Source organism: Martes martes (assembly GCF_963455335.1).
Source record: "Martes martes genome assembly, chromosome: 5".
NCBI lineage: Eukaryota > Metazoa > Chordata > Mammalia > Carnivora > Mustelidae > Martes > Martes martes.
Window position 1 is genome coordinate 43,603,899 of NC_137892.1, and position 144,179 is coordinate 43,748,077.

A 144,179-nucleotide genomic window follows, 5' to 3' on the forward strand; every position below is an offset into this window, starting at 1 on the left:
TGAACAAAAATTAGAGGGAGAGATGAAACAGCTATTTAATCCCACTGAATTGTTACCACTAGAGTAGGTGAGTCTGGTATTACCAACTCTTACAACATTTTTGAAAATAAATTTAAATATTGCCAATTCATTGTGTGTGTATGTGTTTGTGTGTATTTAATTTACTTTATGAGAAAACAAAAGTCTTCTATGGGCTTTACTGTTAATAATGTTTACCAGTTAAAGTTAATAGTGAGTTCAAAAGTATTTTTCTTTAGAATCTTGAAATAATAAACTAATGAATCATTTAAAGTGTCTGCATCACAATATTTGATTTACATAGGACTGTTCCTTGTCATAATTATGTACATTGAAACAATATTTTCCAGAGATACTCCTTGTATACTATTATAACTGTAAAAGCAATTACAGAGATGTGTATATGTATATATATATATACATATATTCACACACACACACACACACACACACACATCTATATATCTAGAAAAAGATAGACCCATAAAAATAATTTTTTAACAATTTGAACATTCTCTTTTTCTTTCATTATGATGAATTGAAAGTAATATAAAAGGAAGGTGGGTTACATTAAAGAGGAAATTAAGTGGGTGATTGCATTGGGCAAGAGAAGAAAAGAAAGATAGTAAGAGAGGAGGAAGAAATTGCATCTAATTCAGATATAAGGGAGACATTTAGAAAGTTCACAAAGATTAAAGAAATTACAAGCCCAAATAATAAACTCTCTAGATAGCAACATAGAAAACTATCAAGTGATCAGTATTCAGTAGGAAAGCTGGGTAGTTTTTAGCCCAAGTTACTCTCTTCCTTCCATTCTGTTCCTCCCATCACCAATGAGCACAGTAAACACAGCAAAAAGAGAACACAGAAAAAATATTTCTAGATAATAATGTAGATCAATGAAGATTTCCCAAAACATGTATAGGATAGTGTATCTGTTTATTTTAACATTTCGGGGATCTGTGCAATACAAAATAAAATAGCAAGAGCTAGGATTATAGAACTAAAGAGTTAAGAGTCTATAAACAACTAAAATGTGGACTATGAGCACATGAAGCGCCCATTCCCAATTGTGATATATTTGACTAGCAGTAGTTAAAAGATGTCTCACAGAACATTTCAAATGAATATTACAAATTAAAGAATATTTGATTAACAGTAGTTAAGAATTGTCTCTTCTATGGATATTCATGATTAAATAGAGATCAAGTATTAAATGCAAAGGATAATATAAGTACCATGGGTTACATAAAGGGAAAGAACTGAGAATGGTAATGATGGGATTTATCCTGTTCCAGAAATTACACTAGATTCATCATTTTATCTTGCACTTCAAGTCAAGGTCATCCTTCTGTTGTAAACTTACTATATTTGGTTATTAAGGATGAAAACAAAACATAAGTAACAGAAAGACAATGAATATATACATACAGAAAAACATTTGTGAAACTTTTATGGCTATTTACATAGGTAAAATAAATTAATTTAGAATAATTTTTAAACTAGATATTTTGTCCAGAAAAAAATAAAAGAGATTGAGCTGTCTAGTGGTGAAAAGCTGAATTTTCTCATTAATGTGCTTCTTGCTTTTCTTGATCATTGATTCATAGGTAAAAGGCTTTGCATGGATAATTCTCACTATATTTTAAGGTCACTAACAAGAACTTCAACCAGCCCCTCTGTGATGCTTTTATATAGCAACTCGATTAGGCCATGGCACCCACATATTTGGTCAAAGACCATTTTAGAACTTGACGTTACCATGAGGGTATTTTTGTTGTTGTTGTTTTAGCAACATTTAAATTAGTATGAGTAAAGCAGATTATCCTCCATAGTATGGGTGGTCCCCATTCAATAAACTGCAGGCCTTAAGAAAAAAACAGACTGAGTTTCCCCAAGCAGGAGGGATGTCTGCCTCCAGATGTTCTCAGACTTAAGCTACAGCATCAATTCTTCCCTCTTCTCAGGTCTCAAGCCTACCAGCCTCCTCCACAGTTCTGGGAATTATCAACGTCTACAATCCCATGATCAATTCCTTAAAATAATCTCTTTCTTTCTGGGGAGACAGACTTGGTTCTGTTTCTCTAGAGATTATTGACTAATGAGCCAACATTCCCATTATTAAAATGTCTTGGGCACTACTAGCAAGGAACAATTGGAATTTGAAATGGAAAAAAAAACCCCACATTTATATTCACATTCAGAAAAATGAAATAGGTATAAATATAACTAGATATGTGCAGAAATATGCTAAATTCTGAATCAAAGAATGAAAAAAAGAAATGAACCAAGGAAGAACTAAATAAGAGTTAATCCATGTTCATATATAGAAGACTTAATACTGTCAAGATGCCAATTCTTCCGAAATTGCTCTCCAGATTTAATGCAATTCCAATCAAAATCTGAGCAAGTTATTTTGAGGATATTGCCAAAGTGATTCTAAAATTTATACTGGGAAACAAAAGACTCACAATAGTCAACACAATTGCAGAACACCAACAGAGGATTGACATTATGAGCCTTCAAGACTTACTATAAAGGTACAATAATCAAGAAAATGTGATATTGGTGAAAGAACAGACAAATAGATCAATGGAACAGATAAAGTGCTCAGAAATAGTCACAAGTATATTCAACTGATCTTTGACAAAGGAGCAAAGGAAACAACAATGCAGAAAAGATAGTCTTTCAGCAAATCGTGCTGAAATAGATAGACATTCACATGTCTATATAATATATAATATAGTCAAAAAAAAGAAAGAAAAGAAATTGGGCCTATACCCTACATTCCTCACAAAAATTAACTCAAAAGATAATAGATATAACTAAAAATGGGAAACTATAAAAGTCCCAGAAGATAACACATGAAAAAAATCTAGATGACCTTGAATTTGACAATGACTTTATAGATACATTAAAAGAATGATCATTGTAGGAACTAACTGATAAACCAATCAAACTTAAATAAACTTAATCAAAATTTAAAATTTCTGCTCTATGAAAGACACTGTCAAGGTAATGAGAAGACAAGCCATGAAGTAGAAGAAAATATTTGCAAAAAGAAATATGTTATAAATTATCTAAAATATACAAAGAACTCTTATATTCAGCAGTAAGAACAATCCAATTTTTAAAAAGGACAAAAGATCTGAACAAACATCTCGCCAAAGAAGATATACAGATGGCAAATAAGCATATGAAAAGATGTTCCACATCACATGTCATCAGGAAAACACAAATTAAAACTACAATGAGATACCACTACACACCTATTAGAATACCCCAAATCCAAAACACTTAAAACACCAAATGCTGATGAAGACGTGGAGCAACACAAATTCTCATTCATTGCTGGTAGGTTGGAAAACAGTAGAGCCACTTAGAAGACAATTCAGCTGTAAAAACAAGGTCCTTAAAAAGCTAACAACTGTCTTACCATCTAGCTTATCAGCAACTATGCTCCTTGGTATATACCCAAACTGCACATGGATGTTTATAGCAGCTTTATTCATAATTGCCCAAACTTGGAAGCAACCAAGATGTCCTTCAACAGGTACTCAAATAAAGTGTGATATATCCAGACAATGGAATTTTACTTGATGTTAAAAAAAAGAGAGACAGAGCTTTTAAGCTGTGAAAAAATATGGAGGAAACTTTAAAGCATATTGCTAAGTAAAAGAAGCCAATATGAAAGAGCTACATCCTGTGTAATTCCAACTATATGACTTTTGGAAAAGACAAAGCTATGGAGACAATAAAAATCAGTGATTGCCTGGGGCTAGGGGGTTTTTGCCTGGGGGAGGCAGGCATGAATAGCCAGGACACAAGAGGATTTTTAGGGCAGGGAAACTGTATGACACCATAATGGTGGACATAGTTCATTATACATCTGTCAAAGCTCATAGAATGTACAATACCAAGCTTGAAGCCTAATGTAAACTATGAACTGTGAATGAACATGATATGTCAATGTAGTTTCATTGATTTTAACAAATAAACAACTCCAGTGTGGGACGCTGATAGTGGGGAAGTCTGTGCATGTTTGGAGGAGAGGGTATAAGGAAAGTCTTTATACTTCTTGCTCAATATTGTTGTAAACCTAAACTATTCTAAAAAATGACTCATTAAAAAAAGTCATGGGCCATTATAACTATGACACTGCAAGTGTCTACCCATTTCTTTCCAGCTAAAGTAGACGGCACAGCTGGCAATCAAAACATGATTTACATGAAGTTAAAGGATACAGTAACATTTTAAAACCAGCTGCCATTACTTGCATTATTTATTCATCGGGTGCTGTGTAATTGCATAATTGTGCTGAATAAAGAAAAATGCGTTCTCTTTATTGAAGAATTTATAGCCCAAAGATAGAATGGAAATTTAAAAACAACTTTAATTTCTTAGGATCAACAAAAGGGGGCGTTTTAATGGAAGGAGTTGAGTCCAAAAGACTCTTAAATTGATAAGACTTCTTACTCAATATTTAGGTTTATGGTTCTTTTTTTTTTTTAAGATTTTTATTTATTTATTTGACAGAGAGACACTGAGGGAGAGGGAACACAAGCAGGGGGAGTGGGAGAGGGAGAAGCAGACTTTTCACGGAGCAGGGAGCTCTATGTGGGACTGGATATCAGGACCCTGGGATCATGACCTGAGCTGAAGGCAGACGTTTAACAACTGAGCCACCCAGGCGCCCCTAGGTTTATGGTTCTTAAACCTAGTTGCATATTGAGAAGAATCAGACTATCCTTTGTTTGGTCTAAGTATTGGCCTATACTTTTTTTTTTCTTTTTTAACCTGGCAAATTGTTATGGATGCGTATTTCATGAATCTAATCATATTAAACAAATGACACTATATTACTCTCTAAACTCAAAATTGTTCAACTATGGGAAAGGGGAATCTCTTGAGTCTCACTAAACTATTATCAGTCATTCAGAAGTGTTCACCTCGATATAGAAGGTGTTATGCTTAATGAATACAGAAATAGCAGCATTCTACAGCTGGAGAGTTCATTTTTCTTCTCTTTTATCAGTGTTTAAATTTCTTATGTATACACGTAACTAGTTCTTGGCATGCTTTTGTTTTGCTGTTGGTGGGTTTGTTTTGGTCTGCTTGGGCCAGATGAACAGTTCCCCCCAATTTAACTTGAAGTTAATACATGAATTAAAGTAAATACATGAATTAAACACATGAAGTAAAAACATGAATTAAACCCACTTTCCTCTTGAAGATTTTCTTGTTGCAACTTCCCTATTAGAGAAGACAATCTGACATTGCAAAGCTACAGAATATTATGAACCCACTAAAAACTTATGTCCTACTCTTCTCTTTTCCCACTTTGTGTTCTAACAGTACTGAACTACTTCAAAGTTTCCCAAAGCATCAGCATTCTCTTCCTCTCTGGAGTGCACATAATCTTTCCTCTGATTCCTTTGCCTGGTTTACTCCTTAGGTTTGCATACCCCAGCTGATGTGTGCCCTCTCCCAGGAAGATCACTTTCCTTGCTTCCAACAACCTAAACATTCCATCTGCTTCTACCCTGTAGTGTACCCAGACAGGAGACACATTCTTAAAATGCTGGTGTTAGTTCATGGTGCCACATTGCAAATTAATTCTTTTACAATCTGTCTTCCCCACCACCATCCCACAGTGAGTGAACTTCCTCCCTAGTTAGATGCTGTATTTTATTCATCTCTGTGTTCTTAAGCCCTCACATATTGCCTGGACCATATTAACTGCTCAAAATATTTTATATGAATTTAATTAAGTGATGCATATTACTCCATCCCTACCAGCAAGTGTTTTATTTAGAATCCAAAATACCTTGTTTACTGTTTAAAAGTCAAATGTTAACCTAAAGAATTTCATTAATTAACCTAAAGAATCCTAACCATGCATTGCCCACCCTCTCCCTGCCCCAATTCCCTTTTAACTTAAATAAGAAGCTGTTTTATTCTTGCAGTTTCTGCTAGTTGAGAAGTCAGTGTGATAGAGATGCTAGCGGGATTTGCCTAGACATCAATAAACTCCAAAGGCTCCCGGCGGGCCACTTGTAGTGTCAATAAAGGCTCATAATTACTTGCTCCTTTGAGCATTTTAGACCCAACCCCCCAGTTCACTCGGCTGCGAAGATGAAGCTTGAGAACTGAGAGGTTCTTAACTTCTTAAACCCTAGGCAAGGAAAGGCAAACATTAGCAGGGACCTCAGGATTTTAAGCAAAGGTGCTGGCTGTTCCAGTTATTATCTTAAGCCCACAGGGGGATAGTAAATCAGAACTCCCCTTCTTGCCCAAGGAGTGGTGGTGGGCCTCATTATTTCCCGGTTTGAGGAAGTATAAACCCCCAGGGCCCAAGAGTGGATGGCGGCTGGAGCCTCTGCACAACCTGAAGGAACAAGTAATTCAATTGAGAGAAGCTGCTGGAAATATGGGAAAGGGGTACAGAGGGGAGAAAGGGGAGAACTTGGTCGATGGGGGAAATTCCTGGCTCCAGACAAGATTTCACACTAGGGGTGCCTCCCCACCACCGATTACCACCAGCCAAACCAAGGCATAGGTACAACCAGAGCAGCAATTTCTCTCTCAGGGAGGGCAAGACCACAGAACAGTAAAGAAGTACTCGGGCTGAGGGTTAACCAGGACTTGAAAGTACTCCTGCCACACAATACAACAGGAGTAAGAAAAACAGTAGGAGGTGAGGAGACTGGTGAAAACCCGAAGTTAAATGCACATCACTGAGACTTCTGAGGAAGAACTTGCCCTTCCTTCTTTCCTTTCTTATCTTCCTACCTCTTTTTCCCCCCTTTCTTTCTCCTGTGTCTGGATGTACTTGTATTTAAAAAGGATGTCCTTGGTGGCTGCTTTTTCTCAGAATTCTGTTTCTCCGCAGTGAAGTTTAAGGAGGATTGGAGTTTCCTTGACTCCTGCGTGAGGAGTTTCCAAATGGCAATGAAAAAGAGTCACACAAATATCCACAAAGCGCCTGACACCTCTGTCATCACTTGTTTCCTGCTAGGTCCTGAATCGGGGTGGTCATCCACCACCCACCCCGAGTGGGCGATCGGCTAATTGGTTCATGTGTGCATTTGTACTTTCCAGATTGAGCTGTGCACTGAATACAAAACGTCCTCCTCCTTCTTCCCTCTCCCTACCCCGATTCACTCTGCTTGGGAGGGCGTGTGTATGCGCGTTCACGTGTGCATGTCCGAGTGTGTATGTTCAGCAAAGGCGCCAGGAAGAAGCTACCCCTTCTGCACACACCCCCCACCTCCACTGTATACGAAAACGAAAACGAAGCATCTCTCCAGCAAGCTGCGTCTCTAATCTGTCCCCAGCTGAGGTGTCCTCGCCACGCTGATAAGGACAGACCATCTCCGCGCTCGTCCGGAGAGCTGATGCTTTGGTTTCCCCGGAAGGCGACCTGAATTCCTTCTGGCGCGCTGCGTTCTCCCCTGGGTGTGCGAGTGCTGGTGCGTGCGTGCGCGGGAGTGTGTGTGTGCGTGTGTGTGTGTGTGTACACGACTGTGAGCTTGTAAGCTTCCTCTCCCGGCACTGTGCAGTCAGCGCCGGCGACGTTACTCTCCAGGCAGCCGACAGCAACGCGAGGCAACCGCAGCCTCCGCCCCCTCAGTCTGGTGATTGGCTGATTTTGCTCATCATTTCCCTGCTAGGAAAAGGGAAGGGCCAGTGACGCCCCCGAACCCAGCTGCAGAAGCGGCCGCCACCTCCAATGTACAAGGTGTCTCATCTGAGAAGAAACCTGAGCCCCAGGGAGGCGGCGCGGAGCGACCGGGGCAGGGCTGGCGGGAACCCGGAGGGAGAGCGCGGGGCAGCGCTCAAGGACCAGCGGGAGCTCGGACGCAGAGGACCCTTGCGACCTGTTCCTGAGATCCCGGCTCCACGTTCTCCTCGAATTTTACAGATTTTCCCCCGCGACTGTATCTCCCCAAAACGGAGCCTTTCTATGAAGAGAAGGTGAGGGAGCTGGGGCAACCAGGACTTTCCCGGGCACCCAAGATGCGCTCCATTAGGAAGAGGTGGACGATCTGCACGATAAGTCTGCTCCTGATCTTTTATAAGACAAAAGAAATAGCAAGAACTGAGGAGCACCAGGAGACGCAACTCATCGGGTAAATGCAAAGCTTCATTTCAGGATATAACAAAACAAAACAAAACAAAAAAGTCAAGCCATAAATGAAATGGGAATATAGTCGGTAGAGTAAGGGTTGGGATAGTATGTGTGTTGGGATGAGCTTTTGTGTGTTGAGTCTCATGAATTAAATAACAAAGGCTGTTGTCGAGGTGTGTGTGCTTCTCCAGGGCATGTTCCCAGTGTGAGTTCAACTTGTCCTGTGTGGTGATAGTGACAGTTTTGCTGGCGCTGGGGTTCGCACGCCCAAGGAGAAGTCACTGCAGAAGTGTCAACAAAGAACGTGTGCCCTTGTCCTTTTAAGCCCTGGGCAGAACTCAGGAGAGATGTCTTCATTGCCCATGTGGTTGTCCTTCCTTCTGTCTCTGCCCTATCACTCTAAGGAGATAGTAGAGAGAGCCGGCTTCCTGAAAGGCTGAAGTTAAAGCCCAGAAAGCAGAAATGTGTCTCCTCTGTTTCTTTCCTCTTCTTTGGCGTTGGGTAGATCTGTGTATCATTTGAATTAGAAACTCCAATACAAGCAAGGATTCTTCCCTATTTGCTCTTCTGTGGGTAAAACGCATGGGCGTCATGGTTACAGTTTTAGAAACCGGGTACTGTAGCTTCACACAGACTATATTTCTGCTATTTCTACAGTTTGTCTAAATGAGTTCAGAAGCTTCCCCCACCCAGTAAGTTCTCTAAATATCGCACTTCCTTCCTCCCTTCCCCTGGCCTCTGTTGCTTTGAAGTTTACCCAGGAGGTGGCTGCAACTTTGTGTTGCTTACATAGCTTGGAAGCGTTTTCTGAGGTTGTGAACCTGGTTGTCAACTCTGTTCAAAGTCCTGTTTCGGAAATCCTCCCTTATCCGGAGGCGTCCGCTATCGGAAACTCCACGCTGGCAGATGCCAGCCTGGTTTTTATGTTCCCTGACATTTATCAAAACGAAGATAGAGCCCTTGCCAGTGTGTGTGTGTGTGTGTGTGTGCGCGCGCGCGCGCGTGTGCATGTGCATGTAAGGACTGCTAAAACGTGCACGCGTGCACACACACACACAAACTTCATGCACTCCATTTAATATTCCTGCTGCTCCCTAAGTAATGAGTATTTTAAGTGAGAAAGACGGAGGCTTATACTTAAAGGATTTGCTGTTTTGTAGAAAACTAAGATAGCAGAAGTACAGTCGAAAGGGACTGGAAGGGAATGAAAAAGCTAATAAAGAATGAGCTGGATGGTCGTTATGCATCGACAAATCTACAAACGGTCTATTTTGGAAAAGAAAAAAAAAAGCCTAACTGTATGAGGTCTTTTACACAGGGAGTGGGTGGCTTGAAAACGCAGCCGAGCTCAATTGTCAGCAAAGCAGGACTTTGGGCGGGGGCGTGGGCGTGGGCATCCACGGCAGACCTGTGCTTCCCAGGCAGACAAAGGGGTCTCGGGGAAGGTGATAAAGCGGCGCGTGGGGGAGAGGCGGAGGTTGGGCGTGGGGGGTCGAGGCTCTTTGTTCCCTTCCGGGCTGGTGGGCTCCGAACGGAACGCGAGCGTGAGCCCAGACAAAGCCGCCAAGCCTGGCCAGAACTCCGAGGGTTCGGGCCCTCTACTAGCTGAGGAGCAGGAGTGGGCGGACCAGTGAGCGACAGGAGGCGCCCCACGCAGCCCAGGAGCCCTCTCCGGGCCTCCCTAAACCGCCGCCAGGAAGGGGGAGCGCACCCCGGGTCCCTCCCAGGGGAACAACCGACCTGGGACGCTCCACGTTTCCCGGGCAACATTCGTCCTGCGGCCCTTCCCTGGATGCCGCGGGCCGGCGGGCGCCGACGAGGAGCAGGCGGCGCAGGCACGAGCGCCGCGGTCGGGCTAGCCCGGCTGGGTTCCGCTCGCCCCCTCTCGGGGCTGCGCTGCGGTTGCTCCCCTGCTCCTCGGAGAAAGAAGGAGGCGGGCGCGTGAGTTAATCAAACAGGAAGCGAGGTACGCACGCACCGGCTATCTCCGCTCCTCCGCGAGAGCTGGCCGCGAGGGTGGGAGATCGAGTTGCGGGGACAGGTTAGAGTCTATTTTGGAAGTCAGGTCCCCGCTTAAAAAAAAAAAAAAAAATCACTTCTACGTCTCAGTCGGCAGCGGGGCTCCTCCTCCTTAATTAAAGCCCGCAATTACGGCGGTGCGGGGGAAGGGCCGAGAGCCGCCCGCGGGCGCCGCGCTCCTGGCGCCCTGCAGCTCCCGGGCCGGCGGCCCCGCGCCCGCCTCTGCCCTCCCTCGGCGGACTTGGCGCTGCTCGGAGACTGCGGACCCAGCTAGTCCCCCTGAGCGCTCTTTCCGTTTTCCCTCCAGAGGAAACGTTCGCTTCGTGATTTCGTTTCAACTTCCAAATAGTGCTTCTGGTGGAGTTGACTCATCCAACGACCGAGTGATCTCTTTGAGTCTATGTCTACCCCAGGCCGTTTAGAGGGGCTCGTTCTGAGATGAGTAAGTGGAGATTGGGCCCCAGAGCCCTGGTCTAATACTCAGAAGTGAGGTAACAGGCAGCCTCTGACCTTTGGGAGGCACTGCATGACTTGAGAGTGGGTAATAGGTTCAGTCCTTGAACCTTAGAACCCTCTCCCCCACCCCGCCAAAAACAAAACAAAACAAAACCCTCATATTTAGTTTTCCTGCTTCCATTTCTAATAGGCAGTTTTTTTATTCCCCACCCCACCCCCCCTTAACTGGAGGTCCCATCTAGAGTCAGTGCAGCGTGTTCTTATATACAATATTGAACAGTCATTGCACGCAGAGGAAAAGAGAACACCGGCACAACTTTTCCTGTGTTCCATTCACATTCTCATACCTGCAGAGAAATACTAAAAGCATTTTTAAAATATTTTATTTATTTATTTATTTATTTAACAGAGAGAGAGAGAGAGAGAGAGAGAGAACAGGGGGAGCCGCAGAGGCAGAGGTAGAAGCAGACTCCCCGCTGAGCGGGGCGCCTGATGTGGGACTCGATTCCAAAATTCTGCGATCATGACGTGACCCAAAGGCAGACACTTAAGTGACTGAGCCACCCAGGCGCCCTAAAAGCACGGTTTTTCTAAGGAATTGAGGATGGGTCAATTAATTATTGGAAATGTATCCTTTCATGCAACCCTATTAATTGCCTGGTATGATTACTAGTTAATAAAGTTTTAACTCAAAAGACATGGGGCTATAAAGTGGTTTATTCTTGACATATATATATATATATATATTTTTTTTTTCCCCCCATAATGGGAAAAATGACACTTGCCTCACCATTGGCCCATGAGTTCACTGACTTTGTGCACTCTTTGGGTATAATGGTGTTATCTTAAGAGTCCTACAAATAAAAACATGTGGGTGTGCTCATTTAATAAGATAATGTATTTGAGAGTGTGGCATAAACTTTAATATCACACTATTTGTTTTAATTACAAGTCTTTAAAACGACACATACTGTGCTCCTCTTTGATCACAAATGAGACTAATTTTCTTATCATCTAGAGATTTCCTTTTTAATTTAACTGTGTTCTTTTTCTCACTGAGTAATTGTCCATACTAATTCTGAAACTTATAATACTGACAGTAGATATAAGCATTCATAGTTAGAATACTGCCATTGTCAGCAAAGTTAGTTCCAGTTGACGCTAGGGTAGAGCACACTCTTACAAATCAGGAAAGCCAGGATCTTCACTTTGTATGCTTCATTTGGAATTCTACTGAAAACTGTAGGCAGTAGGTTAAGGTAGTACATTTCATTTTTATTTTTAGTTGTTTGACACTTAGGGAATGAAAACACCAAATTGCCTGCCGTTGGTACTGAGGCTTAGTTTTCTTTTGAATGACTTCCATAATTTTATAATAAGGAGGAAATTTAACCTAGTCCATGGGGAACACATTCATTCCAAAACCAAGTTATGAAGAGTTTTTAGTGGGGTTGAATGCAGGGCTTTTGGGACCTAATCTCAAGAAACAAAAGTAATTATATTTGTTACGTACTCCAGAATCAATAGAATAAGTTGTAGTAATGCCTGACAATTCATATTTCAAAGAGAAAAATATTTGTAAAAACTAGTAACATAACTAATGATTAATTTCTGTCACTACTATCTTTGTAAGTAGGTTTTCTTAGCTCAACATAAGCAGGAATACTTTATAAGATATATTGCTTTATGCTGCCTTATTTCCCTGATGTACTTTGTGATTTTCTGCTTAGAAGTGTATGTTGGATCTTCCTGTGTATAGCCCTGTGCAAGAAATGTTTTCAGTGCAGCTGTTTAGTAATTGTGTTTGATCTGGAATGAAAAACTAGTAGGGGGTGGCAACATCCTTCATGCCTTGCATTGAAGGAAAACCCTTTCTAAGTCAGAATACTACCAAGGTCACAAATGGAAACATCCCTTGAGACCCATTTAACTTTATACAAAGAAATTTGCTCCAGAGACTCTGATCGCACTAAGCCTAGCCTTCTTACATAGGAATTCCATCTACTTCAAAAGTGGCACTAGTTGTAGCTATTTTTGTTCAAAGTTCTTTCCAGGAATGAAACTGAATTTTGGTTTGTCATCAGTTCAACGAAAATGGTTCAAAAAGCAGAGTAATATGGTAGTATTTCATTAATATAAAACTGATTTAAACTTTTAAAGCACTCTTTTTTTTAAGTCTTGGAGGTTCTGAAAAGCCTCCATATAACTGAGTATATCACAGCAATTATTTTGCCATGCAAAATGTACTGTTAGCTGTATGTCAGTGAAACAATCTTCCACAGATATTTAAAAATGCCAGCCCATGTATATTTTTACTTCTATGAGAAGTTTATTGGAGTAAAAAATAATTGTTATAATTATGACACTCTGTGGTTAGAAAAAGATGGTATTAACAATCCAGCTAACAAGATGAAGATAGGAAAAAAATCTCTACCCTTAGAAATGGTGAAAGTTTGTACCCGTATTCTTGAAGGCATCTCCAAAAGTGCGAAGGTTAGCTTCTGTATATATTCATGTTCTCATTCATATCTAGTTATTATCATTAAACACGTAATATAAAAATTGACTTCTGGACCACTGAGTAGTAAATTGCACCCTATGCTTCCTAGCATCTTAAATGACCTCTATAAGATGATTATTATTGACCATGCGTAGGCATGCAAATGTATCCTTTTCATCAGTAGGATAGTTTAAAATACTGATTTTTATAGAGTTCTAAATTTCACAAAGAGTAGTTGCATATGATGCTTTGAGTGCTTCACATTGGAACTACATGTTTAAAAAAGAATGCAAACCAAAATACCAAACTATAAGCCTCTAATTACAGAATTCATCTAACAGCTGTTACACAGGCAATGTTTTCATTGATAGTAGGAGAGGATTGCCTACATAATAAACACAGTTTTAGATTTTGTGACTGAGCAAATAGTCATATTACTTTTTAACTCTATTTTTGAGATTTTAAATAAGAGGTAACATGTAAAGAAATAAATGCAGATACTAGAAGGGCTGTACCATAAACAGGTAGCATTTTGTTTCTGTGAGTCTGGGTTTATGGCTATAATTACTAAGAAAATAGTCTATTAAACAATAAACTGATTTCGCTATAACCGTCCTGATGATACAAATGCTATCATAGGTTATCTGTCACTGTCATCAACATGACCAGCACCACCATGCCACCTATATGCTTGCCTGACAGCATTGATTGAAAAGGATGGCACAGTTGATTTTGTGTATGTGATGTAACAGAAAATACCATTAAAAATGACTACTGAATGAGTTTTCTTTCTCCTCATTACAGTCTCTGTTTCCCCACCACCAACTATCAGGAAAGTGTCTCATTGTTGAGATGATTTGAGACTCAGTGTAATTTTGAGAATTAGCACTTCTATAGTGCTTTATAAATTACTTTCCCATACAGACTCCCCCTGAATTCTCACCAAGTCATTGCATGGTAGGTAATGTTATTGCAATTTTCAAGATAAGGCAAGGCCACCGTGGCCTAGAAAGTGTGCCTAGAAAGAGAATATTATCCAAGGACATATAGGTTAGCAAGTGAAAGAATCACCAGCATGCCCAGATCACCTGATACTCCAAAGTCTTCTTACTCCAAAACAAAATCTATTTTCATTGTAAAAATAAAATTGCAACCTTGGGAGTCACAATTATACAGATGCAAGAGAAGTGGCCAAACTTCCTGTCTCTATTGTCTAAGTACAACAGGGAGGGAGGATAGAGTTTGAAGACATTTTTTTTTTTCTTTAAACACCACAAAGGCTTTTCTTTATGTGAAAAGTGTTTTTATTTCAAAGAGAATAAGTGTAAAGATGTCCTGATAAAGTCATAGTCTCTTACTTCTCATAATACCTTTCTTCAATCTCATACCTCTTCTAACCATGTAGAAAAAGTTGTCACCAGTAATCCAAATCAAATTATGTATTATGCTACTTAGATAAAATGCTTCTTACTTTCACAGAGCTGGCATTTTTGTTTTGTTTCAGAGATGGTGAACTGTGTTTGAGTCGATCCCTTGTCAATAGTTCTGATAAAATCATTCGAAAGGCTGGCTCTTCAATCTTCCAGCACTCTGTAGAAGGTTGGAAAATCAATTCCTCTTTGGTCCTGGAAATAAGGTGAGTTTCTTTAATAAGCCATAATAAATTTCACATCATGTTCTCAAATACATTGGGCTTGGCAAACTTATATTGAATGCTTGATTTATAGTTTAGGTATGAATACTTTAATAAAAGAGTGAACCAGCTCTACTTAATGTTGATCAATGAAGGATATAAAACCATAAAACTGAAATCATTATGCAGTCAGAAATTTAAGGAAGAATATGTGAGTTTTGAATGTACTGTCTTTATTCTAATAGAATAAAATATTCAACAGAATACTAACATTTCATAGACTTTTTTTATTCTATTCCTCAGGATGGACATATACTCTGAGAATTATCTTTAACGTCTTTATTAAGTCTTCATACCTATCTGTGTCTTTTCTCACTGGATGAAAGTAGAACCTGTTCAACTCCTATTTTGCTGACTATTCTAAATAAATTTTATTTACTCTATAAATGTGCATTTCCATGTGAGTTCCTGTAATAAAAGTCTCAATAATTATATCCTAAATTGGCAAAAGTCAGAAAATAAATTTTCTTGAGTACTGCTTTCGTCTTTGTAAGATTTTGGCATTTTGCCTGAAACAAGCTCTTGAAATCAAACTCCATGCCTGCATGTATCGATTATATCTTATTTTCTTCTAGTACAATTCTACAACGAATAAGTTTAGGGTCCGACCTTCCTGAGCATGGAGGATGCAAACACATCATGTTTTGCTATACCTACATTGCTATATCGGTTGATATGTTTAAATCAGAGCATTTCAGTAAATTAAACTCAAAGAACTATCCTTTATATAATAAAATCATTGCAATTTCATATTGGCAAAAGGCTACTTATTCAATGAACAAACATTACTGCCCAGATTTTGTAAGTGGTGATGAAGATAAGCTGTTGATCTGTTTGTCTGTGTTTCTGTCTACTCATTTCTTGGATCATACCTACATGTAATGTAGATCATGAGCAACTTGAAGGAAGAGTCTGCTAATACTCATCTTCAGAGAATGCGTTGCAGTTCCTAAAATGCTTTGTGGCAAAGACTCTCATTCCGTGTGGAAATACACTTGAAAGACTGGAAATTTTTTAAAAAGATGGGTGCCAGGGAAATGCAGGAATTCGTTTGTTTTGAAGCTTTGGAAGTGGCTGGAATGGGAAACAGGAGTCAGACCATGGCAATATCAAATACTGTGTACTTGGTTGCTTTTAGTTGTGGGAAATTTTGTGTATTTGTAGGCAGAGTACAAGAATGAGGAGATGAGTAGGGTCTAAAGACAGAGTTTATAAATTGGTGTCTTTTGGGTAGAATATGGTCAGTAAACAAGACTTACTTCAACTGGATAAATAAAAACCCTTAAAACTAGGATTAAAATTAAAATTAGGAGATTCCTTATAAATCTTTCTCTAAACTCTTAAGAAAATGAAAAATTTGACAACTCTGGACCTGTATGCCTTCTGAGAACTAGTTGGCTGAGGTCAGCTCTACCCATGATCCCTCCAGCTTAACATTTTTCCACCTGGGGTTCCCTTCTTTCTTGACACATATTATCTTCCTCACTGTCTCACTTCCCTAAATACACATTTGAATTTAGAAACCCTAAGAGAGATAATTATGAGAGAAAAGCTACAGAATATGGGAGTACATGAGGTCATAAATACAGGCTTGGTTTAGTTTAGAACAGAATAAGGATTCACATTTCTTGGAGGTAGATATTGGAAAGAGAGAAATATGGGTGATTTAAAAGGGAAATTTTTTTTTAAAGATTTTATTTTTATTTATTTGTCAGAGTGAGAGAGAGAGAGAGAGAGAGTGAGCACTGGCAGACGGAGGCAGAGGGAGAAGCAGGCTCCCTGCCGAGCAAGGAGCCCGATGTGGGACTCGATCCCAGGACGCTGAGATCATGACCCGAGCCGAAGGCAGCTGCCTAACCAACTGAGCCACCCAGGCGTCCCTAAAAGGGAAATTTTTGATCTATAAGGCTGTCTCAAAAGGAACTTTCAAACTGAAAGATTTGGCAAGAAGTGAGCCAATTAGGTAAGGCACTATAGATCAGTTAAAGGAAAGTAATGGAAGAAAGTAAAGTAAATTAAGAAATGTTAATAGTTTAATTAATATATCTAAATATTAGATAAGGTAAAGTCTAATAAGTAAACTCAAAAAGTAATTAGCAATAATTTAATTAATATATATGGCCATGCTTTGCTAGTATCTATAAAAAATGAGGCTACAGAGGTACATTCTGCTATTTTTAATATATTCAAGCTAAGGGTATTAAACACAAATTGAGCCAAGCAAATCATTATTGCAGTTTTACAAATTAATGAAGATTGCATTCATATCTGTGAAGGTGATCTGTTTTCAATTATAACAGATGATAATATGTATGAAATGTTAGTACTCTTTTCACATGATTCTTCTTAAGAGAGAAAGAAGTAAACAATAAAACATTGAGCAAACATTGAATAATACATACAAAATTGTCACTTCCTTACAAGGAAATAATAAATTTGTAAAACTGTTATTCTACAACATGAAAACAGTTCATAAAAATTAAAATTGCCTATAGCATTAGTGACTTGTATTTATCAGCTTGACACCTGTTATAAAAAATTTAGTATATGAAAATGGCCAATTGTTAGCTTAGCTCTTATTTTTCATGCCAGAAACTTACCATAAACTAATTTGGATTATTATCTTTCTTTATTTCTTCCCCACATCTATAACATTTATGAAGAACCACATTACTTGGTCTCTGTGAGTGGATGTCAGCATATTTTACAAGTTTTTTTTTTTAAATCCTACTTTGAAGTTTTGATTAAGATACTACAACTAATCATTTTTGATCTTACATGATTAAACCATGCTTACAAATCTTGCTCATTTAAAAAATCTCATTAAACTTATAATGCTCTTGTGACATTCTTAATAAATTATTTATCTATTTGCATTAACATGTGAAACAGTCACTGATGATAAGTTGTTTTTCCCTACATTTGTAGAAATGATTTTTTTCTTATTACTAATTTTTTCAGCCCTATATATACTCTGGTACTTTCGTAAACACATCAGGAATTAATTCATGTATGTTCATCAAGCAGCCGTACCTCTGGGGAGTTTTTTGAGAGAGGTGGTTCCACCTTCGTTGTGCTTTGGAAATTAATCAACGATTTAGAAGAGTTTATCCATTCCACAGCCAACTTCACAATTAAAATAATTACCTTGGTTAGGGACTTGATTTTACTGCTAGTAGTTTGTTTTTTGTTACTGTAAGCTAAGAAATGACATACCTGTGGCTTCTGGGTGGCTCAATCAGTTGAATATTTGCCTTTGATTCAGGTCATGATCCCAGGGTCCTGAGATCTAGCCCCAGATCGGGCTCCCCACTCAGCGGGAAGCCTTCTTCTCCCTCTTCTGCTCCCCCTGCTTGTGCTCTCTCTCTCTTTTTCTCTCTGTCAGATAAATAAATAAAATTTACAAGAAAAGGAAATAACATATTTAAGATGCATCAGATGTTTGTGAGTAAATCTATAAACATTGTACAAAGAGAGTATTTGGTCTTGTCCAGCACTTGTGACTTCATCCTTTCTTCCCCATCTTTAGGTTGTTTCTTTTTTTCCCCCTCATTCTTCATATGTTGAATGGAAACCTAAGGAATTAAAATACCAAATATGTTCCAAAATTCATTGTTTATTTGGAACACTGAAAAAAGTTAAATTAAAAAATAAAAAAAATACCAAATGTGGACGCATAGAGATGTATGAGCTCAGCTACTCATCAACACACATCATAATTAGAGTATTTTCGAGTCAGTGTCATCACCTGTCAAAGTTTTTAACCAGATCAAACTTGCAGGTTAACGAAACATAAGTGCAAATTTATACACGCTTACCTACCAAAAAGAACTTGGTGTTGCAGGCATGGATTTACTTTAAAGAAAGGTCCACATGCAATTCTTCTACTTACTTTGTTCAGTAAGTAGGCCAGAGGAGAACATCTTGGGTCACATAACTTGTTAGTAGCAGAGTCAAGCTTCAAAGCTAGGCCCAACTAGAACCAAAGCTCCTATCATGAAACAAATTTCTTGGAGGACTCTATGTTAATCCTAAAAATGCAGCCTTATGAAGTACACAGAGTGGAGAGTTTTCTGCTCCAAAATAATGAAATATATTATTCATCCAGTACTACTAAATTCTGGGTCAAGTAATCAAATGGCCTTCTGCGGAGTGAATTAAACTAAAAGAAATGCTTTTCTTCAAGCATTTTGAGACCATTTTGCCTTTTCGTTTGGCTGCGTAGGATTTTTCTTTGCTACTAGAATATTTTTCTGTAACAGCTGGGACCCTAAGCTCAGAAGCCCTAACAAGCTACAGGTTGTGTCCTTCCAGTGCCTTGAAGGCTGTTGCCGTGCGAAAATAATCTTTGAGACAAAAAAAATTGTGTGTTCTCTCTGCTTTTTTGTAGGCGTGATGAAATACTCCGTGCTTCTTAAACCTTTTTAAATTTCTTTTTAGTAAACCACGTTAGTAAAAATTGAATTGATTCGGCGATTTTGGTCTAAAGTCCAAAGTTTGCAAAACCTGATTCCTAATATACGTATCATAACCCAGTTTGCTTCTCAAGTTGTGATGCCTTCCAGCTGTAAGATTTGTCTTAACAATGCTTGCTGATGGAGTCAACAGTGTCATTTGGATTAAATTTTAGTTGCCGCAGCACGTACGCTTGTTGTTGACGAGAAACCTAGAGAGAAGAAAGAGTGGCACCTGGTGATAGGTTAGCTATATTTAACATTTCACAAGTGAAAACAATGTTTAGTAAATTAATTCTCTGGAACTCTGCAGCTGCTATTTCAAGTGATGTGTGATGTTGAAAGGGAAGTTCTAGTTGAAAATTCAGTTGAAAAGTTTCTGTATAGAATCTGTTCCTGTCAGTTGAACAGTCTCAACCAGCCTTTCAGTTTAAACCAGCGTTGCCTAACAAAAAATAATCTTTATGACTAAGATTTTTAGTCTCACTGAAAGTGAAACATATTTTCAGATTCTTTCAGTTATCGTTAACCTTAAAACAGTTGCTGAATTTAGATTTTTGCTTATTAATAGGGTTTCAAAAGTTACCTTATGCCCACAGAATGACAGTTAAAGACTGATAACGAATCCTTGTTGTTGTTGCTCTTTTCAGTCACACACAGAAAACACAACCCCTTGCTTTAAATATCTGGTAATGACTTGATCACTTATCAGGAAAACTAGTATCGAGACAGCCTGAATATTAAACTTTAGCTTTGGCTGATTCATGTTTCTTTAGAACCCAGAAATTAAACTGAACTTCCTTTCTATCTCTCATTTTGAAATAGTTTTGTTTACTCTCTTCACTTACATCAGTTATCTGAGCAAAAGCATATATGTTCTTCTCGGTGGTACTGAAAATATTATTCAGTTTACTGAAAGTTTTTCATGCTTCCAATGACATTTAGTTAATTATATTTAAACACTAGTTTTCTGGTTTTCATATACCTACAGTGTGAATAACAACTAGACTTAGCAAATCGACAGAACTTTTTATAGTCCCTTACATCTATAATCTAAAAAATGCCTAGCAGTCCCTCAGTGGCTCAGTTCGTTAGGTGTCTGCCTTGGGCTCAGGTCATGATCCCAGGGTTCCTAGGATCTAGCCTGAGTTGGGCTCTGTGCTCAGCAAGAATACTGCTTGTCCCTCTCCCTCTCCCCTTCCCCACGCTTGTGCATGTTTTCTATCTCTCAATTTAATAACTAAAATTCTTTTTTTTAAAGATTTTTTATTTATTTATTTGACAGACAGAGATCACAAGTAGGCAGGGGGGTGGGGGGGGGGGAAGCGGGCTCCCTGCTTAGCAGGGCGGGGCTTGATCCCAGGACCCTGGGATCATGACCTGAGCCGAAGGCAGAGGCTTTAACCCACTGAGCCACCCAGGCGCCCCAATAACTAAAATTCTTTAAAAAATAAAATAAAAAATTACTACAGCTTGCTAGGGAGGGAAAAAAAAAAGACCCTAACTTTCCTTACTGTTTCCAAAAAAAATGTTAAGCATTGAAGCCACAGTATTGCTCACTCATTGTAATTATTTTCAGTTTTTCTTGAATCCTACACCAGGAATCTTAGCTCAAATAATATTCCATGCGTAAATGTAAGCCCTAACATGGAAACTAAAAGCTTAGTTCAGTATAAGAAAAAAAACATACTGGAGACATTCAAGGTTTCCTTTCACCCTTCTTTCAGTTTAAAAATGCAAATACTGTCTAACAGAATAAATAATTATTGAGCCTATAAAACAATATTGGAAGAACACATAGTATTATCTGCATTTAATAATTATGTCATTTATCTCAAGAGTTAGGCAATGTGGTATCTTTAGAAATTTTGCTGAACTTTTTTTTTTCTTTTTAAAGATTTATTTATTTATTTGAGAGAGAGAAAGAGAGACCATGAGCCCAGGGAGGAGCAGAGGGAGAGGGAGAAGCAGGCTCCCCACTGAGAAGGGAACCCTACACAGGGCTCGATCCCTAGACCCTAGTACCTTGACTTGAGCCCAAGGCAGACACTTAGTGAACTGAGCCCCCCAGGTGCCCCTGAAATTTCACTGAACTCTTATTGTCCACTTTTTTTTATATCAATTTTCCCTAAGAGTGACCACATTAAAGATATCCTGTTATACTCAGGAATGTAGAAGACCTGTGTTTAAAATATTTTGCTGCTAAATTTCTGTAAGACAGCAAAGATGCTATTATTGGAAAGTCCCTTGTACCATCAGTTGACAAGCATAGAAGTGTTAACTTGTTTTGTGAATAAAGGGATTTTCCCTTTTGGATTTCTAAGTTAAAGAGTCTTCTTTCAAATCTGAATCTCTGGTCTATTCGCTTCACACTTGTAAACATTTCACCACTTGCAAGTTACATCTTCAAGTATCTACAATGCACCCTTTAAACTATGTTCAAAGGAAAATGATAATACCAGCTAGTTTGGTGATTTGACCACATCCGTGCAATTTTTATTTTAGAGCCAGCCTTGTCATTTCCACAGGAAATGAGATTATTTTTTGAAATACAGGTGTCAGGCATTACTAAAATTTTTCCCCCAAACAAATGGTAGTTAATAAGTAGATAACAGAAGTTTCTATGGATTGCTGTTCCTGGTGCTGCTTAACTTTTGTGAAGAACTAAATTTGCTTAACATAAGGCAAGACTTGTCAGTTTTCTGCTGTTCATACACCTGAAAGTTGTTGATTTCCCTGGCAATTGTCTTCATATGTAATGTATACTTTGTTAAGATGAACCGTTATGGTGCCTGATAGCATTACTACTAATTTTTAAATTTCATTTGTAGGCACTTATACAAACTTTCCTATATAAATTCTACTTAACGAACCTGATATTCTGATTGAAGAAAAAAATTCAAAAAAATATTTTCTTTTCCAGAGAGTTAATGGATGTATCCCTTATGTATCAAACCTGGCCAAAGTTTTCAGCCAACTGGTTTTCTAATAAGACTACAAATTAAACTGGGACCTATTTAAAGCAAACCAAAATAAACAAAAAAGAAATATTTGAGTTATTTTCCATCTCTTCTTGCTAGCCATGTTCCTGGCTTGTACCTGGGACTGGGAGAATTGCCCTTTTGGCGGAATAATGCGAGTAGGTCATATTGTGCTCAGTACTAAAATTTATGAATGTGATAGAGCTTAAACAGTAACAGCACTAAAGGAAACGATGTCTGTCGTATCTTAAATGTTGTAATAATGGTATTGTTTTTAGCACTCTGGAAATACAAGCTTGCAATAAGAGCACTTCAGTAAATAATATCCAATCTCCAGTCTGGAGAGGGTTTTCCCAGACTGGTTCTAGCTGGTATGTGTTTGGCAGCTGGAGAATGAAGTGATCTCAGACTTCCGTAGGCAGGCTTATAGTTTCTTTGGCTATATAATTCCCTCAAAAACTTAGTAGGCTCCTGGGCCATTTCCTTGTACTTCATTCCTGGTATAAATAACTGCACCCAAAGATTTCACCTGAATAGTTCTTCAGTCTCTGACTCTCCTCTATTCTAGCCTAACCCTTTTCTCCCTTCATTTTCCTCCTAACTTATTTGAATCTATAAACTTCGGTGGGAAGGCAATGACTCTTGCTCCTGGAATGGCTCTGATCTATAGTTTTATCTCTTGCTAACTGGGGTATTAAAAACATTTTGGAGGTCTCAGTTTCCACACTTTCACACAGTCTACACACAGTTTACATACACGCCATTCATTGCCAGAGACATTTGTATCCTTCTGAGCCTGCAACTTGGCTGTTTCATTCCTGACTTCGCTTTTTTTAGTGCCTTGCTAGAAGGGGCAACTAATATGAAATAGCATACAAACACTTTTTAACCATGTCTCCAAGAGCAACAGGCTAATTAGATATAGGATTTGACTGCTAAATTACTTTAGACAATCATTTTATCAAGTGCTTTGCTATATAATGCCAAGGTCGCTAGCTTTCTAACCAGCTATACCTTTATCTTCATTTTCCACCATCTAACTTAGCATTTACCTACTTGTTTATACAACATCTCACATCTGTTATCGGTTTCTTTATTATGTGTGGAATAGGCTAAGCTTCCGTAACAAAAGAGAGTGATATTTTAAAATATTATGGTTCAAACAAGTTAGAAGTTTATTTCTCTCTTGTATAGCCATGCACATGATCTACTCATATCCCATGTAAGAAAACTCACATGACCAAACCCAGATACACTTGGGTTTGTAAACTTGGAAATTTTCTAGTTGAAGATTCATGTGCCTCAGTAAAACTTAGAAGATACAAATACTAAAAGGAAGACTGGAAGGAAGAACACTAAGGAACAATTAGCTGTCTCTGCCGGGCATAGTGTGGTGTTCTCTCTATCCATTTTTTTCCTCTAACATACCCATTTTTCTTCCTGGATTCTTGAGCTTCAAAGGAAACTTTCAGATCATATAGTTTTAACTCTTCTTCAAATAATTGTAATACACACATGATTTGGATTAATGTATATAAATTTATTAGGAAATTTAATCCTTTTAATAAAATTAAGTAAGAAATGATTCCAAACCACTTTGAGTTATTTCTATTTACCTTAACTAGACAATATTAAACAAAAAAAATATTATAGAGAATTAATTAAAGCTAGCAGAATATCTAGTTATGCAAAGCCAAAGCATGGTATTTTCATTTTATTTAATAAACTAATTTTTCTTATTTTTTTCTTCAAGTTTTTATTTAAATTCTTGTTAGTTAACATATAGTATAATCCTGGTTTCAGGAGTAGAATTTAGTGATTCATCACTTAGATGTAATACCCAGTGCTCATCACAATCAGTGCCCTTCTGATGGGCACTCATCACAATCAATGCCCTTCACCCATTTAGCCCATCTCCATGCCCACCTTCCTTCCAGCAACCCTCAGTTCGTTCTTCATAATTAAGAGTCTCTCCTTTTTCTTTTTTTCTCTTTTCCTGTGTTCATCTGTTTTGTTTCTTAAATTCCGCATAGGAGTGAAATCGTGTGCTATTTGTCTTTCTCTGACGGACTTTGCTTAGCATAATATACTCTAGCTCCATCCACGTTGTTGCAAATGGCAAGATTTCATTCTTTTTGATGGCTGAGTGTATATATCACATCTCTTTATCCATTCTTTATCCATTCATCAGCTGATGGACATTTGGGCTCTTTCCATAATTTCACTATTTCTAATAGTGCTGCTATAAACTTTGGGGTGTATGCGCCCCTATGAATCAGTATTTTTTGTATCCTTTGGGTAAATACTTGGTCGTGTGATTGTTGGGTTGTAAGATAGTTCTGTTTTTAATTTTTTGAGGAACTTCCATACTGTTTTCCATGGTGGCTGTACCCAAATAAACTATATTTTCTGTATCTTTTTTCACTCTATAAATAGATGTATATGCTATATTTATTTACCAATCGTTGAGAAACTCTATGCAAGTGATTTTTTAAAAACAAATTCAGTATCAGTAGAATCTACTTAATTGGTTGGTTTAAGTACCACCTAACAATTTAAGATTAGTAATGTTCAGATTACATTTTCTCATATCTTATTTTGTACATGATAGTACCAGCTCTTGGATATGTTATCATTAATGGAAAACTTCACTTGTATTTCAATATAGGAAGAACATTCTTCGTTTCCTAGATGCGGAAAGAGATGTCTCAGTGGTCAAGAGCAGTTTTAAGCCTGGTGATGTCATACACTATGTGCTAGACAGGCGCAGGACATTAAATATTTCTCAGGATCTTCACAGCCTCCTACCTGAAGTTTCACCAATGAAAAATCGCAGATTTAAGACCTGTGCAGTTGTTGGAAATTCTGGCATTCTGCTAGATAGTGAATGTGGAAAGGAGATTGACAGTCACAACTTTGTAATAAGGTGAGCATTCTTCTGTTCCTAAAGATTTTTAGTTTCTTCAAAGATGTTTTACTGAGGTGTAGAAAACTGACAGAAATGTATAAGCCTAATATTAATATTAAGGATTATTGAAAGTTCAAACACTTATTTATGATATGTGTTTTTGTGTAGTATCCAAATTTACGTTTACCCTGGGATAGAAAATTAAAATTATTGTATCACTGAAAGGAAAGGAAATTATTGTATCTTATTATAGCAGTAAGATTCACAATAGCTTTTTTTTTTGCCAAATGATAATTATATTAGATTTAATACACAGGAAAATGACTTTTATTAATAGTTTTTCTTTATGTCCATTAATTTAATATTAATTCATTCACTAATATAGTTAATGGTTATTTACTAGTTAATTAATAGTTAATTTTTATATTGGTGAATGGATTAATTCATTTAATCCACTTTATTGATTATATTTGTAATCCTTTTTACATACAATAAATTATATTTGAACATTTCTGTGTAATGATGTAATAGATATAAGTAATTTTACCCTTTTAATGACAGTTATTTATCAGATTCTAAGAATATGACAAGTTTATAAAGTTTTTAAAAAGTATATAAACAAGTTTACATTTGGTATCTTGCACCAGATTGCCTGCATTATTCTTTATATGTGGTATTTGTGTATAATAGTATATTTTGGTTTTTGAGTTTTCTCACATAACTAAACATACCTGTTTTTCATTGATGGTCAGCAGATGTTTGATGAGTCATGTGTTTGGTTAACTTCAGATGAACTGAAAGAAACACAGCAATAGAAATGGAATTGTGATGACAACATAGATACTAGCTTTCCATTTCCAGTTCATGCATTGAGACATATGTTTTGGCTTGTTTTAGTTCTTTGGGAAAATTTGTTGAATGAATGAAGTATGTATGTTGAAATATGAAATGGCTCAATGTGAAGATAGACAGGAAGGTATACCGATTTGCTCTGTTGATGGCCTGGAGTCTTGAGGTTATGCTGGAAGTCAGCCTGTGAAAGTATAGATCTTGAATGAACTGTTTTAAAATATAGTCTGTAAAATAAATATAATTAATTATATAAGTATAAATAGTCAACTTTTCCCCAGAAAACAATAATAGCCATGAAAAATTATAATAGAACCCTACCAGGTGAATAACAATGAATATAAGTATGAACATTTTACTTTATTGTTTTACCTTTTCTCAGTTGGAAGCAGGATCAAAGATTGGTTGTAGATCCAGCTGAGCCTTTAAAAACCTGAACTCTTAAATCGATTGGACTGAGTTGTGGTTGGGGGAGAGGGGTTCTGTCAACATGTAGATGTACAAACAAAATTGTCTCCAAAAAGGAGGGAAATATTTAATTAGGGAATGACACTGGAAATGGAGGTAATGAGCTCCAAACATTGAATTCTGTGTGAAGATAGTTGTGAAGAAAAACTAAGGAAGGCTAGGATGCTTGGGTGGCTCAGTGGGTTAAGTGGCTGCTTTCAACTCAGGTCATGATCCCAGGGTCCTGGGATCAAGTCCCACAGGCTCTCTGCTCAGCGGGGAGCCTGCTTCTCTCTCTGCCTGCTATTTGCCCTGCTTGTGCTCTCTCTCTCTCTCTGACAAATTAAAAAATATATATATTTTTTTAAAAAAAGAAAAACCAAGGCTTCTAGAATTTCTGAAGAGACTAAAAACCAGAGGTCAGGAAAAATGAAGTAAAGATTTTACAGAAATGGAAATTAATTCCAATGTAAAGAAAAGAATTTTCAAGTTTAATACAGGATCTGCGTGTGACTGACTCCTTGTTCTTATATCCCTCTAAGCTTTAACCCTGGGCTCTATATAGCTTAAACCTTGGTATCTATATAACTTACTGGGTTCAGCCCCATTTCTGATTCTGAAATTAAGATTGTAGTCTTAATACTTCTGTCAGTTCACATAATTACCACTTCTTTCTTATAATAAGAACAATTAAGACCTAGTATTTTAGCAACTTTGAAATATGTATTACAGTATTATTCACTATAATCACTATGTTATGCGTTATATCTCCAGAACTTTGTTATCTATCTGTTACAAGTCACTTACTGGTATTTGAGCAAACAGTATTTGAACAAATTGGTATTGAGCAAATGGTGGAGTGTTTTTAGGAATAGAACTTCAAGAAGTTATTTATACTTTTCTAAGCTATAATTAAAACTTATTAACTTATTTAACAAGAACAAAATAATGACCAATCCCTTCAAAAATGAGGAAAATCATCTTAATGAAAACATGAAAATTATCACCATAATTATTTTTATTTTCCTTTCCTCCTGGTTTTTACTAGCTTCCAAAAGTAGAAGTTGGAATATTTTAGATTAAAGTATATATTAGGGAAATGTTTCTGATTTTAGGTTAGGATAAGGTTTCTGATTTTATGAGGAAAACTTAGCAAGAGTCCAGGATTAGGCTTCTGATTTTACAAGGAAAACTTTAGCAAGAGTCCACTCATGATTAGAAACAAAATCTCTGCAGGAAAACAATCTTGGTTGTATCATAGCTATTTAGGGAGTTCATTCATTTGAGTCTCATGGGCACAATAGTCCTCAATGACATAACATTATACCAAACTTCAGTCCTTTCTAAAGCTCTTGTCTTTCTCATGGAGTTTTGTCTCATCATCTATGTGCTAAATACCTTTTCCTTCCCCACGTACGTTTGGCCATTCATTATTATATACATCTCTTTTACCCTAGAACACTGTGAAGGATTTTTCCTGTAAAACTCCATCAGAGCCTCAGTCCTTGCAATAGTCTCCCATCCGTATCAACCTGGTTGAAGTTGTTACAAATTTTAGTAACAATCTTTAGAACCTTTCAAGTTTCTCACCTTCTTAGAAATGTACTGTGTCTGTATCTGCATATCTTTAGATACTTTTGGTTATTTGATTGCATGTATAGCTTGTGTTCCCAGGTTGTTTATTTGTTTTCCACTTCTCCTGTTAGTAAGTTTGTTAAGAGAGGTACGTCATGCCTGGACTGCTTGCGGAAGGCACTAATTAGTCTAGTGACCCCTCAAGGATCAGGTTCATCTAGGTATTACATTCAACCTGACCTCTAACTTAATAAACCAAAGCATTACTTGTAGAGAAAATCTTCATTTCACATTAATTAAACTTTAAGCCATATCTTTAGTTTTTTCAAAAGGACTTTATAGAAATAAAATGCTGTCTTTTTTTTATAATGATGTACAGTGCATTATTATATGCCAATAGTTATCTATTCTTCCAAGCAGTTGTAGTATTGGGGGAAGAGGGCATGGCATATATACGTGGCATATTGTCCTGTGAATATGATTTTGGAGAATGCTATTTTTAATACCCCACATAAGTATTTTAAAATTATTCTGTGAAAAGTGCCTATTTGTGTGTTTACACATATAATGGTAGCTATTCATAAATACACACACACACACACACACACACACACATCATGCATTTTTCTCTCCAAAAAAATAGACTCCTTTAGTGGCAGTTTGTATCATGAATTAATCAATTAAATGTTGGCTTCAGTGGGACATTACACAAAATAAAAGCTCTGGTCAATATGATATTTTAAGTAAGAGAAAGATAGAAAAATAAGTTAAAGCCTAGTTTAAATTCTCTAATAACTGACTAAATACTGAATTTATTTGTAAAATCTATGTGTGTGTATGCATATATATGTGTGTATGCATTATATGTATGTGTGTGTTTATGCATTATATATATGTATGTGTGTGTATACATTATATATATATATATACATTTTTTTAATAACAGGGAAATGTTCTTAAGTAACAGAGTCCACATTAAGCAATATACAGTGTTTTTGTTTCTCTGACTTCACTCAGCAGAGTATCCTCAAGCTCAATCCATGTTGTCACAAATGGCAGGAAGGGAAATATTATTTTAATATTATTCATTAGACCTACTTCTCTGGATATAGGCATTTTGAATTCTCTGAATCTGTCACTTGAAACCAGAGGAGACTATGACTTTCTTTTATGTGCCTCTGCATCCATGGAATTGGCACAGGCCAGGATCTATACAGAAAGAATGTTCTGTGGGATGTATAATTTTATCTCCAATATTCTCTTTTCCTGTCTGGGATAAGCTCTTCTTCTCTTCAAATAAAATCTGTATCTAGGGCATTTTTAAGAAAAGAGAAGTACAATTTTAGGCCTAATGATAGCTTTATTTTATTAATTAGTAAAAAGAAGACGTGCCAAATACTCAGTTGGCTACTATTACACTTCTAACATTATTTTAATGTTGTGTATAGACCAAAGAAGGAAAAATATATGTGATTTTAAAATTGTGAAACATTCCCTTGTACCGGTATTTATAGAACGAGGAAATTTAGAGGCCTTCACAAATGATTCTCTCAAATTCTCCTCCCATCCAAGTGCCACATTAACTACAATTCTACCCATTGAAATACATTTGTTTGGTATTATTCTTATTGTCATTACATTAAATTATTTTCTCAAAAGTACTAGTAACTTACTACATTAGTTTATTCATGCAACAAAACTTTATGAGTGCCAGGGGTGCCTGGGTAGCTCAGTCATTAGGAATCTGCCTTTGGCTCAGGTACTGATCATGGAGTGCTATGATCGAGCCCTGCCATCGGGCTCTCTGCTTGGTGGGAAGCCTGCTTCTCCCTCTCCCACTCCCCCTGCTTATGTTCCCTCTCTTGCTGTGTCACCCTCTGTCAGATAAATAAATGAAATCTTAAAAGAAAAAGAAAAACACAACTTTATGAGTGCCAACCATGGGCCAGTCATGAGTGGAGTACAATTACAGAATGATTATCTTCACATTACATTCCTTCTTGCAGGAGGCCTGTCTCTGTGGGGTCGGGAATAATCACTGAAATGAGAAATTTCTAAAGACACATGGTAAAATCTAAAATATTTGTCTTTGGCCAGCATTAGTACTTCAAATTATGCAGAATGATAGAAAATATTTGAAAGAGAATTATGAGGTATGCTTCCTGTACTGAATGAGACTGTTCAAACTCAGAATTTTACATGAAGTCTTTGAAATATTCCAGAAGAACTCTAGATAGGTAACAAATCTTTGGATGTCACACACAATACATTCTAAGAAGATACCATAGGGCATTACAAGACATTAGTATAGTGCCATGAACTGTCTGACAGCCTGACATACACTGACCAGAACATACCAAACAGCTACATTACATACCTTACAGAATTAGCTAAGCCATCAATAGACTCAGTCACATTACGAGATACAGAACAATATTCCACTCTAAAGAGCCTGTGACTTCTTCTATAGTTGCACCGTAGGATATTCGGGCCCACTTTTACACTTTACACACAATCTGTGGGATAGTCTGAATAGCACTTTCTCTGAGCCAGATTTCATTCCAGTAGCTTTTTTTAATATCCCATGAAGAAGAATATCACTAGACTCTTCATCACTGCATTAAAAATTGGTAAGCATTAGAGAAATTATCCTATTGATATGAATGTCTATATTTTGTATTTGGGAGGCTTGACATATGCTAACTGTTGGAGAGAGAGAATCAGTGCTGCATAGGAAAAGCCTTATCCAGTATAGAGTTCAAGTCCAAGCAGAGTTCACTGTAATGATATTCATTGAAGTTGTACTTCTTTCTGTGCTTTAGTTTACTAATTTAGAAACTGATATTATTGTATAAACTATATCTCTTCATCTAAACTGTTACAATTCCCCTACTCACAGAGCCCACAAGTGATAGAATTGCTCTACAAAATATCTGTCCTGTTTATTCCACATGGACATACCTAAAAGTATGCTGTAGAATTTCAAGAATTTAGAATTTAGAAGACAATATATATCATTTCCATATCATCATAGACGAAGGGAAATAGGTTTAGAAAGCTACTTTTAAACAAAAACAATTTGTTTAAAAGTATCCTTTAAATCTATTTTTTAAACTTTGTGTAGTTGTAAAATTATTATAACAGTGTATATCTTAACACTAAGCAGTGAAGATTGTTTTGGATTTTGGAAAACAATATTTAAAAGTGCTTTTAAATTCTCCTGAAGTTATTTTTCAATTTTTTTCAGATAATTTACTCCCATGTGAATTTATGTCATAGTACATTCTAATATTTGTGCTGTCTATGCTCAAGAATTTTATAAGTTTAACAATAGTGATTGTTCTAATGACAAAAATACTCAGGTATTTCTTAATATTGATACTGAGAGATGATGGAGAACAAAGCCTCATTCCATCTTCCGTAATCTTCTCAACCCCGCTTTGGTATGGGAAAATGATTGTGCATTCTTTCCTTTTTCTGGGTTATCTGGTGATTGTAGGAAATGTCAGGTAACCCATCCTTACTTGTTTTTCGTAGAAGAGAGGCTATGTCCACTCTGATAAAAGTAAACTTGGTCCCGTTCTGTACTACCTTTGACATTATGTGGAATCCTCTGAGGAAGGAATTCATTAACAGTTGCAACTGGTAACTGTTATTTTTTAACCATCATCTGGGGCTCCTCGCTGTGCTTAAACAGAGGTACTAGGAATCACAAGTATGACTTAAGTGATTAAGAAATGGTTAACTGAGAACTATAAAACATGTTTTCTGTTTGGGCTAGTTGGAATTCCAAATTTAATTTTGTTCATTTATTCTTTTCTTTATACCTCCTTTTTCTCTGTGCTATCCTGGCCTCATCTTCCCTCCAGCCTACATCACCATCTTCTGTTTGCTTGGTTGCTCCTTTGTTGGTCATCATCCTTAGTTCCTGCCATGGTTGACCAGCTCCCTCCTAATTTCCTTTTTGGTTCATATATTTTTCTAAAAATACAAAACTAGCAATGAGAAATCAATTAAAATTATCTACCTACCTATGTTTGTATATATGTTTATATAAGTAAATCTGGCTACTCAAATTGTAGTTCTGAACTGCCAGTGTTGGTATCACCTGGAAGCTTGTTAAAAATATAGAATCTTAGAACTCGTACCAGACCTGCTGAGTCAGAATGTGCATTTGATCACAGTGCTCAGGTGCTTGCTTCGGCAGCACATATACTAAAATTGGAATGATCACAATGCTCAGGTGATTTTTACATGTATTAAGTTTGGAGATGTATTAGACATCTCTGTATATGTGGACACTAAGCTCTAGGCAAGCTGGAAGTCCCAGTATGTTTATTTAACCTGTGTCTTCAGGGTCTAGCACCAAAATTGATATGTTGAGGTATATGCTATTTATTTACAGACTGAATAAATTAATGTAGGACTTAAGAAAAATGTGGTTTGTGTGCATGTATTATTATACACTGAATTTCAAAAGTAATATGTAAGAGGAGTCATATATAAGTAAAGGTCATTTAAACCCTTACAACTAAAAAGAAAATACAGAAATATGAAGAGCAGTATAGTGAAATGCCCTAGATACTGAGGGTCAAAGAGCTGGGTTCCTGGTAGTTAATAGAAACATAATATTGGATAAATACCTAAACATCATTTTTCCACTGTCCAGTGATGGTAATAATATAGGCCTATTATTTCAAAATGTTTTTCTAAGTGTTAGTTGGAAAATATAGTAAAGAAATGCATAAACTATAAAGCTTAATATGATACTAACGCACATCTTGTTTAAGTGTCGTAGTTGAAAATTAAATTTGCCACTACATTTACTATACTTGATCTTAGCCAAAAGGCCGAGAAGCGATTGTCACTACATTTCCTAATAGCCATGGCCATTGACTAGAAAAGTAAATTCTCACTGTCTGATATGAACAAGAAATATACTTTCTCCAAATTTATCAAATATGTATAGAGTTGACACTGAATAATGTAAAGAAAATATGGAATGCAAAGAGACAGGAACTCTTCTCAGATAGGAGTGTCTGTAAAATCTGAGTATGTATTCTTAGGAACAACTATAGTAAAGACATACATTTCTTCAGGAAACTAAAGCAATAAGATAAAAATGTTTATTATTTTATGATCATCTAGCTTCCTAAGAGAAGGGAGAATATGTTTCAAAAAAGAAAAAGATGGAGGAATTGACTTCCCTTGACTGATAAAATGCATTTTATGACTCAATCAATTCTTGATTCTCCACCAGTGGGTAATTTAGGGCAAACTTTAAATCATCCTCTTGACCTATGAATGCTAATTCATATAGCAAAATAGACTCTTTCTGGGAAAGAAAAAAATATTTCTGCTTTTCAGTGTGTTCATAAAAATGACCTTGATTGTTTCCTCTTCACTCTCCCAGAGAATATGTTTGTCCTTAACTCAAATGTTAACTATAAACAGTGAAGTTTCTAGTAGTGAGCCAGATCCAAGGCATTAGAAAGATTTTTAAAAGTTTGTTTTGATTAAAATACCCACTTACTATTTTAGGGATAGTTCCATTGCATATGTGATATTCACTCCATTTAATTTCTGCCATGTTTTTACTTAATATTTATTCATATTTTGAATTTATGAAATTTTATAGCTTATATAAAACTAATTACTTTTGTGATTTTCATTGATATTAATCATAAAATTTATTTTCTAAGGAAAAATCAGAATTCCCATTTTATTATAATTATTTATAATTTCTTATGATTTTTAAAATTTAACTTAAAGCCAAATATGGACTTCATTATGGATTGTGATCTGAAGTAAAGCTCTAACTTTTTTCCCCCAACCGTATAATTCCTCGGATGAGAAGATTTTTTTTAAAGATTTTATTTATTTATTTGTCAGAGAGAGAGATCACAAGTAGGAAGAGAGGCAGGCAAAGGGGGAGGGGGAAGCAGGCTCCCCTCTGAGCAGTGAGCCTGATGCGGGCTCAATCCCAGGACCCTGAGATCATGACCTGAGCCGAAGACAGAGGCTTAACCCACTGAGCCACCCAGGCGCCACCAGATGAGAAGATTTTATCTAGAAGAAATATTTTTTTTAATGGAAATAAGTGTTAACTATTTTAAATTTTAGAACATTGTCTTAAAATGCTTATCTCATTCTCTAAAAATTCATTATTTTAAATAATTACAATTTCTCATCTAGCAAATCTAGCAGGGATTTTTAAAACTCTTAATATTAAGTGCAAACTTGTGTTGATATTGGCACTCCTGTGAAATGCTTTCAATTATGTAAATTGATGTAACCATTCCAAAAATCAGGTTGATAGTGTCTACCAACCTTACAAGTAGTGTATTTCTTTATTCACTAACTCCAGTTCTAGGAATCTATCCAAACATGAACAGTTGCTTATGTTTCAAGGCATTTTATAAGCATGACAAATAAAAATAAGTAAATAATTGTACATCTGGATGATTTGTCATTCAACAAGTGGAAAAGAGGGATCTAAGGCAAAGAGACCAGTAAGCATAAAGGCAAATAATTTCCATGGTCTTGGGATAGATAGAGTTTGGGATCAGTCTACTGTTAGGTTCATAATGAGAAACAGTATGGAGGGGAAATGTCAAGGTATGTTGGAATTACATGATGAAGAATCATTACACCCTGTAGAGGATTTACAATGTATCCTATAGTCCAAGAAAGGCCCTTTGAGTTTGTTGGCTTGTTTATTCTTGTTGGGGTTTTATTGTTCTTATAAACAGAAGGGGAATATACTTAGAGGCATAGAAGTATAAGCACATTAACAGATTAAAGGACCATGATAATATATAAATAAAAGGGAAAAAAACAGGAAGAGCACTCAATAAGGAAGATACTAGAGGTGGCAAAATGTGATGAAATCCATCTCATAGGACAGAGTAAGATGATAAACTAAGCTTAGATGCTATAACTCATATTAATGTAAAATGTTGTGGAAATAATCATTTCCTGACATCGGTTGAGCATTACCAAATGGTCAGTTGACCAGTCCTTCCACAAATTTTTTTCTAAATAAAGCTTCAGTTTTGGGTTTAAAGTATTTGCTATTTTTCAACAAAGTCATCTGTACATAGACATACGGCCAAATTATCTACCCCAAAATTAAATACAAAATTTTTAGTACCTATTATTTCAGTGATAAACAGCATAACTTTGATCTTTCTTATAATTTATTCACTAACTCCTTCAGCTTTTTATCCATCTACTTATGAGGAATTGGAGCTGCAAAAATGAAAAGCAAGTCTCTAAGTTTGAAATGATCATGGTCTAGTGAGGGAGATAAAGTAATGACTAATAACATTGCAAATTGCTTTGTTAGAGTTATACAGAGAAGTAAGCACTAGTAATGAGATGGAGAGGAGACATAAGTTGGATTCAAGGATGATTTCCTGAGAGAAGCAGCACTTGAGTTGACTGAGAAAGTAAATATAGAATGGAGAGAAAAGGTGGTGAGACCAAGTCCAAACTGTATCCATTACGCACAAAGGGGCTGGAGCATGGAAGAAAGTGGCTCTTCCAGCCTGCAGGTGGTTTCAGCATTCTGGAATAGAAGGTTGCGTGGGCCGATGGAACCGGATGAGGCTGGAGTACGAGGCTGGGAGACAGGTAGCGCAGGGTGCATGGTGCCTTGCTAAGGAAATTGGGCTCATTTTGCCCGCAGTCTGTAAAGCTACTCTGTAGAGGAATGACATGACCAAACTTAAATTTCAGGAAGATTTCTAGGTGATAGATAAATTAAGAAGGGAATAAAAATGGTACTACTGGAAGCACTCTTTAAAGGTGGAGATAATGAGGGGCAAAGTAAGATAGAGACAGTGTAGGGATAGAGTAGAAGGCAAACTGAGAAAATAAAGGAATAATATGAATTGCGTAATAGATGGAAAAGGCAAATGGTAATAAACACGAATGTGCTCCATTTAAAGATGTGACATCTTTTGGATACCAGAAAATGAATCTTAAAGACACCTTACTGGTTCTCATTGGTCCTTTGAGTTAGTTAAGCTTAGGTTAACAAACTCTATTTTTTCAAAGAACAGAGAGCTGAATGACTTTCCTGAGTATACATAGTAAGTTAGGAAAGGAAGAAACAATAGAGCTTTTTCCTCTCCTTCTCAAAGTTTAATATTTTATTTTTAAATAAAGACTGGAAACACATATTTTTCAATTAGAAATAATACTTTGTGCTATACTAGGTCAAGAGGTTTTTAGTTGTGTATTTACTCTGAAATAAGAAGACCAGTGAGAGATTGTCTTTAGTAGGGTACATTTCAAATTTTGATGACTTGGCATGTAAAACAGAATAGGAATGCCATTATAGGGGTGCTGGGGTGGCTCAGTTGATTAATAAGTGGCTGCCTTCAGCTCAGGTCATGATCCCAGGGTCCTGGGATTGAGCCCCGTATTGGGCTCCCTGCTGGGCAGAGAGTCTGCTTCTCCCTCTCCCTCTACCTGCCTCTCTGCCTATTTGTGCTCTCTCTTTATCTTTCTGTCAAATAAATAAATAAATAAATAATATTAAAAAAAAAAAAAAAGAATAGGAATGCCATTATAATGTCTGATATTCCACAATGGCACCAGCCATTCTTCAAAGTAGGTTAAAAAACAGAACAAACAACATATAAAACCACACACACACACACACACACATAATAGTAACTGTATGAGGTGATGCGTGTGTTAATAATCCTTGTTCTGGCAGGTATTTCACAATATGTACACATACACCAAATCATCATGTTGTATACATTCAACCTACGCAATATTATGTGTCAACTATATCTTAATAAAAGTGGAAAAAAAACAAGAAATAAAAAATAAACACTGACTTTATAGTGTTGAACAGTTTCTCCAGTTGTGACTTACGGACCGTCTTGTGGGAAATTCTTTTCTTTTAATATTTACTTGTTGGGGGACCCAAGTGGCTCAGTCAGTTAAGCGTTCAACTCTTTTTTTTTTTTTAATTTTATTTATTTATTTGACAGACAGAGATCACAAGTAGGCAGAGAGGCAGGCAGAGAGAGAGAGAGGAGGAAGCAGGCTCCCTGCTGATCAGAGAGCCGATGAGGGGCTCGATCCCAGGACCCTGAGATCTGACCTGAGCCAAAGGCTCAGGCTTTATTTAACCCACTGAGCCACCCAGGCACCCCTAAGCATTCAACTCTTGACTTTGGCTCAAGTCATGATCTTGGGTCCTGGAATTGAGCCCTGCATCGCTCAGCACAGTCTGCTTGAGATCTCTCTCCCTCTCCTGCTGCTCCTCCCCCGACTCTCTCCCTCTCTCTCAAATAAATAAAATCTTTAAAAAAATTTCTATTCACTGTGTGCCAAAAGTATGCCAGAATATTCTAAGTCCGGATAAGTGAGGGGGAGACTGAGACCTTTTGTTTCATGGGAATTAACACTTTAATCAAGTGAGATAAATCTTTAAATCAGGTGAATCTGATTTCAAGTTCCAGCTTTTCCATTTAAGATATATATTCAACCTTAACTGATTTATTTACTTCTCCAAGCCATGGTTTCTTCACATTTAATATGAAGAAAATAGTCCTCACCTTCTATTTTTTGTGGGTATAGAAATAAAATGAGATGTGTGAAACTGACTAATATAAACCCAAGTACAAATTATTTATTCAATAAATGTAAATTTTTCTTCCCTCCGATGGTTTAAGATTAATGTATTTGTAGTATATCCGTGGTATGAAATTATATCTGTGACCTAGGTCACAGAAGATGTAAATATTGCAGTTAAACGGTCATTGTTGCTAAACAGTTACATTTTCTCCCATGAAGAATAATTAAAATAATACTCATTTGAGAGTTCAGAAACCTGGATCCTCCTGCAGACATTGGCTCTAAATATAGCTGTGTGACTTTGAACAAGTAATATAAATCACTTTGGGTTTCAGGTTCCCAATATGCCAAATGAGGCAGTTGAACTATATGGTCTCATAAATTTCTTTCTGGCTCTGAAACTCTACGACTCTATTTTCTTATGATTCAGTAGACACCTTTGGAATAGGTCCTGTCAACTTGCAGAGTTGTTTCAATTTTTTTCCGTCTGGTTGCCATATTTTGTGGATAAATTTCCTTCTCATCAGTCATTTTGTAGAAATAACATTTTCTACTTAATACTGCATCCTGTAGTCTGGCTTTTGTTTCCTTTGGTCCAGGAGTGTTGCCTTTCCTCCTGATGAATGCAAGCAAATGTTAAGCCTCAAAATCAGGAGAAGAGTATCACTTCTTAGCAAAGGAAAAACAAAACCAAATTTAATGATTCATATGGTTTTTTGTAAATGTGATGACATCAGGGCCTTGGGAAGTCATGGTACATAGAGAATAAATAAAGAAGAACCAGTAAATACGAGTATTATCAAAAGGGAGAGAAGCTGTTTTACATCGACATCATTTAGTATAGTTTTGGGGAAAGGACCCTGACATTTTTCTAAGAGATAAGACCTTCCAGTTCCCATATCTACTTTACTGGCATCCACCAGAATTCTTGGAACCACAAAATCTTTTTGGTGTATTGACTTATGCCATTACTGGAAATATTTTTTTTTAGAATATTAGCAGTCAGTATAGTACTAAATGTTACCAGTGATTACCTTTTAGAGGGAGACTTAAAAGTGTTTTATGTTTGTATTAGCTTAATTTCTGTTTTTGGTAGTGATTGTGTGTATGTGTGTGTGTGTGTGTGTGTGTGTGTATCCATTTCCCCATGTAATGGACACAAGTACTGTTTTTAAATTGGGAACAAAACCAATTTTACTTTCAAAAAAATTTTAAAAATTAAAAAAAAATGTTAAAAATCTGGAGTACAGGGGGCGCCTGGGTGCCCAGTGGGTTAAAGCCGCTGCCTTCAACTCAGGTCATGATCCCAGGGTCCTGGGATCGAGTCCCCGCATCGGGCTCTCTGCTCAGCAGGGAGCCTGCTTCCTCCCTTCTCTCTCTGCCTGCCTCTCTGCCTACTTGTGATCTGTCTGTCAAATAAATAAATAAAATCTTTAAAAAAAAAATCTGGAGTATAGATGGGAAAGGTAATATACTGGGAATTTGAAGAGTTGAACTCATGTTCCAGCTATAAGACTACCTGAGTGATTTTGAGCATGAAATATATATATGTATGTGTGTGTGTATGTATATATGTGTGTGTGTGTGTGTATTTGTTTTTTTAAACAATACATAAAACCTCAACTTACAGAGTTTTGTAGTCTGTAGTTTTGAGTGTTTTCTCAATGACAAGGGCAGTGTGTGTGTGTATGTGTGTGTAAGAGAGAGAATATGTGTTTTGGATAATCAGAATCATTTGAAACTTTGGTATTGTGCTATAAATTTTGGATTCTTGTTGTTTTGTTTTGTTTTCTTCAGTTTTATTTTGTACCTTCCTATTTATTTATTTATTTAAAGTACAGTTGACACATAACATCACATTAATTGCAAGCGTTCAGCATAGTGATTCAACAAGTTTATACGTTACGCTATGTTTACCACAAGTGTGACTGTCTTTTGAATTTGCAGTATTTTAGATTCAAGGTTGGGTTTAAATCCCAGCTTGAAGATGTGTAAACTGAAGGCTTTTCCTCCTCATTTGTAAAACATGATTACAGATAGCATAATTATATGAATGTTCTGTAAAATTTGAATAACTTAGATATAAATGATATATGACAAAAGGCAATAAGTGATAGCTCTTATATTTAATGAATTAAATAGATGATCAGATTCAACAACATGTCAAAAGCATGGTGATCTAATAAAAACCTAAGAATGTTGTTTTTTTTTTACTGTGTCTCATAACTTGTTCAGGAACGAAGTTCAAACTTAGAGTCCCATAATTATTTTTTGAGTTCTGGTGTCATCTTTAGCATAAATGGATAGCTCTTAAATATGATTATTTTAAAAAATAAAAAAGTTATTTGACGTTTAAAAATAAAAACAATAGTTGTATTAATTTATCACATTCTTTCAACAAATATTATTTTATTCAACAAACAGTTATCAAGCAGCCAGTAGACGTCAAATCCTGAGGGACTGCTGTAGATATTAGGGGAAATAAAGATACATTACATGGTCCATTCTGTTTGGAGTTCACAGTTTGGTGGAGGAGATAGAAGCATAAGAAAGTAGTACAGTTACTGTGACCATAGAGCTAAGAACAAAGCGTTGCTGCCAGTGAGACAGAAGGAATTAATTATAAAAATGAATGGAACTAAGTTTTAAGACGGTTCTATTTGGAACAGGAACAATAATTCCCTTTCCAAGAATGTTGTATATTTATGGATATTCTTATCATTATTCTTTTTGCACATCATCTTATCAAAGTATTGTGTCACTGTGCTTTTTGTGCCTTTTAGTTTCAATGATGAGGAGCATTAATAATAAACCTTAGTTTTTTAACATGTATATATGCATACCTTGGCTTCCCCAGGTGTGACCTTCTATATGTAACTTGGAAGAGAACTATAATATTGGAATGCTTAATTTGGAACCTTTTCTATTTATGATATTTCTGATCTATTCTTTAGTTACCTGATGAAGATATTTCTAAGTCTTGGGCAATTTTAATGCATAATATAGAGCTTTAAGCTTGCCTCAGTATTTTACGTTAAAAAGCAGAACACTATTTGGTTAAGGGAGAACTGGGAGTTTCATTTTTACAAACCACAAACTGAAAGTTGTTATATATTAATAAAGGAAGAGGAATCCTAACAATTGGAAGAACGATAAACACTGTAGTTTCTTGTTTCCACTAATCCCCATGTGCTAACTCTTCTGAGTAAATTCTGACTTAGAGTTGTTTTAAAAAATCAGAATGAAAAAATCTATGTCTTTAGAATTTCTCCAGTCTTCCTAACTTGTTTTGAATGACAATGGCTTTGCTTACAGGAAACATCAGTTACCTGAACAGATCACCTTTCTTGTTTTAGGTTAAATAATTCCAACTTAAAATGGTGATTTTTATTTCAATATTGGTCTGTTTTAATAGTATGATTTCTAACAGTTAACATTTTAACAGTTACAGTTGAAACCCGGTTTTCAGCTTAACACATACTTATTAGTACTGCACCTTTTGTTTTCCTTAGCTCAACTCTAAAACATACACTATATCATATTTCTACTGAAACATCTTTAACATGTGCAACACAACTAACATGTTAAAAATAAAAATTGAAGTAATTATACAGGTATCAGGAGATTTGGTGCAGAGTTCACAAACTGACAGCCTGAGGGCCCAGTCTAGATTCTTTGGTGTGTATCATTACAAGCCCAAAAGAGCCTGTCCACTTTAATGGTGAAATAGTCAAGCAAAACTGCCCATTTTCCAGAGTTGGGTTAACCTCTGACTCAGCACTGTGTGTGTTCAGGTTCTAGTTTAGAGCATCAGCAGTGTTCTTAAAAGACTGAGAGATCAAATACCCATACACAGGTAACCAGTTCACATACACAGAATACACAGAGTAACTCTCATTATTATTATGGTGGTTCTACTAATTTCATTAAAGGTGTCAACCCAATGCAAGCAACTAAATATGATGATAGCTTTTCATGTCTGGTAGAAAAAAGATATGAGTAAATATTTTAGAACAATGCAGTGGAAGCAATTAGTTCTGCCAAAGAAATAATGTAAAACATTGCAGTGGATATTAACCTTTGAGTTTTAAGAACAAGTATAACTTTTGGGTTAGAGGCTAAAGTCTTGGAGAGGGAGGTCATTTCAGGCAGAGACATCATCATAAATAAAGGGACATAGACAGAAAAGACATAGGCTACGTGGAGTGGTCTGAAGCCAGTCAGATCTAAGATAGGCAGTGGGCTTGTGGAAAGAAAATTATGAAAAGTAAGGGTAGGAACAAGTTATGAAAACCCTGGACTGATATCACTAAAGATTTTTTGATTAGGATGGCAGTGTGATCAAATGTGCATTTTATATTGCATGGAGCACTGGGTGTGGTGCATAAACAATGAATTCTGTTACGCTGAAAAGAAATTAAAAAAAAAAAACTAATGCTGTACTACGTGTTAGCTAATTGAATTTACATTAAAAAATTTTAAAAAATTTTTAAAATGTGCATTTTAACAAGATGATAACATCTTTGAAGCAGAATAATAAATTTGGAGTCTGTGTTAAAGAACTGGCTAGAGCAGTGTTTTTCAATTATATTTAATAAAGATGCATAGTAAGAAATAGAACTTACATCGTTACACTCCTACTACTGCTTCCATTGCTATTATACTACTACACCACACACACACACACACACACACACACACACACACACTTCAACAAATTTTCATAAAATTATGTGTCGGAAACACTGTTGTTTTCAATTATAATCCATTCTGTTCCTTCACATTCTTTAAAAATTGCTGATCAGTGACCCTAAATACAATTCATGGTCCACCTGTGAGTCTATCTAATAGTTTGAAAATAATTAACAAATTGTTGCAACAATAGTTGAAAGAGACATAGTCGTACATAAGCTAAGTGGAGAAAATATCAGTAGGAATAGAAAAAAATATATTCAGGAGAGATCTGAAAGGAACTTTTTGAATCAGATACGGAGGATAAAACAATTATGGAGATGAAGGCCTTTCAGCCAAGTCAGAATGTGACTTTCTACTAAAATAGAGTATGAGGGGTGCCTGGGTGGCTCAGTCATTAAGTGTCTGCCTTTGGCTCAGGTCATGATCCCAGGGTCTTGGGATGGAGCCCCGCATCAGGCTCCCTGCTCCAAGGGAAGCCTGCTGCTTCTCACATCCCCCTGCCTGTGTTTCCTCCCTCTCTCTCTGTCTCTCTCTGTCAAGTAAATAAATAGAATCTTTTAAAAAATAGTAAAAGTAAAATTAAAATAAATAAAATAGAGTATGAGAAAGTTCTACTTAGAATAAATATGATTTAATGAATGTGAAGGTGCCTTGTCCTATTCTGTTTTATCAGGAAATAAAATGTTCATTTTTATTCACTCATAATTTGACGATATTTCTGTATACTTGATTGGTACCAGAATGCCTAAATCTTCTGAGCATTATACCAACTGTCTTTCCAGGACCAAGTGTTGAATAAGTCATATATACTAATTAGAAATCATTTTTCAACCTTTGGTTATACTTTCAAAAAAATGAAAGGAAAAAATATATTCATGATTTATAACGACAAATAAAAATATTTTTATTATTTTCTTAAATGAGAAAATTAAATGTCAAAGCTCTGTTGCTGTGACAAGTTTGATAATGTAATCACTAAAAGTTCAAAAACTCAGATGTGTTTCCCAAGCCACTGAAATGACCACAATGTATATTGTTTATTAACACCATGAAGTGCAAAGAGAAAAAGTTATGGTTTTTCTGCCATGGTTTTCTGGCGTGAATGGTTAAAATATCAGCCATAATATTTCATGAATCCTGTTTGTTTCTTTTTAATGCACAACATGATTTTTAAGGACATAATTTCATGCTGAATCAGTTCTTCCCTCTGTAAAACAATAGTGAGTGTTCAGCAACCACTCATCAGTGGAGTGGCCCAGTTCCCCTAATTATGACAAGAGTACTCTTTTTTTTTTTCTTTTTAAAGATTTCATTTATTTATTTGACAGAGATCACAAGTAGGCAGAGAGAGAGGAAGGGAAATAGGCTCCCTTGCTGAGCAGAGAGCCTGATACGGGCCTCGATCCCAGGACTCTGGGATCTTGACCTGAGCCGAAGGCAGAGGCTTTAACCCACTGAGCTACCCAGGCGCTCCATGAGCATATACTCTTAAGAATTCTAACTTGGGGGTGCCTGGGTGGCTCAGTGGGTTAAGCCGCTGCCTTCGGCTCAGGTCATGATCTCAGGGTCCTGGGATCGAGTCCCGCATCGGGCTCTCTGCTCAGCAGGGAGCCTGCTTCTCTCTCTCTCTCTCTCTCTGCCTGCCTCTCTGCCTACTTGTGATCTCTCTCTGTCAAATAAATAAATAAAATCTTTAAAAAAAAAAAAAAAAAGAGTTCTAACTGGTTTGCAACCCCCTAGTCTTAGATATACCAGTCATGGTGTGTTTTGTTCTGTTTTGTTTGTTTTTTGTTGTTTTGATTTTTACTCAAGACAATGAATAGGGAATTTCTCAACAACTGCCATAATTTTCTCTGTACACCCTCTTCAGAAAAATAAAAATGATTATTTTTTTAATTGCAAAGGAAACATTTAGATGGGTTGCTTAGTATTCATTCTATATGCAATTTCAAGAAACAACGTTTACAATAATTGAAGTAAATATTAATCTCGCTACCCCATCTATATTCCATATTTATTTTGTGAAAAAGGAAGCAATTACATGCAAATTCTTAATTATGATAAAGGCTGACATTAGTAAATTATATTTAAATTCCTTTAAAATCTATGTAGTATAATGACAGGTTTTTTAACAATGCTCAGTAAGTTTATGAACTTTTACAAGTATATTATCAAGCCTCAGATGGAGAACAGCAGTCAAAACTCTCTCCTTCCAATTATTGTTTAGTACAGACAACCATGCATTGACAACCAGAGGCTGGGAGAGTTTTTCTTACTAGAGAAAAATATATTTTTTAGTCATTGCCTTTCCAGTGTCTTTCTTTTCTCTTTTCTCCTATTGATCCCTTTATTCCTTGTATTTTTTTTTATTCTTTCTTGAAAAATAGGTAATGACTTATAAGTACTCATACTACTCAAAATGAGGTAGGCTCCAAGAGGAAGAATGACAAACGTCAAATTTGAGAACTGATTAAAAATGGCCGAGTGAAAAGCTGACTCTCCCTTCCTGATCTCCCAGACTCTTGTCTCTTCATATGCTAGAGTTAACTGTGGGAGTCTAGGCAGAGGCGTGTTGAGTCAAAATATTGTCCAGAACTAAAGTCTTGGAATAAGTTTGCATATTTAGGCCTTTTTTAAAGTGCTTTATATAAGAGGAGATATTTGTTTGTTGTTTTTTTTATAAGTTTTTTGTTTGTTTGTTTGTTTGCTTGCTTGCTTATTTGAGACAGAGAGAGCATGAGTAGGGGGAGCCGTGGGAGAGGGAGAAGCAGACTCCACACTGAGCAGGGAACCAAAGAAGAGGCTCATCCCAGGACCCTGAAATCATGACCTGAGGTGAAGGCAGATACTTAACCCAAGGAGCCACCCAGGTGCCCCGAGATATTTGTATTTTATATTACATTTAAATTTGTTAAAGTTACTGATAGCCTTCTAGAACTCTCTATATTACTTTGAGATGATTTCAGTATCCTCTCATTATTTTAAGGAACATTGAAGATATTTGTCCTTTCAGCCATAACACTTGTTCATATGTAGTTTTTCATAATGAGAACACTTTTTATGAAATAAAGCTTCAGTAGAAAAAGAAAATGAACCCCTGAATAGTTCGGTGTATTTATTTCTCACCTAGGACAATTTCCCTATTTTAGAGAAAAAAATGTAGTCCAAGAATTTTACCATAGGGTCTCATTTTGAATTCTTGTCCTGTGCTTTTAAATGATACCATCTCTCTGCTGCCTTCTTTCCTTCCATTTTCCCCTCCTTCCTTCATTTCTTCCTCCCTCCCTCCCTTTCCTTCCTTAGTTTATGTACATCAACTTTGAATTACCTCACCTTCCTTCAGTACTCTTCTGGTAGGAAATCTCAGAACTAACCTCCCCACCCCTTCCCATTCCTTTTCATGTTTACTCGCTGTGGTGGTTTTTCAGAGGAGCACAGCTATTTATATATCCTTACTGCCAAGGAGTAACCTCGGAATGCTGGGTCTGTCATGTTCTCCCATCCAACCCCCACCTTTGGTGAAGAGTGTTTATGGGAGAGTGAGGAAGGAGGTGACTTTCTCACTTCCCTTAGCCAGCCAGACCTTCAGACCAGACACGTCAATCAGTGAAGTCACTGAGATGATAGACACGGCTGTATTACATTTAAATGCAACTGAACTTGAGACCAAGGTATCTGGCTGAATTTGTTTGTCTAGTTCTTCCTTTACATTCATGTGAATTAATAGATGCACAATATGAAGAGCTTAAAACCTTTCTTTACTCCTTACAAGCTTTGTAAATGCATACAGCTTACCACAACTCAGTTTATTCATCAATGGAGAAGCATAATGATAGTGCCTGTCTCGTGGGATTAATTTGAGACCTGCATAAGATATTACATGCCAAGCAAATAGAACAATTTCTGGCACATAATGAGTACTCAGTAAAACTTAGCTATTATTCTTCTTACTGTCATAATAAAAGATCTTCACTACCTTATTTAAGAATTGTGTCAAAGTCCTAATTGCAGAACTTTATTCTAGTTTTTCCTGAATATATGTGTCATATTCTCTTTCTTAAGTACACTTGGCCATGTCTATGAGTTTCTCTATTTTTCATATTGCCTATGAAAATAGACTTGTTATGTCTAATGTTCAAGAGGTTCTTCATCAGTCATTAAATCGGCCATTCAAATCCCAACTAGTTTTGTGTGTGGGGAGGGGGCAGGAGAAGATGGCTGAATTCCAGACAAAATGGTTTGTTAAGTGTGCTATAAATAAACCTTTTTTTTCACACACACCCCCACACTCTTGCTCTGTAAGTTTTTTTCTTTCTGACACACTCTTTAATTTCTCTGCATCCATTCCTTTGGTCTCTCACAGTAGGTTGCAAAAGGAAAGGGCATTTAAAAAAAATGATTACCAGTAGCTAATAATTATTACCAACTCTAACCAAGCAATGCTGAGAGGAAATTCAGATATTGTGTTTATTTAATTTTCTCAGTTGCCTTTCAGTCAGTGTTAATAGCCTGATTTATAGAAAAAGTTGGATTTCAGAGAGTTTAACTTGTCTGAGGTCACACTGATTGGGATGTGAACAGCAGTGCCCACATAGCTACCATTTAAATGATGGCTGAGGGCAGAAACTAAACTAAATACCTTTTATTCTTAAAATTTAAACTATAATTGAATACATAGTAGGTACATATGTAATATTTTATTTGATTTCAGCACAACGTATCCATTCATTAGCATAACTTCCCATCCCTCACCCCAAAAAACTAAGTCATTAAATAATATCTGTGTAGTTATAGCAACTTTGCTCGATAACTCCACTTTGGTTTTGGCAGACATGTGGGAATGACATAGCCTAACACAATTCTCAGTATTCATCTTTGTCTTTTAGAATGAGTTTGAAATTTTTTTTTATTCTGTGATTTCCCTAGAAATAATAGGGCACTGTTCTTCCCACCTTTGCCAGTAATGTAAACAAATCTGGGTTTGTGAAAAAATTTCCTCTTCTGTTTTGTCACTTAGTTAACTATTTTCATGACATAAGTGTCATTTGTATTTATTTCTGTCAAGTTGAGCATTTCATTAATTGTTACTGATCAGAAAGCATAAAATGTGATATGTGTGTGTGTGTTTCTGTATTTCTGTAGCCATTCACCACACTGCAGTGCAGATCTTCAACATATTTTATCTCTTATTTCTTGCTCTTTGTTTACTACATAATGGTATGCCATATATAAATTAACTAATAATCCTATGCTTCATATTTCAAAACATCACATCAATTTGGTATTTGATCCTTTTATCAGCATTTTAAAAATCCTCTCCTTCAAGATATCTGAGATGTATTATTTTTATGGTTTAGATACTTAAAACCCTTTGTTTAGTAACTGCTCAGAGGATTTGGGGAACATCATGGCCAAGTGGACTTGTGTAATATGCTTAAATCCTGGGAATCTGCACTTTTTCTCCTACAAGAAGGTTGGGGTGAAGCATGAACATACTGACATTTCCTCTGGTTCTGAACCAAATCACACGTGTAAGCAGTGTCAATTAAAACTCCTGTCCTAAAGTCATTCTTAAAGAGTTGTGCTTTTCTTTTATATGCACTGTGTCCTTGGACATGTTTCTTAACCACTCTGACCTTGGTTTCTCATCTCCAAAGTGGAGATAATACAACTCCTTACCTCAAAGCATTGTAAAAAATATTGGTTTCAGGTCTATTTAGGGCCTACTACCCTTACTTGAGAAAGTCAGAAAAACTAATAGGTCACATATTTTAGCTTCCCCTAGCCACTGGGAGAGGTTAACCACAAAACCTGGGGCGGGGCGGGGGTGGGGGGGAAGCGGGGAGGGGCAGAGGGCAGGTATCAGAGAGTCTTTGTTCTCTTGGCTCTTCAAGCTCAAAAGCAGGAAGAGACCAGTTAGGAACCTTAAGCTTCCCCTGGGGGGAGAAAAGAGGAGAGGCTATCTCCCATGTCATGGTCTGTTGTTAAATGTGGTTCTCTCGGTAATGATGGCTTAGGCTGAAAGATTTCAGTGTTAATACAGAGAAATACACATACAGCGAGACAGGCCAAAAGAGAAAAAGGGTGTTAATGAGGTGTTTGGAACTTGTTTAAACATTAAGAGGTGAAAAACAATGAGTATGGTCTGTAACTTACTCATTACTGTTTTCTTTTGTTTAATCTGTGTTATATGTGTAAAGAAGTAATTAACAACCTCCTGTATCACAGTGCACACTGTGATATATTAAGGTCTTACCTTAGTATCTCAGATGACTTAGTATGCTATAGCTAGCATAAGTGTGTAACACACATCATGGAATGAATAAACGCATGACTAAATGAATGAACATTATCTTACTGATACGACTAAATAATGGTCAAGATTATTTTTTGGCCAGATTTTATCATTGTAAAATAGCACAAATAGTAAAATAGTTGGAAAAAGAGTTCTGAGCATTTAGTATATAGTATTTGCACAATGAACTCTCAAGACCCATCTGATGAGCTGTTGGAAGGGGGACCTCCTAGTTGCTTGACTGTTGAGCTGATACTTAAGGGAAATGCAGAGAATGTTGACACACCTAAGAGACACATCTTCCTAGGGAATTCCTTAGGTGTTATACACAAAATAAGCAGTTCTTTCCTTAAAAAACTTAAATGAATTAAAATGAAAATTACTTTAAAACATTTTATATAGCCTTGGAAGAAATGAACGTTTCTATCTTCAGTTCTGCGTAAAAGAAATGTTGAGAGGCGATCCCATCTGGTGTGTGATCACAGAAGAAATTTCAGAGGTCTAGAGTACATTCCTGCAGGTTTTTAATGATGGAAAATAAACACAAATAAATTTAAAATTGGACAGCTTAGAGTAAACAGGGGTTTGGCCTCCATTCCTAATTCTGAATATATGCTTTCATGTTTTTGATATGTCAAAAATAGTTGGACAGTACAAAAATTTAATGTGGCCAAAGAAGTAGAGGTTGAGTGTCTTAAATACTCTTATGTACTCCATAGTTTTGACTTACAGAAATCCATCATCTAAAAATTGGCCACTCATCAGTTTTATAGGATTAAGAATAACATGCGAAATAATATGTTAATTCATAAATGCTTACTACACTTTGAGTATTATAATCCCTAAGAAGATTTTTAAAGAGAAAGAGGAAGAATGTTTGATTGCACATCTATTCATAATCTTGCTCAATCAGCAGTTTTACTACTAGTAACACTATGAAGTTCACAGTACGTCTACTGAATTGCTGGAGTGTGACACAGCTGGTTGGTTATTTTGGGTTCTTAATGCTTGCCCTGATTATGTGGCATTCAGCTAATTATATGACTAAATATCTGACTCAACTACAGAGTAGTTAATTCACTGACCACATGTGGACACAATGTTAATCTTTCCTTCCAGTGAAAAATTAGACATAATAATCCCAAGGAAAATGAATATACTGGACTCCTAGAGCTAGCATACATTATATTTTAGGATGTGTCCCTCTGTCATGCTATTTTCAGGACCTCTGTTTCCATCCCTCACAAAGCTTGATTGGGCTATGCTGAGGTCGTAAAAACTCTTCGGTCAAGTTCATGTGAATCAATTACTCTTTGATCTCCTGGTGCTCTTTTAGTTAGCAATACAATCATTTAGCATTCTTTGAATCATATACATTGGTTTGTTTCCCAGATCAATACTATTCTCCGGAAATATTCTTATTCTCCTAGTTTACTTTTGCTTCCTAGTGGAAAGTACCTGTCTTTCAATATCCAATTTCACTGATGAATCTCTTGTTTGTTCTTAAAAGACACATTGCCAGACAGTTATGTTTTAGGAGCATGCTGAGTCAATACTAAAAGTCAATCCTAAAATCCTGAAGTGTTAACCAACGTGGGAGTAAAGGCGTTTTTAAATAAGTGATAAGAAAAAGTAATGAAAAACGTAATCAAGTGACTTTTTTTCCCCCTGAAAAGATAATGCAGCAGAATGTTATTTTTGTTCTGCTTAACTAGGTTGGCTCTGATTATTCTTATAGTTCTAGAGAAAATGAAGTATAGATGTATTTTTCTATCATAGAAATCCTCTGAAAAGAATTGCTGAGGAATTGTTTTAGTGGAAAGATTATATCATGTTAACTCTAACATTAACAAGTGTTGTCTATTTTTACCTGAGGAAGGAGAAGTGTCTGTAATAGTGATGTTCAGAATGCATTTTCCCCACAGTATCCAAATTCATCTCGTAATTAACTTGGTTAGAATTTTAGATTATTTTAAAAGTTGGTATGGAATACAGTTTTGGACTTGAAAAATTAGCATGTCCTCGATCTTCCGTGAATTCCACAGTAAGATGTTCGTTTTGGCTTCTGTTCACATGTAGCTATTTTCCAAGGCAGTCCCATTCATAATATTCTTACTCTGATGGGAATGAATAATACCTAGTCTCGTATAATGTACAGATCATGGCTAGAAAAAAAACTGTATCATATGATATAGGGGGCATAATTAAATATATATAACTTAAAAATTGTTTCTAAATAATATGATGTGTTATTTTTTGTTGTTTTTTTTTCTCTGAGGAGCTTGTCCTAAATAATGTAGACTTTGCTTAATTGTGTGAGGTGTTTGTTGTGGTGGCTAAATGCTGTCAGAGATCTAGAAAGTAATAAGATATATTAATTAAAAGAAATAAGGAAAGATATACAAGCCAGTATTTTTAATAGCAGAGCACACACTTTACTCTTTAATTAAATCTCACTTGTTTGAGAGCTTAATTAAAGTGGCAAAGAGCACAAGGAAGAATATTGTGAGAAACTTTCATAATGCAGTCAAACCTGCAAAAATACGGAAAGAATAAATCAGTTTATTTCTCTTTTTCATTAAAGGCTGATACAAGGAAAGAAAAAGAAATCGTGTGTATGTATGTGTGTGGGTTTTCTTGAAGAGGTAGATTGAATAGATGTAAATGATTTTTTTCCAAATTAGCAAACTCTTGTTTGTTACAAATCTGACTTTTCACTTATTAACTAACTAAAACTTGCCTTGTTTTTAGCAAATTAAAAATATTTTAAGCCATCTTTTACGCTGAGAATCCAAAGATCTGTGTGGTAGAATCAAAGAAGCATCACAAATTGGTTGAAGACAAAATTCAAGGTGCTTTTCAGAGCTCCCTTTCAGTATAAGAATGAAATCAGGTCACAAGAATAAAATCGGGTGCAAGCACTGTGTAAGGCCCTGGAGCGTCAGTGGAAAGAACAGGACATCAGATTCTGTCCCTCCTCCACAAAGCACCAAGCATATGCGGCATGTTAGCAAAGGAAAATAGGCATCGTAAGGATGTGCTCAAAAAGGACAGAAAGATACTTGGTCGTAAAGGCTTTTCTGAATTATTTAACATCTCAAAAAGGCATATTAAATGTGATCATTCCACTTTTCTAACTTTCCTTTCCCATTTAGGGCAGTAGAGGGTAATTGCAAATATGTTTGTGGAAAATACTATAAGGAATTATACTTTCAGTTGTCTTCAGCGTACAGAAAAGCCACCTTCACTTGATTTGTTTATAAAGCTTGACAAGTCGTGCAGATTGGAACATCAAGTTCCAGTTCTTAGGAATGGAATTCGTATCATGTGGTTTTATGAAGATAACAGACAGCGAAGAGTATTCTCAGACAATAGGTTGAATTAATCTGACAATTTGAGCCCTATACTAGGGAAGCACATCATTATTGAAGACAGTATTCCTGTATGTGTGGTAACTTTCTGAAATATAATTTTACCAGGCAGATTATCTTTTTTTTTTTTTTTTTTTCCAACCTGGTGAAAAGGAAATGCTTGTTCCCCATTCTTCTTTTGATGCACACCATTTTAGGAGTGACTGTTTGATATTTATTTTTCATTTGTCCATTAATTTTTTCCTCTTCAGGTGTAATCTAGCCCCTGTGGTGGAGTTCGCTGCAGATGTGGGAACTAAATCAGATTTCATTACCATGAACCCATCAGTTGTACAAAGAGCATTTGGAGGCTTTCGGAATGAGAGTGACAGAGAAAAATTTGTGCATAGACTTTCCATGCTGAATGACAGTGTCCTTTGGATCCCTGCTTTCATGGTCAAAGGAGGAGAGAAGCACGTGGAGTGGGTTAATGCATTAATCCTTAAGAATAAACTGAAAGTGCGAACTGCCTATCCATCATTGAGACTTATTCATGCTGTCAGAGGGTAAGTGTCTGGAAAGGACCAGTCTGTCCTTGGCACAATGGAACACATAACTAAACATTTTCCCTAGACAGGAGGGAGCCTCGGTAAAACTTCCGATGGATATATGCTTCCACTTTTTTAATAATGGCTACTCGATTCACCAACTTGAATTTTGTTTATGTACCATATTATTTTAGCTCACTCTCTTTCTTGAAAAAACAAGTATTTGAACTTGGCACTTACTTATGTGTGGTCATGAACAAACTACTGGTTTTTATGTTCTGCTGTGCTGAAGAGACCAGTAAAGATTCATAGTACAGTTGATGAATTTCAGGTAAGAAAGCTACCAACAGAAGTGCTAAGTGGCTGCTGGGCAGTCCTGTGGAAGAATAAATGTTAGATGTATTTAAGGAGCCATTAAGTGCCATCTGTAGTTAAGAGGCCTATCAGAGAAGGAGAAGGCTGGCTGAGATGACATGCCTTAATGCTCCTCCCACCACAAGTCACAGATGCCATTTTTATGAATTCAGTCAACATTTCCCTTTTATTAATACAATCTCAGATGTAAAACCTAAAAAATAGAACTTATTTGAAAGCGCAAGTGATCAAAAGGCCGAATTCAGTCATGCATATGTATAAATGCGTAAAAATATGTAATACAAAAATAAGCAATAACCTGTCTTACTGAATATCTACTGTTAGATATTGGAGACAGAAAAATGAAGAAGGCTGATCACTGCTTTATTAAAGGAATGCATAGGTTCTACGGTAGAAACAGACCCATATACAACTAGCTAGGACATAGACACATGGTCAGGGGGTATATTGTCAAGAGTGTAGAATTTGTTTTCATGTTAGCAAAGAAGACTTAAAAGTCTAACATTTGAACTAGACTTGAAGAACAGAATAGCTATTCTTCAGGAATAAAAAGAGAAGGAGCCAGAGACAGGAACAGAGAGATGGAGATGGCGACAGAGAAAACCAAACAGAAGGAAATATTATTGCATTACTAGAGTGAATGGAGACAAGGAAATAATTAAGTACACAATAAACTTGTGAAATAATGGAGTCCATTGTGAAGCATTGGAATATAAAGTTGGAAAAATAACTTGTGATCTGGTTAGGAAAAAATCAGTTTTATTTTGCATAAGGCACAGTTATATGGTGAATTTAGGAGTCTAAATCTTGTAACAGCCAACTCTCCATTAGCAAGAAGAGGTGCTAGATGTATGAAGACCAATTAGACTTTTTTTGATTAATTTACTCATAAGATGATAATATTTAGGACAGAATCAGTGGCCATGCGAAGGAAGGGCAAGTTCAAGGGACCAATTAAGTAGAATGGCTGGAAGTTCTAAAAGAAAAAAGGTTTCCAAAAAGAGAGTTAAAAATATTCTGCTTCATATACTATAACTGGGACTGGGTTAAGGTGTTTTCAGTTTGTTTTGCTATTATGATACTTTCCTTCCAGAATTTACCATTTCCTTGGTTAAGAGTCAAGATAGCTTTTTGGATCGTGTTATTCTGCACACGATTAAATTGCATTCTTATAATTAGATCATGGTTATTCAACATGCATTCTTTTGATGTTTGACATGAAGCTTCAACAAAGTAAGATAAAATACATTCATTTGGAGAATAAGTAATTTTTTTTAATTACAAAGTTTCCTGGTAATCTGACTCTGAAGAAAAAAAAATGTGTTTTTAACAGGGTAACTTTATAAAAGCATTGTGCTAGGAACACGTCTTATTTTTTGACATATTAATGTTGAGTATCATTTGAGTGTGAGAAAATTTTAAAGATAACGCTCTTATTGTCTTTTCTCATACACAAACACACTCTGACACACACCATATGCATATACCTGCACACTCCAGTGATGGGTTAGTAAGATTTAAAAACAAATATTTTGAAGTAAGTACTCCTTGATTATTGGAAACGAATAAAATTTAAGATTACTCTGATTTAGTACTATTTTTAATAAAGTATTTTTTAAAGCCGTTTTAGGTTCACAGCAAAATTGAAAGGGAGGAAGGGAGGGAGGGAGACTTCCCATATCCCTGCCCCCACACATGCAGAGCCCCGTCATCAACATCTTGCGCCAGAGCTGCACACTGGTTACAGCTGATGAGCCTACGCTGACACAACATTATCATCCAAAGTCCATAGTTTATACTACAGTTCGCTCTTAGTTTGTACATTCTGTGGGTTTTGACAGATGTATAATAACATATATCCACCATTACAGCATCATACAGAGTAGTTTTGCTTTCCTCAAAGTCCTCTGTGTTCAGCCTAATCATCCATCCCTCCCCACTAGCTCATGGCAAGAACTGTTCGTTTGTATTTGCCTTCGAAGTACAAATTTATTGCTGAGCAATTTACTGAGCTGATATATCATAATAATTGATACGTTTACTCGTCTCGTATATTTAGATTTTATGTAGTTTTCTGTTATAATGTCCACTGTGTTCTTTTTTTTAAATTATGTTCAATCTGTTTGTTTTTTTATGGTCTCTATTGTTTTTGCCTTTTCTCAATTGTCATGTAGTAGGAATCATACAGTATGTAGCCTTTTCTGATTGACTTCTTGCACTTAGCAGTAAGCACTTAAAGTTCCTCCACGTCTTTCCATGGCCTGATACTCATTCTTTTTTGTACTGAATAATATTCCATTGTCTGGATGTACCAGTCTGTTTATTCATTCACTTGTTGCTTCCGAATTTTGGCAAAGCTGTTATACACATCTGTGTGCAGCTTTTGGGGTGGACATGGTTTTTAACTCATCTGGGTAAATACCAAAGAGTATGATTGCTGGATTTATGATAGGAGTGTGTTCAGTTTTGTAAGAAGTTGCCAAACTGCTTTCCAGAGTGGTTATGCCATTTTATATTCTCAGAAGTAAGGAATGAGAGTTCCTGTTCCTCCACACCCTCCCCAGTTGGTGCTTTTAGTGTTCTGGATTTTGGCCTTCCAATAGTTATGTAGTGCTATTTCATTGATGTTTTAGTTTGTAATTCTCTGATGACATATGATGCAGAGTATCTTTTAGTATGTGTATTTGCCATCTTTATGTCTTCTTCCGTGAGATGTGTGTTGAGGTGTTCAGCCCATTTTTTAATCAGGTTCTTGGTTTTCTTGCTGCTGAGCTTTAAGAGGTTTTTTTAAATACATATATTTTGGATAACACTCCTTTATTAGATATGTTTTTTGCAAATATATTCTCCCAGTCTGTGGCTTGTCTTCTCATTCTGTTGACAGTGTCTTTGACAGAGTGTAAGATTTTATTTTTAATCAAGTCCAGCTTATCAATTATTTCTTTCATGGATCGTGCCTTTGGTGATATAGCTAAAAAAATCATCGCCAAACCCAAAGTTATCTGGATGATCTTCTATGTTCTTTTCTTTTCTTTCTTTTTTTTTTTTTTAAGAATTTATTTATTTGAAAGAGATAGAGATAGTGACAGAGTACATGAGCAGGGGGGAGAGGGAGAAGCAAGCTCCCCACTGAGCAAGGAGCCCAATGTGGGACTCAGTCCCAGGACCTTGGGATCATGACCTGAGCTGAAGGCAGACATTTAACAGACTGAGCCACCCAGGCGCCCTATCTACTAAGAGTTGAATAGATCTGCATTTCACATTTAGATCTATCATCTATTTTGAGTTAATCTCTATGACAGATACAAGATCTCTGTCTAGTTTCTTTTCTTTATATGTGGTTGTCTAGTTGTTCTAGCACCATCTGTTGAAAAGATTATCTCTGGGGCACCTGTGAGGCGCACATCAGAGGACAGGAGCAAGATTTCAGCACATGTGCAGGCTGGCTTCTCCTAGCAACCTCCAGCACAAGACGGCACCAAGAGAATCTTTAATCTTTAATCTTTGCTCCATTGGATTCCATTTGCTCCTTTCTCAAACATTGGTTGACCATATGTGTGTGTATCTGTTTATCTATTTCTGGGCTCTTTAGCTGTTCTGTTGATCTGTTTGTCTCTTCTCCACCAACATCATGCTGCCTTGATTATGCTAGCTTTAGAGTAAGTCTTCAAGTCAGGTAGTATTAATACTCTGCCTTTCTTTTTCTCCATCAATATTTTGTTGACTATTCTGGTCTTTTGCCTCTCCATATAAGCGTTGGAATTAGTACTTTTGTTCCCTAAATTGTATTTTCATTGACTATGAATGTCAAAACACAAAATAAGAGGTATGGCTGAAATGGAGGACATTCAATAAATTAGAATCCAGATAGAGTTTTACATGATAAAGAACCGTGAATTCATAATGCTGTTTATAGACTTTCCTAAATATAGAAAGTGCAGAGCCTTTTAATAACTAGTTCATCAATACTCTCCTTTTGTTTTGCTTTATCCACTTTCCTTCCATACCCATTATAAACTACTTCACTAATTCTCAAGCATTTTATCCCAGAGTAACAAGGCCAAACAAACTTCTGACCGCTGATGAAGTTAATGGTATACATTCATTTGAATACTGTGCTTTAGGTGTTTTTAACAAGACTTATTTTGGATCTCCAGGAGGAACTTTACCTTGCTACTTTAATGGTTATATATCTACATTCTCCCCCTCAAGTGACAAGCGATTAAATTCTAAAAACTGTGACCCAGGATATACAAAGTAACTCTAGAGTTGCCTTTCACCTTACAGATACATTGGAAATTTGTACACGTGGTATATGTGAAAAGTAATTTCATTTAAGAATTAATAATGCGTGCAATGTAGCATTTCAACATAATGTTTGTGCTCTACAAGGCTACTGAAACTATTGAAATAAGGAAGTATGAATGCTGATGAGACAAAGATCCACATGATATGAAAGCAAGAGCAAACTCCCCAAAGAGCTGTTCTTTAAGTATCTGTTTTACATCTCTCTGAAACACTGTGGTTAATAAAATTCAGGAAAATAATTTAGAGAATTTCATAGCCTCTGTTGATTATTGGAGTTTGTTGTCTCTAATAGAAGGTTTGAACACCTAGTCCATGCAGTATAGTGTGCATATAATCACTGTGTTAAAATGTGAAGGGCCCTCCAAGTACTGCAGTTACAGGTAGAAAGTTTAAGTGATTTGCAAGGCAAAAGGTTAACACAGTGAGAATCATTCTGATAGTTTTCATATGTCCAAGCTTCATTATTTAAATGTTTTTCCTCTCTGAAAATTCTGATGGCTTAACTAACTTTAAACATCTATTCAATTGTGGGTTTTTTTTTTTTTTTAATGCCCTAAAAATACAACCATCGGTCGAAAAATTAAAAGAGATTCTTAGATTATGTTTTAATGAATGGTCATTCTTCCCAAGCCATATTAAATTTAAAAAAAAAAGGAAAAAATATAGCTAGATTCTAATTTTAAAACAGTCTTACAGGGGCGCCTGGGTGGCTCAGTGAGTTAAAGCCACTGCCTTCGGCTCAGGTCATGATCCCGGCGTCCTGGGTTCGAGACCCCCATCGGGCTCTCTGCTCAGCAGGGAGCCTGCTTCTCCCTTCTCTCTCTGCCTGCCTCTCTGCCTACTTGTGATCTGTCTGTCAAATAAATAAATAAAATCTTTATTAAAAAAAACAGTCTTACAAAATAATGAAAGGGTAATCTAATGGGGACAGACAAAAGATATATTTACAATTTTAAGAGACTACATGAATGTATTGAAGTGGTTGGGGTTGCAAACTTTTCAGTGGTATTTCTTCAAAAGCTACACATGATTACATATTTTAATTATCATTTTGTAATTTTCCTTGTGAAAAATGGAGCAATTTTCATAAGACTTTAAGAATGAAGACAAGAGTTTGAAACTTTAAAATGACTTGTTGACGGGGCGCCTGGGTGGCTCAGAGGGTTAAGCCTCTGCCTTCCGCTCAGGTCATGATTTCAGGGTCTTGGGATCGAGCCCCGCATCGAGCTCTCTGCTCATCAGGGAGCCTGCTTCCTCCTCTCTCTCTGCCTGTCTCTCTGCCTACTTGTGATCTCTCTCTCTCTGTCAAATAAATAAATAAAATCTTTAAAAAAATAAAATAAAATAAAATGACTTGTTGAAACTTTAAAAATATGACTACAAGATATAAAAAAATCAAAGTTCTTTTACATTTATAAGAAAATTATCAACAGACAACCTACAATATCCTGAAACAAACATTTTGCCCAATGGCATCGTTTAAGATACAATTTTAAATGATAAGACCTATCAACAAATGTTTTTTAAGATTTTACTTATTTACTTATTTACTTATTTACTTACTTACTTTAGAGAGAGAGAAGGTGAATGCATGTGGGTGGGGGGAGGGAGCAGAGGCAGAAGGAGAGAGAGAATCTCAGGCAGACTCCCTGTGAGCACAGAGCCAGATTTGGTGCTCTGTGTCACAACCCTGAGGTCATGACCTGAGCCAAGACAAGGTTTTTTTTTGTTTTATTTTGTTTTGTTTTTTTAAAGATTTTTATTTATTTATATGACAGACAGAGATCATAAGTAGGCAGAGAGGCAGGCAGAGAGAGAGGGGGAAGCAGGCTCCCTGCTGAGCAGAGAGCCCGATGCAGGACTCGATCCCAGGACCCTGGGATCATGACCTGAGCCACCTGAGCCGAAGGCAGAGAGCCAAGACAAGTTTGATGCTTAACCATCTGAGCCATCCAGGCACCCATTAAAATATATAGATAGATAGATAGATGTATTTTTTTTAAGATTTTATTATTTGGTAGAGAGATAGCACAAGTAGGCAGAGCAGCCCACAGAGGAATAGGGAAAAGCAGGCTGTCCACTGAGCCACCCAGACACCCCTCAAAATATGTATTTTATAAAATATTTAGTCTCAGCAAAAAAAATCCTATTTTTATAATTACTATAATTTGATTCATAGCCGAGTGGTGTTTTATTGACTGGGATGGTTATACTTTAGTTTCTTATTTTTTAACATGGTGAAAAAAACAATCATCATGCAAAAAGTAGGTCCTTAGTTCCACTACCAAGTGTGATAGATAATTTCTTAAGAATTATCCAAGGAAAGAGATTAGAAAGATAAATAAATATATTTTAAAATGATGTCTTATATGCATAAATATGTTATATGCCTTATATGCATAAACATGTTATATATAAATTGCCAGTTCTTCATTAGAATTATATGTAGTGTTCTGCCTCTTTTTTTTTTTTTTTTTTGATGTTGGTACTTCAGAAAGTTTGCTCTTTTAGTTCTGGTCTCTATTATCTTATATATTAATTATAATTCTTCTACCTTTATTCAGATACTTATTTAAGAGCATAATTAATTTAAACTTTAGATTTGTTTGCAATCATTCTGGAAAATATATTCAAACATTTATAGTTGAATCCTTTACTCCCTGATGATGATCGAAGCATTAAAATATTTAAGCCAAGGGGCGCCTGGGTGGCTCAGATGGTTAAGTGTCTGCCTTCAGCTCTGGTCATGGTGTCCTGGGATCGAGCCCTGCATCAGGCTCCCAGATCAACGGGAAGCCTGCTTCTCCCTCTCCCACTCCCCATGCTTGTGTTCCTTCTCTTGCTGTGTCTCTCTCTGTCAAATAAATAAATAAAATCTTTAAAAAATATTCAAGCCAAAAATTAAATATTCAAGTCTTATTTTATAAATTTACATGATCCATTAGTTTTATTACTTTTAATTCTACTGTAATAAAAATTATTTATCTATCCTGTTTTGTCATCACACCATAGTTATTTGTTTTAATATCAATATTGATACAATAAGAACTGTACTCTCATTAAGTTGATAAACATTTTGTATTAATTGAGATAAACACAGATTAAGGATTTGCTTTTCGTTATTAAGATTAACATAGTACATAATGTTCTATATGTTGGTGATTCTAAGGTTATCCAACAATTCTGTAAACAACGTCTTCACCAGAATGATTTTCGAGAGAAAGATACATTCAGTTCATGTAGATTTTTAAAATTTGTTATGACTTCTACTTAGGAGTTTTGTTCTTTATCTTTTAGTGAGGAACACATATGCTACCCTTATATTTGACAAATCTTCCAAATGTTTCTTATTTAAAGGATAATTTAACAACTACAAAAGAAATGTACAAGTGTGAGATAAAATGACTACATGACTGCCTTAAATTTGCTTGGAATTAAGAATTTTCATTTGAAATGGTTGGTATACCCCATGACCTATAGCAGTGTTTGTCAGATTGGGGTAGTTTGCAAGTTCTGAGAAAATGTTCTTAATCTCTTTAAAACTTGTGTCTACATTGATCCAAACTCAGAACACTGGCTTAGAGAATTTTTAAGAATTATTTAGGAGTTTGATATAAAAGGAAGGTCAAATAAAACTTCAGCTTTGTCCAGGAATAGACTATTTACATCCTTCAGGCTCAAGTCTATATCCTTTAAAAAGTGGGTGTTGACATAAATAGTCATTTAGATTCTTTTCAGTGCTGAGTTTCACTGGTTTTATATTTTAATTGTTTAATTGTTCTTACTCAAGTGAATATTCAAAGATGATACACATCTGTACTTAATTTTTACAGACATTCTCAGAAATGTCTTCTCTTAACCTAAGTAAAAAGCTTCATTTAACTTTTGGTCGTTATGATAATTAAGGTAGCTTACGAAAATATTCCTGCTTCAAAGTCATTTCTCTTGGAATTTAAATATTCTTTATATTTTTTAAAACCATATTGAAACCAATACACCCTCATCTAAAAATTTCCTTTTGCTGGTAAAAGATACACACACGCGCGCGCGCACACACACACGCAGACACAAATACGTACACCCACATAGATAGATAGATAAGATAAAGATATATATTTAACAAATATATATATATATATATATATATATATATATATATTTGTTAGGGAGCCATTTAGCCTATTGGGTTTATTCTTTCCTTAAGTTTCTAAAATTATTAAACTTTTAAAAAAGCATAGCTCTTTCTATAAATGCAAATTATGTAAAATCATTTCTGGAGTGGTATTTTATTTATTTATTTATTTATTTATTAATTAAAGATTTTATTTATTTATTTGACAGAGAGAGATCACAAGTAGGTAAAGAGGCAGGCAGAGAGAGAGGGGGAAGCAGGCTCCCCACTGAGCAGAGAGCCCGATGTGGTGCTCGATCCCAGAACCCCGGGATCATGACCTGAGCCGAAGGCAGAGGCTTTAACCCACTGAGCCACCCAGGTGCCCCTGGAGTGGTATTTACATTTTGTATACGGAAAAAATGAAAGTAATACATATATGCTATATATACACACACAACATATAATAACATTAAATATTGTATCTATATTTTATATATACTTACAAAATATGCAATACACAATATAATATACTATTTTAAATAAAAATATAAGCTATGATTACTAATAGTATTCCATGCAAGTTGCTTTGCTAGACGTTTTGCCTGTTAAGCACAGTACCAGTAATACACTGGCTTTGCTTATAATGACAATTCATGTTTATTCATGTTCGACTTGTCACTTGGGATTTTCAAAAATTGGTTTGGTTTTGCCATGCTTAATATACAGCAAGAGTTTCCCACTTTATATTTATTTGTTGGTACTTGTTGTGCTATCTTGAATTTATTCTTAGTAATTTTATCTTGTGTTGGGAGGATAGGTATTCTTTTCCACTATTTCTGTGACTAAAAAACTTTTGAATTATTTCCTCTTATTCAGAATGTAAGGTGACATTCTAATTAATTTGCATATTTCATGAACAGTATACGTCTTCATTTTGTCATAAATAAAAAACAATGAAAAAAAAGAAAAAAAAACAATGGAATATCTCTTAATATACCCTCTTAAGTTTCCCAGGATTTTGCTGGATCAATGAGGTTTTCTTTTGGCATGCAATCCCTAAACTAGCAGGCTGTGAGTACTGCATTCACAATTTAATGATCAAGGTCATGATTTAAAGCTTGTGGATTTAAATGTTGGAAGGAATAATAAGCCTTGCAGAAATCAAATCAAGTGACATCTCTAGTTCACCTCTTATCTGTCTGGTTGTCATTGTGTTCTAAATTTTTCATTAGGCAACTATAGCTTTCCTTTTATTTATTTATTTATTGATTTATTTTAATTTTTATTTTAGAGAGATGAGAGAGTGCTAGTGTAGGAAGGGCTAAAGGAGGAGGGGTAGAAGGGGACTGAGGGGGACCGGCAGACTCTGTGCTCACAGTGTGGATCCCAACTTGGGGGCTCAATCTCAGGACCCTGGGATCTTGACCTGAGCTGCAATCAAGAGTCAGATGCTAACCAACTGAGGAGGCCATGCACCCCAAAGTATATGTTTCTATTTAAAGAAGCACACATTAGTTGCTTTGTTAAATGTATGATTTGTTTGCCTTAATTTTTATTTGAATATAGTTGATATTCAGTTACATTAGTTTCCATGTACAACATTGTGATCCTACTTCTCTGTACATTATGTGATGCTCACCACAAGTGTAGTTCCCACCTTTCACCGTACGACACTGTTACAGTATCATTGATTATATTCCCTATGCTGTGCCTTTTGTTCCCATGGCTTACTCATTCCATAATGGGATGCCTATATTTTCCACTTCCCTTCACCCATTTTGTCCATCTATCCACTCCCTTTCTCTCTGGCAGCCATTAGTTTGTTCTTTCTATTTATAGGTCTGATTCTACTTTTTGTTTGTTTGTTCATTTGTTTTTCTTAGATGTTGCATATGAGTGAAATCCTATGATATTTGTCTTTCCTAGTCTGACTTACTTCCCAGCATAATACTCTCTAGGTCCATCCATGTTGTTGTAAATGGCACAATCTCATCCTTTTCATCCCTGCATAATATTCCATTGTATATATAACAATGTATGATTTTTAATATGGTTCTTAACAAATAAATAGATTGTCCATCTTCATCCATCTTTCAGCATTAACTTTTTTTCTGCACTGTTACGACTAACACAAAAATACAATTTTTCGGATATTAGTTACTGCACTCATCTTTCAAATGTGAAAAGCTTTCAATTTTAAGTAAGTGTAAAGATAAAAGGCTATATAAAATTAGGGTAATCCTCTGCAGGCTAAATTCATGTGAATGGCATGAGCTTGCAGAATTTGAATCAGACCAGGCTCCCAAAAGAGTCTCCAGTAAAAGTAGAGATTGAAATAGACCTGTGGTAGGAAATACTTCATCACTGTTATTCAAACGGATTGTTTTGGAATATTCGACCAGTCAAAGTCACACAAGGAGAAGTAATTTAAAAAAAAACAACTTTGAATATCATGACATTCACTTCAAATGCTTTCTGAAAATGGCTTACTTGTTTTAAATTTAGTCTTATGCCAAAAACATTTCCAAATTGTTTCTATTTTGACCAATGAGAAACACAGCTGTAATACTCCTTTTAAAAAACATGCATCTTTTCTTTAATGTTTTTGGGTAGCTAGACTACTGCATAATAGGTATTTTAAACCTCATGATAGTTTCATGATGTAGTATTTCTTCCCTTGCTGGGGATGGTGATATTTACCCTTCTGGCGCTGCAGTGTTTCCTGAAATCATAATCCAGTTCCCCTTGTGTCACAGTATTATTTCCTAGCAGCTCCTATCATTTATATTTCATTGTGGATGTGAACATATAAATGGCTTGTATCTGAGAACTCATTCACAGGTATATGGCTGAAAAAGGAAGCTATTAGAAGCACAGCTGCCCTTGGCCAACATACTTCCCAATACTTGGTTCTTTCTCATTGAGACTAAAAAGTTCTGCAAAGTATCTAAAATGGCTTTTGAGCAGTGAAGAAGCCTTCATGGCAATCAGTGACAGTGACATATTCTAATTTTTTTCCCTTGGTATGCATTTTGTTCTTTTCTTCTTCTGGATCATTTCTATTCTTTCTTCAAGTTTCAGTTAAAGGTAAGTTCCAGTAGGCACATTTCCTCACTCTTGTCCCTTTCTCAGAGATTGACATGGGTGTCTTTTCTCTATTCTCTTTATAAAGAATCTTATGTATCTAATAGAACAGTAATCAGAACGTATTATTACTGTTGATTTTTTTCTCTATGTTGTAAATCTTGTAGGGGCAAAGACTGATTTATCTATGTCTTCATGTAACTAGGAAGAAGGGTGAAAGACCTGTATTCCTAATGGTGGGGGTTGGGACACACGTGCAGAGATGGAGAGAATGGAGTCATGAAAAAGGGCAGAGTTGTACTGAAGAAAGACTTTGAAGTCTGATTCATGTTTGTTCTTTAGAGCAATCAGCAGGTCAGCAAGCTTGATGGAGGAAACTTTTTTTTTTTTTTAATCAGTCTGGGTACCATTGGAAATCATATTTACCATTTAGCTTATGTGGGAACAGAGGAGAACCATACCAATAAGGAAGGCTTGAATCTCAATAGATAGCTTATCTTCCCAGCATTTTATTAATTAATCAGCTGGTATATATCAAGAACCAACTTGTGCCTTGTATCCCCATAATTGTAAATCAATGCTTTTACTGAATTAATACCTGCCAACGGTATTGTTAGAATGAAAATGTAAGACTAAATTCTGATTAAAAAGTAAATGAACCATAACAATGGAGTGAGACACTTGGGAAAATCCAGAATGAACGTCTATAAATTCATCCTGGCCACCTGAGAAAGTTGCCTTTGTTCCATAATTTAGTAACTTAGTAACTTAGAGTTATTTCTTGATTATTATCTTGAGCATTATCTTCCTAAACTATATATGTATATGATTTCTTAAAATATTAATTTATTATACTGTTTCCTAGAAGAAAAATGTCTATTTTAAATACTTTAGCAAGGGAAATAAATTGATTGTCATCATTTTTTAAATTTCAAGACTGAAGTTTAGTATTTGGAACACATGTTTATACTGCTATATTTAAGAGCTACAGTAAAAATTCATAAATTTATTTCATAGGTTTATTGCCTTTCTACCTTCAAGACCCAATCCTGTAATGAGTGTTAGAAAGTATATAAATAACCTTAAAAATTCCCTTTTTCTCTGATCTTTCAGGAAAAAAAAAAAAAAAAGAGGAACACTGATCAATATGCAAACTATGTATTGAATTAATTTGCATAAAGCTATTCTAATTTAAGTTCAGGTGACTGGGAATTTATTACATTCAGGGATTTTTATATACACTAAAACAATTGTGAATTTAAAATAAAAAGCAAATACATTGTAATAAAGTTTTAAACAGTGAGCATGACTAGATACTGAGTTCTCCAAGGAAGGTTATTGAATCAACTACTCCATAAAGCTTTTTAAAAAAAAATTGTAGTTTCTTATTTCCATAGAATAACTTAGATGTGGTTTAACTTGAAGGGAATACTTTAGATTGGGTGTTTCTGTATAATTGATCACAGTCAGTCAACTAACACTAGTTCCTAATATGGTTGATTAGATGATCACAGTCTCCGGCTATAATTTTCAAATTATGGCTTAGATATTTGAAATGCCAAGATGCTAGTAATATATGAGAAGAGAATAAGGCAAAAGACTTGGGACTTGGGTACTAGAATTTTCATGTAGTAACAAGTTATTGACAGAGTTTAACATGTATTTCAAAGGCCCGTGTGACATCATACCATGATCCGTTTTGGCAGGAGATCAAGGAGAGGGTCATCTCTCCTTTTTCTCTTTTCTCAACACTCTTACCACCAAAGGATTTAAAAATCTGGGTGAGTGAGTAAACATACTCAGAATATCAGAATAGGGGCTTTGACTATAAAATATTTTTAAAGACCTTTTAACAATTCCTTTTAGTTATGGGTTATATAAAAACCAAGAATTGGAAAGCATGTTGGAGCAGGCTAGAAACTCTTTTCTACAGGTTTCAGTTGGAGCCATAGGCCTGGGAATGACTTCTCACAAGTAAGACATTTACATTTTCACAATCCATAGAAGAAATAAGCCAAGGAAAACATTCAGGGAGACAAGAGAAAGAGCAAAATTATAAAACCCTAGTAAATACCAGTTTTCGGTGATGGGAAGGGAAGCCACACTGCACAGGTCAGTCCAATAATTCTCCCAGCTTGCCCTGACCAGTATGCATCCCAAAGAGCCAAGAGCTATTCTCTGTGCCCGACTAATATGCTGAATGATGTTCTTGTTATGCATTAATAAATGAATGTGCTCTCCCTCAATAAAGGGCTTGGGGTTCAATATGGTTTTCTGAAGGCTATATTTAAACACAATGTATCTGTTGACATATGTGGGAAATAATGTTCAGTGGTTTATTTTAAGAACCAATCAAATCACATTATGTAAGTTGTAAATCCTTACACTTCTTTTCAGTGTTCATGGTCACAGTCATTTCTGCCAAATGGGGGATGCTGGTGCTGTCACTCCAGGGGCCTAAATGAAAGTAAAATCCTAAAGTATTTTCTCAGTTCTTAAAAAAAAAAGATAATTTCTATTGTATCTTAAGAACTTTGGCCTTCTGTATGTTGTATACCTGAAACAAATAAAGTATTGTATATTAACTAAAACTAAAATTAAAAATTTATTTAAGAAAAACAAAAATCAGGGCACCTGGGTGGCTCAGTTGTTAAGTGTCTGCCTTCAGCTCAGGTCGTGATCCTAGGGCCCTAGGATCAAGCCCCACATGGGGCTCCCTGCTTAGCAGGAAACCTTTAACGGGCTCCCTGCTTCTCCTTCTCCCATTACCTCTATCACTGTCTCTCTGTCTCTCTCTGTCAAATAAATAAATAAAATCTTTTTAAACAAGTAAAAAAAAAAAACCAACAACAACAACAACAACAAACTTTAGCCTACCAATACACCATTGCTACTCCTTGCCAATAACTTAGGGCTCCACCAAGATCGTAGAATTTTTATATGTGCCGTGAAGGCTTTCTCATTCCTTAAATGACCTCACTTCTATATAGTTAGAACAGATTCTAGTTTCAATAAGAAATAACCGCCTAAATGTCAAATACTCAGGACAGAGAGGATAAAGTAACTTAGACAAACAGTAAGGTATATATAACTGATAGCTAATTCTTACCTAATGCCAAATAATTCTTACCTAATGCCAAATACCTAATGCCAAATCTTACCTAATGCCAAATTTCCCACATATGTCAATGGGAATAGAGGGAGTCATCATAAAGGCCCAATGAACCAACCTGGGAAATTTGGGGAGTACGAAGTGGAAACAATCTGGGTGCAGAAGTAAGTACTGCTGATTTCTGTCCTCTCGTTGCTCCTTGCTCTGCCTCTTTATCCTGCTGCATCGTGAAGTTAAGCATTGAAGTTAAGGTCAGCACCAAAAAACTGCACAGTCACTGCTCTGTTAGAGGGTGAATGCCTGCTGCCTTCTCATTTTCACGTGAGTTTGTACCAAACCTCATTACCTCAGCAGTCAGATTACTTAGCTGTATTTCCTGATTAAGTTTTTCTGGGCAGAATATCAGTCACATGCTTCGTATGTAGAACTCAGTTACAGTCACCTGATTCTGTCCTGCCTCCCCTTTTGTCCTCCAGACCATCATCCACTGTGAGCACGTTGATTATCAAACGGAAGGTGTTGCAGAGAGAGAATGGACTGGCAGTTGCTATTTTATCCTTAGTTTCTTACCAAAGAATAAATTGGTTTTGTTTCAGGCAGTATACATTTTCATTGTCAACACCAAATTGTTGTCATAATAAAAGTATGGTTCATGTTGTTGGTCCCATTCTGTCCTCCCTCCTTTGAAGCACACTCTTGAAGGGAATATTGCCCTTTGATGTCACCCTAGGGATAGTAGAGAATCCATTTGTCCTTCCACAAAAAATAAAGTCATGAAGTGATTGTATGATAAAGGAATTAGGAATTCTTTGGTACTCGGAGTATATAGAATCCATTAAATAAATTACATAGATTGCGTTTCCTTGGTCTTTATTACATTTCAGAGAAATTTGCCAAAATTAATTAAGCTGTAGTACCAAATAACTGAGTTCACATTTAGAGCTTCCTTGTTTCAGATATCCAGTAATATTTGTGCAAGTTAAAAACTTGGATAAAATTCAATAGCTAAAACAATTATGTGACATGTTCATATTCTTCACATAATCTAAAATGCAAGGGATTCTATATTATACTGTTAGTATTTTGATATTTTGGTTTAATAGCAACTCCTTTTTATCTTTTCATTTCCTCTAGTGGATCTGACTTAAAGTAAAATTATTACCTGTAGCTGAAGTTATGATTTTGTATTTTATTCCATTGATCTTTTCCTCTCAATAGATCTGTGAATTTTCTGCAGAAATTATTTTATAGCCACATATAAAATTTTCACAGTGTGACAAGCTGATCTTACATTAAAATATATATTTTTCAGCAGTGCTTGAGAAAATTGTACAGTCGTATAAATGTTAGACAGTATCATTTTAAAACAACAAAAGCTAAAGAAACAATGTTGTGGTGGGTTGTGGGCATCTTCCTAAAACTCTTGTGCTTCTTAATAGTCATCATTAAAAAAAAAAAAAAAAACTAAAAGGACTAGATACTTTTAGAATCCGTATGTGTTGTAGTCAGGTTCCCATTAATAAAAGTCACTACTAGGAAGAATCAGTGTGCTAAACACATTTTGTAGATTCTTCAGCTGGCAAATATTTTCTATTTCTTTTTTCTCTAGACCAGATGCCTACAACAAAATTGCTGTCAGTTTCAAAACTAGTAAGCTGATTATTTTACAGAAAATAATTAACACAGAATATGTTTCCTACAAATATTGTAATAATACACATGGCACTCCTATTAGAATAAAAAATGAAATACGAAATTTTCATTAAAAAAGTTTTTTTTGAAGCAGCCAAGTACTTTAAATCACATAATTCCACATTTGGCAAAAATGAATTAATGTGTTTCTGCACATTCGCTCCTTCAGCCACATTGACAGAGTGCATCCTGTCCCAGAGGCTGGGCTAGGTCTGGGGTTGCAAAGAAGACTACAACAGGGGCTTCCTTAAATGATGGGCTTATAAAATCCAGAGGTTTGTGTATGGAAGGACAAGGTGATTGGGGAATGTTAGCCCAAGGAATTGGCAAATGCTTAGAATACATGTGGTAGGATATGTGAGTGAGGTCAGTGAGTAGAGATACACAAAAGAGTTTCCAAGCAGGATTAAAAGTCAGCTGAGAGTATAAACCAAGAATTCACAGTACTGCCTATTTATAAGTTTTCTCAGAGTTACCTACCACTAAATAGTCCTCTTTTGAAAGACCTACTTATAATGACTCCAATACCTGTGGCTTGATCTAAAAAAAAAAAAAAAAAAAGTTAATTTGAGTCCCAGTTTACAAAAAGCTTCAGGACCCAACCAGTGTTCCTACATGCTAAAATTTATTCTAGAAAAGGATGGAAGGTGATAAAAGGAAACAGTTATACAGCTACTGAAATGAGTAACCTGTTTAGAAATAATTCAAAGTGACAGAACAAAATTACGTTCGAATAGATTTATAAATCTCTCTTCTTTCTCCACCATGATATATGGCAGATTTGACGTTTCCCTTATTCCATTTTTCTCATTTAACTTGGTGTTCACAGGAACTAAGTCCTTGAATTTCTCACTGTGTGTGAGACACTGAATATGACAATGGGGAGGCATACTGTGACAGCAACTAGATTAGGTGGAGGGCAGAGACTTACTGGAGAATAGAACAAGAAGCAATTAGGAAAGAAAAAGGTGACAGGCTGGAAAATCTATCTTCATTTTGTTTTATTTTTTGGATCTGGGTAACAGAAAAACTTTGGAGATTGGTTTTCTTCTGTCCTTAAGTAACCAAGCACAAGAATGTTAGGAGAGCAAATGAGGCTGATCCACTGCAAAGAGACCCAAAGACAGATTAAGACTGTTTAGTAGGATAGTGCTCTGACTGGTCAGGGGCTGATGGAAGCATGAGGTTTCCTCTGTAGCAGTTAGAGTGTTAGGAAGTAACTTTGCATTGCCCAAGCATTATGACTCATGATGAAATGAACTGCTTGGGGAATTTGACATCTCTCCTCAATGTTCTGGACCTTTTAACACCTAGGTTTGATTGGGGACTTTCTAACCAAGCTGATTTGATGATGATATTACAGAACATTTTCATAATTTGTGCTTTATTCCATTACGGTAACACATTGAAACATGTTTTGTAGTTTCTTTGAAAATCCCCTTCCTTTTACCCTAGAGGAAACTCTTTGTTAGCCATGTATTTATATGTGTTCATCAGTTATAGCTTCTGCTTTGAATTTCTTTATAAATAGCACTACAATCCTCCCTAAAATAAGTAGAAAATACTTGAAAATGTTGCAAAAAGGTGTGAGGACATTCATAACTGCTTAGAAAAACTTAAACCCATTTGAAAATCATTGAAAATTCTCATTTCGTGCGTCAGACAATTTTTCTGTGTCTCACTAATAAAACCATAATAACATAAAAGTAAAGGATCAGGAATATTTAAAGGCAGATTTTAGGTATAGATAAAATATGTAAATGATGTTATCATAAAAATGTGTAAATGTATTCCATTGTGTGTGTGTGTGTGGTATATATACCCATTCTTAGTCCATGGACAGGGAGGCAGGTGGGGGATGGGCTAAAGAGGCAATGGAGATTAAGGGAGAGTGCTTGTGACAAGCACCAGGTATTGCATGGAAATGTGGAATCACTAAATTGTATGCCTGAAACTAATATAACACTGCATGTTAACTAGCTGGAATTTAAATAAAAGCTTGGAGGGAAAAAAAGTATATAAATATATTATCCATAGCTAATTAATATGTATTGATTGCAGTGATCCTTTGATATAAGCTCCTTAAACTTCTCCTTTTACAGAACAGGTATTAAGGCCCCAAGTCCCATCTAAGGAGATACTCAATGGCAGAGCCAAAATCACTGATTCTAGAACAGCTCACTTTCCAATATCTCCATAGAAGAGTATCACTTTATATTATTATGACAGATTTTGTCATTTTATAATTCCTTTTTGATGTATTATTTTCAACTTAATAATACATATTAATCTATATAGCCTTGTACGCTTTGCCAAAGTTACATTCAGAAAGTGAATGCATTCCTATTTATACAACTTATCAAAGATCTTGAGTTGTTTCTGGCTTGTGCTTCCTGACCAGAGACAAAAAAGATTATTTTTCATATACAAGAAGAGGAAACACCTAAATAAACTACCTATCTAGCTAAGGATTTATATCCCAACTTCAGACACAAGTTTTTAAGTAATTCTAAAATAGAATTCCATTTTTTTTTTTCCAACTCAGAAAGAGATAACATGAATTCTATAGCTGAGCTCCGAGCGTTTCATTATATTTAAGTTCACTTATCTACTCAGGCTTTCAGCTGACATCTGCAGAGCAAAATCAAGATCTCTTCTAGAAAATTGATTGATGGTGTGCCATATTATTTGTGAAGCTCATGCCATCTAAATTTGAATTATTTTAATTTAAATAAAATTTGAAACACATTAAAGAACTTTAAAATATGTATTTGGCTAGAGAACAAGTAAAATTTGTACCAAAACTAAGTATCAATTCTTACACATTTTAAGTAGTTGAAAGTTTAGAGGAATAAATAGCCATCTGTTTTTAGAGAAAGCTTTGTCAAAATAGTTTAAATGAATTTTCTGGGAAGTTTAGTGTGGACAACACAGTGTTAGGATCCAAATGTTGCTGTTTTATGATTTGCTGAAATTACCTAGTGATAATCTTTTCTATTGTGCATATTTATTATCCTATACAAAGCAAATATGCATAAGGATATACCTGAGAAAATTGCCAGAAAATATTTTCTTTTTTTTTTTTTTTAAGATTTTATTTATTTATTTGACAGAGAGAGATCACAAGTAGGCAGAGAGGCAGGCAGACAGAGGGGGGAAGAAGGCTCCCTGCTGAGCAGAGAGCCGGATGCAGGGCTCAATCCCAGGACCCTGAGATCATGACCTGAGCCAAAGGCAAAGGCTTAACCCACTGAGCCACCCAGGCGCCCCCAGAAAATATTTTCTAAGTAACTACAATGCTGATGATTTATACTTGAGTCTCTGGACTCAAATCTTCATGGTAAGTCTTTATTTTTAATTTGGATTAAACAAACTTCCTTCTTCTAAATACATAACCAAGTGACTTGAAGTACTTTGATTTTTAATTCAGTGTTTAATTTACCATTCTTTTTCTCTGGTGTTCTCTGTTACTAACTCCCCCCGTTACTTGTGTTTGGGCTGGAATGAGAAAAATATAACTTAGATGTACTTCTGGCCAAAACAGACTTTTATAAAATGTGTTGTTTATTGTATTTATTTGGCCCTTATTTATTTGTTGGCAGTATGTGTAATATAACGTTGGTCTTTTAAAATCCCTAATTTCTTTCACTTCTCTTGTAGAAACACCCCATTGCTATTTCTGTTCCTCTTGCTGATTGTCGAATAGGGGTAGCAAACTGATGACTAACAATTTGATGACTAACAAAATAAATTCTGATTTCTAGCCTACTGACCTGTGTTTAACAACACATATTTAAAGATGAAATTTGTTGCCAACATTTAATAGCCATCAGCTTTCAAATAAAAATTTCATTTTTTTGTTGTTGTTGTTGATTCTTTAAAAAATAGGAACATCTGACAGCCTTTATTCCCGGTAACTCCGAGCCACAGCTCAGTTGTTCTGTATTCAGTAGTCTAGGCATGTTACCCAGTTCTTCAGAAACTACATAACCCAGGGTCCCGTCCGTTCTAACAGTCAGCCTGATTCACTCATCCTCGTTCTGCTTTTTCCAGCTCTTAACCATTAGTTTCATTATTCTACCTTTTGGGAGGAGAGTAAGGTAGAAACATATATGGTAATTGATTCAGACCATCTTATAAGTGGAGAAGACTTTGCATGTCTTCTAATCAAAAATCTCATTAAAAATAATGACATCAAAGCATATTTGGGCAGGTTAAGTGACCTCCTAAAACTCTAAGCAGTTTGGCCTCAAGCATACATCCTTCGACACCAAATGGTCTGCACTTTTCACTAGTTTAAGAAATTGATTGTGGAATAGTTGTAGAAAATTACACAGTGTTCTGCCAATAGAGATTCTTTTCAAGCTGTGTGGCTGGTAACTGTTTAAGAATCAGCTCTCTGGGAAAACAAACAAACCTGGATTATACCATTTGCTGATTTCCATAATCTAAATACTGCCACCAGGTCCACTTTCAAGCTATGATGAGATGTCAACCACCTTATAAAATTCAGGGTGGTGGGGAAATGGACATTGGGGAGGGTAGGTGCTATGATGAGTGCTGTGAAATGTGTAAACCTGGCGATTCACAGACCTGTACCCCTGGGGATAAAAATACATTATATGTTTATTAAAATAAAATTTAAAAAAAAATTCAAGGTTTAACACTGGCCTTTGTGAATCAGTAAAAGCCAGTTCCAGCCCACCAGACTCAATGTGTGATTCAGGAATTCTTATGCATCTTACAGAGAAATTCAAGCCATTACCATATATGCTTCTTCAATAAGATCTTTTCTATCACCCTGGCAACTCTATCAGAAATATCTCATTTGTTAGAATATTTTCTTTTGATTGTATCTGTTATCACAGTTTAGATTGGCTAATGAAAATGCACTGACATCAGTGACATATAAAAGCAAAATCAATAACTTTCATATAATTCATATTTTTCATTTACTATACTAATCAAAATAAGCATACATTATGGATATTTTATATAATAATCCCTAAAGTGGAGTCTCTGAATGTTATTGATTACAGAAAAGTTACTCAAATTCTTTGCTCTGTTATTGAGTTTGGCCTGGCTAAATGCTTTTGAATAGCTTTTGGATTTTATGATGTCTGTCAGAAATGAGTATTTACTTTAAATCTATTATTATTGACCTACACATTCATCATTTTTTCTAAAATACAAGAGCTCCTAATCTCATTAATAATAGTTATGATATGGCAAAATTCTTATATTCTGATTTCTCTATTCTAAATGCTTAAAACCTTTTTTCTTGAGGAGAAATAAATTTTTCCATTTTATTCCAGAAAGTTGGTAGTTTGCTATTGATTCTTATAGGTAAGAAATGTGCTTATTTACATAATTGGAAAATTTTGATTTCCTAACTATTTAACCAAAAAATCAAATGATATTAGGAAAAATGATAGTAACTTATCTGAGAAAATAAAATTATATTAAGTTTCCTTTAGTAATAACTAAATATATAGGAAGAAAAATAATTTTTGGTAAAAGTTTTATAAAGAAAACAAGTTTCGATACTCGATAATGCATGATTAAAATATTATATAGAGACATGTTTGTATATATATGCATATATGTGTATCTATTCCATTAATGCACATCCAATTCTGTATCTAATTCCAGTATTCTAATGCAGAATTAATTGAATTATCATTGCAAAGTAAGATTCATTTCTAAATAGAAAAAAAGATATATGTGTGCAAAGTAGCAGTTCAGATTTTTAGAAAAAATATTCATCTCACTTGTCATATGTTATCATAACTCTCAGGGATCTATTTCAAACATGTTTTAAGTTAGAAAATGGATATATTATTATTTCTTTCTCATTCCATTAAAAAAAGTATCTCGGCACCACAGAGAATTAGAACATTTACAATGCTTGAGATCATATGTTGTTTATATTACTCCATTTTCTAGCAGTTTAAATCTTATAATTGAAGAGAATGATTTTGTCAAGAAAACAGATTTTATAGAGCTGTTTTGGCAAAATAAAATAGTAGATGTTTCCTCTTAAATCTTTTAAATTCTTTCCCATAGTTGAATATGGTTCTGCTGCAACCGTGACATCTGAAATATTTCACCCCTCTTGCAAGAAGATGATTTGCCCAGAGCCACAGAATTATTAAATGTTACAGATGGTGAATCTGTGCCATTTGTTTCCATTAATTTTCTTCTCCAGTTGAAAGAAGCAATAAGGAAACAGGCAAATGTAACATTTAATAAAGGGGAAGTGAGGAAAGATAAGATTTGGGAATAAACATTCAAATACTAGTGAGAGGTTGCTGTTACTCACAGGACCTGGGACCCCTACTTACTTTATTGACTGAGAAGAGACTTGCAAAATAGAAGAACTTGTGTGTGTGTGTGTGTGTGTGTTGCACTGAGAGAATCACTTGGAACAGTTGTTGAATTCTGTCCTCTATTATTTACAGTTTTTCACCCATAACATACAGTAAATTATCCGTTTTACTCAATGGTTTGGAGAAGGTTAAGACTTTGAGTTTGAGTTGAGTGTACGAAAAATAACCTAAGAGAGGAGTAAAATAGCCTGTGTCCTAGTACTCTAAAACTATCCTCAAGTCAGAATGTAGGAGTAGAAACGGATGCATAAGACTAAGATAGATATATTGGCTAATTATTTCATGTGCTTTCCCCTAATTTAAAGAGAAAGCATGGTAAGGAAAATAAAGCTGCAGGAATCTGTCTAGCCAGCTCACTAGCGACTATCTACCTAGCTATCTATCATCTGTCATTTGTCTTTTTCTTTCTTTCTCTGTAAACCAATTCAACACTGACTCTCCAAGGCACCTCTTAAGATGACTCAGATTTTACAAGTGGAAAGTAGAGCTAATAATCAGAATAGTTTCATATTTCCCTCAGCTATATGGTGTGTGTGTGTGTGTGTGTGTGTGTGTGTGTGTGTGTTTTGGCACTAATGAGAAAATTCCCTAGACTTCTTTAGAGCACCTGTGAGTAAAGTCAATAGTGATAATAACTGGCATGGGAGTATTTTTACCTGGAATTGGAAAGTAAGTCTCCAAAGTATTTCATTTAAATGTTAGCACAGAGCGGTTTTCTCTGATGGTTTTTATTCTTTTCTAAGCATCACCATTATTTCTGCCAAATCTAGGTAAAAATAGAATCTGGAGATGATAAAATATTTTTCTAGAGTTTTTTTTTTTCTTCTAATTATGAGTAGTTCAAATTGATCGACTACATTAGTTTTTATTTCTAAACATTATCCGTCTCCTTCAAATATATGGAATGATAGCTTTGATCTGACAAGTGGAAGCCAACATGGGGTGTAACATTTGACATGGAAAACTAGAAGTTGTTTAATCCCAGGTGACATTCAGTAAGGAGTACCATATATTTAACCAAGAAAAGCATGTTAACCTTCTTTATTACATTTTAGAACGTTTCTACTTCTCAGTGTTTTTTTTTAATTAGTTAACGTAACGTAACTAGTAACTAACCTCAGAATAATACTCAATGAAGTTATAAAAAGGAGTACTGGACCTTCAGTGACATTTTTCCTTTTAGTAATTTAATTTTAAGATTTGAAATTAATGTAATGCCAACTAAAAATGGCATGACCAAATTAGTAGCAGTACTGAGATTCACTGCAACATAATTTTTAGGGCACATTCTCTGGTGGGAGATCATTTCCCAGCTCCACAGCTTACCAACACTGTGACTTTGGGCCAATTCTTTGTTTTCATGGTGCTTTAGGTTTCTAACCTGTAAAATGGAGCTATTAAGAGTAAAGCATAGGGGCGCCTGGGTGGCTCAGTGGGTTAATAAAGCCTCTGCCTTCAGCTCAGGTCATGATCTCAGGATCCTGGGATCAAGCCCTGCATCCGGCTCTCTGCTCAGCAGGGAGCCTGCTTCCTCCTCTCTCTCTCTCTCTGTCTACTTGTGATCTCGATCAAATTAATACATTAAAAATCTTAAAAAAAAAAAAAAAGAAAGAAAAGCTGTGGGAGACAGACTGGAAAGGTGGATTAAAGGAGAAGATGAGATTGTAGGAGCATCCTTCTGAATGCCATATTAAAAAAAAAAAAAAGTAAAGCATATAGAACAGTGCCTAGCACATTTGCAAATGCTAAACAAGGCTTAGCACTTAATAACTAATTAATGCGTCACTGAAAAATAGGTTCAATAAATTGCCCTTTGGGTAATTACGAAAAGCTCATTTCTTTCTCCGGATTCCCTCACCTCCACCTTTCTGCTGGTTTATTTAAATTTATAGTGATTGTGCCTAATAAAATATATTGAAATAAATTAAAACTTTGGCCAGAAAAACCAATAGCAGACCCAGTAATTACATCTTCTGCCTTACCCCAGGATCAGAAATTACTCTACCTGAGATGTTCGGGTTTATCTTCCTCCTTACTACTTTCTCGCAGTTCAGTTTGGAGTCAACTGATGTTTATCTTTCCATTCTGGTGAATATTAATAATGGATGAATATGTCTAATGAATTCCCAAAAGAGGAAATACCTCCATTCCAAACCTGGCAGATTTATCAGCTCTCCATCAGCTGTTGGTAAATCTCTGCTGTCTTTTACTATGTTATTTCTTAAAGACTAATTGGCAGACATAGTATCCATAACAACTTTTTCCATCTTAAACCTCATTTTAAACTTTTCACAAGTGGCAAGTATAATTCTGATGACAAATTTAGTAGAATGAATATGAAACTTATTTCAACTACCAGTAATGTCAATACTACAGAAAGCAAATTATCCAGTGTTTACTTTCTATAACTCTGTATCTGTTCCAGTTTCAAGTGGCTACATTTGTTGGGATGGAAAAAGAAAAGGGATTTAAGAAAATTAATGCTTTTCCCCATGTATTTTCCTATGCATTTTCCCACATAATTTGGTTATGTTTGAAAAAAAAAATAGTAATTATCTTTCAACATAGCACACCATGCTTGGCTGTCAGGGCATTTAACATTTCCAGGAACAACTGACTAACTCCCCACATGGTCATCTGTTGTTTTCTGATACCAACAACCAGTTCTCCAATTCCCTGGACATCAACTGGTTGTTCAACAGCTAAGTTCCATTTTGACTCAGTCTGCCTGGAGTTAGCTTTAGATCCCACAAATTAAGGGGCTCAGGCCCATATGCCTGCCCCCACTTGAGACACAATGCCAGGTCCCCAGCTGTCTCCATTTTTCACCGCTGGCTATTAACTGGGGGATCCCACCACCTCTTCCTCAGGTTTGATAATATACTAGAACTCACACGACTCAGGAAGGTGCTTTCCTTATTATTACCGGTTTATCATAAGGGATATAACTGAGGATATGCCAAATAAATGGAAGGGATACATATGGCAAGATATGATTGAGGTAGGAGAGAGGGAAAAAGGGCATGGCTAGGGGTTTCCAGCTTCATGGTGTGTACATCAACCAGGAAGCTCTCTGACTTTCCTTGTTCAAGAGTTTCTATAACCCAATCTTCAGTCCTCCCCACCTTTCAGAGGTGCCCACCCTGTAATAATTGGCTTTTTATCCACCAGCTTCAGTGGCCCCACAGAAAGTCACTGCATGAATATGAACTCAGGTGTAAGGGAAAGGGATCCTTTATGAAAGACACTCCCATCACTCAGGCGACTCCAAGGGTTTTAGGAGCTCTGTGCCAGGGACTGGAGACAAAGACTAAATATATTTCTTATTATACCACATAACTAAGAGAGAAATGCCACTTTGTTCAGTTAATGAAATGACCGGTTGCAAAAAAAGCTGAACCTTCGGGTCTTTTTTAGAATTTGGATTGAGAACATTGTGTACAAATTGAAAAGACCAAATTAGTGTCATGTCTGGTATGTAAAAGTGCTACAGCTATAAATGCAAGAATTTAAATTGGAAGACTTCTTCCTATTTCTCTGTTTTATGGCTTTGAAAAAAAAAATTGATCCAAAGAGGATGAGTCAGTTTCATTAAGAGTGACAACTGGAGATGAGAACAAAATAAAAAAGACACAAAAATATTTTTTAAGCATTCAGAAATTCAAAACCATCAAATTAAAATAAGTGACACAATAGTGTCTTACAGCGACTGTGTCCCCATTAGATACCATTACAGGCATTGTCACAAATAAGGACTTTTTTAAAATGTGAGACAGAGAACCATGAAGTTACTATATTTAATATCCAAGTAAAGTTTTAAGAAGTGCTAAGTCCTAAGCTGCTCAACTCTGTTTCCATCCTGTACAAACTAACAATTGCTCCTTTGTCACTATAGGATTTCATGCTTTGTTTTGTTTTGTTCTAAGATTTTATTTATTTATTTGACAGAGAGAGACACAGCAAGAGAGAGAACACGGCAGAGGGAGTGGGAGAGGGAGAAGTGGGCTCCCCGTGGAACAGGAAGCCCGATGTGGGGCAGGGGCTCGATCCCAGGACCCTAGGGTCACGACCTGAGCTGAAGGCAGATACTTAACAACTGAGCCACCCAGGCGTCCCAGGATTTCATGTTTTATTTCCCTTTATTATTCTTTCATTTTTTATTTTTCTAATTCTATTAAGAATAGACCTCAGTAGTATATACTCAGATACATTATATATGTATATATATATTTAGCTTGTGTTTTATAGGCATCTCCTTTATTATTATTAGTGCTTATATGGTTAATATGATTTCCTAAACTCCAGTTTTCTCTAATTCTTTCATTTATTCATTCAATTTATATGGAACATATGCTATATGCCAAGTACTTTGCTAGGTCCAGGGTGCAAATTTGGATTAAATAGACACAATTCTCACCTTCACTTGATGTTTATGTCGGTACCAGAAAATTGCAGTATGTTGTAACAATTGCACTGATGGGGGGAAAGCAACATTGTGTGGGCGGGGGTAGGAGAGGGTAACTTCTAGAAGTGACAATGGAAATTGATTAAAAGAAAAAGACCTGCTGGAGAAACTGATGTTTTAGTTCATGCCAGGAATAGGGAGGAAGTGTCTCAGGTAGAGAAAATGGCATATGCCTTTTTGCAATCTTTTCATTGTATAATATTGAGTGACACGTGACACTCTGTGCCAATCATTGTTACAAGTGATTTTCACTAGGTAAACAGCGCTATGGGTTAGTTCCATTATTACTTCCATTTTCCATATGAAGAAACCAAGGAAGTAACGAGTTAAGTAACGTGCTCAAGTCTACACAACTGGTAAAAAGCGAAGCCAGACTCAAAGCCAAGGAACTTGATTCCATAATGTGTACTCGCCCTCTCAGTTCCATATTGCACTTGACAATGGACATATATTAAAGTAAAAATTTAATTTATTATACTAGGCATTCCTTTTGGAGTCCAATAAAACCAGACTTACTGTAGTTGAAATAGTATAAATCACCATAAAGCCTGTGTCATTTATCATGAATCAGAATTCCATGACAGATTAGGAATTCACTTCACTCTGACAAAGATTTATTGTCTTCCTCTACATGCAAATCTGCTAGGACCCAGGGACATAAAGATCAATTAGTTTAATCTCTGCCCTCCATGGGCTCTCAATTTTGCCTACAAGATGATATGTTAACCAATAAAGAGTATATAAAACCTAAGACAAATACAACCGAGCAGATAGCTGAATGATATGAGAGCAAAGAGTTTACCTTATTCACCTTTAGATTCATGGATTAGATTTCCCTAATGGAAGGTGGTAGAGTAGTAGGGTAAGTGAAACTTGTTTGATCCATGGAGGAGAGGATGAACAAAATCATTAGAGTAGAAAAATAGAGAACTAAGTAAATACGGTGAGAGGATTATCTGAAGAGCTGACTGTATAAGATTCTAGAAAGTCTTGAATGACATAGAAAGGAGCTTTATTCTTTTGAAAGTGGATAATCAGAGGCTTGTGAGCAAGAGGTGACAAGATCAGAGCTGTACTTACTTAAAAATTAGTGTTGTATTGGGTAACTGGGAACTGTAAGAATATTTTAGATGCCAATTAGTTCAACTGTGTACAAATTAATGATGATGTAAAGCAAGCTGAGAAAAGCAAGAAGAGAAGGAAACAAAGATGTGGGAGTTAGCCAGGGGTATATTGAATTTTTAGGGTGCCGCAGTGCATGTTAGTGCACTAACCTATATTAACTGAGAGTCACACTTTGAAAATAAGAAAAATTTCTTTCACTTCATTGATGAGAATAGCAAATCTTTCTTCTTATTATTACAGTTGCTGTGGTCCAAAGCATGTTTGAAAATGAGACATCTGTGGTACTGAAATATCTTCAATAAGGAAACATCTGTGGCACTGAAATATCCTCAATATTTTTTAAGAATTGGGAAGGCTTCCCTCAGACATATGTCCCAGATATACAGTACCACACTTTAGGCATAACTGCAAAACCTCTGGTCCCCAACAGAGCCCCAAAAGTGAAAACTAGTCGCTCTAGAGTTAAGGGGGAAAGAAAAAAAAGATAAAATCTGAAGCATGGACTGATTCATATCAAAGCTCTCTTTAAGTATAAATGAACACAGCACATTTAATTTACCCAATATGAAATCTTTGTTACTGATATTCAGTATCTGCTTAGAAAAAGATAGTGTTTAAATGAAAACAGATTCTGTTTAGAACTCGTAGATAAATTCTAAGTCTTTGCCAGAATCAATATTTTAAACAAAGTTATGGTTCCAGATTCTGAGAGATGCAAATATTTTTCCCTTGCACGTATAGATTCCTGTCGTGTCTCAGGTTCTTTGTTACTCATGCATCCCCCACTGCAAGAGAAGGAAAAATTGTAGAAAAGTTAAATCAAGAGTCAGAGGAGAAGAATTTTAAAAAGTAAAATGATTTGTTTGGGGCACCCTCAGAGATGACCGGCACTCAGTCATCGTGGAGCACTTGATCTAGTTAAGAACTGGATTCCCATTCCAGTGGAAGCTTAAGTGGTAAAGCAGAAATCCTGGAGGATGGAGGACACGTAAACGTGATGCAGCAGGATGGAGATGAGCAGATAGGCTGGAGATCTGTGTGTGTCTGCGTGGGGGAAGTGAAATAACAATACTGATAACTCCACTGACCAAACATTTATCTTCTCATTTAATCCTCAGAAAGAGTCCGTTTGATAAATCTCTTTAGAGAGGAGGATGGTTGAGTCTCAGGAACTTGATTCGAAATCCAGGTAGGAAGTTGCAGAATTGTGAAGTACTTTATCTCATAAGATACAACCTTCATATCTTTATAGCCACATTTTGGAACTTTTCCACATCTGGCCCTGCAGGGGCATAATCCACACCCTTTTACTTGGCTCATGAACAGCTCACTGAGTGTTCACTTGTAGGGTGGAGATTGTCACCTTCTCCAGGGTGGTGAACTGTGTCTGTCCTGTTCTGTACTTGTTCCTCAGCAGTCTACCTGGTGAATAGTAGACCTCAAAACCCAGTGGTTGCTGGAGGACTGGACCATTAAGTGAACAAAAGAGAAAAATCTTTCCAAAATTAATTTATATAGACAAATATAATTTCATAATGTAAATAATGATCCAGTGGTAAAACCCAGCAACTTCAGTTTCTTTTTCTTTTCTTTTCTTTTCTTTTTTTTTTTTAAGATTTTATTTATTTGTCAGAGAGAGAAAGGGAGAGGGAGAGCGAGAACTAGCAGGAATAGCTGCAGGCAGAGGGAGAAGCAGGCTCCCTGCTGAGCAAGGAGCCAGATGATGAGAGACTCGATCCCAGGACCCTGGGATCAGGACCTGAGCTGACGCTTAACCGATTGAGCCACCCAGGTGCCCCCAAACTTCAGTTTCAATTCATGTTATGGTCAATGGACACTTAAAGCAAGCCTTATATATTATTCACAGCAGGATTTATTTTGAGAAACTATGGATCTAAATTTTAAGGACTAATGTGTTAGCAATTTGTTATTAAAACACTGTACTTAAAGTTAACCTAAGTAACATAATAAAGTAACAATTTAAGGAAACATAATAAAAAATACTTAGATTTGAAGTCATATTCAAGTATGGCTATATAAATAGGTGTGACTATCTCTTAATCCTCTGTAGAACTCATTTGTCTGAAAAAAAATCATCTGTCTACCTTTTTTTTTTTTTTTTTTTTTTTTAAGATTTTATTTATTTATTTGACAGACAGAGATCACAAGTAGGCAGAGAGGCAGGCAGAGAGAGAGGAGGAAGCAGACTCCCCGCTGAGCAGAGAGCCCGATGTGGGGCTCGATCCCAGGACCCTGGGATCACGACCCGAGCCGAAGGCAGAGGCCCCAACCCACTGAGCCACCCAGGCGCCCCTGTCTACCTTTTTTGAAATTAATTTTGGTTGCATTTGCATACATACACTTTTTGCATGTCTGTACAAACACACGCACACATACACAGACAAATATAATGCAGCCATCGAAAAGGATATTTTTGCTTAAGTAACACAACAATGATATGCCATGTTATTCTGGACAAAATATCTTTGACTCTTTGCCTAAATTCATGAGCAGTATTGCAATATTTTATCATCCAGAGATATTACAAGACATAAAATAGGTTTCCTGAGCTTGAAAAGGTATCCTGAATTCAGAAAAATAAAACCTTTGTTTTACATAGATATTTGCTGAATATGCACAGTTTTCAACTTAGAAATGGATTGAGCTGTAAAACTTTAGGTCCTTACTGGCTGTTGTTTTTGTAGATTTTATCAGTTATTTGAGGATTTTTGCAATAAATACGTGTTGATCCATTCCTCTGTGTCAGATTGGGTGTTACTTGGTAGAGATACATTGGTGAATACCACCCCGATGGACAGTTTGCAGTGTAGCAGGGGAAACACTAAATAATTGGACAAATTATTTGTATTAGAATTGGGTAATTAGTACAGAGGAAGAACGGGTAAAGAATAGGGACGACCTCCCTGAGCAAATGATAATAAGCTAATACTCTTATTGACTGTTTTTATTCAATAATAAATAGGGCAGTGATATGTGCCAGGCATTATTTGCAGCACTCTGTAAATGTTAACTTATGTAATCTCCATAACAGTCCTATAAGGTAAATATTATCCCATTTAACTGATGATGAAGTGAGACACAACCCGTTTAAATACCTTGTATGAGCTCACTCAGGAATTGGTAGCCCTGGGCTTGACCCCCACCTGACTCCAGTGTGCCCATAACTACTGCATCGTGATGTATCTTGTTAAGCTCTAATGCTTTTCACTCGCTTGTCCCTTGGAAAGGTCTTCTTATACAACATTTTAATAATTTCTTTTAAAGAGCTAAATTCCTGCCTAGGCTGAATAAGATAAGGGGCTTTATCTTTAACAAAGATAAAGATGAAGCCTTATCTTTGTTGTTCCACATTCGTGGTCAAAGATTCCAAAAATGTCACTATTGCACTTTTAATAGTACAGCATACATAATAAATAGATGACTTTTATCTCTTTATTTTGTTTAATTTGTATTTTACAAAAATCAGTTTTACTTGGAGGAGAGCATGTTGCCAGACAGAAAGACTGTGGTACCTCTGAAGGATATTTCAAACCTCTTCAAGGTGAAGGACACAAGTAATTTATTCTGTCCACTTTCTGTTTTACTTTTGACTTTCCTTTCCCTGTTCTAGATCTATCACGGTCAGTATCTTTTGTCTTCCAGCCTTTCCTTTATTACTCTAAAGTAGAATTAAGGCAAAGAAAAAAACTGCAAGTAAATGAAAACTCAAAACATTTTGAGTAATGGTTGGAAGGAGTCAGGGAAAATGGATATGAGAGATATACATGTTTGAAAAAGGATTAAGGCTAAATTTCTAATCCATGAGAGGAAAAAAGAACAAAAAGGAGAAGGCATAATTGCTTTGAAGAGAGAAACTGCTGGGGAATAGTTCTTGGTCACAGAGCTCTGAGGGCCTCCCCTGGTCTTCTGCTCACTGGGACCCTGTTGGTAATTATCCCACAAAGGTGGAACACGGCAGGGCTGTGGCGCGCATCCGCTGATATTTCTGTGTACAGGATAGTCACAGTTCATGAAGAAACTCTGTGACATGGGAATAGTCCTGCACCTACAAATCCCTATTCCCACATCAGCCGTTGGAGGATCACTGTCTGGGCTCCAATAGTGTCTGCATCGGAATTCATTGGCGTTTCATGGTAGGCGGCTTGACAGGGCTTTGTCCTTTTTCTGAATGTAGTAATTAAGCAAATGAAAATTCTTCTCACTCTCAGACTTGCTAAGACATTTCACAGGAATCTGGGTCTTTGAAAAAGCTGAACTCCTCCTTTGTTCAATTAGGGAGGATTGTTAACTGAAAGGCCTTTCCCTTTTTTGACTTCCATCAACACCTGTGGACTAAGGACCTCCCACACCCCATGCAAACTGCTGATCTCCTGTATTAGAAGTTGAGAGCTTTCTGGGGCACCTGGGTGGCTCAGTGGGTTAAAGCCTCTGCCTTCGGCTCAGGTCATGATCCCAGGGTCCTGGGATCGAGCCCTGTATCTGGCTCTCTGCTCAGCGGGGAGCCTGCTTCCTCCTCTTTCTCTGCCTGCCTCTCTGCCTACTTGTGATTTCTCTCTCTCTCAGATAAAATGGAATCTTTGAAAAAAAAAAAAGAAGTTGAGAGCTTTCTATCCAGGTTTTTGATGGGCACACTGCAGATTTAATACTGAAACATGGCCTTAGATGTCTCCAGAGTCTTGCAAGTCAGAAAATCTACAGCACAGTCTAGGCTTTTGACTTGAGAGGACTCTTTTTGCAAAGATGTGCTTAGACATCTTAAGCTCAACCTATATTCCCAACTAACATTTTTTTTTTATTCTGTTACAAACCGCTTTCAGAGAGGTTTTCAAAGAGGTCCTACTTTTTGAGATCTCAGGGAGTGAAAAGTAGAGCCTCAAGTTTACAGGAGTAACACAGGATTGCTTTCTTGGGGGCGCTGGGTGAATGCCCCAAACTCTGCTTGCCTAGCACAGACAAGAGACTCTGAGGGCACCTGGGTGGCTCAGTGGGTTAAGCCTCTGCCTTCGGCTCAGGTCATGATCCCAGGGTCCTGGATTCCAGTCCTGCTTCCTCCTCTCTACCCCTGCCTGCCTTTCTGCCTACTTGTGATCTGTCTCTGTCAAATAAATAAATAAATTCTTAAAAAAAAAAAAAAAAAGAGAGAGAGAGAGAGAGACTGAAAAGCTAGGGGACTAGTCCTCAAGTCAGGACATATTAATTTATCACCCATCAGCTCATTAGGGTTGTGCAGTGGTTGGTTTATGCAGGCCCCAGTTGGTAGTGAACTCGCAAAGTGTAAACTCACCACCGGAAGGAAGCAAGGGCTCAAGCCAGACAGGTAATTCACATTCCCAGGAATGGGAGTGGGCTCATGTTCCCGTTGTTACAGTCACAGCTTTGCTCTGATTGGTGAGATGTCCCAGAACTGTAAGCTAAGGGTTTGATTTTTATGTCAATTTCTAGATCTGTAAATCCATAGATAAATGGATGTAAATAGAGATTCAGTTTGAGACTTGAACCACTTACCTGGTGTTTATAACCATGCTGCAGGGGCACCTGGGTGGCTCAGTGGGTTAAAGCCTCTGCCTTCGGCTCAGGTCATGATCCCTGGGTCCTGGGATCGAGCTCCACATCCGGCTCTCTGCTCAGCGGGGGGCCTGCTTCCTCCTCTCTCTCTGCCTGCCTCTCTGCCTACTTGTGATCTCTGTCAAATAAAATAAATAAATAAAATAAAATCTTATAACCGTGATGCATGGCGCTGATTCTGCCCGTGACATCAGGGGAAAGTGCTACGACGGGACACAGGAAATCTGGGATCTTAAAAGGCGCTTTACACTGTTCTCCTAGAGTCACGGAGACTGTCACTGCTATTTAGGGAGAAACCAGAGTGACAAAGGTACATCCTGGACTTGTTAGAGTGGCTTGTAGCCACACGTGCAGCTTGTCTTGGAAGCCAGGGAGGGCCTGATTAAATACAGGGCCCACCCGCTGTGAGGAAACTCTCTGGCATCCCAGCTGCCATTCAGAATGTGAAATCCAGAATATGACCTGTCAAGAGGAGCCACTGCAGCACATTGTGGCAATGCAGCTGTCACTGAAACACATAAATCTCCAGAGAAAAACATTCAAACTGGTTCCAAGGGGGAACGCATACAAATGCACAGCTCCAGTCACATTGAATGTGACTTTTTCAACAGGATCATCACTGCTTAATAAGCAGATGAGTGGAAATGACCCCAGTACCTCTTCTTCTCTTTGATTGCTAAGCATTTTCTGGAGGCAGACTGGTTCAGTGTTTCTCTTGGTCTGTGTTTGAGAGGGGCAGGAGTATTTGCAAGTCATACACATTTGAATTATGCACTGTTGTCCTCCTCTTTCGTCAATGAGGATAAAAACTGTTATAGATCCCCCATGATATTTCAATGAAATGTTTGCAAAAGACACAGTTCCATAACCCAGATTTTAAAGAATTATTTTGTATTTATTCCTTGATACTGAACTTATCCTATTCAACATTTTTATAAGTTTATACCATTAACACCAAAATTTATAATAAAATTTAAAAACTTCCAGCTTGTTCCATTAATGTCAAGAGAAGCTCAGTGAGTGAGATAAGTGATTATATAAGCGTTTTCCTAATAAGGGATTAATATACATGGTTCCCCAGGTGTGTCCAAATAGGTGGAAGTAAATCAGTTTCAAAGCAGATTTCTTTTCTTGTAATTTTGTATTAAAAGTGTCTGAAAAGTAGGAAACAGGGTCAAGTAACAAATTCATGATTGATTGAATTTGGTACATTCTTGATAAAACTGGCTGAAATAAGTGTAAAATTGCCTCATCTTAGGCCAAGTTTTATTAGGGATCATACAGATCTGCATTTTCGACCAACAGACTTGTAAAAGCAAATGAAAATGTGAGAAATATTTGATTCAACTAAAAATACAGTCATGAAAGTCTTGCTATCTCAAACTATTTTTTGTTTTAAGGCAATATTGTCAACTCCGTATTCTGATATTTAGGTAATTATAACATACCTATGGGATGTTTATGTAAATATATCTCTAATTTGCTATGCAAATGTATATATACTTAAACTATATATACATATTGTATATCATTATTTACATGTGTATTTCTACATATTAGTGTATCATATATAATCATACATGTATATATAATATGTAACATAAAACCATATGTATTATATGGCCATACTTAGTATATAATGTAAAGATTCACACTTTCAAAGTATATTTATTTTAAGTAATCTCTACACCCAGTGTGGGACTCAAACTCATTATCCCAAGATCGAGAGTCACATGGTTTTCCAACTGAGCCAGTCAGGTATCCAAAGATTCACTTTTTTAATTGGAATGAAATATCCTATTTCCTAATCATAACCTATAATAATTCGTTTCACGTGTTTATTTCAGAAACTCTTGATTCCAGTAATTCATCAGTTTATTTAATAAATATGTTCATGCTTACTATGTAAAATTGTTGAGTAGATTAATGTTTCTAGTTTGTATGGATAGAAATTCAGAACTTGCCTGCTGCAGAGTACCTGAAAGTCATCACTGAACCATGTGGTAACCTTGAGACTTTCCCACATGTCATTTCTCCATTGCAGTGTGACAGATATTTTTTTCCCCAAACACCTCTCATATTCCCCAGATGGCTTAGACATCATCCCTGGCAGTTTATGAATAATGTTTTAGGTTGAACAGATGTAAGCAATTTGTGATTTTTCCCCTTTCTGAACCAGCTTTGTTTTGATGAATCAACTGGAAATTGAAACTTATGTAGAACTTCTGTTTGAAAAGGAGCTATGTTTTCCCACAGTGGAATATGCAGTTAGCTCTTAAGTATGGACAAGAGACAGGGAACAGGGAAACTGGCCAAAATGTGTGACGATATAAACTGGAAGATCATCACATAGCCTTGCAGTACACTTCCCATTTCTTTCATCTAGTGAACCACATACAGAAAATAGTTTCAGGTCATTCCGGATCAACCCACTTTCCACCAACCTTTGAAAAGACAGTAAAAGTATCAGGTTGCCTGTGACTCTCTCTGGTCAGAAAACTCTTCTGAGAACTCGTTTGAGAAATGTAGAAGTGCTGATTAAATGTTGAGAGAGAGGAAATAAAGTACTCTTCTGGCAAGGATTTGTTTACTCTGCCAAATTAAATTTTACATAAATTATACAGATTACAATTATATTTTGACCTCCGTATAGTCTCCTTAAAATGAAACTTACTGGCAATTCAGTTTTAGGGAAAACACTCTACAAGATATAAATTAGTTAAATAACCCTTTTTGTTTCAATAAAAAAGAGGATAAAATATCTACCTGAGACAGGTCCACATTTAGAGCTATAGGATGCACCTCTATTTATGTACGGATATTCCATTTGTAAACAATATGAATTATTTTCCTTACCCTGACCAGCTGCCAGACCTAAAAGACCACTTAACCTCTTGCATTCAGTCACTATCCTGCACATTCACAGAGCCTTTCTCTGACCCGATAATTCTTGCTGTGGGAAAAACGGTCATAATATTTTTTGTTTTCTTTAAATTAAAGTCTATGAGACCAAACTAATTGACAATTGGTTTGGATGAGCTAACTCTGAATTCTTAAATGCTTAAGAATTTGGACACTCAAAAAAAAATATATTTTGGAAACTCCATATGCTTCAGACCAGAATATGATAACCAAAATGTGAACTATTTTTTTTAATAAAGATTTTATTTATTTATTTGACAGAGAGAGATCACAAGTAGGCAGAGAGGCAGGCAGAGAGAGAGAGAGAGAGAGAGGAGGAACAGGCTCCCTGCTGAGCAGAGAGCCCGATGCGGGACTTGATCACAAGTAGGCAGAGAGGCAGGCAGAGAGAGAGAGAGAGAGAGAGAGGAGGAACAGGCTCCCTGCTGAGCAGAGAGCCCGATGCGGGACTTGATCCCAGGACCCTGAGATCATGACCTGAGCCAAAGGCAGAGGCTTAACCCACTGAGCCACCCAGGTGTCCCCAAAATGTGAACTATTAAAGACAGCCATCAGTGTACTACTTATTTCTGGGCTTCTTACTACATTTCAACATCATTGACTTGGAAAGTTTCATGTTAATATTATAGAATATTTTTAGGTAGAATTCATAGACCATTCTCAAAGCTTTTCCAGACCTTTCCCCTTTTGAAAACTGGAAATCTTATGCCCTTTAATTATATTTGGAATTTCAAAATCAATAGTATGACTTAAACCCAATCAAAACAATTATGGTATTTATTATGCTGCTTCTGCTTCCACACCACTCCAGAAATCTACCTGTCTCCCCTTCTTCAGTGAATAATCTCTGGTTTTAATAAGCTGGTTAAGGATCTTATCTGGTCTCTCATATAGGCAGCCATTTCAAGGAACTCATTAGGTATATTTTCTTAATTAAGGAACTGTACAGGATGGCCTACATTGGCTCCTTTTTTTTCTCTTAGATTCTATAATTTAATGTACTTTGAATTTATAGCTCAGTCCCTAAATTCCTGAGTTTGCTTTTATACACAATTGATAAGCCAAAGATGAAAAGGCTTATTTTCATGCCAGTACAAAATGAAGGACCCTCTAGACAGCTCTTACAGAATGCCCATGAATTTTAATGATTTGCAGCTTTTTGGTGTTGCATTTCATTTAGCCTCTTTATTTGAAAGTATGAACATTAAGATAGCAGCTGAGATATTTGAGAGGTGTTTTATTATCTAAGCAAGACCATTTGAGATCCAGTGTGAACTTCCATAATATTTTAAACTGAATCACTTTTATTCCAAAATTTAAATGTAATTTACTTTCTAGTAGTGTACACTCCTTTTCTGAACCTGTACATTCTCCAGATTTCATCCCCTGCTTTCTATATTCTATCATGTTTTGTGCATCAGGGAAGCTTATAAATGAAATTTGAGTCAGCATCCAAAACAATATGACGTGAATGTACTAACACAAAGAGAAACAGATGGTCAAGAATACTGTACACATGCTTTGTAAACCAACTCCCACAGATTGCCTGTCTTCAATATTTTTCCCCCCAGTAGAATCAATCATCAGATAAGTGATTTTGGATTCTTTATTATGGAAATATTCCTCTCGAACAACAACAAAAACAAAAACAAAAAGCCATTTCAATTACATTTCCATTTTAAAGAAAGTAATGGTTCACCCTCTTGATAAGTTTATTGTTATGAAGTCTGAGCTAATTATCTCTATCAACTTACATTCTCATTCAAAGAGTCAGGAAAAAAGTTTTGTGACTCTCATTCCTGAATTTCTATTATATTGGTATAACTAAAAGAAAACAAATCATGTAAAATAAATGGTTGTCTTAGGCAATGCCTCTAAACGTATGTGAATTTCATGATTGCTATATTCAGTTGAACTGCATAGTTCACATTCTAAGTGGAAACCTTATGATCATTTCTCCCTGCTTTTTAAAATTTAACAAGTTAAAAAAAAGTAACTATTGTGTTTTTTTTCTGTTTGTTTGCTTTGTTTTGTTTTGCTAGATGACTTGGCCCTACTTGCATAATGCAGGCAATAATCCGTCAATTTCTTTAAACAAAAACAAGAGCTAAACTAAATTCAAATTCACTAGTTAAGTGAATGTTCTTTTTTTAAAATTTAAATTCTATTAATTAATGTATAATGTATTACTGGTTTCAGAGGTAGGGGTCAGTGATTCATCAGTCTTATATAATACCCAGTGCTCTTTACAACACATACCCTCCCCAACGTCCATCACCCAGTTACCCCATCCCCCACCTCTCCTCCCCTCCAGCAGCCCTCAGTTTGTTTCCTAAGATCAGGAGTCTTTTAGGGTTTATCATCTTCTCTGGTTTTGTCTTGTTTCATTTTTACCTTTTCCACCTATCATCCTCTGCCTTGTTTCTTAAATTCCACATATCAGTGAGATCATGATGATTGTCTTTCTCTGATTGGCTTCTTTGGCTTAGCATAGTAACCTCTAGTTCCATTAAGGTCGTTGCAAATTGAGTGAATGATCTATAGGCATGTACATAGATAATGTGACTGACCTTCCTAATATGATTCCATTAACATGATATATTAAACCGATCTTGTATGTAAAATTTATAATCTTATTATACTGTTATTTGTATGAACTGTTGTTTTTATCAGATCATTCAATTCCTCCAGTATTCCAGAAGGTAAGATGTTTTGCCTCAAATTTACAGATCAGGAAACTGAAACACAGGTAAACAGATATCAGGGATGGGGGAATTCTCACTAAACTGAAACTTGGCAGGATTCTTGCTAAGAACTAGACTCAACAAGCATGGATGCAGAAGGCCAAAGTAGACGCCTAGTTGAGAAAAGAGCTCAGAGGAATCTAACTAAATTTAGTTGAGGGGAGAATCTTCTACCTGGGAGTATGATTGCTACATGTATAGTAACTTCATGTTTAACCTTTCGAGGAACTTGCAGACTATTTTCCAAAAGGTCTATACCTCTTCACTCTCGTGCGCAGGTACCAGCAATGTATGAGTGTCCAATTCCATAATATCCTCAATAACACTTATTACTTGTCTTTTTTATATAACCATTCCTAGGTGGTATGAAAAAGTATCTCATTGTGGTTTTGACCCACTTTTCCCTGATAGCCAATTACATTGACCATCTTTTCATATGCATATTGGTAATTCGTCTTGTCATCTTTGGAAAAATATCTATGCCTTGGCTCATTTTTAAAATTGATTTTTTATATTTTTATCATTGAGTTGTAGTTTTTTATGTATTTTGATGCAAGTCACTTACCAGATATGCAATTTACAGATACCCACTTCCATTCTGTTTTTTCACTCTTTAATGGCATCTTTTGAAACACAAAAATTTTTAAATTTGATTAAGTCCTTTTTAATTTTTCTTTTGTTGCTATCTAGTAAAACTTCTCTAAAGTCATGGTACTTTACTCCTGTGTTTCCTTCTAAGAGATTTAGAGTTTTAACTCTTGAGTTAAGGTCTATGATCCATTTTGAGTTCTTTTTTCCATACGGTATGATGCAGGGGTGCAACTTTATTCTTTCAATACTGCATTTTAATTGAATATTGTGACAAACATCATAAAAGGGGCACATCTTGGTCAAGGTACAGTTTGTTACATGATGGTCTGATTTTGCAGTACTGTTTTCACTTTTATACTTCTCTATCACAAAGAATAGCATATTACCTAGTGTAGTTGCCTTTACAGATGTATTTCACTGTTTTATTTCCTCAGAAGAATAAGAATATTGTTTTTTGGTTTTTCTTTTTTAATTCTGCTAATGGGCTTCCATTTGGCAACTATTTTATAAATGTGATTTAAAATTAAATCAGTCTATCTAAAAATACATTGAAGGGATTGGTATTAAGTGAGGCTGAAAGAGAGGAGAAGAAGGAAAATTAACATTGATTGCATCAAACTGTGGTTTCATCACATATAGATTGACATCTGGAGGGAAAAGACCCAAGTATTCATTGAATTTGACGTAATGAAAATATTATGTACTACCTCATAGTCCTTCAAAGTTTCAGGGATAAAAATATAAAATTTCCCATAATTAATCTTGGGGGCAGAATTATAGCAGTAGTATTTCTAGTGACAAGTTGCTTTGGAATAAAATTCAAATCCCAAAACCTACATCAGTGGCATTGCCCTGGCAATATTCCTTCAGGAGGACTTTTCCCTTGGCTGGAAACCCCTTTATCAACTTATATGCTCACAGAAAGCCATTTATTGAGTGATAAATTTATGCCAAGGACAAGGAAATTGTCTAAATGGGCATTCCCTTCAGTATTGCACACTTTATGGCAGGAATGAATATAAAAAATAATGATCTAAATTTGACTAACTTCCCCAAATGCTATTCTTCTGATACTTGCTGGAAAGACTATAAAGAACTACTTTGAACTTGCATGTAGCTATCTTGATTCTGTTCCTTCACTGGGCTTTGAGAAGTCTGATCTTTGGCCTATGTTTAGTTTGTATACTTTGCTAGCAAGCATTTTACATTATTGAATGGATTATAGATCACATCTCTTGGTCTTTACTCCTCTTGAAATAGATTTTAGCACAATTCCTATTTGGAAGGTTAATGTAACCTGACTTATTGATGGAAACTGGGCATACTCATTTGTAAATTGTCCACATCAAGCTAAAATAAGGTCATCAGACCATTAGAAGAGTTGTTTACATTTTATCATACTAAAAGCGACTTTTATCAGGAAGTTGTCTTTATGTTATCTGGGAATGTGGAAATATAATCTCTAAGTACCTTCTTGGAATAATGTTTATGAAAAGAAAATATTTGCATGGATAAAATACTGCTATCATTTTCGTCTTTCAATATCTAACCCATTTTGGTAAGCTTTAGGATTACCTTCCCCCACTTGCTTTTAATTATTTATTTCTTTTCTTATAGGACTCCACATCTTCTGATAAATGGTTTGTTTCCTTTTAATCTTAGTAGGAAAAATGCAAGGTTTCCATAATTTTTGACCTTCAGAAAGCAACCTCATCTCATAGTGGGAATCATACACAGGCACGTTAGCATGAACCTTATTTAATTCTATCATTGTGTTTCAAAAGACCATCCCCCCTCTGTTTCCAGTATTTCACCTTTCAGACATCACCACTTCCTCATTCTGGCAGTTCAGGTCATAAATTTCGGTTGTCTTTCAGAGTTCAATTGGGTTAAAAAAGAAGGTTATTAAAACCTGTGGCTTTACATCTACTTACTTTTTTTTCTTTTTTTCCACAACCCCCATGCTCCAGGTCAAGTTTTTAAGTATAATCTTTGAGCAGTCCCCAAAGATACAGTCTTTAATATCTTTTTTTTAAGATTTTATTTTTAAGTGATCTCTACACCCAATGTAGGGCTCAAACTCACAGGCCTGAGATTTAGATTTGATGCTTTGCCAACTGAGCCAGCCAGGCACCCCATCTTCAATAGATACAATATAGAATTCATCTATAATAATGTTTTCAATTCCCTTTCACCAAAATCTAACCAACATGTAATACATTTTTGGAATGATCCATTTAAACTCCATTCAGATTTATTTCATGCAAATAAAGTCCTTTAAAGGATCCCCTCTGTTTTTAATTTTTCTCTCATCTGAGCAAGATCCCATTTTCTTTTACTTTATTCTCGTCCACTAGGTTTATCTTTGAAATTATGATGGATAATTTTATAATTTTTAAATAGTCAAAAATCAATTTATTATGCATTTGTAAGTAGAGAAAATTTTCTGACCTCTAGATACAAGTATTATAGGAAACTGAATATGATGTTAGAATTTTGGCAGGGATGATTTTATCCAACAGCTCTATACATTACTGAAAGGATATGCTGCATGTGATGTCAGATCATACATTATAAAAGTGGGAGTAGTTAATTACTACAAGCAAAACCTAAGACTCCAGCTGCAAATGGAGGAACTCTCATGTCTCGCAACCTGAATTCAGATTACTTGTGACCTTTTAAAAATGAGAGTTTTAGATGTAGTAGGAGCCATATTAAAAATCTCATTTTATCATTAAGTAAACTAAAGCTGAACACGTTTAAGTGGTTTGCCCAACATCATATATTTAGTTTAAGGCAAAGCAAAGTCAAAACTCCAGCTTTTCCAGTGCTTATCCTATTAAATACTGTCACTCAGAGAATGCCAAACCATGAGTATATTCCCTTTTATTAACGCTAAAAATCTCTAAAACTCCAGCAAGAATTAAATATGCACTCATTAACTGTCTGCTGTGTATCCAACATTGTGCTTAAGTATCTTATTTGAGAGAGAAAAATAAAAGACTCAGTCATCTCTTTCTGTTTTCATTGTATGATAATGTTAAACTTCTCTATTATAAGAAGCAAATTATACCCCATCTTTTCTTTTTACAAATGAGGTGTATATAAATAATTACCTGGAAATTTTTCTAAGGCAAGTTTCTTTAATGTTGAATTTTCTTGTGCAAACTTTATGGGGCTACAGGTCAGGAAGAATATTTTCTGTGTGTTCTACAGCTGGTGGTATACTGGAGCGAGCTGGTGCTGGCTGCCAAGAGTGGATGGTACCATCCCTTCTCTCTTCACTGTTCACTGATGTCAGGTCCATAGCTTGAACTCAGGCCTGATGGGAGTATTTACATTACAGAAGTTTGCAAAGGCTACAAATCAGCAATTCCTTCTGTCCTAGTTAGTGTCTGTTGTTAAACAGTTACCAACACACCCGTGGACAGCACATTGGCTGAGCCAACTCAGACAAAGCATTTACCTCTTGAACTTTTCACTAGATCTACTGTGAAGTAGAAATTATGATATATACTACAGCCTCTATAACGGGATTTTATGAGGAGCATGTAAAAATACTTTAAAACTGTGAATATGAATAACCAGAGTTATATTTTCACTAATAACATGCAAGACACTTGGCAAAACCAACATAGTATAGATAGATCTTGAGTTTTGTAATGCTATCAATGCTCAACCAGGCTATGTATCTGGCTAGACAAAAAGAAGGCTGAAATTTAGAGTTAAGGTCAGAGTCTGATTCCTGTAGTAGACATAACACAAACAGAATATAGAGATTTGGGGCCCTAACTTAGTATTCCTGCTCCCTTCTCCATGCCATGAGAACTCTATGACTCTGATGAATCAGGTTTTGAAGGTCAGTATAATCATATAGAGCTCTACATGCAAAGGATACCTAGAAAAAATACTGACAAATTGACCCCTTGAGGTCACAAATTCCTGCTTTCATTTTAATAACGCTTCCAAATACTTTAAGAAACTTATTCATATCTGCATGGAAATCCCCACCCTTTGATACAGTGTCACTGCCTTTGACATTTGCAATGTGGTTAAGTAAGTTATATATTGAAACTACAAAATCATCTGACTTGGAGTACTTTTGAGAGTGTTCACGGGAAAAGTGGGTCAGCTCTTATTTACCTTTGAAAGAAACAAAAAAAAGCCAGAAAAGCTCCATGTGTAAAACACACAGACTGTCGATCATCAAAACACCATACAGAACTATTTTTTTTTCCCCATATGAACCCTATGTTGAAAATGTACCACGGAAATTACTATTCCAAGTTGAATTCTCTTGAGAAGCTAAACAATCCTGTTCCTTTTTAGTTGAAATTGAAGTCATCATAGCCAGCTAGGTGTGGGCTTAAAACCTGGTCCTGTCGCCTACGATCTCCATGACCTTAAACTGGCTGTTTAACCTGCCCAAGACTCAGTGTCCTCATCTGTGAACTAGCATCCATCCATCCACGGGTTTGTGATGAGGATTAAATGAAATAAACAGCACAGTTAGAGCTCTTGACACTGTCTCTAGTCCTTCATAAACACTCAATAAATTAGTATTACTGTTGCTACCTTGTATGATATCGCTTAAGTGTTTATTCCTGGATTCACTCCTAGCTTGCCAAAAAGCATGAAATATGCCTCTCTCATCCCCTTGTTTCCTCATATGAAAGGGAGATCTAAGATCCATCGCTTTTTCCTTGAATGGGATACTATAAGAGTTAATTCATGGTGGACTGTTATTCTCTGTGAGTACAGTGCTGGAAGTTGTTGTTTTTTTGTTTTTTTTTAAATCATCACCAGCCCTACTGTTACAGAAAGACAAATCTATTTCATAATCTTCGTAAGAGGTATCATAATCTTAGTAAGAGGTAATAAAACAGTTCTATTTATTTTTAATTTTTTTCCCATATAATCACATTTAATTGTTGTCTTTGGATGTTTTCATTCATCTTTATTTTTTTTAATTTAAATTCAGTTAGCTAACATACATAGTACATCATTGATTAGTAAAAGAGTTTTAAAACAAAATTAAGTTTTCTGCACTCTAAAAAGTAAATTCATGAATGGAGCATACCTCAGACTGGGGATACAATGGAAGGATTGTGTGAACAGTTAAAAATGAAACAGCGGAGATACTTTTCAATATGCCCAGGGATTCTGCCTTAAGTTTTATATTATACAGCCTATGTACATGTCCTTTTTCTAAGAATGAGCCAACATATTAACAAATATGAAAACTTATGTGTAATATTCAGGTATTATTTAAAAATTTGTTTTTTGCAGCATGGAGTATAGAATTGGGGAGATGAACCCATCTTCTGCAAAGATGAATTATAGAAAGCTAATTCTTTTATAGTAACTCAAACTTCTGTAGATCTCAAATTTCTATAGATATTTCAGACCCAGAAACCATATTATTTATCCTTAGCAAAATCTTCCTGCAGGACAAGCACAAAGCTCAGTTGTGGGAAGGTAAATAGGAGAGAAGAAATAGTATGCACAGGCACCCTATGCTGTGTACTTCATATCACATTCCAGAGACAGGAATTGCTAGGTTCGTAAATGGAAACTTTGCATATAATATAATACTAAAACTGGCACAGTGGGATTCCACATTCTAGAATATTTTATATTATATTTTATATTCTTCCAGAAGTTTTCATGTTTGATTTTTAGAGGAAAAAATACTACTTCTAAATTCGTAGACTCCTTTGTTTAAATATAAATGCAAATTAATGTTCCTTGTTTGCCAAAATGTTGAGCGTGAATTGTCATAAGTATATATCAAATGCTGAATGCTGTTGAAAGTAAGTTTTTTTTTCTTTTATTTTGAAAATGTTGGTTGCTTGAAATAATATGTTTTGGCTTCTCGGGTGATTATTACCTAATTTTGTATATTTTTTAAAGATTTTATTTATTTATTTGACAAAGAGAGATCACAAGGAGGCAGAGAGAGAGAGGGAAGCAGCCTCCCTGCCAAGCCGAGGCTTGATCCCAGGGCCCTGGGATCATGACCTGAGCTGAAGGCAGAGGCTGTAACCCACTGAGCCACCCAGGTGCCCCATTACCCAATTTTATTATGAGGTAAAAATCTAATCTAGTGTGGGGTTTAATATCAAAACTCCTATATTAAGTACTTTCTTTGCTTTCAGTATATTAAAACCTGAAAAAAAGTTGAAGAGAACAGAATGAGGAAAAGGTAGCAGAGAAGAATCAAGAGCGTCTCACCCAGTTGCTAGCAGTGTGCAGTTTCATGGAGAAAGATGATTTGAAACAGCCATAAAATCTTACAGATAGAGGAAACCCCAAGGCCATACAATCAGGTGTTTTTGTTTCTCAACTAAGGAGACATGCCCATTGAGGTTAAATGACATGACCACAATTCTCTCTGGGCGCTTATGTAGGCAATATGTAGTTAGACAAAGTGCCCAGAGAGAAGTGGGATGTGTGAGTGGGACTGAGGAATGGGTTATGGGATATGCTAAAATTCAGTTAATATTACTTACCGTGTGTCACGCTTGTACAATGACCTTCACACTTACCTTCACTTCACTTCACACTGACCTTCACACCTCTCTTTTGCATTATCATAACAACCTTATAGGTTAAATATTAGTAACTGAGGTCCAAGGAAGTGAAGTAGCTTTCCCAAAGACTCAAGTATTATATCATAGATTCACACTCACATCTTGTGACACAGATTTGGTAGGCAAACATGGAAAATATTGAGTTAGTTTGGAATAAGAAATGGGATGGATATGTTGGAAGAAAGAGAGGTAAGACGCCTTGCTTAGGAAGAACAGAGCTTCCGTGCTGGGGGATAGTGAGACTGATGGAGGCTATTGCATCTATAAAAAGAAATGTCGGGGCGCCTGGGTGGCTCAGTGGTTTAAAGCCTCTGCCTTAGGCTCAGGTCATGATCCCAGAGTCCTGGGATTGAGCCCCACACTGGGCTCTCTGCTCAGCAGGAAGCCTGCTTCCCTTCCTCTCTCCGCCTGCCTCTCTGGCTACTTATGGTCTCCGTCTGCCAAATAAATGAATAACATCTTTAAAAAAAAAAGTCAGAAATACTCAATTTACACTTAAGATCCAGGGTGAGTTTGTTTCGCTCAACAAGACAGAGTATTCCAACACTGTATCAGAAAGAAGGGGAGGGAGGGAAATAATAGTATCTGAAATAAAACTTAGCCTAGCTGGTGAAAAACATTCTGTGTATGAATGATCATAGTATATATTAAGATCCAAAACAGCCAGGGAAACAAGAGGATGTGGCACATTATAACAGTAATTATCACTGTGTAGTTGGATTATAAGGAACGTTTTTCTTCCTTGTTCATTTCTTTTTTCTTCAAATTTTCTACAGGGAGCCCACATTGATTTTATGATGAAAAAATAATCAATCTATAAAAAGAAATACATACATGGAAACTAGATTATTTGCTGAATTGAAAACATTGCCAATTTTAAACTACAACGGAAATGAGTTTGAGATAAAAATTAGAAAAGCTTATACTGAATTAGAACATAAATAGTTCATTATTTTATATATGCATTATTGCATTATTTTCAGTTCTTTTTTTTTTTCCTAATTAGAGTTAAAAACTTAAGTTAGCATTCTATTTTTGATTAACTCTTCACAAGAAATTTGTGGTTTTTAAATGTCAGCTTGTACATAACTAGATACTTCCAGATACGGATTTTAAAGTTGTTCTCTGGATTTTGGCTTGTAAAGTTGGCAGATATTCTCTAACTGACTGTGCTAATAGAATTTAAAAAGAATATCCATTTTTGTCCTTTTCACATATGGAACGTGTTCCCGGGCAACTACTGAATATCAGTAATTTATGTTAGCCTATACAATTTCAAGCCCAACATTAGATTTATAATGAGCACATAGGAAATTCTTACTGACTATATTCAGATCAGTTCTTGTTTCTTTTTAACTTCACAGAATGTTTTTAGCTGTGGCCTTAGTTCTCAACTTGCTTTCAAGTTTTGTTTCAATTTATCTGTTACATGTTGATACCATTTATTAAGAGCTATTTGATAAATGGCATTTATTGTGTGCTTTTTCTCCGAAAATGTCCTGAAATGGGTGGTTTATTATTTCTTTGAGATTATTCAAATTGTTACAAGTCAAACATCAGAGAGTGTTAGGAGTTCTAAAGCAACGCTTTTTCGCACCAGTCTTTGAACTGCATAGAGTAAAATAACACGTCTCTAAAGCCTCTGTACCCATTATTTTCAAAGAGGAGGCTTTGTGATTTGAGTTTAGTTTTCAAAACACCGTATTTATTAATATAAATTAATTAATATCGTGGGTATATCTTTCCTGTTCCCAAAGCCACAGATTTATTTCCTCTATAAAATCTTCCCTGAAATTGCATCACATATTTGAGAATTGTCCCAAGAATCACATTTTTCTCTCACTTTCTTCTGGATGTGCTGACGTCTCCATTCAGCTCATGGCCTGCTCTGCTCTTAGATGTCAGGTACTTGAGGGTAAGAAGATTTTCTGCTTGTGGTGTCACATGTGGTGTCCCAGATCAAAAAATGTTGAATGACTGTATATCTCTGACACATTTTAAAACATTTAGGCCAATAATTTTGCCTTTGGCATTTTTTCTAATATTATAACTGCTGCTTTGTATTACATATAAAAGTTCCTTCGGTATTTTGTCTATGATTATTCATGGTTGAGTGGCTATCCAGGAAATCTCTCCAGAAAATGGAAAGTGTGTATTTATAATGTGTTCTTGAAGTCACATATACTGTGACCTTGGAGTCCCCTACAAATAATATGCAGTATATTATTGCCTGACGATTTTTTTCCCCCTCACTTTAGAAATAAGATAATTCAGCTGACCTTTGTATTGCTGGACTATTCCCAATCATTGACATTCCCCAATAGAAATAATCATTTTTTGAGTTTGAACTTGCGTCAGCCTCTTTAAAAATTTATAAATACGTGCATTTTTTTTAAAAAACTAACCAACTTTATCAACTGACATTTGTAATCACATACAGATCACATTCACAAAATTTTCTAATGATCATCATTTTGTGTTGGAACATCTGCTTTCTCAAAGCTGAGAGGGCTCTCGGCTATATCACAGTCTCTTCAAAACCTTCAAACTGTAGTGTAAGCTCCTTGCACAGAACCAATATCTGTCGTTTCTTCATGATGCTAACAATGTAAGTGCTATGGTTTTTGTTCTTTAGCTACCTTTGTGCTGTGGAAAAAGTCTTAAATAATAATCTGTGAAAACTCCTTATAAATCTCCTCTACTGAAAATAGGCTTCCTTAAAACACTTTTGGTAACAAAAGATCTACAGTGCCTTTAATATTGCTCAGAATATTCAGCACGTGGCCTTCACCCAGCTAGAAAATTTAAAAATGTGAAAGGTCAGGGGCACCTGGGTGGCTCACTGGGTTAAGCCTCTGCCTTCAGCTCAGGTCATGATCTCAGGGTCCTGGGATCGAGTCCTACATTGGGCTCTCTGCTCAGCAGGGAGCCTGCTTCCCTCTCTCTCTGCCTGCCTCTCTGCCTACTTGTGATCTTTCTCTCTCTCTCTCTGTCAAATAAATAAATAAGATCTTAAAAAAAAAAAAATGTGAAAGGTCAATCCCGGCTCAAAAGAGAGGGGAAAAAAGAGGAGTGATATAGTTCATAAGTGTATTTTCCCTATTTGGATGTAGGAATGTTTCAAAGTCCAGTGTTTGTTGGTCAACTTTCAGTAGACCAGGTGTATTTGGTGTCCCCTGGAAAGCTTCATAAATTATTTTTTAAAAAAGACAAAGAATATTATATAAAATTTAAGGCAAATATGTAAATACAACAATGACTAGAATCTAGTAGAATCTTCCACCTTACCTTTGAATGGCAGGCAGGGTATATATATCCCCAGGTAAGAGACAAGAGTTAAAACAAAAATTAAAAAAAAATGCATATTAGCTTTATTCTATTTGTAATTGGGCAACTTTGAAAGTTAAAGAAAATCTACACTCTTCCTCTTTTAGCTGTTTCCACATAAGGCAATGAGTATGCCATGAAGTATTGGAAACCCCCTTCCTCGCCCGGGGTAATGATTAACTTGTGAATTTGCATGCTTTTCAGGTGAACAAAGTTTGGCAACAATGATGGATCTGAACATTTTGGAGTATTTTATTGCTTTTGAAAATGAATAGTATAAAATACTTATTAAATTTCTTTTACCTATGTAACAAAATGTTAAACTAAGTGGTGAATTGTTTATGTTTATATGTTATTTGTTTTATGCTGTTTTTCTGTGGGTTAAGGCAGTATTTTTAATTTTGTAAAATGGGATTTAGACAATTGAAATTAAACAAGTCAGTATAAGGCAAGTGAGGTATTTGTTTGGATTCTTAATTGAAATATCAGAGATTTTGAAAAACTAATGGGCAAAGTTTCAAATTCTCTTTTTCTAGGAGAATTACCTAATCTCTCCCCAATTACTGTGTCCTTTACAGTGATATTTAACACTTTCTGAGAAGATTGTGTTCTGTATATTATTACAAATGTTTGCTCTGAATTCATTTTGAATATGACATTCCACAGTAATATTTACACACTTTCTAGACACACTTTATATGACCTCAAAAATAAGCAAGGAAATAAAGAATAAGGAAAAATAAAATACATATATTAAATTTTCTAAGTGCTTGAGAAATATGTTATTTCTGTAGCAGTCTTTCGAATGTTATTCATAATGATACTTTTCAAAGTTAATTTTACTTCCATACCACATAGTATATACTTTGCCGTAGGGTATGTTGTATGTTTCTCTAAATTCTTTTCTGTGTGTGTTTTCTCTTTTCCAGTTACTGGCTGACAAACAAAGTTCCCATCAAAAGACCCAGCACAGGTCTCCTCATGTATACACTTGCCACAAGATTCTGTGATGAAATTCACCTGTATGGATTCTGGCCATTCCCTAAGGATTTGAATGGAAAAGCCGTCAAATATCATTACTACGATGACTTAAAATATAGGTACTTTTCCAACGCCAGTCCTCACAGAATGCCATTAGAATTCAAAACATTGAATGTGCTGCATAATAGAGGAGCTCTGAAACTAACAACAGGAAAGTGTATAAAGCAATAAAGCACATTTGAAAACATACAGACTGAATACGCACTTCTTTTCTGAAGATGCTTCCTAAGATTTGAAAATGGGATCCAAAACAAGACTGAGGTTCAGCATCCACCAAGTATCTAGATGCAAGGTGATAGAGGACATTTGTGAGAAATCTGCTACCAGCTGATGAAATACCTGCAAAGTGCTCTAAAAAAACACATATTTTACTTCAAGGGTCCTAGTAAGTGCCACTTCCACTAAGAACACAGTTTGAATGTATAATCAGTAGTGTTTACAAGATCCAACAATGCACTTGTCATTAGTTAATGAGGCAAATGTGTTCATCACTGTTGGGCTGCCACGGCAACGCCAAGCACATTAGAAGAGTCACCCAGGAACACAACCCAGCCCTGGGGATTAAACCATCCTTGTCAGCAGAAATCGAGATGGAAATAGTTTGAGCAGTGAAATCCGTAAGATGAAACAACTCAAGTAAATGCCTTCAGTCAGGACTCTGAGTCTGATCATGAACTTTATGTTTTTGTTTTTGTTTTTGTTTTTGTCTTCTGGAGTCTCTTTTGGTTTGGGTATAGGGTGTTTAGAAATCTTTTCTGAGATAAATTTGAATGAGATAAATAACCTTCAAGGAATCATTTTTAAAGTTCTTATATTTTTAAAGAGCTATCACATGACGACTTTGTAAAAGAGTTTTATTTTGCACAACTCTAAACCTCCAGATTTTTTTTCCAGGGGTGTAGAAGGTACCAGCTAAACTGTACCACTCGGTCATCTTGAGCCATTCTAAAGGAAAGATGTTCGATGTCATCTGAGATGGTAAAATTAGCCGAAAGAAAACAAGCACTTTTGGTACCAAAGATTGTGCTGATGTTTCTACACAACAAACCATTCTCCTTTCATGAAAATAATGTATTAATATATTATTATGCTACTAATATGGAAGTTGTCTTTTGAGAGATTAAAGCTTTCAAACTCAAACTTTATCTTTATTTGAAGGAAGACTTCCATAGCTTTTCCATTTCTTAATAATTTTGTGGAAGCATTCTGCCCTTTAGAATAAGTATTAGACTGATAGGGCTGAAATGAGACTTCTAGTTCTTTGATATCCCCTTATTCTCCAAATGGAAAGATCGGCATTCTCTTTACGTCACTGCTAAATTTTCTTAGTGCAGAAATAACATGATTAGTAGAATGTTGTCTTCATAACAGATGATTAATTTTAAGAGGTTCAATAATGAATCTGTGTGTCAGTATTTGCACTTCAAGTGAATTAAATTGGCCAGTATTTTCCTGTGGTTAAATTTATTCACATTATCACATTAATGTGTTTTCAAAGAAGCACATGAGATTATTAAGAAAGTGATTTGAAAAGTTTTAACATGTGATAGAATTGACTAATAGGCCAGTTTTCTGTTAACTTATACTATACTGGTAGGTAATCCTAATGGCAAATTGTTTAGAAAGCGGGAGTACTATGTTCCCACTTCTACTCTTAGCCTGAAACACTTACGTGACTTACTGTTTCTTACGGAAAGCAGTCTGAGGAAAGAAGAAATAGCGTGGGGAATATGTATGTTTTGTTTCTTGGGAAAGACAGTCTGAAAAAAAAAAAAAAGAAATAGCATGGAGATTTTATATATATATATATATATATATATATTTATAGATCTATAAATATATATATATACACACACATACATGTTCCATGGAAAAGGATGTTCAGAGTAGGACAGTTCTTAATATATTAATAATATGTGGTATAATTTTTAAAAATATGAGAACCTTGGGTTTCAGAATACTATTTTTTAGAATTCATGTGTCTCTAAGAAAACAAAATAGAATGCATAAAGGAGATGCAGAGCTAAAAATGGACAGAACATGATGCACTTTTGTCATTAACCTCTTATCTATTGGAAATCTTAAAAGAATTAGGCACAAATCTGAATGTAAAGATGAAAAGTCTAATCCACGTAACAAATCCAAAGTAGGTGATTTATAGAACCTTAATTTTTACTACTTGTGGGTAAGCTTTTTGAGTAGGCTTTAATTTGAATTCAATAAAAAATTTGAAGTTATAAGTAAATTCTGTTAGTCAAATCCACCTCAGAACTCATTCAAAGTATGTCTTCAAAAGCAGCAGCAAGGAACCTTGCCATTTTTACTGCATTATCAACAAATGCGTTTAAACAATTTTAAGGCCGCAGCAAAAGCATCCCAGCCACTCACTGTTTAGTGCATTAATGTTTATCTCATAGATGCATTGAGTAGTGCCTTTTTAGCTTCGCATTGCTTTGTCGCCCTATACTTTGTGTTCTCTAAATAAATTGCCCAGTTCTAAAAATGTTCAGCATATAAAAAGGGCTTCAGTATCGACTGAGACTACTTTTGTTCATCTCAGGGAACTTTCAATACTCAAGAATGAATTCAATTAAAGGCATTTAGTGCTCAAAGAAAACAAACTGTACAAGACCATTCCATTCCCTATTGTATAGCTTTCCATCCGCCCCACCAACTTCACAAGCTACTGTGGCCTTCTTACAGGGATGAGGCAAGGAGATCGCTGAAGGCTAAAAGCAAGAAGAAGAAGAATTCCATTTAACCAATATGGGGCCAAAAGGGATCATGATAATATCAAATTATAAATACATACTTGAAACATCTGAATTTTTTTTCTTTTGAGACTATCATGTGTTCACAGCTTTAATTTTTTGTTTCTTTTTCACAATTTCCCCCTGTACCTGGCAATGCTCAGGCAGCTGATTGTGAAATATTCTTGTCCTTTAGAGAATGTGGTTGTTACTGTGCTGTTGACATGAATAGGCCATGGAAATATTTTCATCATCATTACCCAGCCTGTTCTATATTCAATATTAAGTTGCTGGAATTAAAAAAAAAAAAAAATCAGTAACAGATTTTGGGGGCAAATCTAGTGATTCAGCCCACAGGACTGATGAAATTACCGTGGAAGTTTTTCTGTCTGAAGGAAGGTGCTGGGCATTCAAATGTCTTTATGTATTGTATATCATATGAAATGTATATCAATTGCTAATGGAAATTTCTACATATATGCTTACATAAGCAATTTATTTAAGTGATGCTGGGGGTAGTGTACATACCAACTAGTTACTAAGCTTCTACACAGGAAAAGGGTGAACAAAGTAATTTATTTCTAATTGAGCCAGTTAGTCATTACTGCACACAATGTGGTATTTGGTTCATAAGAGTTGTTTTCATGTGCTTATTGTTGGGAGTATCTATAATTGTGGAAGAGGTATAGGAAAAGTTATGTATAGTTAGTTGTTACCTCTACGAGTTTGGAAGTTTTCCCATTAGACCTTATCAGTATACCAATGTTTTAAAAAATTGAGTGAAAGAGGGTTATTGTTCCTATTTGATGACAGAAAATCCAAATAAAGCCCACCTAGACATAGATATTTTATTATATATGTGCTATAGATATATCTATATAGTACAAATAGACATGTGTGATGCATATATACAACGTTATATATGTGTGTCTGTGTTATCCACACAGAGTCTGTAATATACACACACTAGATTTGTGTCATGCTAACATCTTCAGAGGCTGTACTGTTAAGCAGTCTGGAGATAAGACTACTTTAGAATAAAGAAGTTCTTTTGAGACTTCAGTTATTAACCTGCTTTAAGAGGGACCTACTTTATAACTGAATTCTATTGTTCATACTTAGAGTTTCAATAGGGGTCTAATATGGCCAAGTCTTAAAAAAAAAAAAAAAAAAAAAAAAGAAAGAAAGAAAGAAAAAAAAAGAAAAAAGAAAAATTTAAAAAAGTTTTCAAGCTGGCAATGTATTTAAATTGCAGTTTTCAGTGGCTCCCAGGCCCTGTGTCTCCCATTTAAGTAGCACCTTTTAATAAATGTTTCTTTGTGTAGGCAAAAGCACAAGTGTTTCAAATGTATATAGCAGGAAAAAAAAAAGAGTTTACAGAGATAGCACTGCTGCACAGGATAATTGCTACTGAGTATTTCTTATATCATTTGTGGAATTGAAAGGTGAGATTTATTCTGTCAAGTTCATTCTGTTCAACACTGTTTCCTATTGTTTATGTATAGCAATTGGGTGTTATTGTTTTATCATTTGTAAAATTGTAAAATAAATTAAATCTCCCTTTTTTTTTTTCCTAATTTTCTCTTATCTCTTACATCCAAGGCCCCCGGTTCCACTTTGTACAATAAGATAACAGGACAGTTTTAAACAAAATGTAGCTAGTGCTTTTGTCTTCCCTGCCCCTCTGCCAGCCGGTGACTATCTGGCAAACCATTTATTTTTACAGCGTATGCACAGAAACATGAACAATATCTAAAGCCCCATAAACATCAGGAAATCTTTAACAATGTTTGTTAAATTTGGCACATTCTGATTCTGGTTCAAGGAATGGAGTATTGCACCACTTACATTTGTATCCAATCTATCCTGCTGTCAGCGGGTCAATCTGGTTTCACGGTTGGAGAGGTCCATGGCTCCTCACACACCGCACATTCTTGTGGCTGCCCTTGACTTGTGATTTCAGCTGCTGTTACGTCCACTTACTACTGTTTGCAGTTCACATTCCAGGAGATGATTCTGAAAACCTGCATATTTCAGTCTTCTTCCACGACTTTATCTAACTGCCAGATCTACATTTTCAGACTCTGCGCTGTTTTCTCCAGAAACTAATATGTTTTCATGAGGTCACTTTTGTGTTCTGCAATTTTTGAGTATTTGCTAGAGACCAAGAGTGAACCATTAACAATGTCTAATGACAAGAGATCTTATTTGTATTTACATAATTACCTTTTATTTTCAAGGATCCATATACAATGGGTAATCCCTGTTGATTCTTGGGATAAAATCAGAACTCAGCATGAACCCGTGCAATGGATATGGCAATACCTCAGTTTTTCAGATGAGATTGAGAGGTTATGTGACTTGCTAAGGGTAACACAGTTCAAAAGTGAAAGAACCATTATTGAATCCAGCCAGTCTGACTTCAGTGCCCACCACCTTCTCGTCACATTTTGATGCTCCATCTTTTTAACTGACAAGAGGTTCCCTGCAAAACTAAGTTTGCAAACATTATTATTTAATGAGCACAATGCTAAGTGAAACAAGTCAGAGAAAGACAAATACCATATGATTTCATGCATATGTGGAATTTAAGAAGCAAAACAGATGAACATATGAGAAGTGGAATAAAGGAGAGAGGGAAACAAACCTTAAGAAACTGAATGATAGAGAACAAACTGAGGATTACCGTAGGGGAGTGGGTGGGGGATGGGCTAGATGGGTGGGGGTATTCAGGAGGGCATTTGTGTGGAGCACTGGGTATTGTATCTTACTGATGAATCACTGAATTCTAGTCCTAAAACCAATATTACACTATATGTTAACTAACTAGAATTCAATTGAAAAAAAAATTATTTAATGAGCAAAGTTCAAAAATATAGGCAGGTATTTAGGAGGGGTATATAACTTAGACTCTGGGACCATCTAATAAGCTATCCCTGTCTTCAAATAGAGCAAACGTCTCTAATGACAAGAAGATCTGTGCCTTCCAGGTCTGTGGCTCTCTCCCAGTTCTGCTGCATAAACCCTACCAATTCTCACTCCAACTTCTTTCCTCATTTTTTTCCATGCAAGTTTTCATTACTCTGATGTTAGAATCTGACTATGTATCACAAAATCTATTACATTACAGTTATTTAAAACTCTTAATTGTGAGATTCCTAAACAAACATGATTGAATTTAGGTGTTTAATTCATCTCTTTTAGCAACTACTTGACCATCTTAAGGTTGAAGTTCATGCATTTTACGTGTTTTTAGACCATTTTTCACTAGTTTCTTTCTCTTTATGAGAATGGGAATAACCTAATATCCAAATTAACAGAGCAGCTTAATGATCTCCCCTATAAACTAGTTTCATCACGCATGAGCCCATGAAAGAAAAAAAAATCTTGGATATAAGAATAAAATTATTGCTTGATAATACATCAAACTAAGATATATCTTAGTCACTTAGTTGCTTAATTTCTGGAATCTCTATAAATGAATTATGTGAAATAAGTAAATGCTAATACAAATCTCTTTTTTTCTTTTTTCTTTTTTTTTTTTTTTACCTTTTTTCCTTCCGGGTTGCTGATTTCTGACTCAATCACCAAAGTAAAATTTCTCAAGTAAACACAAGAGAATATTAGTCCGGGATATGTTCCACAAAAATGTGCTCATTGAATGAGAATTCTGTATATCTCTTCCTTGGATATACTGAAAATACACCAATATATTAAAACATCTGAGAAATCTTAGAATAAAGAAATTTCTTTTAGAGGCAGGGTGGGGGGCTTGAGGGAGTAGGGAAGGGAAGAATGAAACAAAATGGGATTGGGAGGGAAACAAACCATAAAAGATTCTTAATCTCACAAAACAAACTGAGGGATGCTGGGGGGTGGGGGGAGGAAGAGGGTGGTTGGGTGATGGACACTGGGGAGGGTATGTGATATGGTGAGTGCTGTGAAATGTGTAAGACTGATGATTCACAGACCTGTACCCTTGGGGCAAATAATACATTACATGTTAATAAAAATAATTTTTAAAAAGACATAGGTAATTTTGTTTGTAACTACTATGAAGTGTGAAATTATGTTCTTTGCAACACGCTTTGAATAATACTTCAGAATGTAACAAACAATGCAGAGAATAGAACATGTAAAAGCTTCAGTTAGAAATAAATACTTCACTTATTCAGTGTTTTTTTCCCCATAGACCAAAATATTATCTTAATAACATTTTCAAATATGAAAAATATTTTAAACTGATATATTTATTTATTCTCTAAACTTTCTGTATTAATTTTTATTAACAATTATTCTTTTTTCTAAAACACTAATCAGACCATGACTACATGTTAAAAAGCAGTCCCAAAATAACTTTATTGCTCATTCTGGGCAATGCAAACAAATCAGTTTGCTATAAGGCATTAATAGCACAGGAAGAAAAAAAAAATGCTATGAGGTGCTAATTTGCATTTTCTAGAACAACTCCGTGTACTACAATAAGCTCTCTCCCCACTGTCTGTCAAGACCAGCTTCCTCACCTCTAGCCTCCTAACACCATACAGATGGGCCGTATGTGAGCACGTCTGCCAGGGCTGTCAAAATGTAAACACACTCAGCTGGTAGCAGATGTTTTCCAAGAAAGATTGCTACACTGGAGTTGTTCTGTTGTGGATTCCATGTGAGTTGATCTCCATGATTGGGCGTAAGGTCATTGTCTTCAAATAGATCATCGGTTTTTCAGATCTAGAACAATAACAGGGTAGATCCAAGCTCAGCTGTTTGGTATCTAACATGTACGTATATGGAGAAATGTTTCTGAAGGCTCTGTTAATCCTGATGGTATGTAAAATCAAAAATACTTTATAAACTACTTTTATAAAGTAATACTACTTACAAGGCATTCTACTAAACATGAGGTTTACCTGGAAGAGACATACAAGAAAATAAGAAATCATATCCTTTGGTAATAAGTATTCTATCTCTAGAGTGCCCAGAGAGTTCAGAGAACACAAAGGGCCAAGGCAAAGGACACAGGCTACTTTGAGCATGGTTTATAGTCAGGCGGTAAAATCAAGACAAGCAATAGTCCACTAACAAAGGACTAAAGAACAGAAACCAGCGGCCCTTCTCAGTGTTAGTGTGTGTGTGTGTGTGTTAGTAACCATTACCCTAAAAAACTGCTTATGGAAATTAGGTAATTTCCACTCCCACTCCTGACCAGTATAGTATCATTGTTGAATTACAAGTTTAAACAAAACTGAAGTCTACCCTAAACCAAACACCTACCAAGGCCAGGTAAGTGCAGACTTACTGAAATTACCCATTGTATAAGACCCTCCACTTCCAAATATCTCTGTGTTAATATTTACTTTGTTTTCAGCTTGATGGAATCTACCATAAAAAAAAAAAAAGAAGTCCTTTACTTGCCTCCAAGTAATGACTTTGAACGATGACTTATTTCTATCACTTTGACACATGCTTCCAAATTCTGACTTTAAAGTTTGATTTGGGGATGGTTCCAGAATTTGAAAATCCACCTGCCCAAACTTTCCAAAATATAGAATGTGAGCCTTCTATGTGACCATACCCTCACTTTCCTCTGTGGGCTTGTGCTTTAGTGTCCTTATTTAAAATGTATTTCTGAGGAATTTTCTTCAGTCTTCTCCTTCTTCTTTATTTCCGTGCTTGGGAACTTTATTTGTCCTGGAGAAAGGAAGATGTGTGGGCCCCACCTCCCGCAGAGAATGACAATGCTCTCACTGCTTCCTGGTGTGGTTGATAGGGATCTTCACATGCTAGGGGGAGGCCAGGAAGGACTTGAGCTCTGGTACAGGGCTGAGGCACGCCACACAGGCAGAGAGCAGGGGGAAGGAGTCCTGGCAGTGGGGTTCTAGGACCTGGTGAATCAGCAGCAAGTTCAGCAATGTGTAGTCCAAGAAGGAGATCCAGTTGCCTATGATGAAGACCTGTCCCTCCCTGGTCCTAGGACAGCAGGAGCTCAAAAGACTTCAGATACCCTAGTCATGCCTTCATGAACCCCTCCTTGCCTGCCGTGGGGTTGGCATAGATAAAGACGAGGTATTTGCAACAGAGATCCTCCACGGGGCCATTCACCACATCCACCAAGGTGGCCTCCCTCTGGTCCTTCCCACCAAGCCCAAGAGAGTAGCCCAGGTATTGCAGGATGGCATTGGACTGGTACAGGGTTAAGGTCTCCATCTTGGAACTCAGAAAACTTCCCTGGTAGACAGGAGGGCTTGAGTGAGCCCTGCAGGCAGGTCTTGTTGGTCACCACCTCTTCTTCCAGTTCTGGCCCTGCTCAGCCAGCAGCATGCTTATGGCCTTGTGTCACCCTCCAACAGGCGAGGAGGCAATGCTGTAAGGTGCCATGGTTGCAGCGCCCCCAGCCTTGGCATTGGAGGTGGTGGTGGCAGAGCTCCCTTCAGTTTTCTTCTCTCTCTACACCTCTAGAGATCGAACCCACTCTGATGTTTTGTAAACTTGGCAGATGTACAGGTATACGGGAATAATAAATTTAAGGAATCTATTCAGAGACAAAATATGCATATTCATGTCATATTCATAGTATAGGTTCCCTTTAATACACAGCTCAAGAGGGTTTTAATGCAAAGAGTGTATTGGGCAAATGCTCCCAGGGAGTAGAAGTGAGGAACCAGGGTGCCATAAACTGAATGTTTGTGTCCCTCCCAAATTTGTATGTTGAAACCTAATCCTCAATGTATTTGGAGGTGGGGACTTTGGAAGGTGATTAGGTCATGAGTGTGGAGCCATCATGAATGGGATGAGTGTACTCACAGAAGAAGAGCCCAAGAATGCTCCCTGACCTTCTATACCATGTGAAGATATGGCAAGAAGATGGCTGTCTTTGAAATAGGAATCAGGTCCTCAGCAGACACCAAATCTACTGGTGCTTGATTTTTGGACATATCACCTTCCAGAAATGTGAGAAATAACAGTTTGTTTTTCATTAGCCCTCTTGTCAATTATATTTTGTTACCGCAGATTGAATGGACTAACACATAGGGGGAGTATAACAGGAAAGAAGAGAAAGCCTGTATAAAAGATAGATTTTAACGGTTTTCTGTGGAGACTGAGTGCTCAGTCCTACCTGGACTATCTGAAGAAATTTATCATAAGGATCTCCAGATTCAAGGACTAAAGAAGAAGCAATTACCCATCAGATCCAACCCTCCATTGAAAGTTTCTCCATGAGTGATAAACTTCTTGAACTTGTGGATGGTACATGTGAATTCTTAGCTAGCTCCCAGAGATGACCTAAAGCATGTGCCAGAAAAACACTCAGGTAGTATGTGAAAGCAATGCATGCTTGATACTAGGCACAGTCTACACAATATTGTTTGCTGAGTCAATGACTAGAATGAGTCATGAAGCAGAGAAGAAATGAGGTAGTGCATAAGGTATTTAATATAGTCCTCCTAGCATACCACTTGCATAGGCTGGTACCTTCCATTAATTCCAGTCCATAACCAACTCTCTAAATTGTCAGACGGCTGTAAGCGATTAGTTTGGCAACTATAGTCCAAGCATCTGTAAATTATTCCAAGTCATAATTGATATTCATCATCTCCTTTCTCAGAGTTCCCTCACTTCAGCTAGTGTGGGTTTCTTATATGACAGGTGACCTGAATCTGGGCACATAGTTGACTTCTCCTGGATTGCTGCAATTTTCCATTCAGATTTATGTCTGGGCACTGAAGCAGCAAGAGAGAGCCAGTGAATCTGCTGGGTCCCAGACACAGTTTCTTCTTTCCTCATCATATAGCACCAACTCTGTCCCTTTGTCATGACCTATGTCAGTTACTTCTGCCAGTATGATAACTCCTTTCTTTGCCTATTAGCTCATTGCTACCTTCAAGTTTAGTGGGATCTTTATTGAGTCCACTGGAAAAAAACATTCCCACATTAGAAATCAAGACTTATTATCTAATGGAATTTGAATTGTGAATACCAGAAACAAAAATTTCTAAAATGAGTTGACAGAAGTATAAGAAAAAGAGCCAATGGTATTTTTATCACTTGATTACAGGACTGGCATTTTAGATATTTGGGACACAGCACCATATACTCGCCATTAATTTAAAGGAGATCACACATCTTAAAAGACAGTATACCGAAACTGCATGGTGTCCTGGCTCTGAGTTGTCATTTTATTGAGTAGTTAAGAGGTTATCCTATTGTCACATTAGGTTAACACTTTGTGGTGATAGGGTATAGAGTGAAACAAGTCGATTCCACGGTAACGGTAATTCATGCACTGCCTCACGTTGTTTGCCATGAAATTGTCTTGTTAGTCTAAGGAAACCTTGATGATCCCATTCTAATGAATTAGGGATTTTTTTAAGACCTTGGATAATATAAGGTTGGTGAAGTACTGAATGTAGGAAAGCAAATCCATATTGAGAATTATGTTGATTCTGGCAAGTTTAAACTGCTGTCTGCTCTAGAATTGAAAGGGTCTAATTCGAAAGGGTCCAAAAATTCCACCTTGTATCATTTCAACATGCCTCCAAATTGTTCAACTTGAGTTAGTACCATATTTAGGGCCCACACTGGTTGCTGCCACTGGCAGGTTATACATTTAGCAATGGCAATAGCTTATCAATCTTAGTGGGAAGGAACCCACACTGTCGGGCCCAAATATAGTTCCATCTCAGCCACCATGGATAACTTGCTCACGGACCCATTGTGCAAACACCGCACTGGCTGAGAAGTGGACTGATGCTCATCAGCAGGATGGCCCATCTTGTCCACCTAGTGACACAGGCTTTTTGTCTCTGTCAACCATTAATATGAGACAAACAATAATCTACAAATTTTATCCCCAAACCATCTGAATGTAAGACTCCAGACTTCCTCTTTTTTCCTATGTTCCAATCTTTGCCTGTGTAGGTCCCCATTCAATGAGTCAAATCGTGTGTCACTTTGATTCAGAATAAATGACCAAGCATACTACTCCCAACTCTACTCACGGGGAGGGCTTCCTCTTATCACTGGCCTGTAGGACCACACTTGGATTGTGCTGAAGTACAGTCAGATACACATTTTCAGAATTAACTAAAGCTGAATTATCTGAGACTTAGACATGAATTTTCCCTCTGGCACTTAGTCCTAGGGAACCTCCTTAGAGGACATAGATGTGAGCTGGGGATAAACAATGGTTCAGCAGAAGTAATTGATATGGAATTGCGCATCACCTATTTGTATAACTTACATGTGTACCCTAGTACACACTAGGGTATCGACTTAGGCCCTATCCTGGATCATTCAGGGCATTCAGATAGTATACTGGAAATAGAGGGGAAATAGCAATTTTAAGGACAATAGGATCAAATGACTATTGTTAAACACCATAACTGATGCTCTAGAAAAATATAATAAATTGCTACTACTAATTAACAGGCGACTGAAAAGATAGAGAAAGGGACTCTCTGCGAGTTCACGCAGATACATTCTTCCTCTGAGGAGGGGAAAAAAGAAAAAGCTGAGGACTAGGTCCAAAACTTAATCATCTGAATAGCCCAGCTCCAAAGAAGGTAAAATGCACAACCAAGGAAGCTTGTTTTACCAAAATCAGGGCCATGTTTGGGAAAAAAAAATCAGGGACACATAGATTGCCACCTCCCCAAATATTGAATTTGTAGCTTTTAAAGTGTTCAATAGCAACATAAGGCTACATAATGACTATTGACTTGGACAGCCTGGTTCAAGACCAGCCTACTTCAATAGTTGTGGGGGAATTTTCACAGTCAATGATCAGGTTATGTCTACGGAGAAAGGACCTCAGGGCTACAGACAAAAAGGCCTGATTTAACCCTGACTCTCTCACTTATTTGCTCTGAAATCTCTAATTTTCAAATTATCTGTTAACTGGAGAAAGTAATAATACCCTCGTGGAGTTTGATCCTTAGATATGCTAAGATGTGATAATTGGTGGAAATAATTTAAATGATGAGGGTTTGTAATACACTATATGCTGAAGGTACTTGATATTGGAAATATAGTAAAAAAAACTGTTTTCTTATAACAAATTATACAAACTTTCACATATATATTAATGTGTGTTTATGACAAAACAGAATCTAGAACCTTTGATTTTCCATGATAATTTTACCACATGTTTACATCATTAAATAATATATAGTTTATTATACATGGCTTAAACTTAATAAAAGTAGACTCATACTTTATGTATCACCTTACCCCTGGATTTTTCTCTTAGTATATGTAGAGCCAGTACTGATCTTGATGCATATAGCACTCTGATTCATTTTCACTACTATTTAGTATTCTGTTGCATGAATGTAAATTTTAAAATTCTGACTGTTGGAACATTCAGATGAAAGAATGATTTTCAGACAGCATCCTTCCTCCAGCTTTCCAGATGCAAAGCTGAAGCTTCTCTGCATGTGTCAAGATGTGCTCTATGTGCATACCTGTCTGTCTCAAATCAAAAAGTTCTGTTAATTACAGGTTGCTCCTCCAGGTAAACATTTTCCTTACAACGAGCATTTAATTCCATTTCACTTCAGAGGAAACAGGGTATTTCAAAGAGAAGAGGCACTCAGGGTGACTAGGACCCTGACTGTATTAAATGATAGCTATTATAGATCTCAGTGCAGTTTCCTATTACTCTTGGCTTATCAACCCTTCAGGAACTTGAATCTTCTTGTTTCTTGAATCACATTTGTTGACACTTAAATTTTATGAACCAAACTATATGTTCTAGCCATACTAATTTTTTTTTTTTTTAGCACCATCATTTCTCCATTTCCTCTGGCCAATCCTTTTAGCTAGAACACCTTTCCAGACACCCACTACATATTAGCTGGCTAGCATCTGTTGATCATTTGGGTCTCAGTTCAAACATCAGTTTGTATTTCCCATATCAAAGCACTGTCCAAACTCTATTATTATTACTTATTTAATTTTCTTTCTGTTTTGTAAAACTGTTGACAGCTTGGGGACAGAGATTATTTTGTATCAGTTCTGTTAGAACTAGAGTGCCTCTCATAGTAGCTGACACCTAGTAGGTCGGTGATACCTTTAGTTAGGTGAATTATTTAACTACTATATTTAGTTGATTCCAAGGCACACATATTTTAATATTCTAACAAGTCCAAAGGCAGAGTGCTGCTTAACATCCATCTTATTTATAGATTATTTGGAAGATTTGCTTTGTTTCATTTTAATTTCAGCTAAACTAATAGGGGGTCTTACAATTAAGGAGGTATTTGATTCTACAAAAAGATGGTAATGAATGATAAAAATTCTTGGAGTTTTAAATTATCTTCTCAATGTAGTGTTGACATTTAATAAACGATAAGGGTACTAGTGGTGTGCAAATGAGTTAATTATTAGCCATCAATTAGTATTGACCAGATCCTTTCTGACTCATTTGTATTCTCAAGATAAGTTGCTTAACTATTTCCTTCATGCTACGTTAGCTTGTTCTTATTCCACAAATTGCTACAACCCCAAATTTTCATCAGCAGGATCTCAAAATATCTTGGTGATAGCATAGTGTATTAATATCACCAGGTTGTCCACAATGAACATCTTTCCAGCTCGAGAAAGAAACATAAGTTAGCTCTAGCTAGGCAGAGAACTTAACCCTAAAAATGTAAAATGTGTTTCCATATATAATCAAAAACTGAAACACTACTATGTAGTAAAATATTTGGAAGAAAATAAAATAAGTAACTAAGGTGGATTTATACTTTTTTAAAATCAGTTATCAAATTCTTAAAACAAAACAAAACAAAGCTGTGTCCCCATCAGGCTGGCTATCTTCCTATTGAGTAATCTAACATTGGCCAAAATCCTCAGGCCACAAACACCTGTCCTTTGCATCCGAAAGGACAGAAGATGCTTCACCATGTATTTAAATCTAAACCCCTTTATTTGCAATTATGAGTAAAAAAACCCCAAAACCAAACCAAAACAAAAACAACAACAACAAAACAAAACAAAACAAAACAAAAAAAGTACAAGCCGCCTGCAAGGACACGGAATGCCTATCTTTTCATCTGAAGGGGAGGTGTTGTGGACTCCCTTTGAGGCACAAAACCACGTTGTCCACATTAACCTTGGAGCTGGCCCAGGACACAGGCATCCCTGGCAATGCCTTGTTCTCATACCCAGACCTCCAGGGCTCAGTGGGCAGAAAGTGCTGATCTTCCTGTTGCGAGGTGTTGTGGTCAACCATGGGCTCCTTTCTGTTGGTCTCCAGACTTTCCTGAACACTCAGACACCAGGGGCTGAGCCTTAACCCTAGCTCTGAGAGGAGAATCTGGACTCAGGGGCATTGACTCCCACTCTCATCTTTCCTCTGCTCTTGTAATCAGGACACCTCACTGAGGAGCCTGTCTTGGGATTTCCAGGATAATCATTAGTATGAGGAATACATCTTGGCCTTCTGGTCCAGTTTAACCTGATCTATGCTGTTTTAATTCCAGTGCCCTATATCAAATATTCATACTCTTAGAGGTTTGACAATAGGGGCAATAATGTGACCAAAAAAACCAATAAAATCCTCATTTCTGTCTCAGAGAGAAAGTGGAAGTCATGGGGATCAGCCTCGTTTTGAACTCTTGCTCCAAAGGATTAACATTCAAATGAATTTTGATGCTAAAATAAAATTTATGTATCCATGCCATGGAAATTCCCACCCCTTCCTGGTTCATTCAGACAGAAAGCTGGTCCTAACAGTGGCCCCTACATGATCTGCAACACTGAACCACTCACATACTACCATTGCCCTCCATTGTCCACAGTGGCTTCCTTGCTATTTTTCTGCCATATCATTTATGTTTTTGCCTCAGACCCTTTGTGCTGCTGAACCCTCTCCCGAGGGTCCCCTCTACCCATGGATACCTCCATGGCTCACTTCCTCTTCATCTTCTGTTCTCTTCCCAAAAATCACATTCTTAGTGGGCCTTTTCTTAACTATATTATATTAAATATATACCTATCTCCCTTTTCTGCTTTATTTTTTACACCCAACACTCATCACTGTCTGATACCTATTATGTTACTTACTTTGTACCGTTGACTCCCCTTTAGTAGAATATTAGCTTTGGGAAGGCAGAAAGTCTTGCTTCTATTATTCACTTCTCTATTCTCAGCATTTAAAACTGTCTGACACTTAACAGATGCTAAAAAAAAGTAGCTTTTGAGGGGAAGCAACATTTTTAAAATATTTGAAGATTTAGAGTTACCATGATATTCAGGTCTACAATTTTTTTTTTGAAAGTTATTTAAAGCTTTATTTTATGACAAGTATTAGAAGTTAGACTGATCAGCCAGGGGAATGAGACTGAGACAAGGTGAAAATTACGCAAAGCTCTATTCTGTGCTAAGCATTAGAAGTCAGACTGACCGGCCAGGGCTGTCTCCAAAGAGAGCGACCTCAGGTCTATAATTTTGATTGCTGAACAAGAGACTGAAGTGGGAAAACAGCTTATGTCTAATTCAACAAACCCATTACTGTGACGAAAATTCATAACTTTACATATAGGAATGCAGTGTAACATTGGATATATTTTTTAAAAAACATCTAAAGCTGCAAATTTTATTTTTTTTAAAGATTTTATTTATTTATTTGACAGGCAGAGATCACAAATAGGCAGAGAGGCAGGCAGAGAGAGAGGAAGGGAAGCAGGCTCCCTGTTGAGCTGAGAGCCGGATGTGGGGCTCGATCCCAGGACCCTGGGATCATGACCTGAGCCGAACGCAGAGGCTTTAACCCACTGAGCCACCCAGGCACCCCTAAAGCTGCAAATTTTAAAATGTTGAGCTCACCCTTCACACTTTCCTAAATTTCTTATACCATAAGGATAAATTAATTCAAGTTACCATTCATTTACTTGTTTCCTCTTTTAACACACAGTTGTAAAGTGCCTCCTCTCAGTTAAATGTTTCCAACAACCTCATGGTACACTACTAAATTTGGCTTATCATAGGACACTTTATCAAACAAAACAACAAGAAACAGTAGATAGAGTCTTTCTCAGTTGCAAAACTTTGCTATGCAAATGAGAGAAAATAAAGTTTGTTTATCTTAGCAGTACCTACTTTTTCTTCATTCTTAATATCAAATGTGCACTTCCAAGTGTATCTAAGACATAAGAGACTTCTAACTGTTCTTTTTTTTTTTTTCTTTTTTTTTTTAATAGGCCTTCTAGGGGCATCTGAGTGGCTCAGTTGGTTAAGCACCTGCCTTCGGCTCAGGTCATGATCCTGGGGTCCCGGGATAGAGCCCCACATTAAGCTCTGCTCAGCAGGGAATCTCCCTCTCCCTCTGCCTATCCCCCCGCTCACCTACTCTCTATCTCACTATCTTTTCAAATAAATAAAATCTTTAAAGAATTTTAAAAGAATAAAAATAAGTAAACAAATAAATAGGCCTTCTACTACAGGGAAGAACATAGGTATGCTTCTCAGATTGGGGAACAGTGTGCATTTCACACTAATTTATAGATGTATAAAAAACCTGTGCCCACACTAATGGTTTTGGTTATGTTTCTTTTCTCATTTTAATTTTGTTATTAATTTGTTATTCTGGATTTTAAGTTTCACTGGAAAAGATCTTCATATGTTTTCAACTAATATCAGATCCAATTATGAACATAATTTTCATGGCCCAGTTGAATTTAAGTTGGAGTGTATCTTAGGGAAAACTAAAGAGGATGAAATGAAACTTTTTTTTTTTTTCACTCCCCCTACCCCTCAAGAAACCTCCTTTCTTAACACAATGGTTAGTTTTAGGAAGGTTCTAGTAGGGTTTGAGGGAGGCTCTGCCAATTTCAGGTGAGTGGACAAGAGTTTAAACTTAAGCAGGGTGCCTGAGTGCCTCAGTCAGTTGAGCATTTGACTCTTGGTTTCAGCTCAGCTCATGATCTCAGGGTCCTGTGACCCAGCCCCATGTGGGGCTCTGCCCTCAGCAGGGAGACTGCTGGAGAGTCCCTCTCCGTCTGCCCATCTCCCTCTATGTGAACTCTCTCCCCCTCTCTCTCAAATAAATAAATAAATATTTTTAAAAAGTGAAAAATAAAAGTAAATTTAATCAAGTTTGTTTAGTCATCCCTGGCTGGATGCCAAGTTCTGTGACTCATTAAAAAAAGAAGGTAGGAGCAGGATAAGAGTAGATTTTACTACACTAGACAAGTCTCAGACAACCATATCTATTTGGAAGATAAATTTGTTTCACCAATTTACAAAACTCCTTAAACTGTTAAGCAGCATACAATTTCATTGAGACTTTTATTCAGGAGTAATAGATTTAAAGCTACTTAACCAAATCAGTTCTTCAAGCTCGCTTTGCCATTTGCACACAGAATTCATTCATAGTAAGGTGATTGTAAAGTAATTACATAAAATATAAAACCTTCCATTTAGATAGATAGATATATGGAATTTTAATTACTACCAGCTAGATTGAAATGCTGCTCCAGTTCAGGGAGTTAAGAAATCAGTGGGATGCTATTTATGTTCTCCAGAACATATGATACAATCGTGTTTTCCTATTATCTATTGCTCTGAGAAGGCAATTAGTTCCAGGAGCTATGCAGTTTACGGAAAAAAAAAAAATTAAAATGCCCCCACCTATCCCTAATTAAGATTAAGAGAATTCTTTGTCATGTTGAGTGTATTTAGGCATAAAATTACAATCATTTTGACATTAAATTCTCATTACTGTATTTCTCCAGAGTGATTTTTTTAACAGATAGTTGTTGAAATGCTGACTGATATCACTCTTCCTCTAAATGCCATTCTTTTGCCTACTTTTTCTTATTACCTCTACTTTCATTTCTCCCAACACCAACACGCAACCTCTTCTCTGTGATGAACTTTGAAATTCATGCAAGGGAAGTGAAAACAAAAACAAACACAACATTATTTCCCCAACGGTTTATGGAAGATGAAAAACTAAGGACCCCCCCCCCCCACCCCGCTCCAAAAAAAAAAAAAAAAGACGGGTGGTAAAACCATTCTCAGGCTGCCCGGTTAAGGAGTCAGGAGACCGCCAGGGCCCCGGGACCAGGCACTGCTGCGCGGCGGCAAGGAGGCAGGGCACTTCCCCCCACAGCGGGAACGTGTGAAAAGAACCCGCTGGGCTACACCCGCCCAGCCTCTGACCTGCAGTTCAGGTGCGCCTGGGAGCCTCTAACTGCCGCAGAAGGCCTCTAGAGCGGCCAAGGCCAGCTCCCTGACAGTGTCCTAAGAACTCGCTCCTTTCTGCTGGACACAATGGCTCCTGAACTTTTCTACCCTTTGCTCTCGGGAAAAGCTGACACGCACAACCCCGGACCACGGAGCCTAAAAGGAGGCATGCTAGCTCCATTGTCTCTTTTCAAAGTCCCTTCTGAGGGAAGTCAGTCCACAATGTCATTGTAGCTCCCTCTGGGACTGTAGTGCAAGGTCAGCCCCGCCAATGAGTCCTGCTCTGGAGACAGGAGAAAAAGATAAGAATATTTGACTTCCAACCTCCTGGTGATTTTCATTAAAAGATAAATCTACCTCAATCTATTTTGAGCCTGGGTTTTTATAACACAATAATAAAAGGGGCAGTGTGAAAAAGACTTTATTTCATCTACCACATTTTTCCTACTGCTCGTTCTCAGCCTATAAATGCATTTAGCAAGTCTAAAGGCAATCGGGAGTGGGTAGCATGTGGCAGCTTTGCAGCCAGGTGAAATATTGCTCAGTCAAGTTTGAAAATTCAAGATCCTACTCTGCCAGAGAGTGTCTTTGTTCATTTCTGAGAGGACAGCGAAAGTCAACTTATTCTCCATCTAAGTCTTTTCATGTGAAGTGACAACATGATCAAGAGCAACTTTGTGTAGAAACACACTAAGCAGCAGAATGTCACCTATCATTTCACAACTACACTTCAGTGTACCTGAGAAGCTGAGAGATCCTGAGTAGGTGATTCAGTAAGGAGAACCTGCCTTCCTGAGGCAGAGTGTCTCTGAGCATACAGTTCAGTGATGCTCTAGGGATAGATGAGTTCTTGAAGGAGGTCTTTCAGCTGCATTGAGTCAGGTCAGAAGGGATATAATCACATGAGCAGGGTGTGATTCTGATGGGATAATCAATGGGACACAAGGATAAGAGAATATTATAAAAATCTATATGCCAACAAATTGGACAATCTGGAAAAAGTGGATATATTCTTACATACGAACTAGCAAAACTGAAACAGGAAAAAATAGAAAATTTGAAAAGACTGATAACCAACAAAGAAACTGAATCAGTAATAAAAAATCTTCCAACAAAGTCTAGGACTGGATGGCTTCACAGGCGAATTCTACCAAACATTTAAAGAAGAGCTAATACTTATTCTCCTCAAATTATTATAAAAAATAGAAAAGGAGGGGCACCTGGGTAGCTCAATGGGTTAAAGCCTCTGCCTTCAGCTCAGGTCATGATCCCAGGGTCCTGGGATCGAGCCCCACATCGGGCTCTCTGCTCAGTGGGGAGCCTGCTTTCCCCTCTCTCTCTGCCTGCCTCTCTGCCTACTTGTGATCTCTGTCTGTCAAATAAATAAATAAAATCTTTAAAAAAAAATAGAAAAGGAGAGAACACATCAATTTCATTTTAAAAGGTACCAAAATCGGATGACTCCACCAAAAAAAGAGACCTATAGGCCAATATCCCCAATGAACATGGATGTAAAAATTCTTAATAAAATACTAGTAAACTGAATCGAACTATACATTAAAAGTATCATTCACCACAATCAAGTGGGATTTGTTCCTGGGTTACAAGGGTTGTTCAATATTTGCAAATCAATCAATGTGAACCACCATGTTAATAAAGAAAAGAACCATATGATCATTTCAATAGATGCAGAAAAAATTTTTCACAAAGTATAACATCCACTTATGACAAAAACCATCAGCAAAGTAGGTTTAGAGGGAACATACTTTAATATAATGAGCATTGTATATGGAAAGCCCATAGCTTATATCATCTTGGGGAATGGGGGAAAACTGAGAACTTTTCCTCCGTGGTTGGGAAGAAGACAGTGATGTCCACTCTCACCACTGTTATTTTAACATAGTATTGGAAGTCCTAGCCATAGCAATCAGATGATAAAGTAATAAAAAGCATCAAAATCAGCAAGGAAGAAGTTAAACTTTCACTATTTGCAGCCATGATACTCTAAATAGAAAATCCATAAGATTACACCAAAAACTGCTATAACTGATAAATGAATTCACAGTATACTAAGTCAATGTACAGAAATCTGTTGCATTTCTATACACCAATAATGAAGCAGCAGCAAGAGAAATTAAGGAATCAATTCCATTTATAACTGTACCAGAAATAATAAGATACCTATGAATAAACCTAACCAAAGAGGTGGAAGAGTTATACTCTGAACTATAAAACACTAAAAAAGAAATTGAAGATGAGACAAAGAAATGAAAAGATATTCTATGCTCATGGATTGGAAGAACAAATATTCATAAAAATATGTATTGTACCCAAAGCTATCTATACATTTAATGCAATCTGTATCAAAATACCACCAGCATTTTTCACAGAGCCAGAACAAACTCTCCTAAAGTTTGTATGGAAACCACAAAAGAACTTGAATAGCCAAAGCAACCTTGAAAAATAAAAGAAAATCTGGAGGCATCACAATTCCAGACTTCAGGTTATATTAAAAAATTGTAGTGATCAGAACACTATGGTACTGGCACAAAAAAATGGACGCATCGATCAATAGAACAGACTACAAAACCCAGAAATGGACCCACATGGTCAACTAATTTTTGACAAAGCAGGAAAGAATATCCAGCAGGAAAAAGACAGTCTCTTCAGCAAATGCTGCTGGGAGAACTGGACAGCAACATGGAAAGGATGAAACTAGACCACTTTCTTACAACATACACAAAAATAATTCAAAACGATTAAAGACATAAATGTGAAACCTGAAATCATAATAATCCTAGACATGAACACAGGCAGTAACCTCTTTGACATCCGCTATAGCAACTTCTTTCTAGATATGGTCTCCTGAGACAAAAATAAACTATTGGGACTTCACCAAAATAAAAAGCTTCTGTTCAGTGAAGGAAGCAATCAATAAAACTAAAAGGCAAGCTACAGAAGAGGAGAGGATATGTGCAAATGACATATTGGATAAAGAGTTAGTATCCAACATATATAAAGAACTTATAAAACTCAACAACCAAAATATGAATAATCCATTTAAAGTTGAACAGAAGACACGAATAGACATTTCTCCAAAAAAGACACACAGATGGCCAATAGAGACATGAAAAGAGGCTCAATATCACTCATCAGGGGAATACAAATCAAAATTACAATGAGATATCACCTCACACCTGTCAGAATGGCTTAAACCAACAAGACGAGAAACAACATGTGTTGATGAGGCTATGGAGAAAGGGGAAACTTCTTACACTGTGAGTGGGAATGCAAATTGGTCAGCCACTATGGAAAACGGTATGGAGGTTTCTCAAAAAGTTAAAAATAGAACTATCCTATGATCTAGCAATTGTGTCACTATGTATCTACCCAAAGAATACAAAAACACTAATTCAAAGGGATACATGCAGCCCAATAGACATAGTGGTATGATAATACAAGAGCCAAATTATGGAAATAGCCCAAATGTCCATTGACTGATGAGTGAATACAGAAGTTGCGATATATAATATAATATGTGTGTGTGTGTGTATATATATATATGTATATATATATATACACACACACACACACACATATATATAGATATATGAATGAATATTACTAGTCATAAAAAGAATGGAATCTTGTCATTTGCAACAACATAGATGGAGCTATGTTTCAACAACGTAGATGCAACAACAAAGATGGATTATGCTAATTGAAATAAGTCAGTCAGAGAAAGACAAATAACACATAATTTCACTCATATGTTGAATTTAAGAAACAAAACAAACAAGCAAAGGGAAGAAAAAAAAAGAGCAGGAGACAAACAAGAAACAGACTCCTAACTATGGGGAACAAACGGATAGTTACTAGAGAGGAGGTGGGTGGGAGAAGGAGTAAAAAGGTGATGGGATTAAGGAGTGCACTTGTTGTTATGAGCACCAGGTATTTTTTGGAAATGTTGAATCATAATATTGTATACCTGAAACCAATATTACACTGCATGTTAAATAACTGAAATGAAATAAAAACTTAAAAAAATTAGTTTGCAGAAATCTACCTCTCCACAGAGAAGACCCTTGAGATGAGAGGATGTTATTCATTTTTTTTCCAAATCTGAATCAATTTTAGATTTGCTGAATATCAGCCACATGTGGGATGCACTGTGCAAGGCACCAAATGCAGGCAAGCTACAGTCCTTGGCTCTCCTCCCTCCATTACTCTCCCCTCCACAGGCACTTCCTCTACCCACACTACTGCAGGGGCCTCTTTACACTAGCATCTTTCAGCTGAGCTTTCAGCCCAGACTTGTCTCCTGCCTCTGGATTCAGATAGACAGCTGCTTATTGGTGAGTTTAACGTACTGAAAGCTAAATATTTCCCCCCATTTCTATCCATTTTCCTCTTCTGATGTTTTCGATGTGAACAAATGGTATCATCGTCTACCCAGCTACTAAAGCCAAAATGTCATCTATTTTCTTTCGTCCCTACAAAGAATCAAATGTCGTTACTTATAATGCTGAATACCTCTTGAATATGGAGATTTCTCTCTAATTCCTTTGCCACTGTAACAGTCTGAGATACTACAATACCACTAAAAGGTCCTTTGTGCTGGTCTCCCTGTCGCTACACAGATGATTCAAAGACAGAGCCAGTTATATCCACCCCTTGTTTGTGATGCCATCAACCTTCTGACAAATTCAAGACTCCTTAACCTCATTTTGCAAAGCTCTCTGTTATCTAACCCCAAGTTGACTTTCCCGTGTCCCTCAGAAATCCATGCATCGATCTCTAAGATTTATTCCTCAACAGAGCCAAATTGATTCTCATTTGCTTGTACTGTTTATTCTCTTTCTACACATCAACCCCCATCCCTTTAATTTGATATACTCTTGTTTATCACTTAAAACTCAGTTTAAATATCATTCTCACTTTCCATCTATTTTATTTTTAAGATTTTATTTATTTGTCAGAGAGAGAGAAAGCACAAGCAGGGGGAGCAGCAGGCAGAGAGAGAAGCAGACTTCCCACTAAACAGGAAGCCAGGCTTGGGGCTTGATCCCAGGACCCTGGGATCATGACCTGAGCCAAAGTCAGATGCTTAACCGACTGAGCCACCCAGGCATTGCTCACTTTCTGTATTCTATAATATATTATAAACCTGTAAGGTTTTTGTTTTGTTTTGTTTTTGAGCTAATGATGAGCAATTAGCACAACTCCCTCCTTTTCTCTGTGAAAACTATATCCAAATAAAACTTTTAAATCATCCCTAAGTTATTTTTGAAAATAATAGGGGAAACATAATTTCTTCCATTTATGGAAAGCTTACTCTGTGCTATGTATACCGCCAAATGCTACACAAAAACAACTTTATTTAGTTGTTAGTTTTCTTTAGTGTTAATATCATCTCATTTTATTCACGAGGACTCGTAGGCTACACTAGTGATGGTGAAACTGAAACTCAAAGATGGGAAATCTGACTTCTGAGCTTACGCTATCTCTTGAGTTAGCTTTGCTTCCTCAGACAGGCCTTATTACAAAATAGCCCAAAGGAAAGGACAGTAGCTGGGGCTGCAAAAGTCAAATGTCACTCAGAGAGACAAAGGATTGTAGGAGGTTGGGAGTCAGCAAAAAATCAGAGATAATGATGAAGAGGGAACCCTGCTAACTAGGTTACCAGGAACTCAGACTGGGTCCTGATCCCTGAGGTAGCCCTGGCTTCCAATTCCAACCTTTAGATGCCCTGGGACTGAAACTGCTATACTGGTACAGATTCCTTTTGTCATGGGAGTTGAGCAATTTCTTAGCAGGACTGTTCACATGTGAGGAACATTGTTTATGTGGCTAGAGCCAGATTCCCCACAGACACCAGTGAGTCTACTCACCCTAACCTCCATCTTGATACTCACTTTCAATTGGGAAATGGCCTTCCTTGAGCCACCTCTTCTACAAAACAACAAAATAAAGTATGAAAGAAACATAAAGGCATCGATAACACCTGGCCAAGCAAAAATTACTGATAACTCTAGGCAAACATATCTCCCAAATGCACTGACCAATTTAGATATATTGATGATGGATATATATATGGCCCAGACATGTAGTTCACTCCAGACAGAGTGACCACTAACGACAAACTGACAACATAAGCATACCAAATGCTTTGAGCATACTGGCTTCCCCCACCCCACCCCTCACAGTATGTGGTCTTGAGGCATGGACTGTTTGGTCCTCAAGGATATACTGAACTTCCTAGACAGATTCACCATTCCAGATATACCAACTACTTGGTATACTGCCCACTTGAGCCTGGTTCCTAGATTGACACCATCTGCTCTGTCCCAGCTGTCCATGGGCGATGAGTTCAGAAGGAGAAGCTGAGGTCAGTTAGAATATCTAGGAGGCAATAGCGTACCTTCATATTTTCCCCAAGTGAAACAGTTGTGGTTTTTATTGAACATTTGAGCCACCGACTCCACTAGCTTCTATTAATCTCAGGAAAGCTATGCCTATTACCTTACAAATATAAACATTTATTTACATAATCACTTCTGAACTCAGTCTGTGAATTCCTATACTGTTAAACACATCATCTATTCTGAACTTTATTTAATATTTAAAGGGTGTATAAAAATTGGCTGCACCTCTGGGTCTTTTACAAAGACATTCCTCTGAAAGCAAATGTTTTTATCTTCCAAAACCCAAATACCGTGGGCAGCTACATTAAGTTTTCAATAACCAGGTTCATAAAGTCTTATACCTAGTGAAGATTATTAATGATGTTAAGATTAAAATAGAATATATTCATAGTTTGTTAGTAATTACTAAGATTTGCTGAAACAGTATATTTTATGCTGGAAACAGGTATTTATTTGTTAAATCTGGCATGTCAGCGCTCTATGCCTAGGTCTTCATGTTTTGTCAGGTATAAAATAGACAAAAACATCTGTTAAGTGAATGAATCAAGCAACAGTTCTAATCTCAAGGAGTTTCTACATCAGGTAGGAATATGAAAGAATGGAAATACAAGATAAGTGCCATAGTGGTGACACTAATATGTTAGAGAAAAGACAACACTAAAGGAATGATTGCAGATAAGAATGAATTTTAAGTCACAAAACCTGATTTCAAAGCCCTGCTCTGTTACCAACTTATTAGATGACTTTGGGCATTTTTCTCTCTGAGCCTTAGATTTCACGCACGGGAGATGGGCATAATCAAAGCCCATGGCTTGCCCTCACATTGCTACTGTAACAACTAAAATAAGATTTGAGGGCTAGGGGTAGTCATGAAAGAGTCTGAAGAAAAACTGGGCTATAAGGCGAGATTTTAAGAACAGGTACAATTTCAGACAAATGTAGAAAAAGGAAATGACTCTTGATTCTAGTTGTAGTGAAGAAATCAGTAGAGAAGAAAAATGCTTATGTGGAGGAAGTAGGTGCTCTGTGTAGTGTGGGGAAAGACAATCACACCTTTGAATAAATCAACAGTGAGGATTTGACTGTGTTGCATATGGGGGTGAGTCAAGGATAAGTGCCCTGTTTCTAGTTTGTGAATCAAGATGGAGAGTAATCCAATTCATTGAAGCAAAGAAAATGAGAAAAGGATCAAATTAGGAGAGTGCTAAATCAAGAGTTCTGTGCATGATAAGTTGAATTGCTATAGCTTTTTGACATTAACATGGAGCTATTAAGGAATCTGTTGAGTATATTGAATGTATTGATCTGGAGCTAAAGGTTTTAGAGAGGCTCCTGGTATTCAGGAGGAGAATATAGAAGCAAAGGCACCAAGGAAGGAATAGTCCACGAGCCCTGCATGATCAGAAAGGTCTGGATGCCAGAAATATTACATAGGATGCATATGTGGAGTGTACAGATGGGGAGCTGACCTTGGAACTAGAACCATAAGAGAGGTCTGCTGCTGAAGAAATGGGTTAACATTTTTTCAACTTGTTTGTAATAGGAGTATATGAAGTATATGAGTATATGAAAAGTATGAGGGAGAAAGCATACATAGAAAGAGAATGGAAACTTGGCAGAGGGCCTCATTTATGTAGCAGAAGGGAGAAGAGGAGCTGAAACAGGAAATGAAGAAGGCATGAGTCAGTGGGAGAAACCACCAAGTACAACTTCATAGGAATTGAAGAAAGAAAGTTTGAAGAAAGGGCCTGTGAACTGTATAAGAGACACCAAGGAGAATAGACATGCCCCATGAGACTGGCAATTTTACCATGGTAGCAATGGAGGCTACCGTCGCTTTGCTGGGAATCCACAAAATCTGTACATATTTCTTAAAATATTCACCAATTATTTTCTGAAGAATCCAAAAGCTTTCTAAAAATCAATATTTCTTTGTTTCTGGATTCAACAGGAGAGTATCAGGAAAACAAAATATCTTTTTATTTTTGCCACTACAACTCATACATGTAAATATGTTCTCAATCTATATGATGTTAGTAGTAGATGTTAACCATTCTCTGAATTACATCATGATTAGTATCTCTGTTTCCAGCTGAATATTCTAAGCTTAAAGGGACATCAAGTGACTTGTCATATTTGTTCCAGCAAATCAGAGAAAAAACGGATCTATCATTTTACATGAATAGCATTGGAATGTTTTCCAATTTGCCTAAAAGAAGAGTTTCATTTTCAGAGCATTTTTGCACAATTTATTTTTAAACAAATTATAGCAAAGAAAAACTGATTTTTTAAATATAACCACATGTAAAAAGTTGCTTCCAACAGTTATTAAAAGCATTCTTCTCTCCCTTAAATCAATGCTGACTTAAGATTCAGAGACAAAGTTCCCTTTTCGTATTCTGGTACTGTGTAACTCAGAAAAAACACTTTCTCATTCAGCTCTCTTATATGAATATTATATTTACAACCATATATATATATGTATATATAAACACATATATAAATATGTATATATGTATGATTTGTTTAAAAATAAATGCATATATGTATAAATAGGTATACATGTTTATATAAATGTATTTGTATATATGTGTGTATATATATTTATGTATATATATAATTATATGCAAGTAGAATTTTTTTAAAAAATAATTTAAGACATAGGGTAGAGTTGTGGTAGAGAAAAGCCTGTACTTCATTACCAATTTCCTCATTCCTATGCTTATCTCTGAATGAATAGTTGCCTAACTAAAAAAAAAAAAAAAAAGCAGATTTCCTTCTACCCTGGGAATTTTTGCAGTATTTTAGAAGAGCAAAGCTCAGCCTCAAAAGAATTATCTTTGTGGGGCGCCTGGGTGGCTCAGTGGGTTAAAGCCTCTGCCTTCGGCTCAGGTCACGATCCCGGGGTTCTGGGATCGGGCCCCGCGTCGGGCTCTCTGCTGAGCAGGGAGCCTGCTTCCTCCTCTCTCTCTGCCTGCCTCTCTGTCTACTTGTGATCTCTGTCTGTCAAATAAATAAATAAAATCTTAAAAAAAAAAAAAAAGAATTATCTTTGCATTTAGAGAATGTTTCAAACATTAAGCATGTCCATCCTCGTATGCGTTTGTAAGGAACTACAGCAGTCCCCCTTTATCTGCGGTTTCTCTTTCTGCAATCTCTTTGACCCTGGGTCAACCACAGTGTGAAAGCAGATCATCAGAAGGTCAATAGTGGCCTCATGCTACGTCACAGTAACTACGTCTGTCGTTCACCTCACTTCACCTTATCACGCATAGTCTCACGTCATCACAAGAAGGGTGAGTACAGTACAATATTTTTTGTGAGGGAACACGTTCACATAACTTTTATTCCAGTATATTGTTATAATTGGTTTATTACTAGTCATTGCTGTTAATCCATTGCTGTGCCTAATTTATAAATTAAACTTTACCATTGGTATGTATACATAGGAAAAAAACAGTATATATAAGGTTCAGTACTATCAGGCATCCACTGGGGGTCTTGGAACATAAACCCTACAAATAAGGGGGGATGACTATATCAAATATTCAGGCTTTCTCACCCTTTGGCTTCTACCTTAGCCCACATAGTCACTCTGCGTGCCTCAGGGAATATGCAGAAGTGATCCTACCAGATGAGTTACTTGAAGTGAGAGCCTGTTCACTGCTACGAGAAGACAAGCATTTGACTCCTGGCTCTTGCAATGATAGACCCTTTGTTAAGAAACACTTTGCCAATTTTGAGATTAATCAAAAAAAATGTTTGTTGTAAAAAAAAAGCAGTCTGTATTTTTTCTTTTTTTCAAACTTTTATTTAAATTCTAGTTAGTTAACATAGTGTAATATTGATTTCAGGTGTAGAATTTAGTGATTCCTCACTTACATACACCACCCAGTGTTCAACACAAGTGCCCTCCTTCATAGCCGTCACTCATTTAGCCCTTCTGCCTCCCACATGCCCTCCAGTTTGTTCTCTATGGTTAAGAGTCTCTTATGGGGGGTGCTTGGGGGCTCAGTCGTTAAGGGCTTGCCTTTGGCTCAGGTCATGATCCCAGGGTCCTGGGATTGAGCCCCACAGTGGGCTCCCTGCTCAGCGGGGAGCCTGCTTCTCCCTCTCCCACTCCCCCTGCTTGTGTTTCCCCTCACTCTGTGTCTCTCTCTGTCAAATAAATAAATAGAATCTTTAAAAAAAAAAAAAAAAGAGTCTTTTATGGTTTACTTCTCTCTCTCTTTTTTCCCCTTCCCCTGTTCATCTGTTTTGTTTCTTAAATTCTACATATGAGTGAAATCCTGTGGTATTTGTCTTTCTCTGACTGACTTATTTTGCTTAATGTAACACATACTAGCTCCATCCACATCATTGTAAATGGAAAGACTTCATTCTTTTGGCGGTTGAGTAATATTCTATTATATATATATTCTATTCTATATATGTTATATAGAATGTATTTATTCTATATAATAGAATACTATATATTGTGTAATTCTATATAATAGAATAATAGAATATATTTTATATTATATATTGTACTATATATTATATATTCGCACACACATACACACCACCTCTTCTTTATTCATTCATCAGTTGAAGGACATTTGGGCTCTTTCTATAATTTGGTTATTGTTGATAGTGATGCCATAAACATTGGGGTGCATGTATCCCTTTAAATCAGTATTTTTGTATGATCCATGAGATCATGAGCTGAGCCAAAAACCAAGAATCAGAGGTTTAAGGGAGGCTTAACTAACTGAACCACCCGGCACCCTGACAGGTAAATTTTATGATGAATTTTCTTGGATCATTTTCATATTATAGCCCTGTTACATCTTCTGTTCACCTAATTTCTCTGAAACTCTGTAATTTTTGGTCATACTATCCCTCTTGGATAGTCCTTTTTTTCCCCCATCTTCCTTTCCTTTGCAAACAATTGCCATTCTAATCCCTCATCTCAACACCACACACATTCCCTAAAATTTGATTAGCAGTGCCCTGTATATAATTCTCAGAAACTTCCCTCATCATGTCTTTTGTCTAAGAGACAGGCCATAACATTAGAAGAAAAAAAAAAAAAAACTTTTCATATATTCCATCTATTGGGGGTAGAATATTCTATTATTGATAGAATTATTGAAGAGAAGAGCATATTATGTCAAGGCCATTAAAAAAATTTTCTATCTTAGAGTCAGCGCAGTTCAAGGTTGGGGCTGATGTTTTTATACTAGCTTGCAATTTTCTCTCCATGTACTTTGTACTCTTTAATCTGCATCAGATATAAAGTATAAGAAAAATAAGGAGAAATTGTATTTCACACAAATGTCAATAAATGTAAAAGTATCCCCCCCCCCCCCAAGAGGTGGTGTTAGCATTAAATGGATCCTAAAACGCTCAGGATACTTGTAAATGATGCAGCCATACACGGCAATAGAGAGAAGGTACAAGTGTTAGACCTTATTTTTAGGTTTGACTAAGGCGAGCAAGCATATTCTCCATGGTTTGACCCTCAGAATCCTTCCTGGCAGCCAGACACTGAGTGAGATGGCAGATGAAGCTGGCCCTTGGTTGGCTCCCCACTTTGACTGCAATGCCTTGGTGAAAATGGACTTGCCAAACCCCTGCAGGAGACTCATTTAATTCCATCCTGATCAAATTTTACAGGTCTGTGATTCAAATTATTCCACGTTGTCAGCTGCAAGACTTCATCAGGACTGAATTTGTTCTGCTTGGAATCCTTAGTTAGTATTCAGGAAAGACCTCTGTGATTAGCCAAATCAAAACCTTTCAGCAGCAGCCACAGCCACGCTCCGACCGAATCTCGGCAGCTGACTTTTCTAACAAAACATTATCCTCTCTTTAATCCAGGGCTAAAACACATGATTTTATTTTTCACTTTGAGGAAATAACTGAACCGTGAGCCGCGAGCATACCTGCAGCAGCAGGGAGCCATACCCTCCTCTCCCCAGGTGAGGCAGGCGCCTCTCTTCCAAAGCCTCTCCTTGTAAATCCTCCAGGTTCTCTCAACCCAGCTCTGCGCTCAGAGCCACATTAGTGAAGCATTTAGAGTCCTTTCTGTCGAGGGGAGCTGTTGAACCACACAACTCAAATTTGTGTGAAATATCCCAATAGGAGCACACCGGGGAAGCCTCTGCCTGACCAAACAAAGGCATTTCTACCCCACTTAGCAGCCAGAGTCTGCTCTAGGTTAATCGCTCTGCTTATTGCGGGAAGTTCATTTCCCAGAGCCTCTAAGAGCCGTTGCTTCTCTCCACAGTGTAAAGCACTGGGCATATTTCCCTAGGTCTAGATAGAGCTCCGAAATGCCATCTTGAAGTTGCTTCAACAACCCTCCCCACCACCCCACCTTTTTTTAAGCTCATTGACTGGCATCTCTCCTAGCTTAAGCTTGCATACAAGTAGAAAATTCTGATTTCTTGTTTCATGCATGGGTAGCTGTTTATTGTTATCATTTGCTGGTCCGCTAAGCTCTTCGATGACTTTAGAAGGCAAGTTAAGCACCGCCAGTTCACAGCTGAGTACCTCGGCTGGCACGGAGCCGCGCTGGATGCAAGCTTATTTGGAAGTCTGGTGTTTGTTCATGCTCTTACTTCTGCTTCAAAAAACGGCAATTAATCAAGACATCTGACAAGTCCTCCGGGATTGCTTTGTGACATCTAGCTGCCCAGAACCACCTGTGCCCCCACCACCCCAAAGGGAGCACCGTTCACTAATATTGCGGGAGATGGGTCATGGTGAAGATCCTTGTGGTGACGCCACTCGTAACCGTTGTTTCTTCCTAAACATTCATATGTTGTGCCTGATTCTTTTTGTGACAAATAGCCGCCCGTTAACTAGATATTTAAGGTGAAGTCCTTGACCATTAGGAAGAGTAACAATGATAATAATTAATAAGTGCTGTTTATTTATTTTTCTTCTTTAATCTTTATAATAACTGTGACAGGTAGGTACAACTACTCTTGTTTTATTAATGAGAAAGTGAAGCACAGGGAGTTAAAATACAGCTGGGAAGAGTATAATATTATATTTCCTTGCTATTATTTCTACCTTTATCTCCCATACAAAGCAACATGTTCATCATCATAGGATGTGATTTGAGAAAAAGAAACTTCCAGTCTCTGGCTCTCCCCGCAAACTGCGGTTTAGTATTGTTAGCATGTGAGGAAAAACATCATGTTAGAAACTGCACCTTTGAAGGAGAGACACCAGATGAGGGAAGAGGAAGATACCTTGCCCTCCAGGAGAGAGAAAATTCCTGCTGGGTTAGATGTCTTTGTATGTGTGGTGGAACCAGACGTAAAGAAAAAAAAAAAAGAAAAATGATGAAAGAGGTCCTGAAGGGAGCATCTTGCTTCTTGTGAGCAGCCTCAGGAAATGTTAATCATTAACAATCTGTGCTCTACTTGGAACCGTGGATAGCCTACGGGAAATTCCCACATGATGGGTGCCGGGGAAAGATGATTCTGGGAGTTAAGTGTGAATGGGTAGATGAATGGGTTTTCGTGACCAAGATGAGTATTCGATGCTCATTGTATAGAGAACTAGTGATGATGATTTGGAGGGAAAGTCGATTTTAACCTGGCAACATTGAGTTCGTGGTGACAGCAGGGCATGGAGCATGAGACATCTGGAAAGCAACTCAGAAACAGTACAAAGAAGGAGGGGAGATCTGAAGTAGGGGCCTGACTTAAGAGTGAGCATCAAGATGTGACATTCCAAAGGCATTTAATGTAAGCAGCTGTTATGTTCCCCATTCATTTTTATATTCCCAATTCCTTAAACAATCCTTAGTATATTACTTATTGGACTCACTGGACCAATATATGAAAAGAATAGATAAAGAGGGAAAGAAACCAGATAAAAGGGGAGAAAAACCAAGAGCATAACCTGCCAAAAAACTGAAAGGATTGAAATCTCCTTGAATATCAGGATAATCTTGAAATTGAGGGTACAGATTATTCTAGAGGTTTTAAACCTGGCTCTATATTCATACCACTTCGGGAGATTTAAAAAGATAATAAAAGAATGGCTGGTCAGACCACTTAAATCCAAATCTCTTGCAGTGGGGTACAGATAGCAGGATTTTTTAAATGCTGCTCCCCTTCTGATTTTAAGGTTCAGCCATAATCAAGAATCACTGGATTAGACGATCTGCATGCTCTTTTAAATCACAAATTCTAAGTTACAGAAAAATTTTAAGTGCTTGCTATATTAAAAAATAGCTATTTTTGCTTTCATTTTCCCAAACCTGTCAGTCTACCGCTTGATTCAAAGCATCATTATCCTTCCAGAACCCAAAGTCATTTCTGACCTTTGTTTCCCCCTTACTCCCTACATCTCACCAGATCACATCTCATTGATGCTTTCCCTCAATTTGTTCTTTCCTTTACATTTTCTATCCCACAGCTGTGGTTTGCCTCTACACTTTCTCTTGCTATGGTGTTACTTTATTATGTGATCTCTTTAACTTGAATTTCTTGTCTCTGCCATCTATTGCTTTCTTTGCCACCAAACTTACCTTCTGAAACACACGTCAGACTGTGACACTCTCTGGCCAAGAAACCTTTATGGATTTCTATTGCTTAGAGGGTAGAGTCCAAACTCTTCAGGCTTGCATCCAAAGTTCTACATGAACTAACTTCAACCTCCCTTTCCAGTCTCTACCCTCGTGTATGCCCGCTCTCTCCCAGTGTTCTAACCTCCAGAATCATCTGTGCTCAGGCTTCCCCGTACCCATCAACTAACTTCGTTATGTCTTTGTGTTTCCTTCACCTACCCAAATCTGAATTTTTCAAAAAGCATTAGCACAAAACCCATTTCAGGAATCCTTTTCCTTCCTGAGTCATAATTAATTCTTCCTTTTGCTCTTCTCTCCTGTCACGTAGTATCTATATTACAGCACTTAATACATTATGTCTTACTTTATGGTTAATTGCTTTCAACTTCTTTCTCCCACACTACCTTGTGATCCCTCTGAGGCCAGCTGTCAAGGTTTAGCATCTCCATACCCCACATTTTATCTAGCACCATGCTTTATAAAGAGTAAGTACTTAATATAGGCTTATTGCTCTGGCTTGAACTGAGTTGACTGGAACTATGCTAAAAGTATTTTTACATAAAAGTTTAAAAATTAAATAAATATGTCCTGGGAACCTAGTAAACACTTTCCCACAAGAGGCATGCGATGAACTTTAATATAACTAAGATGATTCAGTTTCTATTTTAAGTATTTATTATTGTTTCAATGGTTTTGAGAAGTTCTAATAAACAATTCCATCAGTTTTTTTTTTTTTATTTGACCCTATTTATCTGTCAAACCAGAAGCAATTAAAAAATAATCCTGAGAGAAAGGGCAGTTCATCTAACAAAATTGCCTTTGTTCTTCCGGGATTTAAGGTAAAATGTGTTTGTGAAGTAATCAGTTTGGATTTATCCCATCTCTTTGTTAGCTAATGGATTTCTTTTTGTATTTAATAATTAAGGTAGGGACTATTTCTGAATAACCGTGGGCTTAATTTTTTTTTTTTAAATGACAGCTCTTAAAGTGTTCTTTTTTTTCCCCCTTTTTATAAAACAAAAGTCAAAATTGTTCTCATTGTGTTGCTTAGGTTGCTCCACGCATTAAGAAAACATTCTACCCCCCCAAAAAATAGTAAATGACTTTCCTAGACACATGCCTTCTGCTTAACTAATGACCCATTTAGAGGAACCCTGATCAGTTATTGCTTCCCTAGGCATATATGTGATATAATGCATGGATGGAAGCTATAGTTACAGAATTCATTTTTTATTTTTCCAATGATTTACAGGAAACTACTTTTCTAACTTGTCTGCAAAAATACCTTATTATTTTTTTTAAATATTTTATTTATTTGACAGAGAGAAATCACAACTAGGCAGAGAGGCAGGCAGAGAGAGAGGAGGAAGCAGGCTCCCTGCGGAGCAGAGAGCCAGATGTGGGGCTCGATCCCAGGACCCTGAGACCATGACCTGAGCCAAAGGCAGAGGCTTTAACCCACTGAGCCACCCAGGTGCCCCTGCAAAAATACCTTATTAATGAGGTTCTCTAAAGCCAAATTATAATCTATATTAAGGAAAAAAAAATCAAACAAAGTCTGTTATTTTTCTCTGTGTATTAGAGTTTCTTATTTGGTTTTCTGGTTTCTCTGTTATTTTGTCTAAGGACACTTATGCTGTTTGAATACCATAACCAAATACCAAAAGTAGTTTAAAGTTACTACCTGTGAATTAGTATGTACATTTTGGGGGGAATCAAACATTCAAACATAACCTGCCATTTTAGAACATAGATATATAATATATATATACACACGCATATATATATATATATATGTATATATATATAATGATTCTCATTACTTATATATATATTTAATGAGAATCATAAATGATCATATTAAATCATACAGGCTTTTTGTTAGTGGTGGTAGGAGAGAGGATTCTTGAAATGTAATAATGTTTTGGAGCGGAGGGCATTATTTTTCTGTAGCTAAATGATGCAAAGCAGAAACTATTAAAAGGCCGTATAAATAATTACACTTGCCCATAGACCTATTCTTGTAAAATTCTACATTTTTATATTAAAGAAAATAATATAACATCCATCATTTGTGTCTGTGTTTTTTGTTTTGTTTTTTGGTTTTTGTTTTTTTTTTTTTTTTCTTTTTGGTGGGAGGGAGTTATTTGTTGTATACTTGTCCACTAACGTGCTAAGAAACTACAAAATAAAAGTTGTATCAGGGGCATTTCTCCCAATCTGTTCAAAGTTGGCTGACGTATCTGTTTTCCCTGTGTATTCACCTATTTCTGAACAACTTCATTAACAGCCTCTCTATCCCGTCAAGGAACCCTTTTCATGATCATCCTAACATCAAACAACACTCTTTCACAATTATATTCCCTGGCTTTATTTTTCTTCCTGCCTTATCATTAGCTGATCCTGTATTTTTTTTTTTAATTCTTTGCTTATTATTTCTTCCCCACCAAGAGGTAAGTTCCATGGGAGGAGGACTTTTATCAGTCATGTTCACCACCAGATCCCCTGTTCCTAGCACAGTGCTTGCTGGAGCACAGGTGTTCTTTGAGGCCATGTGGGGATGAATGAACACTATGGACTATTTTTAAGACTGGAAAAAACAGCCATGACTTCACCTAACTTGGTAGATGTATAAAGTTTCAACCCCCCAAAAGAAAATGGCAGTAGTCAAAGAAAACATTAACAAATAAGTGACATTTTAATATTAGAGGTGGTAACACTTCTGCATAATTATTTAATTCAAAAGCATTACTTGGTGTCTATTCTGGTCATCTTCTGTGCTAGATTCTGGACATACAAAGGTGAAGAAAATATTTCCTCCAGAAAATCATATTCTAATGAAGAAATGAGGTCAGCAAATAATTCCATCCCTGTGATTAAAGAAGAATAAAACAAAACCAAGAGAACTATAAGGTATGGTGGGAGAGCGGGAGGTGTGCCTGCCTGTTGTGAGGAGTCATCAGGGAACCATAACAGAGTGGGTGAAGTAGAGCTAGAACTTAAAGTATAGTTTTCTTTTCTCTTTCTGATGAGAGATCTTTGAGATCTTCCAGATCTCTTTCTGATGAGAGAATAAAAAATAAACTGGAAAAAAATGTATAACAATGTTGCAAGTTAATGAAAGAAATCAAGGAAGCTGGAAGTGAGTCTTGCCTCCACTGAAGAGTTCACCCAGAGATTTAAAACCTTAACTTTAAACTAATGAGTCCATCCTGATAGATGGCACAGTATTAAGTATAATTCAATGTGACTACCACGTAGTCAATGAAAGTTTTGAAAATTGTGATCAGCTGAAACGGATTCTGTTAATCAATAGAATTATTGCTAATATATAATGACCAAGGGTTCAAACTGCCTTCTACTCAATAAATAACTGGCTAGGTTTTCAAAAACTTAAATCCCATATATCTTTATGTATTTGGTCCAGACTGTGACCATGGCTGTCATTACCGGCAAATGGGTAGCCAGACATTTCAGAGATTCTATTTTTTCCATTTGTCTACTATGTGCCTTAGAAAAACAGTAATACCTATGAATACTATTCACTTATGCAAGGGACAAAGGAAAGCAGTCCTCTCCTTTATGAAATGATTCTCCACAACAACCAGAACTCATTTAATTCCCATTATCTTACAGTAGGATATTATTATAGTACCATCTTTGCTCTACTACTGCATCTTGGCTAAATAATACATATTTAATTTTAAAACATTTAAAAGAACAAAAGTATGTCTTAGATTTCTTTGTTCTTTATGATGAAAATAACTAGTCTCTCTGAAATTTTCTCTATTCAGACAATTGTTGGTGTCCAATAGACCATATACATTTTAATAATAAGGAATAGAAGATTAATTTCCAGGATCTGGTGGCCACTATTTTGCAATAGCAATGGGAAGTCATTCAAGGACTTTAATCAGGATAATGAAGTTAAGAATAAATTAAAGAGAGCCAAACCCAGGGAGGGTGAGCCAAGTTTAGGGCATCTAGAAATCTACCTGATAGTGACAGTGGTTTGAACTAGGGTATGGGTGGTAGGGATTAAGAGGCATAATGGATGTGGAAAAATAAATTAGAGATAGATTCAACAGGAATTTGAAGTTGATTAAACTGGGTAAATACCCTCAGTATTTCTTTCCTGGTAAGTTTTTCATAGGAAAACTAGAAGAAAACTGATTTGGCACAGGAACAATTATTTAAATTTTGAAGTTATTGAACACTAGGGTGTTTAAGGGTCATTCAAGTGGGAGTATTTGGCAGGTAGCTCTGTCTAAGGATCTAGAGCTCAGGAGAAGGATCCATGTTAAAGATACAAATTAAGAAATCAATGCATATGATGTTGCATGAAGCCTTGGGAAATAATGAGGGATCCAAATAAATAGAAAGCAGCTAACTGGAGGAGAGAAGATCACTTGCAATTAAAAAAAAAAAAAAAAAACCACCTCAAGGAATGTTCTCATACAAGTGTAAAAACAGAAAGGAGAATTGTCCAAGGTTATTGAGGAGTGGAAGGCAGGGAAAAAATTCTAGAGGAAGGAATATTTTTAAAAGTTGCGGAAGAAGCAACCATGGTCTGGCAGCATCTGTGGGGACCTGCAGTGGAAATAAAGGCAAATTAGGGAAGGTTTGGTAACAGTGAGAGTCCCATCTCTTCTGTGGAATTTGACTGTAAGTGGAAAGAGAGAAGAATGCCAAGGGAGAAGAAGAGTTGGCACACCATTTGTTCTTTTGGATTAGAAAACTAGGACATATCACCTGGCAGTAGAAATGAAAAAGCTAAAGAGCAAGGGTGGGGTGGTAATATTCTTGTGATAATGTTCCTTGCTTCACATTCTAAGTCTGAGTAATGTTACATTATGTGACCTTTGGAACATTCATCATATATGTTGACCTTTTAATATAGCATCTATGAATATTGTGTCAAACCTGTTTGATTTTATGATTTCTGGCATTTCCCCAAACCAATTTGATCAAGGAGCATGTTTTCTTATACAATACCTGCTAATTGCCTAAAGAAATAGAATTTCTTAGAAACTTTGTATTAAGATAGGGTTCCTGAGGGGGAAAAAGTATATACAGATGATAATTTATACTGACATTCATCTATTACTAATGTAGTGGAATTCCTTTAGCACCATTAAATAGCTTAGTTGGGACTGATCCAGGATTAAGGTTTTCCAGATAGTATTATAGAGAAAATAGGGTAAAATAATTGAAAATGATGGGAAACTACAGGTTGAATATAACTAAAGAAATATAATACTATTAATAATTATGATATATATGATATGATCTATCATAATTATTAATAGAAGACCATCTGAAGATCTGGGTCCAGATGTTGTGCGTAGAAAGAGCTAGTCAGAGGAGAGGGATAAAAGATCAGGATATGTTTATGGTATCAAATATCAGGTCTAACAATAACTACTGAGTGAGAAAGATAGAAGGAGAGAAGATTGTATGAAGTCAAGCAATAGTTGAATTTACAATTTCAGAGATGAAGTTGAGGTGAGAAGATCTTTGGCCTTAGAAAATGTGTGACTAGTGTAGAGATGAATATCTCTGAGGATGAGATTAAGGGTTTGTAAAGCTAGAATATTGATTGGCTCTTCCATGTGGCTACTGAAGTTACCTACTATAATGTTAGAAATAGAAGTAAGAAGGAAGATGGAGACCCAAGTTCTAGAGTCTTCAAGAATTGTGGTTGCTGGTGGCAAGGCAAGGTAATGAATATGTAGAAGACTGTATAATGTAATAGCATAAGCTAGACATGAACTGGAGCTCTTTAATTTAAAAATAGCTCTTTTGAGAGTCAAATTACCAAACTGGCAGATGTAGATGTAGAAGACCCTAGCTTCCATCTTCCAACAAAAATAAACAATTAGACAGCTATCTATGAATAAAATCAGCTATGGGAGAGCTCTGGAGTCCACTTAAGAAATTTTAGAAATGCAATGGAACAGAAATCTGAGAATAACTACATAAGAAGAGAAGGGAGACAGCTTCGTCTTGCAGCATCATCTTATTCCCCAAGCTGACATTGCTCAGTGCCAAGAGGGTACTTCCTAGATAGAATGAGTTCTCTTTGCAAAGAAAGAAGGAATGGGTGAGCTACCATCTTCTCCAGCCTTTGGGGGCACCATACCAAGGTCCCACTTTCATTTCACTCCACCCAGACCAGTTAAGCTGAGACCTATAAAAACAGCTAGAAATAAGAAAGAAAATCAGGGGCTACCAATAGCAGCTATGCCGTGGGAGGG

General features: G+C 36.5%; 1 protein-coding gene and 1 pseudogene across 2 annotated transcripts; one reads left to right on the forward strand and one right to left on the reverse strand.

Annotated features, from left to right (window-relative positions):
- Positions 1–7,728: 7,728 nt before the first annotated feature.
- ST8SIA4 (ST8 alpha-N-acetyl-neuraminide alpha-2,8-sialyltransferase 4) lies at positions 7,729–105,750 on the forward strand. The gene is made up of 5 exons (XM_080804128.1): positions 7,729–8,150; positions 14,629–14,760; positions 24,921–25,178; positions 52,244–52,537; positions 103,876–105,750. The coding sequence occupies exons 1-5, from the start codon at positions 8,038–8,040 to the stop codon at positions 104,156–104,158; spliced, it is 1,080 nt and encodes a 359-aa protein (XP_080660254.1). The 5' UTR covers positions 7,729–8,037; the 3' UTR covers positions 104,159–105,750.
- A 6,767-nt stretch (positions 105,751–112,517) lies between these two features.
- On the reverse strand, positions 112,518–113,055 carry LOC308343735 (glutathione S-transferase P-like; annotated as a pseudogene). Its single transcript has one exon. The product of its transcript is annotated as a glutathione S-transferase P-like (transcript).
- Between the last annotated feature and the right edge of the window lie 31,124 nt (positions 113,056–144,179).

Excerpts from the sequence above, each read along its gene's own strand:
- ST8SIA4 (XM_080804128.1), top strand. The coding sequence starts at position 8,038 with ATGCGCTCCATTAGGAAGAGGTGGACGATCTGCACGATAAGTCTGCTC. Across the intron at positions 8,151-14,628 it reads CAGGAGACGCAACTCATCGG|AGATGGTGAACTGTGTTTGA; the intron begins GTAAATGCAAAG and ends GTTTTGTTTCAG. Across the intron at positions 14,761-24,920 it reads TCTTTGGTCCTGGAAATAAG|GAAGAACATTCTTCGTTTCC; the intron begins GTGAGTTTCTTT and ends ATTTCAATATAG.